The sequence below is a fragment of the Delphinapterus leucas genome, chromosome 3 (genome assembly GCF_059928025.1).
Source record: "Delphinapterus leucas isolate spDelLeu-1000000601 "Yukka" chromosome 3, BTC_Dleu_Yukka2, whole genome shotgun sequence".
In the NCBI taxonomy this organism is placed as follows: Eukaryota; Metazoa; Chordata; class Mammalia; order Artiodactyla; family Monodontidae; genus Delphinapterus; species Delphinapterus leucas.
The window spans coordinates 127,857,331-127,999,417 of NC_143131.1; the positions used below are offsets into that span (position 1 = coordinate 127,857,331).

The window sequence follows — 142,087 nt, forward strand, 5'->3', positions numbered from 1 at the left end:
AGTGGGCCTAACTGACTGCATATCCTAAACATCTATCAGGGCAGGATTATGTCAAGGTGAAGGGTACACACTCTGGAGCCAGACAGAGCCAAGTTCAAATCCAGAATCTTCTGCTTACCTGCTGTGTGATCTTGGCCAAGAAGCCTCCCTGAACCACAGTTTCGTTACCTGCAAAATGAATTTTTAAATTTTTAATTTTTTTTGGCCACAACGCATGTCATGTGGGATCTTTTTTTTTTTTTAATTTTATTTATTTTTGGCTGCACTGGGTCTTCATTGCTGTGCGTGGGCTTTCTCTAGTGGCGGCGAGCCGGGGCTACTCTCTGTTGTGGTGTGCGGGTTTTGCATTGTGGTGGCTTCTCTTGTTGCGGAGCACAGGCTCTAGGCACACAGGCTTCAGTAGTTGTGGCTCACAGGCTCTAGGGCGCAGACTCAGTAGTTGTGGCGCATGGGCTTAGTTGCTTCACGGCATGTGGGATATTCCCGGACCAGGGATAGAGCCCGTGTCCCCTGCAGTGGACGCATTTTTTTATGTGTGTGCTGACAGATTCTCTTTTATTAGCCAAGTAGGACAAAGAACAGGTCACAATGTCACAGGAAGTCAGACAGACAGACGGATACACGAGACAGAGTGTCATGCTGTACTACACAGGGGGCGGAGCAGGGGAGGGGCATTTGAGTCTTGTTTTTTCAACTAACAGAATAAATAAATACAGTACACAGTGGTTTTGCCACAGGCTGGCATAACCTCTAAGCACAAAAGGTCACAAAGCAGCTGGTTTGGAAAGAAGTCTGTACAGCCCGCTGCTACAGAGTCGGGGTGGGGGCCCAGGCCCCTGGACCGTGCTCTGGGGAAGTGAGGAAGCAGGGAAATGGAGACCTCGAACAGGAGGGAGAAGAAAGGAATAAGGCCTTCCTGGAAGGAACAGTCAGAGCCTCTGGCTCTCAGCCTTGAAGTGACCGGGCTGACCTGGGAGAGACTTCAGCCTCAGTCTCAGGTGCGGTGGGCCCGCCCCAAGCTCATAGGAGATGCAGGGTACCGCTTACAAGTGCTCCCCTCTTGCTCTCTGGCTGCTTTCAGTCACTAAGGCTGGTCCCCTAAGCTACACTGAGATCTCCCCAGGGAAGGGGACCACATACACTTTCCTTACCTTCTCTGGGCTGGTGGAATTGGGTCAATTGAATGAGGAAGTATTGTCAAAGCTCTGAGGGAAGCTGGGCTGAGCCAGAGGTGGGCCTGGTTCTGACGTAATAGAACATGACTCCAGGGTGGACTTGCTCCTTGGGAAGTCAGGGGAGGCTTCCTGGAGGAGGTGGTAATGTCTAGAGCTATTGGATTCCAAGGTCCAGTGATAGTCATTTGCCTCCAGAGACAGGCAAAAAGCTTTAGTCCCCATGCCTGGGCTAGTTGAGATTGCTTTCATTTCAGAAATAGAACTTCCTGGAGCTGATCCCAGAGGATAAACCAGAAATCCCTATTGTCTCCTAGAGTCTCTGCTACCTTCCCGTCTCCCTGCCCAAGTCTCTCCTCTGATCTCCTGTGGCTGTTGGATTCACCTTCCAAATCCCAGATACCTGATCCTGGCTCAACTGATCCCCCTGTTCAGAAACCCTCACCTGCCTGCCTTGGTCCCTGCCGCATCAAAGTGAGATCTTGGATTCAGGACCCTCAGCCCCACCTCTCATGAAGCCAGCCACCAATTCCCCATCATCCACAAAGTCTCACTCCACTGCTTTGTTCAAACAGCTTTCCTGGCCCAAGCTACCATCCCCCTCACTTTTCTCCCATCCAAAGCCTTCTCCATCTGCCCCGGCCCAGATGAACTCCCCAAGGGTCATGGGGTTAGCTGCTGGAGCACCAGGGAAGTCCCTATCTGCAAAATTTGACTGATAATAATCTTGCCTGATTTATAGGGTATTATGGGGACTGATTAAGATAATGTATATAAAACAGTACAGTGCCTACCTCAATAAACATTTGCGATTAATATCCTAGGGCTGTGCTGTCTAACAGGGCAGCCACTAGCCACATGTGGCAGCTGAAGCCTTGAAACACGGCTAGTCTGAATTGAGATGTGCTGTTAAGTGTAAAACACACACCGGGTTTCAAAGATTTAGTAGAGAAAGAAAATGTAAAATACCTTGGTAATAATTTTCTATATCGATTATACATTGAAGTGAAAATATTTTGGATATATTGGGTTAGATAAAACGTATTATTACCATTAATGTGACTTTCTATAGTTTATTAATATAGCTACTAGAGAATTTGAAATTACATGTGGCTCGGTTTTGTGGTTTGCATATTTGTTTTGGACAGTGATAGTACAGTGGAGTATTATGCGGGGGGGTTGCTGGTGGTGGGTTTTTGGGTTTTTTTCAGTGTGGGAGAAGAGAAACAGTATATTTGGTTTGGGGGCATTTGATTTTCAGTAGCTGCACCTGTCTCTTATAGGTGGTATTTGAGCTGCAAGTTTTCTTTATGTATTATAGAAATCCAGTCTTCTGTCTGTGAAGATGGGGAAATTAAAGCCCATAAGAAATGGGATATGCCTAGGGCCACAGAAGTTAATGGTGGCAGAACCCAGACACCTCCCCCCATCCCAGCAGGTGGCTTCCTAGCTGTACGATGCTGCCACCTGGTGGCCACCCATATATGACGGCTGAAAACTCAACAGCCACTGGGCTCCCTTCAGGAGGGGCACTCTGCTGCCATCTACTTCCCAATCCTCTGAAAGGACAGGGAGGGTCCTCCTCTTCCTGCTCCTCAACCAGACTGTACTGAGCCCCAGCCTGACAAAGGTATGACAGCACAGTGACTGAGGAGGGCACGCTCCCCGGTTACAGACAAACGCAGGTTTGAATCTCTACTCTGACCCTTTCTAGCTATGTGCCCCTGGACAACTCACTTACTCTGACCCTCAGTTTCCCCATATGTAAAATGTGGATAACAGTACTTGCCTTAAAGCTACTGAATGAGATAATATCTGCAATTTGAGTGAACAAATATTTAGAGAACACAACTTAACGCACTGTTCCTGGTGCTGGGATACAGCAGTGACCTAAACAGATAAGTCTAGTGGTTCTCAAAGTGTGGTCTCCAGACCACTGACATCAGCACTACCTGGGGACTTGTTAGAAATAGAAATTCTCAGGCCTCCATCCCAGATCTACTGAATCTGATGCACGCTCAAGGTTGAGAACCACTGGACTCAAGAGGCACAGACTCCGGACTATCAGTTGGGGTTAAGTGTTATGAATGTGGCAGGTAAACAGCTTAAGAATGATGGCTAGAGGTGGGGCAGGGGGCAGAAACATTAACTGATCTGTGATGATCAAGGAAGGGCTGTTTGATTAGGTGACAAGTTCCAGCAAAGATCTGAAAGCAATTATCTAGAGGAAAGGGAATGTTCCCTTTTAGATGTTTATTTATAAAATAAGTCCATGTAATATACAGCATGGTGACTATAGTTAGGAACTGTAATCTCTATTCTGATCAACCATACATCCACCTAAAAATTGAGACTGCTATTCCTAATGAAAAAAGCAGCACTTTAGGGAACTGTCTCTGCCACACTAATTGATTCTGATGTAACTAGCCTTTGGGGGGTCTGGCTTACACTTGTATGCCTCCAATGATTAGGAGATCCACTCTTCATGAAGCAGTTTTATTTCCTCTTAGCAGCTCTCTTTTAGAAAACTCTTCTTTATCTGATGCTTAAATCTCTCTACAACTCCTACCCACCCACTGGCCAAGTTCTATCACTTAAGAACTACAAGCAGCAAGACTGCTTGCTCCCTCTTCCCCAAGACAGAACTTTACTTAAAGTCCCTTATACATCTTCTCTTTGGCCCACTTAAGGTCAGCAATGCTACCCTGAGACCACGTTTGGGGAAAGGTTTTCCAGATCCTTCATTAAGAGACTGAGAATGGCCTTGATAGTATTCTCCTGGGCAAAAGGGAGTCATGACACCATCACCCAGGTCAATGAAGCGAACCGGAAGAAGAAACAACTGGCAAGACCTCAAATATAGATGGTTTTCTCGAAAGAGGACTTGCTTTTCTACAAAGAGCCCAGACACTCCCACCTGGGACCACATTAGCTCTGAAATCTGAGGACTTCTGGCTTAATATGAAGGTCAAGTTCAGTTCCCTCACCTTGGGGCTATGGGTGGGGCTGAGGGCAGAGCCTAAACTTAATCTCTGGGCACTGACTCCAGGATGTGCCCAGAGGGCTACCCCAACTTTCTTTGCCTACAGCTCTCTGCTCCCTAACGCATTTCATCTTAATGTCCTTTTCTTTCTCATTTCTTTAACTCCCGTGAGAATAGAGCCCAAGAATGCATGTTTGTTTTAATGTATCCAGGATCTAGAAAAGTCTTCAACTATCTAATTGACTACAGAAGGCGAAGCCCATTCTTTCAATGATTCAGCAAACAAATCTTTATAGAGCCCCTACTTTTGCAGACTGGGCTGGCAGACACTGAACAAGACATACTCTCTGCCTCTCAGAGCTCACAGATTAGTGGGGAAATAGGCTATTAGAACAGAGGGAGACTAGTGGTACCACGAGGAGAGTAAGGGTGTTGGGGGAACTGAGTGGAGAAGCATCTTGAGGGGCATCCAGGAAGATAACTTTGCGAGTGATGAAAAGCTGATTCCAACAGGTGAACAGAAGGTAGTGAGGCCAAGGTGGGGAGAGGAGATATTGAAGGAGCCAGGCTGGGAGGGGGAAGCATGAGCAAAAGACTGAAGGCATGGAGAATTGGAAAACTGAAAGGAACTAGGTTTGGCTTGGGCAGAGAGGGTGAAGGGTATGGCAGGGTTAGATAAAACACTGGAGAATTGTGGAGACTGGCTTCCAGACTGAAGAGTGGGGCAGGGATAAAACAGCAGGATAGTGACAGAATCCAATTAATTTTAGATCACACAGCTGCAGTGTGGCCTAGGGATAGGCAGGGACCTGGGGGAAGACAGGGAGACTTGGAGAGACTGTCGCAGGAGCTCAGGTAAGAGAAAGGAGCGAGAAGTAGGGACCATCTCCATGGCCCTGGTTGAGGCTGCACTTACAGCCAGCAGCTGGGCTTCCATGGTCTGCAGTCTCAGGGGGGGCAACATCTCGAGTCCTGCCCTGTCCACCTCAGTGGCCAGGAGGCTGCTTACATTCCAACCTGGGCTGCACCAATTAGCTCTCCTTGTAACTTGCAAACAAAACCTAGAAATGAACTGCTTTCAAAGACCTAGCTGACTGCATCCCTTGTTACCAGGAAACAGCAGGACAGGTTGCAAAGTCCCATCACAGGAAATAAAAAGAACGCTCCAGCGAGCGCCAGCATTTTCCCACCAGGATTCCAGCCAGCTGTCATTCATGCTGCTTGGCAGAACTGAACAGGCATGAGAATAGCGGCAGCTTCTTCAGCGCCAGGCACTGTGCTAAACGCTTTAATCTTATTTTTGTGATGCCCTATGAGGCTGCCCTTATCACAGGAATTTTCACTAAAGGGCTGAGGGGTTAAATAACTTGCCTGAGGTTAGAGTCCAAATCTGGGGAACTGGGATTTTCATCCTGGAATGCATACCTGAGGGTCTGTGCACCACGTCCTGCCTTAGAAACCAGAATGACAGTAGAAAAGTACCCTCATTTTTTCCCCTAATGTTTATTTTGGAATCCTTTAAGATTTACCAAAAAGTTGCAAAGGTATGGTGTTTCTGTATAACACTCATTTGGTTTCCTCATGTTAACATCTTACATTATAACAATACATTTGTCAAAACTAATGAGCATAGGTACATTACTACTAATTGGACTCCAGTTTAGATATTAGCTTTTATACTAACGCCTCTTCTGGTCCAGGATCCAATGCATTACGTATCTCCTTCAGCTCCTTTGGTCTTTTTTTTTAAAATAAATTTATTTACTTATTTTTGGCTGCATTGGGTCTTTGTTGCTGCGTGCGGGCTGTCTAATTGCGACGAGCGGGGGCTACTCTTCGTTGTGGTGCACGGGCTTCTCATTGCAGTGGCTTCCCTTGTTGTGGAGCATGGGATCTAGGTGCGCGGGCTTCAGTAGTTGTGGCTCGCGGGCTCTAGAGCGCAGGCTCAGTAGTTGTGGCGCACAGGCTTAGCTGCTCCTTGGAATGTGGGATCTTCCTGGACCAGGGATCAAACCCGTGTCCCCTGCACTGGCAGGTGGATTCTTAACCACTGTGCCACCAGGGAAGTCCCTCCTCTGGTCTTAAGTCCTTGTTTTTCATAACTTTTGACCATTTAAATGTTGATAACGCTGTAGAATGTCCTCTAACTGGACTATGGGTTTTCAGAGAGAATTCAGAGGTGAAGTGCTCATCTTGTCAAATCAGAGTACTATCAACATGATGTATCAGAAGTGTTAAGCAACCTTAATAGTTTGGTTACGGTCTCTCCAGAACAAAGTTAACATTTTCCCTCTTCCATGTTCGTGAGTCACTAAGTCTAGCCCACAGTAAGTTCCACTTACTGGAAGGGGGAGCATCTACTTTTATTTAGAATCCTTTTTAAGATTTATGGCTTAATTTATTCAAATCACCTGCAACAGCATGGACTCATTTTATACTTTGGGTTGTAATCACTCATTTTTAAGATGAAGAAACAAAGAGACTCAAAAAAGATGGCTTGTCCATCACACAGGGTAAGTTGGTAGGAGCCATGGCAAGACCCACCTCTCCAAGGTTCTTCCAAGTTGGAAGAGAACTGTGAAGAGATCTGTGTATCAAGGTAATGGAACGTTAATCATCAATAAAAAGGAATGAAGTTCTGAAACATGCTGTGATGAACCCTGAAAACATGATGCCATTGTCTTGCCTTGGGGTAGCAGTCACTATCACACAGCGCTATGCTAAGCCTCTGCAGAACACTCAGTACCATCTGGTGCCACTGGGTCCTTGGAGCTGGATGCATGCTTCCGGAAAGCAGAAACTTTCTTTTTCATCACCGACGAAAATAGGGCTTGGTGTGTATTTGTGGGTGACCGAATCTTTATGTACTTTATGTACTGATGTGGAACAACCTCCAAGATCTGCCAAGTGAGAAAAAGCAAGATGCAGGAGTGCGATCCCTTTTTTGCACAGAAGGTGTGGGGGGCGAGTACACACCCACACGTGTTTATATATGGCTGTCTGGAAGGCTCTCAGGCTCAGGCTACATACACTTAGCTCAACAGTTTCCACTCCACTCCCGCTCTTTAAGAACGGGTCCACTTTTGGAATCAACACCTTCACTTTCAAAACAAGGTCTTCAAGGCCTTGGTCGGCTTTAGATGACTGAGGTAACTTAACACCGCAACAAGCAGTGTAGAAAAGACCCAACCGCAGCCACCATTATCTCACCTTTCCTTAGGCTCCTCCTCCCAGGAAACCAGTTCACAGAACACAGGCTCACGCTGTCCCATGGTAGGGGCTGAATCAGTACCTCTTGTGCTCCTCTTTGACAGGCTAGATACATTCTCTGAAGCAATGTATCTATTAAATGGCTGTTGGTTTATCAACGCACCCGTGACCTCAAGACAGTCCCATACCCTGGTTAAATACAGGAGGAAGGAATCAAAATATCCCCAAGGGTAGCCCCTACACAAAGGAGAAAAGACTAGAGTCGAAAAGAACTTACATCAAGGCAATTTATTAACAGAAAACAATAATTTGAGGAGTCCTGTTCACAGACGGCGACCACGGCGACCCCCCTTCCTGCGGGTGCTGTCGGAGGGGATGGGGGTGACATCCTCTGTGGGGAGGAAGAGAAAACATCATTGCCTGGAGCTTGATGGGAAGGGGTCCAGGCCTCCCTAGGCCAATTGGTCTAACGGATCAGCAGTGGATCCTGCTGCTTCACAAGTTAAGTCCTCAGTATTTAACAGATAGATGTGGAGCTGTCCCATCTGTAGCTTCCTCAACATTTCTGATGTGGTTTGAACTCAACTTACCAGAAGGGGAAACTGAGGCTCGGAGTGGGTCACTTGCACAGGATGTCAGAGGCAGGTGATAAATCCAGGTTTCTGACACCTAGCGCACTGACTCTAGTGGGAACATCCTCATAAACTGAAGAATATCTCCTTTCTAATAGCTAAGAGGTTGAAAATGTTCTGAAAAAATCTTGAGAGGGCTAGACCATTAGACTGAGGGATCAGTACACGTTGCCACAGAAACAATAGGGAAGGGCTAACATCTCCTTCCTAAGAGCTGTAAGTGGCCAGATCAGACATGAGGGTATAAATACTACACAAGTGTAGAGAACTGCTGTGATTCTCAACCATGGGAGCTACTGCCCCCTCCATACTCTTGTCACAATGCCTGGCCTGCCCTACTGATACTGAGTAGTCAATGATCACGCAGGAGACACCCCCCCAAAATACCAATAGCAACCCTCATGAGAACACGGGAAAGGACAATTCATCTCCTGTCAGTTCCACCAGTCACCATCAGGCACGGAAGTTCAGAAATGAGACGGCGCTGTCCCAATGCAGGACATTCACATCAAGGCAACAAGGGTGTTCAGGGAGAGAGTTTATGTCACATGGTGCCTCTTGTACTCCCTATTAACAAACCTAACTGCCAAAAGTTACCAGACTAGGCCCTGTATCCACTGAGCAGACCACATGCTTTCCGGGGTCAGTGCTTCAAAGCAAATCCAAGCATAAGCCAAAGAGGGACACTCACCAATCCGCCCAATCTTCATTCCTGAGCGGGCAAGGGCTCTAAGGGCTGACTGGGCCCCTGGTCCAGGAGTCTTGGTCCTAGGATATAAATATCTAAATTAAGAAAAGCCTTTGGCCAAGTCATTAGAAGATCCCACGACCCTCTAGTTCAGGGCTCTACAAACTTTCTTTCTGCAAAGGGCCAGACGGTAAATACTTCAGGCTTAGTATGCCACTTACTTTTTGTCACACACTCCCCCCAGCACCATGGGTCACAGTTTGCATCCTGCTCTGCCTGCACCTTGTTTAAGGAAGTGCCCCTTTTGGTCACATGCTGTGATTCTAAGTGTTTCTGGTGATCTGTCCTTTTCCATCCTCCCAAGACCACGACACTATCATCGGTCCACTGGACCACTTTAACAACTTCCTATCTGGTCTGTTCCCAACACAGCAGTCATCTTAAAAGACAAATAACAGGGCTTCCCGGGTGGCGCAGTGGTTGAGAGTCCGCCTGCCGATGCAGGGGACACGGGTTTGTGCCCCGGTCCGGGAGGATCCCACGTGCCGCGGAGCGGCTGGGCCCGTAAGCCATGGCCGCTGAGCCTGTGCTCCGCAACGGGAGAGGCCCCAACCGTGAGAGGCCCGCGTACCGCAAAAAAAAAAAGACAAATAACAACAATAAAATAAATATCATACAACCCAACCTCAACAGGTCATTATTGTTAACAAGTTTTCATGCCCCCCCGCCCCCAGCCCAAGTCCAAATCTTAACCAGGTTCTTCAAGACCCAGCGGGACCTCACCCGCTCCTATCTTATCACACCTCATGCCACTCTTGTCCACAGATGTGCCAAGCTCATTTCCACCCCAAGACCTTTTCCTTCCAGTTGTTCCTGGCTGGAATACTCTCCCCTGTCCTTCCTTCACTGGACTGACTTCTAACCACAACATTAGGTCTTAGTTTAAACTTTATTACCAACCCATCCTTGACACATTTTTGCTTCCCAGCACTTGCTGCAAAAAGAAACCACATGCTCCCCTGCTCTATACTGCTTAAAGCCTGACTCTCCACCAGCCTAAGAGCCACGTAAGAGGATGGAGACCATATCTATTTTCCCCCATCACTCTCTTCTAGTACTTAGAACACAGTACCTCGTATGCTCTGAGTGCTCAATTAACACGGTAAGTTGGCGCAGGGGAGGGTGCAGGAACCAGTTACAGGCATATCTCATTTTACTGCACTTCACAGATAATGCCTTTTTTAAAAAAACAAATTGAAGGCTTATGGCAACCCTTCATTGTCAGATGTTAAAAATTTTTTTTAGCTGCAAATTATTTTTAACTTACAGTTATATACACTGGTTTTTTTTTTTTTAAAGACATGATGCTACTGCACACTCAGTAGGCTACATACAGTGTAAATGTAACTTTTATACATGCTGGGATAACAAAAAATTCACATGACTTGCTTTACTGATATATTTGCTTTAACACAGTGCTCTGGAACCAAACCCACAGCATCTTTGAGGTATGCCTGTATTAATTATGTACACACCTAGGATGTCTTGCCCAAGCCCAGTGACCTCACTGCCCAGTCCCAGCCTTACCTATTTCCTCCTGTGGCCCGGAGTTTGATGTGGAGGGCAGTGATGCCCAGCTCCTTGCACCTCTGGGCTACATCCTGGGCAGCCAACATGGCAGCATATGGAGATGACTCATCTCGGTCAGCCTTCACCTTCATCCCACCAGTTACACGGCAGATGGTTTCCCTGGGGACAAATGCACAGGGTCCTTTCTTTCCTACCCAACAAGGATTCAGAGTGCATACCACATCCTAATGAATAAAAAGCACTACTACTCAGGTAGGGCAGAGAATGAAGGTCAATTGAACATGCATCCTGATCTGACAAGACTGCCATGGGCTCTGCCTTGATGGGGTTCAGATCCTAGATAACTAAGCTCTGTATCGACGATTTACATGTACTTTTACATTTAATCCTCCTATTACTCCATGAGTAATTCCTCCTCATGTTACATACGAGGTCCCCATGCTGTAAGCCCATAAGGGCACAAAATGTCTCCTTCTCTCTCAGAACTCCAGTACCTAGGAGATCACACCATCTGTGGACTCATCCACCAAGAACATATCCTTATTTGAACATTTTACAACATTTATTTCAAGAGATCCCCTTAAACTGCCACCCAGTTCCAGGGTCGTTTCTAACCCCAATCCTTGTTAATTGGGTCCTGGGCCTCTCCACCTAGGTACTCACTTGCCAGAAAGATCGGTGACATGGACGAAAGTGTCATTGAAGGATGCAAAAATGTGGCACACACCAAATACATTTTCTCCTTCGGCCACCTGAGGACCAAGGCTGATGACCTGTTCTTCCTTCTTTTCTTTCCCCTTGCGAGGTGCCATTTCTTAAGGAAAGAAAAAAGAATCCCAGTGTTAACAACAGAAAACCCCAAGGTTTACTTCTCTGGGAATAACTGCTCCCCCGAGAAAGGTGCGCGGGACACGCGGGCACCTGCTCTCCCGCCCCACGCCGCGAACACGCCAGCGCTCAGGATTTCCAGGTGTCGCTTGCTGGAGGCTAACCCTGCCCTGCACCTCCCAGCCCACCGTGGCAAGACTTGAACATCCCTCGTCTCGGCCTTCAGCGGCAATAGGCGCACGGTAGATGCTCAACAAACACTGATGTTAGGAGAAATTAAGCCTTCCCCTAATTTCTGGCTTTGAGAAACCTGCCCTGAGCACCCAGAAATTAAAACGTGCCCGACTTAGCAGTCACTCAGATTTAGGAAACACCTAACGAAGGGCCTTTTTCTGCATTCCCCTCTGGAATCCTCACTACATCCCCACGGAATTCGTACGACTATTCCTACTTTCCAGATCGAAAACAAACTAGAAATCAGGGGACCGGCCTGCGACCGCCTACGAAAAAGCTGGTGGGGTAATGGTGGGAGGTCACAACAGACTAAATTTCCCGCTCCTTTCCCAATCAACCATGCTGTGCTGCCTTTTCAGCGCAGGTGTGGTCGTGGCGAGGGGCCTATGCCTTCGAGGCTAGACCCGAACTCACCCCTGCTTTACCGGCTTTTCCCTGAAGCAAGACCGCTGCCTCCCGAGACGGGACGCGAACCAGAGTCTGGGTCGGCCCGCCGAGCTCCTCTCGCCCGGCACTTGGTTTGCCTTCCACGGAAAGACCCCAGCCCCGCGCCCCCGGCCCCGGCGGGTCCCCGTGCCGGAGGATGCCACCCGATTTTCCTCGCCCAGGGTTCCTACCTACTCGTCTTATTCAGAATCAGCCACCAGAAAGAAAGAGAGGGAGAGGGCGGGGCGACGGGTCACGCACGTGTCCCCGGAAGTGTACGTCTGCGGTCACGGGGCGAGGCCGGCTCCCGGAAGACGCCGATTTTAGCGTTTCCAAGGAGATTAAAACGCCCTCGAGAATACAGCTTACTTAAAGGAGCGCCTAAGGAGGTAAGAGGCTGGGTGTCTTGGCGAGCGGGTCTGCTTCTAAGACTGCACGAAGCAGCCACACACGGTGGAAGGCCTGTATCCTAAGATGGCGGCGACTGCGGCTAGACAGACTTCCCTGACCCTGAGCCTGGTCAGCCTGGGGGCGGCAGCGCCCCTCGTGGTGTGGAGGTGAACAACAACAACAAAACCACGGTGATCGTAGACTTTCAACTTCTGTGTACTTGGCAAAATAAGAATAAATTATTCAATACTTAGCATTGTATACCAGCCTGGGATAAGCGATTCATATGCATTGCCTCATTTAATCCTCACCACATTATCAAATAGATACTGTTTTGACTTCCCTTTTAAAGAAAGCGATTTTATTTTATTTTTTAAAGTTTTATTGGAGTATAGTTGATTTACAATGTTGTGTTAGTTTCAGGTGTACAGTAAAGTCATTCAGTTATACATATACATATACTCATTCTTTTTCAGATTCTTTTCTCATATAGGTTATCACAGAATACTGAGCTCCCTGTGCTATACAGTAGACCTGTGTTGCTTATCCATCTTATATATAGTAGTGTGTGTATGTTAATCCCAAACTCCTGATTTATCCCTACTCCACCACGTTTCCCCTTTGGTAACGATAAGTTTGTTTTCGATGTCTGTAAGTCTGTTTCTGTTTTGTAAATAAATTCATTTGTATCATTTTTTAAAAAAATAGTTTCCACATGAGTGATAGCATATGATATTTGTCTTTCTCTGTATGACTTACTTCACTTAGTATGACAATCTCTAGGTCATCCACGTTGATGCAAATGGAATTATTTCGTTCTTTTTTTATGGTTGAGTAACACTCCACTGTATGCACGTACCACTTCTTCTTTATCCATTCCTCTGTCGAAGGTGGCTTCCATGTCTTGGTTATTGTAAATAGTGCTGCTATGAACATAGGGGTTCAGGTATCTTTTCAAATTATGGTCTTCTCCAGATATATATGCCCAGGAGTGGGATTGCTGGATCATATGGTAGTTCTGTTTCTAGTTTTCTTTTTTTTTTTAAATAAATTTATTTATTTTATTTATTCTTGGCTGTGTTGGGTCTTCGTTGCAGTACGCGGGCTTCTCATTGCGGTGGCTTCTCTCATTGTGGAGCACGGGCTCTAGGCTCACGGGCTTCAGTAGTTGTGGCCTGTGGGCTCAGTAGTTGTGGCACACGGGCCTAGTTGCTCCACAGCATGTGGGATCTTCCCTGACCAGGGCTCAAACCCGTGTCCCCTGCATTGGCAGGCAGATTCTTAACCACTGCACCACCAGGGAAGTCCGAGGCACTTCCTTTTTTTTTTTTTTTTGCTCTTCCTTTTTAAAAGAAAATAACCTTACAATATTTTCCCCTGATAGTATAAAAAAAAAAAATCCATGCTCATTATAAACAATCCACACAATACAGAAAAGTATATAGCAAAAAAGTAAAAATCATCTCTAAATTTTTTCTTCTAGAGATACCACTATTATTAAATTGGAGCATCATTCCAGAAATAACTTTCTATACTTATATCTATACATATATTTTTAGTATATAATATACAATCTCATGTAAATGAAATTGTATTCTATATGCCATTTGGTAACTCTTTTTCTCACTCAACATTGTGGACATCCTCCCGTAACAACTAATAGAGATTTACAATACTTTTTTTACAGATATTTCAAATTTCATTTATTATTTTGAATATTACATGTATTCACACAAATTAAAAATTGCAGTTATCAAAAAGTATGTTTTAAAAAACCCTACTCCAAGAAAACAAAAAAAAACCCAATAACCCTACTCCTGTCATTTCTGTCCCCAGCAACTCAATCCTCTTCTTTGCAAGCAACCAGGAATACCTGTATTGCATTACTTTTTATTACTATATGATATTCCTCTCTATAGCTGTACCATTGTTTATTTAGTCAGTTCTCTATTGTAGGACATTTAAGTTATTTCCAGAATTTTCAAATGTAAACAAAAGTGTCAGCAACACACTTGTGATATTCCTTCCTTGGGTAAACTACCAGCAGTCAAAAGGAACATATATTTTAAGTTTTGATATTTGTTGCTAAACTGCCCTCCAGAAAGTTGATATCAATTTTCACTTCTGCTAAACTGAGAAACGAAATCTGTCTCCTTGCTGTATTGTATTTATTCCATAATTAATAAGGTCGGACACCTCTTTATGGATTGTTTTGCGCATTTGCGTCTCTCTTGTGAATTGTCTGTTTATATTCTTTGAAAGAAAAACCTTTTTTGTTCTCGAACACTGAGTTCCCCAGTAAAGGAGGTTTGTTAGCTGAGTCTGGAGCAGTGTGGAGTAAGTTCCTGCTTTGGATTAGAGGAGTCTTCTTTGACAGCCCTTTCTCTCATGTCCCATGTTTAATCTACCAGGAAATCCTGTTGGATCTACTTTCAGAATATAACCAAATTTTGAGCACTTCCTTCTCTCCCAACTAATGCCACCTTGGTCTCAGGTACCAGTTATCTTTCACCTCTTAACTGTGACCCCTGCTTCTACTTTAGTCCCTCATGCCACCACCATTGAGAGACTATCCTCCACAGAGCATCCATACTGATCCTATTAAAACATGAGTCAGATTCTGTCAGTCCTCTGCTCAAAACCCTCCAAATGGCTTCAGTCAAAGCAAAAGCCAAAATCCTTACAATGACCTAAAGGCCTATATAATCTGCCCCCACCACCCGTTTTCTCTCATCATTACATCCCCGTGTCACCCACCCGTCTCCCCTCACTAACTCTACTCCAGTCATACCAGCCTCCTTGCTCTTCCTAGAATATGTCAGTGGTGTTTCCACCTTTGGGCCTTTGCACATGCTGTTGCCTCTTCCAGTAATAATCTTCCCTTAGATTATCGCTAATAATGGAAAGGCTTGCTCCCTTTCCTCCTTCACGCCTCTGCTCAAATCTCTCCTCAACAAGGCTACCCTGCCCTCTCTATTTAATTCTGCACCTGCCCCACCCCTTTCCTCAGACCCCTATACCCTTTACCTTGCTTGACTTCTTCTTCTTTCATAGTACTGGTCATCTTCTAACATAATAGGACATTTACTTAGGTACTAAGCCTGCCTTTCCTGCCAGAATGTAAACTCCAAGTTGGTAGGGATCTTTATCTATTCTGGTCATTGATGTATCCCAAGTATCTAGAACAGTGCCAGATACCTACTAGGTGATCAGTAAGTATTTACTGAATGAATGAATCACCTATGAGGGGTGGTGGTAGATATGTTTCCTGTGCTCACAGTACTGATAGCGCATAGGTTTGGGTGGGATGGGAAAAACAGACAAGGCAACTGCGAAGTAACAGCCCGCAGAAAGTGGTTCCTGCAATTCCTCCAGCCTGATCTCCCATCCCTCCTCCCTCACATACAACGTCTCAGCTGTTTTTTTTTGTTTGTTTATTTGTTTGTTTGTTTGTTTTTGCAGTACTTGGGCCTCTCACTGTTGGGGCCTCTCCCGTTGCGGAGCACAGGCTCCGGACGCGCAGGCTCAGCGGCCATGGCTCACGGGCCCAGCCGCTCTGCGGCATGTGGGATCCTCCCGGACCGGGACACAAACATGTGTCCCCTGCATCGGCAGGCGGACTCCCAACCACTGCGCCACCAGGGAAGCCCCACCAGCTGTTTTTAATTCCTTCAGCTCTCCAAGTGCCTTCCCACCCCAGGACCTTTGTGTATACATGTTCCCCACCCAGACCATTCGTTTTGCCTTTGTTTAGGTAATTCCTACCCAGTTTTCAAGTCTTAGCTTTGTGCCATTATTATTGTATCTCAGAGCTTGGCACTGAGTAAGTGCCCAATGAAGACATAAGTTTCAATATACATTTAAAAAAAAATTAACTCCAGAGTCACCATGAGCTGGGGTGGCGAGGCCAAGGGTGGAGTAAATTTGGGGGGGTAGGTGGAGATTAGGTGTTCAGTCTTAGGCCTGAGTTTGAGATGTCTATTGTATATCTAAGTGGAGGTGTCACCGAGGTTTTGGGGGTAGATGAATTTGGAATTGAGGAGAGGGTCTCGGCTGGAGGTGTAAATTTGGGAGTCTTCAGCATCTAGATGGTATGAGACTGCTTGTGACCACCCAGGGGCTGAGTGCAGATAGAGAAGAGGTACAAGGACGGAGCTTTAAAGCGTGGGGACAAGAAGGAGATAGCCAAGGAGAAAGCAGCGGGGAGCAGTGAGATGTGAGGAAATCCAAGAGAGGGGGTATCCGGGAAGCCAGGTGAAGAAAGGGAATCAAGGAGAAGGGAGCAGGCAGCTGTGTCCACATGCTGAGAGGTAAAGTAAGATGAGGGCTGAGAATGACCACTTATGTAACACCTTGGAGGCCACTGGGGACCTTGGCAAGAGGTCAAGGTGTGTGTGGCAGGGGTCGGGGGAGGGGAGTGCCAAAGCTTGAATGGAGCAGATTCAAGAGAGGAAGGGAGGTATAGACAGCACTTGAGTTTTGCTGCGAAGGTGTGCAAAAGGGCAGAAGAATGAGGAAGCAGGATCAAGAGGCTCTTTTCTGTTTTCTGTTTTAAGATTGCATCAGTAACAGATATTTGTATACCAATGGGAATAGTCTAGTAGAGACTGAAAAAAGTTGATGATGGTGCCATGTCCTTGAGCAGGAAGAGGTGACCCACTCTAGTGCACAGATGGAGGTAGCAGCTTTAGATAGGAGCGTGGATAGCACATCTGTGCAAACGGGGAGTAGGGAGTTGCTGGAGGGTAAGCACACTTGGGAGTGGGAGCTTGAGAACGTTCTCGTCAGGGAAGTAGGAGGCGAACAGCTGTGAGGCTGGGGGTGGGTGGATATTGAAGATTGAAGGTGGAGAGAAGGTTTGAAACCTCACCAAGAGCTAGGGGACTAGGGGGTGATTCCAGGGCAGCATTAAGGGTCCACTGGACGTTTTCTCCAGCCATGTTCTGCTTCATGGACGCAGGCATGGAGTAGGCAGAGGGCTGGATTTAACCAGGGTTGTGGTTTTTGCCAAGAGAAGACAACTTGAGAGAACAGGGGATTGGAGGCTGAATATACAGGAATGATTATCGCCACTGAGCAGGCACTGAAGCTGGGGTAATTGGGGTAGTGAGAGCATCAAGGGGTGAGGGGGAGCAGAAAGGTGGTGGGAACAATGGATTCGAGGTCCCATTGGGGTAAGGGATGGCTGAAGTCCAGGTACCAGCTGATACTTTGAGCTGGTGATCAGGGACAGGGGGCGTGAGATTGAGATAATGGTTTGGGGAGGAGTTTCAGACCATGGCAGTGAGTGGCTGACATGGGCGGGGGGGGGGGGGGGACAAGATCAATAGGAACAGGTCAATGGACCAGAGGCCAAGGCGATGGCAGCAGCATCTCTGTGAATATTGCAATGACCAAGAGCTACAACAGGAACAAACTGATTGAGAGTGACACTGAGGCCAGGGGCAAGCCCTCAAAGACGGGAGGCTGTGCCCCAGAGGCTGGTAGACATCTGCTCCCAGGGGAAGGCGTGGGTGCTGCAGGGTGGAGACGAGATTCTAAACGGGCATCCTTTAGGGAGGTGGGAACACAGACAGCCTGAAAGGGACAGTGAAGGGCAAGGAGGACAACTGCCTGTGGTTTCTCCCTCCACTCTCCCCATTTTTTCTCCTGTCCATGGGCTATGGAAGAGAGAGGAGAAGCCACTGGGAGGTCTGCAGGGGAACGCAGCATCCTCAGGGGAGAGCGGGTTTCCTACGGCAAGACGGAAGCGTTCAGAGAAAAGACTGGGAGAGAGGAGGTTCCACTGCAGGTGTTCTGGAATTCCTGAGGGCATCCGAAGGCCTTAAGGCGTTGAGGAGGAGTCTGACGGGGAACTGGGGAGGGTCTGCCCAGGGCCCATAGGGACCGGAGTGCAGGAGACAAGGGAGGCCCTAGGTGTGGCGTGGAGGAGAGATGCAGTGTGAGATCAGTGACCTGACACCGAAGTTGCTCCGTGAATAGTGGTAGCAACAATAGCCCTCACATTGAACCCTTACGACAGACCAGAGCCCGTACTGAGTTGCGTATATCCTCTCATTGAATTCTCTCGATAACCCTGTAAGACAGAAATTTTTATCCCCCTCATTTTACAGCTAAGGAAACAAGCAGCCAACAGCCATCAGCAGTGGTGCCAGGATCGGAGCCCAGACAATCTGACTCCAGAGCCCCAGTACTTTTAATCTCGGATCCAGGCATTTTTTACGTATTTGTTGAGTGGATGAGGGGAGAACAGAGAATTGGCCTTGAGAAATCCAGACCCTTTCCTGCACCCTCAAGGACAGCCTGGAAGGCCCCATACTTCCCATTCTTAGCAACAACTCATATTTTAATTTGCCCATGGGCTTCATCCCTTGGAAGGAAGTTCTGCATGAGCGCACAAGGGGAGAGTGGGGAGAAGAAGCTGTGGCCCAGAGAGGGTGAGTTAGCTCACCAGAGAAACACAGCCAGAGGTCAGAGACTAACGGCAGCTTAGTGGGTTCTGGGGCTTGAAGATGGGGCCCAGCCTGAAGAAGCACCCTGAATCCTTCCTGAAACCCCTCAGTTTCCATCTTCCACAGGCTGTGACCCGCCTGCTTCAGATTTTTTTTTTTTTTTTTTTTGCCACACTGCAGGGCTTGTGGAATTTTAGTTCCCCAATCAGGGATTGAACCCAGGCCTACTGCAGTGAGAGCCCAGAGTCCTAACCACTGGACCACCAGGGGATTCCCCTGCTTCGGATTTTTACAGAACTCACCCGCAGTCTGAGCTTATGGGCCCCAGACTCTCTCAGCACTTAGCATGCAGAGGGGAGCGTTACAGGGTCTGCTATCAATGTCTTTGTCTAAGGAGGAATGGGGGCAAGAAACACAGTGTGTGGATCTAGTTTAGCAACATGGGGTGAGGAGGCCCATGGGGCAACCGAGGGCAGATTTAGCTTGGTCAGGGGCCTCTAGGCAGGTGCCATTCAAGTAGAGGTGCAGAGTGGTAGTAGTGGTCAGCCAGGACAGGGAGAAGAGGGTGGGGAGAACTCCCAGGCTGAGATAAGAGGAAAACTTGGATTATTCAGGATCTTTTGTGGGAAGGTTCTGTATGGCTGGAGGGGAAGGAATGGTGGGAGGTGAGCTCGAAGACTGGGGAGGTGGGCCTTCAGCGGTTCAGGGTTAGGACTTTATGCAGTTGGGGAGAGGCCGAGGGCCCTGATGGGCAGCGCCTCTGTTCCTAGGCCTGCTTCTGCCTGGTGAGGACGGTCAGGTCAGGGTCCCAGGGAGCTGCCCCACCCACCCTGAGGAGTGAGAAAAAGGGCTGGAATGCCGGCTCTCGCCTAGATACCCGCTAGATGGCGCCCGATCACCACGCTCCTGGGGGAAGGACAGGCCTTGGCTGGGGCTGGTATACTGGGGTGAGGAGGGCCGGGGAGTTAGCTTTGTAGTTTCTGAGCCCCAAGGTTGGTTAGGGAATGTAAGTGTAAGTGAGTGAGTGTGTGTGTGTAAATCTTCGCTTCTTTCAGGACGTCCACCTGGGACGTGGTTGTGATGTGGCCTTGGTGTACATTCTTCCTTAGTGCCTCATCACACCCCCAGGAGCTCAGATTATTATACTCATTTTCCAGAGTGGGAAGCTGGGGCAGAAGAAGGTTGGGGATGAGCCCAAGGTCGCTCGGCTGGTGCAGAGTGGAGTAAGTGGACAGAGATCGCCACCAGGCCTCCTAGGACGGATCTGGGCCCCTGTGCTCTTTGCCACGTGGCAGGACCTGTTCTGAGTCACCCCAAATGGAAGAACAGGACCCAATGGGCTGGTGGTACCAGGTTACGGATCCTGGACATTTATCCATTTAGCATATTTGTTGAGCACCTACTATGTGCCAGGCACTGTGCTAGGCATTGGTGAGTGATAAAGCAATGAGTAGTGTAGACTTGAAGGTACAGTCTAGTGGGGGAGACAGCCAGACATCATACCAGTAAGCCAGCCGACAACATTACAGATTATGGTAAGTGCTGTGGAAACAGGCGGACCCGAGAAGGTTACAGGGTGGGCTCACACTTAGAGGGGCAGGGACAGGACTTTGAGTGTGAGAAGGTGCAGACATGAGGCCGGCAGAAGAAACAGCATTCGGGCAGAGGCGAAAGCCAGTGCAAAAGCTGCCAAGGTGGAAAAGAGCTGACGGACCGCATGGAGGTGGGGGGCTGGCGAGGAGAGGGAAGAGAAGTGAGATCATCCAGGAGGCCGGGAGCCTGGCGAATGAGGAGTGTGTGTTATAACCTACATACCATGAGAAGGGAGAGGAGCTTTAAGCAGGGCGCGGCAGGCATGTTGTGATTTGTGTATTTCAAAGTCCACTCTGACTTTGTTTAGAGATTCAGGTGAAGATGATCACGCAGGTGAGAGATGTTGATGGCTCGGAGCACGATGGCAGCTGTGAAGGTGAAGGACGATATCTAGATCTGAGAGCGACTTTGGAAGTAGAATTGGTAGGACTTTCAGATGGATTGGATGCAGGGGTGAGGATGATTCCAGGTACCAAGCTTGAGCAATGCGTGGACAGGGGGTCCATTTCCCAAGGTGGGAGAGCCTGGGGAGGTCGTGACGTGGGTGGAGGGAGGGAACCAAGCTCAGGCCCTGTTATTTTTGAAGCCACCAATGTGACATCCTAGTAGAAAGATGGGGCAGGCAGTTGGGCCTCGTTGGAAAGGTCGAAAGCTGCTGATGTAACTTCAGGAGCCTCTGGATTGTATTTAATATCAAGGGATTGGATGAGCTCACTGAGCCCAAAGTCCAGGCAGCTCAGTAACGGGAGGTAGTGAGGGTCCCATTGCTGCAGGTGTGCAGGGGAGCCGGGCTCATGTCTCTCATGACTGCTAGAGAGCAGGGGGGGCCTCTCTGAGGGAGGTGCAAGGAAATGGCCTCTGAAGATACGAGAGACCAGGACTCCGGGTGGCCCTGAGGCCGCGTGGAGGAGCTGGACATGCCGACTCTGCCTCTTTGCCTGGTGAGATCTTCCTTCCCAGTAGCACTTCCCCCACTGCCATCTGGCAGGGCCCAGAGACACAGACCCTGGGGTGGGACTGGGGGGAGGGCAGCCTCTGGGATGGGGCTGTAATTTCAGCTGGGAGCAGGGCTCCTGAGTTTCAGTGCCACCTGGTGTGAGGTTCCTCTTTCTAGCACCTCCCCCATGACTGTCTCTGCCGACATCCCAACCCTCCACTCCCCAGCTGCAGCTACGGAGCCTCCCTCAAGGCCCAGGTAGCATTCCCACCTGGACCGACACTGAGTCAGGCGACAGAGCATCCCAGGGGAGGGGGTGTGGGGTGGTAATTGGAAGGGGCTGCCAAGTTTAATTAGTGGTTGTGAAGCCCTGAAACCTGCATCTGAGAGGCGCCCTCAGACTTTCATCTTCAAAACTTCCCCACCAGCCTGGATGAAGGGACGAGGGAGGGGCCAGGTATTAATAGTAATTATTAGTTTCACTAATAAAGAGGAGAAACGGGATTATCACCAACCCAACGCGTTCTCCCCTCTTTGTCTACCTCTTCTGTCCTTCCTCTGGCTCCATTTCCTTTCTCTTTCCACTTTTCCTCCTTCTTCCCCTCTCTTCCCTCCCTCTATCTTCTTTTCTTTTTCTCCAGGCCTCGCCTCTTCTGTCTGTCCTCATTTCAAGGCCTCAGGATCCGCCTGCCCATCTGGATCTCATCAGCTTTCTGTGTTGGGATGCCTGGAGCACCAGGACATTCAGGGAGAACCCCTGTGCTTATCTGGGGTGCACAGGGAGGGTGTGGGGCAATGTTGCGGGGAGAGGGGGGTCGAAGGGTGTCTATGTCCATTCATTCATTCACTGTTTTACAAATAGTTATTGAACATCTACTGTGTGCCAAGCACTGGCTTGGGCCTCTGGGATTCAGTGCCGACCAGGACAGACACGACCCTGCGCTGGGGAGCTGACATTCTACCGGGGAAGATGGATAATAAACAGTAAACTGACAAGTACACTTGAGGTCACAGATTGATGCCCACTCGGAAGGGATAAACAGCAGATATGATGAAGAGCTAAGTGGGTGGCCACTTGAGGCTGGAGGACCAGGGGGGCATCCCTGAGGAGGTGGTGTTTGGGCTGAGAGCTGAATAATGAGAAGGACCTCATGAGAGAATGATTGAGAAAAGTGTTCAGGGCAGGGAGAACAGCCTTTGCAAAAGCCCTGAGGTGCAGAAGATCATGGACCTTGTGAGAATGTGAAAGGAGGATGAGGTGGCAGGAAGGGAGGCCCAGAGGAAGAGGCCAAGGTGAGCTGGGGTATGCAGGCCCCCTGTGCACTCACCCGGGCCTCATGCATCATTGAATGCTTTGTTGTCCCTGTCTTTGAATTCTTAATTTTTGAGCAAGGGGTTTTGCATTTCCATTTTGTACTGGGCCCCATCAATTATGTAGCTGTCCCTACTTGGGGAGGTCAGCAAACAAAGTGAATGTCTAAAAAAAAAAAACAAAAAGAACCCAGGAATGTCTGTAGAAATATGAAGGTATGAAGACTGGTGCTCTAGCATTTGGTAAATGAATGAAGGAAGGAAGGAATTTGTGTGCACACATGTGCAACCTCATCTGTGAGGGTGTCACAGGGTCACGTAGGCCTAGACCAGGTATGCTGCTCACACACAGACATGGCCCCAACATGTCCCAGAGTCCTGCAGTACCTGCTACATTTCCTAGGGCCCATTGCTGGAGGGGCTCCCAGGGGCTATGTGCACCAGGCCCAAAGCAGCACCCTAAACAGGGGATGGTGAGGCCAGGCTTGCTCCAGGCCCTGTTTTGGGAAATAAGGTGACTCCTCTACCCCAGGTGGAGGTGGCCCTGTCTTTCCTGTAAGACCTGAGACTTTGAAGCCAGACAGATTTGAGTTCAGATCTCCTTCACACCCTGACTAGTGGATGCAAATAACTGGACTTTGGGCATGTGATTTGCTTCTCTGATCCTCAAGTTTCCTCATCTGTAAAATGGGGATCACTACTTAGAATTTCTGAGAGGATTAAAAGAGGTAATGAGAGGAAAGTTCTTGGCAGAGTCAGAGCTTGGTAAATATTTGCAATAATAATAATAGTTATTATAATCATACAATCTCTGGAGACTTGGGTAAACATTTGCTCCTGCCCCTAAATGTCTGCATAATCATGAACAAGTCACTTAAATCCTCCTGGGCCACAGCTTCCTCTTCTGTTAAATTGGGGTGATAATAAACCTACTCATCTCTAACCAGGGTGGTCAGGGTGATCCCACACATTCACTGTGGAGCTCCTTTGAGAACTGATGTGCCCATGTGAGTTGTTGGCACATTCCCGACCCCCACCTCCCCCATCTTGGGGCAGGTTTTCTCCAAATATGCCCCCTCCACGGAGAGAAAATAGGCTCCGCCTCCCCCATTCTTGGCAGCACATAGAACCCAGTCCCTGGATTCCCAGCCCTGAGTTCTTGTCCTCACACTGGAAAGCCTGCCTGGGAGTGAACCTCAGGGTCAAGGTCTGAGGTTGGGCAAGGAAGAGGAAGGTCCACAGCTGGGGCAGGGGAGGGGGAGGATAAGCTAAAGGAAAACAAAGGAGCTGGAGCCCAAGTACCAGGTGGCCTTACTTCCTGCCTCCCTCTGGGCAGGAAGTAGCCAGAAAGCTGTGAGAATTAATCTCTGACAAAGGACCGGGGTGACAGTCTTGGAGTGGGTAGAGCTCCCACTTCATCTCCCACATACACCCCCAAAGGCTGATTTGCGGGAGCCTCCAAAACCCATGGGAAGCCCTGAACAGCACCAGCACTAGCCCGGGAAGGGGAGCGCCCTCCGTGACGGGAGTCCTGGCCAGAGGAGCCTGGAAGGGAGAGCTAAAGGGGTCCTCGGCCATCCGCAAGTGAAAACCATGGGGTCTGGGGGCAGGAAGGCTGGCTCCACGTCTAGGTGCTACGGCAAACCAGCAATGTGACCACGGGGTTACTTAGCCTCTCTGTGCCTCAGTTTCCTCATCTGAAACATGGGGATAATAGTCACACCTTCTCAGAGTGTTGCTGGGAGAACTAGGTGCTCTTAAGGTTCTTAACAAAGCGTGACACATAGTGAATGCTTCAGAAAGGTTAGTTATTATTAAGGGCTTTAAAAAATGAGGCTACCCTGTGAGCTGTGACAGAATCTGTCAGATCTCCGGAGAGACTAGTTCAAAGCCTTCCCCTATATTTTGCTATATTCTTGGCTGGCAAAAATCATTCATTCATTTGCTTATTCAAAAAATATATATGGAGCATTTTTATGACAGCAAAGTATGGCAGATGGGGGCCCCCAAAACTGATCAGTTCTTGGAAGGGCATTTGAGCAAGAACTAACTATGGGCTTAGTTGATGTACACTCAGACGTCCACTGCCCCGGAGATGGGTATCAGCCAGTTCCCCGCGGAGAGAGCCCAGCTGAAGTCACAGACACGAGATCACAGAGCTACTACGTAGCAGTGCTGGGACTCAACCCAGGTCCACCTCACTCCAAAGCTGATGCCTTTCCAAATCAGGATTCCAGGGCTACCTTCCTGCGGCACGCCCCTACCCCCCACCTCCGCGCCTCCACGTTGGCAGAGCCAGATCCCTAGAGGCCAAAGGTCGGACTGTTTTCTGCGGCCCTTTGTAGCAGGATTTTTGTCATTTCCTCTCTGGTTCTCCTGACCACGCAGAACAACCTTGGGGCTTTCCTCCGAGGGGAAACCCAGCCTGGAAGCAGCCCAGCCTGGAAAATATGGCTACGGGTAACTGCTGATCTTTGTCTCCTCAGCTGCAGAGCGTCTGGGTGCCTGGGAGTGGAGCGGGATGGGGGGGCGGGGGTGGGGTGGGTGTACTCCCTGAATGGGTGCTGAGCCAATGATTCCCCAGGGGCCTAGACCCAGCCTCCCTCTGGCTCTATAGTCCGAGACAGGTCATAGCCCCACTCTGGGCCTCAGTTTCCCCACCTGTGAAATGTGGGACAGTAACAAAGCTCCAGCACCAGGCCCTCTGCATGGCCTTCGTGCTGGGAGTTGATGGGCTGGCTGATGGCACATCCTCCCTCCCACCTTTCCTCTTGGGCTCTCATGAGGATAAATGGGACTGTGGCTGTGAAAGGACTTTGAAATAGAGGACAGAACTGGATACCAGCGGATGCAGACGCTGATTGATGTCAACCGAGACCCTCCCCACCCAGCTCCAGCTTCTGCCTCACCCAGACTCCTGCCTGTGCCCCAGTGCCCATACTCGGGACCCTTTGTAGGGCCTATGGGCCTGCTGCAGCGGGAGCCTGGGAAGAGCCTGGTTGGAAGCAGGACACTCCGGGCCTTGCACAAGCATCCTGAAGCCAAGAAGTCACCCGCCTGGATACAACCCCTGTGGGGCCTTCCAGCAGCCTCGCTAACACCCTGCCATTCCAGGTTTGCGTCTTGACTTTCCCCACAGGCAGAGATGGAACCGGGAGTTTGAGAGTAGGAAGAGGAGGCCCGTGGCTAAGCAGGAGGCATCCTTCTGGCAGATCACAACACTCGACTTATGCCTGGGGGGGAAATCCCTTCTGCTTTTGGGCCTCACTTTCCCTATCTGCATTGTTCAGGCTATATCACAGGACCTCTCTGAACCTTCTGAGGTGCAATGGGTGGGTCTCTGGGCCCTAGGCTCGAGCAGATGGAGACCAGTTCCATCCTCAGGGGCTTCCATCTGGGATTTGAACCACACTCCCCAGCTCCATCTGCTCCAGCAGCCCCCCCAGATGCTCTCCAGAGTGGACAGAAACCAAGGCTGGGGGTCCGGGTCACGCCCCCTCCCCAGGAGGACTCAAAGGCAGGAGTCCCACTGCCAGGCTTGTGTGCATGGATGGAGAAATGACGAGCGGGAGGGATGGTGGGAGAGGCAGCTCCACGTGGAGAGGCCAGTGCCCTGGTCACACGGGCATGCCCACCCCTCTAACACCGGCTGAGCCAGATGGTGGAGGCAGCTGAGGGGAGTGTTCCTTGCTCCCCTCTCCCCCGACCCAGGGGCTTTGAAGGGGCCTAGATTTCTTTCCACACAAAAGACATGTGGGGAGAAGCCTTCTCCATACGCAGACTTGGGGCAACATTTTAATCTGGTGGAATCACAGTTGTAGCATTATAGAACATGAGTACACTGCAGAATTCTAGAATCTCAGAGGCACAGCATCCCAGAATTTCAGACAAGTGAGTCATAGATTTTAGGTTTCCAAACTGTGCCATCCAACACTGTAGCCACTAGCCACATGTGGTTATTGAGCCCTTGATATGTGACTACTCTGAATGGGATGAGCCGTACATGTAAAATACACAGTGGACAGTGGATTTTGAAGACTTGGTACAAAAGAAAGAATTTTAAACATCTCATTAATAATTTCTTTATATTAATTACATAGCGGACAGTGTAAAATACAAAGTGGACAGTGGATTTTGAAGACCTGGTATAAAAGAAAGAGTTTTAAACATCTCATTAATAATTTCTTTATGTTAATTACGTGTCAAAATGATAATATTTTAAATATATTGGGTTAAATACAATGTATTACTAAAACCTTTTTTTTTTTTGCTTTTAAAACATGGCTACTGGAAAATTTTTAATTTCATGTATTTCATTTCAGAATTTTAAATAGAATTTTAGAACCAGATTTCCAGATCTTTATATTGCTAGCTGACTTTGAGTCTTAGACACTAACTCTCAGAGCCTAAAAGAATCTGAGAAGAATCCTGATCCTTCTCCCACCCAGTGCAGGGGTCCTGTAGCCCACCCTGACCAGCACTGACCAGCCTCTGCCTACCCCTTCCCCCCACCTTCCCAGTGGAGAACTCACTGCCACCATGGCTGCTGGGCTTTTGGAATGGTTAGAGTTTCTGGGTGTCGGGTGGGATCTGCTTCCTGCAGCTTCTTCCACCCTCATGGTTGGTTCCCAGAGCATCTTCCAGGGCCTCCCAGAACAGGTCTGCATCCTTCTCCCCATGAAAGGTGTGGAGTCTGAGTCCTGCCCCTCCCTCCTCTCCCCCCAGGCCACTGTTCTACAGGCTGCAGGGTCTACCTCGACACCTGTTCCTACAGGTGAGCTTCAGGGAGCCTCTGCTCCAGATGGCCCTCTCTGCTTCCCCATTCCTCAGCAGAACTGTTCCTGGGACGGACCCCAGTGACAGAGTGAGGATCCTTCCAGCCTCTCCCAGTTTGTAGAGTATTCTGTTTGTCTGTCTGGGTAACTGGCCTGCACTGCGTGGTCTCTGAGCCCCACCCTGTTCCTAGCTCTAGGAAGATGTGTGATGGGTGACTCCAGGTGCTAGGATGTGGGGTGACACAGGAATCAGCAGGTTGATTTAGGGTGCTTCAAATCTGCCTGTAGAATGCTGTTTTCAATTTTAAGAGATTGTGGGGAGGAAGAAGGAAGAGGCTTTCTTACTGACAGAGTCAGGAATTCCAAGGCAGTACTAAGTGGCAATGACTCACTCAGAGCACCTCAGCAATTCAGAGGAGGAAGATCAGAGGTCAGTCAGGGAAGGCGTCCTAGAGGAAGTGGGACTGGAGCTGGGACTTGAAGGAAAGGAGAGGGTAGTTAGAGTTGTGAAGAGGTGGAGAGGAGGGCATTCTGGGCAGAAGGGATGCTGGGCACACGTGGCCAGTACCCAGGCCTTGAGGGTCCCAGGCTGCCTGGACTAGAGGGGTAAGAGGGCAGGCGGTAGGGCTGTGAGGGTGGGCTCAGCTGGCTGAGGGCAGCCTGGGAGTTGGCCTCTGGGGAGGGGTGTGTATGTACAATAGAGGGGGAACCCCAGTGAGCTATAGGGGAGTGCTGGATAAAACAACAGTAACAACTATAGCTATGCCAGGCATGGTGCTAAGTGGCTTCCTAATATTTCCTTTAATCTTCTCAATAACCCTACGATGTAAGTACTATTATCCCCATTCTACAAATAAACAATTGAAGCCACGTTAAGTGACAGTAAGTGAAGGCTGACCTTGGATTTCCACACAGAATAGTCTGGCTCCAGAGCTCTTAAGCACTGGAAGGAGGGCAGGTTGGGGGAAAGGGAGGTGGGTGGGGTGAGTGGTGTGTGCAACGGATGAGTGAATGAGTGTGACCATGTTGTGTGTGAATGGGGGGCGGTATCCCTGCCATTTCCCTCCTGCCCCCTCCCACAACCCCAGCTCCATCTCAGGACAGACCCAGCCCAGACAGGTCTGTGTGAAGAGGAGGCCTTGGAATGATAAGAATTTCCATGCCTGTTGGAGCAGATAGCCCCAGACAAGAGTCTGGCCACCATGCCAGTTCCAGAGCCAACTTCCCACTGGGGTCAACACTGCCCTCCCCCCCATACGCTGGCACATCTCCAAGGGCCCAGGAATGATGTCTAGACTTGACCCCGGGAGTCCTTGCCTTACTGGTGCCCCCTTCGTCTCAGCTTCTGATGCACACACAGCTGGGCAATGCGGAAGGGTCGTCGTAGCTCGGCTGCGTCACTGGTGATGGGGGCAGACCCCTGTTCCTCTCTGGGCCCCAGTGTCTCCATATCTGTAAAAAGGCAGTTTGGATTAGTTCAGGAATCATAAACGAAGATGACAAGGTAGCCCAGGAGGAGAATGCAAACGAATGAGGGAGGCTGGGTATGTGTAAGGAGTGCAGGGACCCAGGAGAACTGGACAGCAACCTCCAGACCAGGTGGCCTGGCCCAGCCTCCCTGCTTCACTTGCCAGAGGTGCTGGGACCCTGAGCCACACTTTCTTTAACTAGAAAGTGGGGGTTGTGGTGCCCACCCCCTACCCCATGGGAGTGGTGAGAATTAACTGGAATAATTGATGGGAATCTTGAGGAGAAATGTCCCCCCTGCCTTTGATGAATGTAATCTTTTGATCTGAGTCATGTTAAAAGGATTTAGCTCCAAGCTCATACAGCTCAATATCAAAAAAACAAACAATCCAATTTAAAAATGGGCAGAAGACCTAAATAGGCATTTCTCCAAAGATGACATACAGATGGTCGACAGGCACATGAAAAGATGCTCATCATCACTAATTATACTAATTATTAGAGAAATGCAAATCAAAGCCACAGTGAGGGATCACCTCACACCAGTCAGAATGGCCATCAGCAAAAAGTCTACAAATAATAAATGCTGGAGAGGGTGTGGAGAAAAGGGAACACTCTTGCACTGTTGATGGGAATGTAAATTGGTGAAGCCACTATGGAAAACAGTATAGAGGTTCCTTAAAAAACTAAAAAAAAAGTTACCATATAATCCAGCAATCTCACTCCTGGGTATATATCTGGAAAAAATGAAAACTCTAAATTAAAAAAGATACATGCACACCAATGTTCATAGCAGCACTATTTACAATAGCCAAGACATGGAAGCAACCTAAGTGTCCATCAACAGATGACTGGATAAAGAAGATGTGGTATATATGCACAATGGAATATTACTCAGCCATAAAAGAGAATGAAATAATGCCATTTGCAGCAACATGGATGGACCTAGAGATTATCATACTAAGTGAAGTAAGTCAGAAAGAGAAAGACAAATACCATATGATATCACTTATATGTGGAATCTAAAAATATAATACAAATGAATCTGTATACAAAACAGAAACAGACTCACAGACATAGAAAACAAATTTATGGTTACCAAAGGAGAAGGTGGGGGAAGGATAAATTTAGGAGTATAGGATTAACACATACACACTACTATACATAAAATACATAAGCAACAAGAATTTACTGTATAGCTCAGGGAACCATATTCAATATTATTCTCATAATAACCTACAATGGAATATAATCTGAAAAATAATATATAACGGAATCACTTTGCTATACACCTGAAACTAACACAATATTGTAAATCAACTTTACTTCAATTTTTTAAAAAAGGAGTTAGCTCCTGGTGGTCAAGTGAAGAGAACTGAAGAATGAGGAGGCCAGATAGTGGAGGAGTGGATGAGAAATGGCCTGGGGGTGAGGGCAAGGCCAGTGCTGAGCCCCTCTGGAGAGTTTTTGGGAAGGAACAGTTCCGCCACCGCCCTTAGCTTCTGCCCTCACATGAGGAGGGTTCTGCTCCCAGATGAGCAGGCTGGAACTGAGCCCTGGACCCTGCCTTGCCCTCAGAGGACTTTGAGCCTATTGTGGTAGCGTCATTTAGAGACCACACACGCTTGTATTTTTCTTTCGCCAGGTTGTAATTAGTGCATCACAATCAACACAGTAAAAAGGGAAATTAACCGATTTAAATTTGTTTGCAGAAGCTATTATCTTCTCTGTGTGAGGATTCCGAAGATCTTTCACCCTTCATCTCCGTTCTCTTGGTCAAGTTGAACCTTCCAGGGACTTGGAAGAAGGCGGCGGTGGTCTAAAATGGTGTTTAGCTGCAGCTCGGCTCTCTGATCAGCTGAGGGGATCTCCCACGGTTTGGCCAAACCTCCATTTTCTCACCTTTGGGGGTGGAAAAGCCTCCACTGTGAAAAACCCTCAGGACTGCTGTGGAGTCCCCGGGAATTGGTTTACAGAATTGGGAAATGCTTTCGAAAACACAGGAAGAGTGCTGCACGTGCAAGGGATTGTGCTAGCTGAGTCCTTGGCCCAGGCAGCTCCTGGGAGTGAGGAATAGGGCTGGGGAAGGCAGGACACACATCCTTGGGTGGGTTCTGCCTGAAACAGGAAACCTGGCCCCAGAGACGGGACTGCTTTGGAAACCAGCTGCAAGTGCTCTTCAGACAGCAGCAGCGTAGATGAAAGTGGGGGCGCAACAGGGAAGGGTGGGCGAACCCTGTGGAAGCGGGGGACTAGGGCACAGAACCCAGGTGGTCCTGCACAGTTTGGAGGCTCACTGCCCCCGGGCACTGGGTGGTGCAGTAATAGTGCTAAGAACTTAACCTTCGAGTTAGGTGGGGCTGGATTCGAAACCTTCTCTGCCACGCCTGTCTGGGTGACCTTGGGAAAGTTGCTTCACCTCTCTGAGCTACAACTCTCTGGGCTGCTCAATAACAAATGGCGGGAAGCAGGTAGCATGCACCAGAGTAAGCAATTAATTGCTGTTAATTACTCCCATCCCCCACCTCAGACAGTCTTTGGTTGCTTTTCAGAACAGTTTATACCCATTGTCCATCTGAAGCATGGATAACCTGCCCATTTCACAGATTTTTCTCCTTCATTTGCTTAACAGATATCAAGGTCTGCCAGGAAGCAAATAGTCCCTGTCCTTGAAAGAACTGTGTGTGTGTGTGTGTGTGTGTGTGTGTGTGTGTGTGAGAGAGAGAGAGAGAGAGAGAGAGAGAGAGGAGAGAGGAGAGAGGAAACTGTTACACCATGTGGTCAGTGCTGTAATTACGGTGACCATGTTCTCCAAACCACAAATCAGGTCACATGGTCTGACAGAGGCTATTTTCTGCCTCCACTGAAGTCCAAACCATGAAATCACATGTAGTTACACATTCATTGAATCACCTTTTACTTTTTTAAGAAGAAAATGACATGAAATTTGGATTCTCTGTGACAAATCCCAGCATAGTCCCAGAAAATCACTAGAGCCGTGACGAAGTCCCATAGAGAGCCCTGGCAGGAACCGGAAGACTTCCCAGAGGAGGTGCTGCTTAAGTGGGGCCTTGAAGGCTGAATAGGAGGTCTCCAGGCAGGGAAAGAGGGGGTGATCTTAATGCCCTTGGGACAGGACCTACCCTTCCTGCTCTGTTGTAGACAACCCTGCTAGGACCTGGGGGTAGGGGCTAAAGTAGGCAACAGTGTCTGTTTTCATTTACTTTTCACTTTCCTGTTCCAAAGACCTCCTGGGAAGCAGAATTGTTTCAGGCCAGTATAACAACATGGTTACATTGCGTCATATCTTCTGGTGCATTTACATGTTTGTCTCTGCAGTAGACCATACATTCCTTGCGGACAGGGGCCACATCTGTCATGTTCATCTCTATGTCCCTCTACTTTTCCTCCCCCACCAGGATGGTGTGAGGAAGACTATAGGAGAGGTACTAATCAATGTCAAATAACTAAATGAATGAAGTACCATGGATGGGCATGTTGTAGGGAGGCAGTGTTCTTTGTTTTGTGATGAATCTGTTGACTTTCATTTTATCTGTTTAGTTAGCAAATATGTGCTGGTTGCCTGCCCTGTGCCTATAGCTATGTGTGGGGTTCCAGAGCTCAGCTGTGTCTGAGACAAATGTGGTCCTGCTCACACACAGCTTACACTCTAGAGAGAGGCAGCCGACAAGTAACTACAAGGATGATGAAGAGGGATTGTGACATGTAGACCAGGAAGTGGTCTGGGTTAGGGACAGAGGAAAAGCCCCAGGAGGAAATGAAATTTAACCTGATACCCCAAAAATAAAAATTAACCATTTAGCTAACATTTTAATAGTGCTTATCCTGTGACAGACACCACTCTGAGGGCTTTACATGTTTAACTCATTTAATTCTCACAATTGTCCTAGGAAGTACAGACTATTATCCCATTTTAGAGATGAACACAGAAAGTTTGAAAAACTGGCCCACAGGGACTTCCCAGGTGGCAAAGTGGTTAAGAATCCACCTGCTAATGCAGGGGACATGGGTTCGAGCCCTGGTCCAGGAAGATCCCACATGCCGTGGAGCAACTAAGCCCATGCGCCACAACTATTGAGCCTGCGCTCTAGAGCCTGCAAGCCACGACTACTGAGCCCCCGTGCCACAACTAATGAAGCCTGCACACCTAGAGCCCGTGCTCCACAACAAGGGAAGCCACCGCAATGAGAGGCCCACGCACCGCAACAAAGAGTAGCCCCCACTCGCCACAACTAGAGAAAGCCTGCCTGCAGCAACGAAGACCCAACGAGCCAAAAAAAAAAAGATAAATAAATTTACTTAAAAAAAAAAAAACTGGCCCACGGTCACACAGCTTGTAAGTGGCAGAGCCAGCATTCAAACCCAGGTAGTCCACACTCTGAACAAGGAATTAGTCAGGTAAAGGGGAAGGCCAGGCATACCACTTAGGACAAGAGGTAAGGCTGGACAACAAGGTGGGGAATTTATCCTGAGAGCAATGGGAAGGCATTGGTGGCTTTAAGTAAGAAATGGGCATGATTAGGTTGCATTAGAGGAAGCAAAGTGGGGGGGAGGGAGAGCAGTGAAGGGGCTGTTAACACGGGCCGAGAAGGAGACAAGATGTTGGATTGGACTAGGGTGGTAGTGATGAAGAGGAAGGGATGGGGTTGGGTTAGAGCAGAAAACTGGAGGCGGAACCAGTGGCCCTGACTCATGGATGGGATGTGGGGACAGTGGCTGGTGACAGATTTCTGGACTGGACATGTGAACTGGACACATAGGAGGAGGGAGAGAAGCAGGTTTGGGTGGATGCAGGTTTGGAAGTTCAGCCTTTGGTTTACAGAGTTGGATAAAGGGGACCTTGGGGCAGCCAAGGAGCATGTCAAGTGGCCAGTGGGGAGGACACTGGACTGAGGAGGGGGTGTGGGCAGGGGAAGTTACCAGCACAAAGAAGGTCCCCAAAGCTCTGGGAGGTGTGGGTGGGTCCTGAGGGGGTGGAGGAGCAGGGCACCTCGACAGTCTTCCTCAGAATCTCCCAGGGTATGGTTAGAAATGCGAGTCCTCAGCTTCACCTAGACCCATGGAGGCCAACGCCCAGGGTGGAGCCTGGGCCTTGCCTTTTTGCAGGCTTTCTGGGTAACAGTGAGCTGGAGGGCCTTGGGCCCAACTTGGTGAACGGTAACTGAAGATTTGAAAAGAGTAGGAAGAGCTGTCGGTGATGGGGAGTCACCCCAGCTCACAGCTGTCCCCCCTCCCCTGCCAATGCTCGGGACCTGCAACTCCATTGGTGAGATGCTGGCTCTCGCTCAGCTTGGGCAGGAGAATAGCTCCGTGACCTGACTGGCCTCCATTCCTCTCTACCCTCCCATAGCATCGCTCTTATTACCTCCTTCACCTACTTATAGCCTTCTCACTCCACCTGGCCCTCAGGATAATGTCCTTTCCTTTGGGCCCCTTAGAGAAGGTCACCCATAAACTGCTCCTAACCCACCTCTCCAGTTTTCTTGCTCATTCTTTCCTTCCTGCTTCCTCTTCCCTTCCCCCCACCCCCCTCCATGCAACACTCAGCTTTTCCTGAACGCTTTCCATGTGGCCTGTAACAGGTTGTTCCTTGTACCAGGAATGTCCATATCCCCGCCCTGATCCCCTCCGGTCCCTCCAGATACTGCTCAGAGGCTGCCTCCCCCCAAAGTTCCCTTGTTCTGCTCCCCTATTATTGTAGGCCATAGCACTTGCCCTGGGCCTCCCCAGCAGGCCCTCAGCTCAGCCAGCCTCCGGACACAGGGAGGGACATGCAGATCACCTCCAAACACACCCCGGCACTTCTTAAGAGTGCAGACCCATGTCTCTTTCAACCCTGTTACCAAGAACACAGTGCCTGGCACAGGGAAGATGCTACAGGACCTCATGTGGATGTAAATAAGATTCTAGGGGCTTGTTTAACCTGCCCAAGACCCAGACAGTATTCAAGAACTTTAGATCATTGACCACAGGAACATAGATTATAAAAGAGAATTTGCTAGTGGATGTTGCTTTCCCTGGCTAAATTGGTGGCATGGCTGGAGTATGCACTAGGAAGTCACAAGCCTATCTTTGAACATCAGTTTGGGCCTGTGATCACCACCCTTAGGCTTAGTCCTACTGACTACACTCCATGCAAAGCTGTCACATGGGCATGACTGGGAGTCCAGAGCCTGGTCCCATTCCCCAGCACCAACCTTGCTCAGGCCTCAGCGTCTTTCCTCCTCCGAGACATGAGTGGGCTGGCTGAAACCCCTTCCCCCGCTCCCCCCCAGCACAGGAGGTTACGCTTTAGGGGAATTGGGATGATTCTGTCCTATTTTCGTATGTCAAGCTTGGCTTTTCTACCTCTCTTGGCTCTGCTTTGGTTGCTCATATTTTTTTTTAAGCTTTGCTCCTACAATTAGGTAATCTCGAGCCTCTGAAGGTCCTTAGGAAACCACCAATCCATTGTTTTCCAAATTTGCTAGTCTCACCCCAGGCCCACAGAGTCAGGATCTCTAGGGTGGCCTGGTGATCTACATCATTAGCAAGCTCCTTATGGCTCACTAATCAACCAATCAACTAATGACCCAGTCCCTCATTACAGGCAGGCTCATGGATGGTAAAAAACCCCACCTGGAACAGTCAGATCTGAGTGCAGGCTGGGGCTCTCAGCCACTTCAGAGACTCCCAGAAATCATTTTGTGTTTCTGGGCCTCGCTATTCTCATCTGCGTAATGACGATGACCAGAGTAATCTTGCCTAATTTGCAGGGTCCTTGAGATGGTTGCACTGGGGGTGCGAAACTGAGGCGCAGTGGGAGAAGAGATTTGCACAACGTCATCCACCTCTTCATTTGCCTGTTATGTGCCAGGCGCTGGGAATTCAGCTGGGAACAACTTGTTGGGGGAGATGACATTCTAGTAAACAATGCAACCAGTAAGTGAACCAGATAATCACGAAAAAGTAAATAAAGGGGTTTTCGAGAGTAAGGGCAAAGAGGTAGGTGGGGCTGGGAAGGACTGCCCAGAAGGGGTCACTCCAGCAGAGACCTGGCTGTTGGGGAGCCGTCTGAGGAGGCCCTGGAGGGTTGTCATCGGCCCAGTGTTGGTAGAGCCAGGAGGCCCCCTCGGGCCAGCCAGGGCGCTCCCAGGACCCTCGGAGGCACGGCGGACGCGGGTCTTTGTCTCTCTCGGTCTCTCTGCAGCCTCTCCGACCCCCAGTGCTGTTCCCTCTTTGACCCCCGGATAACTTGTTGGCTTCCCCCGGGCTTTGTTTCCCCAGGGTCACCGCCTCCCGGACTCCCGGCAGCCGCCTCGGGCCCTCGTGGGTCCCGCATCTGACACCCCCTCCGGCCCCCACCCCCTACCCGCTCTGAGACTGGGGTCAAAGGCAGCCTGCGTCACGTGGTCGCCGAGCAGCACCGAATCGGCCGGGAGAGCCGAGGGAGAATCCGGGTGGAAGCCGAGAAATCCAGCTCCGATAGCGGCGCCCGGTCCCGCCCCGGCCCCCGCCCCGGGGTGCGCGCCGCACGCCAGCCGGCCGCTCGGGCCTGTGGAGCAGATCTCCGGCGGGCACCCACGCTCCATCACGGGATCGAACCCCGCTCCCTCCGCCGACATTCGGGGAGGTAGGCGCCGGGGACGGAGTGGGTAAGGGGAGACAGGCTGGGGGCCCCTTGGCGCGCGGGTTCGCCCCTCTGTGCTCCGCGGGCCCGCGGTGAGCGAGGCGGCGCGCCCCAACTTGCAGTCTAAAGGGAGACCCCCACCTCCCACCGCGGGATGAGGGGGGGAGGCTGCGCGCTGCCTCAGCGCGGTGCCGGAGACCGGGACTGGGGGCTGGGCACCGAGCGGGAGGGGGAGGGGGAGGAGAGCGGGCGGGAGGCGGGGCGGGCGGCGGCAGCGGCGGCTGCGGCGTGGAGCGTGGGTGGGAGCTGCGGGAGGCGGACGCGAAGGGGTTAAGCGCGGCCCGGGCCACTGCCTGGCAGCGCACACACGGCCCAGGGGACCCAGGCGTCCGGCAGCTCGCCGGGAGCGCCCCCTGCCCCGGGTGGCGCCCCAGCCGTGGCAGGTAAGAGGCTGGGAGGGCCGGGGGGGGCCAGTCCCCTGTCGCCGAGCCTGCGGGGCCCGAGCCGAGCTGGGCGTGCAGGCCGCGCGGGGCCCAAGCGGCCGCCGGCGCAAGTTTGGTGCGGGCGGGCGCCGGGCGGGCTCGTAGAGTCTGCCGGGCCCCGCGCACCCGGGTGGGAGGACAAAGGGGTGGGGGAGCGGGCGGGGGCCGGGGGCAGGCCGGGGTGCCGGTGAGGGCAGCGCGGCAGCTGTAGGTCACGGATAATGTCACTCACGAGGAATGCCCCCTCCCCCTCCTCTACTCCCGAACAGGGGAAACTTTTGTCTGGCGAGGGACGGGGTTAGAGGCTAGGTCCCCGCTTCGGAAAGGGTAAGGCAGCCGGACCGGTTTTCTGTGGGCTGTGATCGGCCTGGTCTCTAACTCCCCTTCTCCCTCAGGTTCTTGGGAGCAACTATACCCCCGCTTTGAACGCTGCCCTTTAACACCCTGGGACGGGGTAGGAGGGGGCGTAAGTGGACGCGTGGTCTCTGGGACAGACTGGGAAATTGGCTCTTTCCCAGATTTAAGCACGCGGGTCAGCTAGGAGCCATGCCAGGCCCAGGGGATACAGAATCCCACCATCACACCCGGGTGCTGTAAAACCGCCCCCACCCCCACCCCCACCCCCACCACCTGCCCCAGAGCGTTTGGAATGGCTTGCGGCATTACTGTCCCTGGTTTGAGGTTCAGACAGACCTGGATGTCTGTCACTTCCCAGCTCTGTAGCCTTGTGCTGGTTCCTTACCTTCCCCTAGCCTCAGTTTCCTCACCTGTAAAATGGGCAAAGTATAGAATCTGCCAGAATAAGGATGAAATGAGAACCTGTGGTACCTTAGTAAACGGTGGCATGTTTATATTCAACAAGTATTTGTTGCATGTGTACTATATGTCAGGCCCTGGGCTAATTGCTTTAGATACATTATCTCATTTAATTCTCCCATGTTACTATTAGCAGCATTTTACAGCGGGGCAGAGGCACAGAATCATAAAGGTCGCACAGCTGTGATGTGGTGGAACTTGGATTTGACTCCCCTCCCCCAGCCTGAGTCTCAACTACAAGGCTTTATAAGATCCTGCTGTGACCGAGCTCATTTTCCATTGAAATCATGAGGACACAGGCCGCTCTTCCCTTTACCCTTACCCTCAGGTGATGCTCCTTCTGTCTGGTACTGGTGTGGGCTGAGGTCTTGTGCCCTGGCTCTTGTTATTGTGGGCAGCTGGAGCCCGGGCCTGGAGCTCCGTTAAGGGTCCAAGTTCTGTTGCTGGCTGGGTCCGTGGTAGGAACGCTTTCATAGTACGGGTGGTGCAGGGAGGAGTGCTCCCTGGCTCTGGCTGGGGACAGCTGGTGGCTTTGTCAACAGGCCTCTCCCCAGCACCCAGGGGACCAAAGAGCCTTTCCACTCCATCCAGACCAGGTCACTTTCAGATCAGCAGGGGGCAGAGGTAGGGCCAGGAGTGGCGCCCTTGGGGTGATGGGATTTATATTGCAGGTGTCCTCTTGTGTGACCCATCAGCAGGGTCCTCATTGCAGAAGTAATGCCCCAGCCCCAAGGGTCCTTGAGGACGGTAATGAAGGGTGGACTTTGAGCACATGTCTCAATTGCAGAATCCTTATGGAAAATGCATGCGTGTATGGGTTTCTGAGCCTAGGGCATGCATTTTGCATGTAAATAGCCCAGGAGTGAATGTGGGGTGGCCCAGACTTTCACTCACCTTAGTGCCCTGTGCTGGCCTAGCCTTTTTGTGGGGGTACCATCCCATGACTGTGGGTCAGGCTCTGAGCGGGGGCCTTGAGTAATTTCTAAAAAAATGGAAAACAAATTGCTAGTTAGTGAATGACATCTTAAAACAATGGAGTGGGAGCAGATAGCGAAAAAAAGTCCTGGGGAGAGGAAAGTTTGTGCATTACCATTCTAACTTCTCTGAGGGCTGTGCCAGCACTGCTTCTGGAATTTGCAGTGTCCGTAGGCTTTTCCTGGCCCCTGAGAATAGGGGGTCCTCCTGGGCTGACAGTTCACTGCCAGCTGGTAGGAACAAGAGTGGAAATTCCACTACTTAGCTAGACTTTAAGGGGGCCCAGAAATGTGGGGGATTGAGTGGAGGGGCTGAAAAGATTCCTGAGGGATGGGGATGACCCTAGGCGTGTGGTCAGACTCTCCTTGAGATCAGAGCAAGAGAATCAACAGGTGAAGGGAGGAGGAGCCAGCAAGAATGAAAAGATGGATAGTGAGTCTCCTATCACAAGGGGTATACAAAGAACAGTTTTACAATCGCAAGTTGAGAATGTGGTTAAGAATATGAAATCATAGGCTGGGGGTTGACCTAGGGGCCAACTGAGAGACCTGCACGTGAGACACTTAGAAATGGACTCTGGTCTTAGCAGCCCAGAGCTTTCTCTGCCCTGGGCTTTGGGCCTGCTTGACCTGTCTTCTGCACTTTGGTGTCAAAGCCAGGCCTGCGAGTCCCTAGAGACTGGGCAGACTTCTGCTGGCTTGGAATTTGGTTTGGGGTATGGCTTGAAATATCTGGACTGTTTGGAGGACTTGGACATTCTTTACTTGAAATGGAACGTTAGGGTAATTTGTTAAATATGTATGGAAAATGTCTGTGGACGGGGGTGACTGGGAAATGAAATGAGGTGAAGATGCTCCTGCTTTCTGGCTGGAGAGGCCGCTAATCTGACAGGGGAGGGAAGGTGAGGATCAAGTGATGGCGAAGAGGCAGGATGTGATCAGTGATAGACGGGCTTTGGAAGGTCAGTGGAGGGGAAAAGCTCTTCTGGTAGTTTATGTCGACAGGGCTTCCTGGGGGAGGAAGTGTTTGTGAGGGTGCAGGCAGTGGGAAAGGGGGCTGTGGGAGGCAAGATGGGGTCGTGGGGAGCTTGCAGTGTCCTCCTCGGGGGTTTGGATTTCAGGCTCTGGCTGGTGGAGAGGACAGAGGGTTGTAAGCAGCTCGTTGAGTCGATGCCTGTTACTGTGTCTTGTGCCAGGCTCCTTACAGACGCTCCATTGAGATCTCACAATACCCCTGCAAAGTAGCTGCAGCTGGCCACCCCCAGCCCCACCCCATTTTCAGATGAGGAAGTGGAGACTCCGAGGGGTCGAGTCACTTACAGAACTGTGTTTGAACCCAGGCTTGAAGAGTTTCTGCCCTGTTGTGCTGCTCCTCTCAAGGGTCATTTGGCCAAAGGTGGTGCCAAGACTGGCAGGGTTGAGACCAGCTCAGAGATGATGCTAATTGTGGTCTGGCAGAAAGTTGACCAAAGGTCTGACTCAGGCCATGGGACTGAGAGGGAAGGAGAGGGAGGCTGCAGGACTTTGTAGGTATCTTAGGGATAGGGTCATCACAGGTGGTCTGGGGTTTGGGGAAGGACCCTTAAGTGGCAGTGTCACTGCTTTCAATTCCCTGCAGGGCTGTCTACTGGCAGAGGGCATAGTCTTGTCCTGTGTGGCTCTCAAGGGCAGAGACAGCACCAAGGGTGACAATGAAGCTAACGGGAATTAAGTGCCTGGGGAGGCAGCAAGGTCCCCATTGCTGACAGTATATGCAAAGAGGCCAGAGAGTTGGAGAGGGTGCCGGAGGCATGTACCGGAGGGTCATGCCTGGGTGACCTCTCTCAGTTCCCTTTTCGCCCGAGAATCTTAGGGTGGTGCTCGGCCCACTTGTACTCCGTTTTTCTCATAGCTTTTCACAGCTGCCCCTTCTAGAAGTTCCCCTGCAGCGCTCTGCCTGGGAGAGCCCTTGCCCCATGGAAAACACTCAGCCCAGCTGACCTTTGAGGGGCCCCTCAGAATTTCTGGATCAGCCACCAAAGTCTGGGTTGCCAGGGACTGTGGTTTCACAGAGGACTGGAACCTTCTGCTTTCGTTTCTCAGTCTGTGAAATGGGTTCAGTCTCTCGTTCCTCAAATGTGAGGAAACAAGGCTGAATCACGGGTCAGGCTGAATCAGTAGGGGCTGGAGGAAAGGGCTGATGGATTTGAAAGTGAGGAGTGGGAGGGGTGGGGTGCGTGGGCTGGGGGGCAGGGCTGTCCCCCTCCTTCCCCTCATTAGAGGGTAAAGCCGGTCCTCCCGGCCTGAGGGGTCACAAGCCAAGGTGCTTTCTCCTGCGTGTGGGGCTGGCACAAAGCTCTGTCCATCAGCTTCAGCTTGGAGGTTGGGAACTTAGAGGAAGGGCTGGATGTGGATGTCTTGGACTGTGTGGCCTCAGGGCTAAAGCTAGTCTGTCACCCAAGGAGTTACAGAGGGGCCTGAAGCTCTTAACTTTTTTTTTTTTTTTTTGCGGTACGTGGGCCTCTCACTGCTGCGGCCTCTCCCCTTGCGGAGCACAGGCTCCGGACGCACAGGCTCAGCGGCCATGGCCCACGGGCACAGCCGCCCCGCGGCACGCGGGATCCTCCCGGACCGGGGCACGAACCCGTGTCCCCTACATCGGCAGGCGGACTCTCAACCACTGCGCCACCAGGGAAGCCCTGAAGCTCTTATCTTGATGGAGGGTTTGTGTCAAGTTGCCTCCTGGCCCTTTTTATTCCTACCTGTTTTATTTGTTGATACAGATTGGATTAGTCTAATTTTAAAATGTGCATTGCAAATGAGCATTTATTTATTTGAGGCCAAGGCGTGGGAGGTGGCCTGCTATGTGACCACAGTGCCTCACCTCCCAGTGCCCCTCAACCCTCAAAGAGAACCTGCCACTTTTCCCTCCCTGTGTGCGCCCTATCCCTTCCTGCCTCCACATCTCTGCTCACAGTGAGGGTGCTGCCCCCCAGTCACTTCCCCTCACCCACCCCAAAATCCCCCCCAGCCCAGCTCCAGTGTGACCTCTTCCTAATTCCGCAGAGCTCGCGCTGCCTGCTTCCTGCTTTCCATGTGCACAGTCTGTTATCTCGGCCTCTACAGGGCCCTTCACACACCTGGTCTTGAATTCCGGTTCCTTCAGGACACGTCTCATCTCCTCCAGGCTCTGTGCTCTGGAGGCAGTGGCTGTGGGCAGCCCATTCCTGCCCCACTGGGTGTGGGCAGCATTGCAGAGCGGAGTCAGAAGTCCTGGCTTCACATCCCACCTCTGCCACCGTTAACTGTGGGATCCTGATCAAAGTACCTAAATCTCTCTGGGCATCGTTTTCCTCAGCTGCAAAATGAGGATAGTAACAGTCCTGTTTTGCTGGGGAGATTGAGCAGATCAGTGCCTGACCCATTGTAAGAACCCAGTAAGTGGGAGCTTTTCAAAGCTAACAATGGTTATCATAATTACTGTTTATACCTAGGGGATGATCTATCCTTTTAGAGATAGAGGGAAGAATCTCTGGGGTCTGAGTTTCTAAACTTTCTGTCTAATGACTTGAGGCTTGTATGGATGAGGAAACTGAGGCCTGGAGAGAAAGGGCAATTTGCCTAAGGTGTGGGACCTGCCCGTCTTATCCTGGAAGCCTGGCAGGATTTCCTCTCTCGGTTACACCTGTTTTTCCTCTTCTCTTCTTTCATCAAGGTTAAGGTGCTCAAGTTCTGTAGTGCCAGCCTCCTCCCTGGTGGCCACGTTGAGTGGTATCTAAAACTTGTGCCAGTTAAGTTGGCCTGGCTGGCAGGCCTTGTGACTGCCCTCGAGACCGGGGACCCATACCCTAGACTGTGGACACTGTGGAGGCTGCAGCCTCCAGAGGCCTCCTGCTCAGCCTCCCTGGGCCCCAGGAAGGCGGAGAGGACGGTGGCAGGGAGAGGTGACCTGGGCTAGATCTCACTCAAGGTGGGTGACTAGGACACAGATAGAGGAGAGGCTGGGAACTAGGCTCTGGAGCTGGATGATCTGGGTTCAAATCTCTGATGGGCCACTTCATACTTATGGGACCTTGGGCAAGCTGTTTTTAGTTTCTTCGTCTGTACAAGGGGGATAATAACTGTCCCCATCTCACAGCATTTAGAAAGAAAATGCAGGGAAGGTGCTTAACTACAAGCCCAGTCCATGCTAGTTACGGTCATTGTTGTAGTTGATGATGTAGTTAATGACTAAGAAGCTTATTTTAATCCTCCCAACAGCAGTAGGGAGACGGGCAGTGTTACCACCCCCTTTTAGCAGATACGGTGACTAAGTCCCGGCAAGGTGGACGGCTCGGCCTGGAGAGGTTCAGACTCGGGGGACTGCCATCGGGGTCTGGTGATTTCGAGGGTCTGCTCTGGTCGGATGAAACTGACTTGTCGTGTGAGGCACTGGGAACGAGGAAACAGAGCTGGCCAGGATGGAAGGGATTGTGTCTGGAGGTGTGGGGCAGAATCCTGGTGCTCACGTGGTTGAGCAGTGGTGGGGAGCCGTGGTCTGGTCCGCGAGGCGTAGCTTGGATTCTCCTCACCTGCGGGCTGACCAAGGACCGGCCTGTCCGGGCAGGTCCGGGCTGTCGGTCGGTGGAGGTTTGCTGTGGTTATTGCTCAGCCACTGCTGGTTTAGGCTGCGTGCCCAGGCAGAGGCCAGGTGAGGAGAAATGAGTGTCATCATTGCAGGGCCTTCACTCAGGCTGCACCCTCTGCCCAGGTCCCCTCCCTCCTCTCCTCACACCTGGCAGCTCCTGCTTGTGCGTTTACAGGACTGTTAGCATCACCTGTTCACAGAAGCGCTCCCTGATTCACCTGCAGGTTAAGTCAGTGGTTCTCAAGGTTGGTCTCTGGATTAGTAACGTCGGCATTACCTGGGAACTTATTAGAAATGCAGATTATCTAGCCCCACCCCAGACCTACTAAATCAGAAACTGAGAGGGGTGGCGGGGGTGAGGGGGACCCAACAAGCTGTTGAAGTTCTTCAGGTGATTCCAGTGCATGCTAAACATCCACAAACACTTGGTTAGGTAATATATAAAAAAAAAAAATTGATGCTTCTTTCTTTGGGCTCTTAATGTATTCAGACACCAGCAAAGGTCGGGGGCCCAAAGGAAAGCCCAGTTTCTCTCTACCCTGTCTTCAAAGAGCCACCGTCTTATAACAGCTTCTCCTGCCCAGGAAACAATCTTGTACCACAGTGATGGGGTTCTGTTGAACAGAACCCCAACATGGTTACAGGAGACAGTGCTGGGGCCACTTAAAGAAGGTGGGATCGGGGGACTCGAAGGTGGGAGGCTTTGTGGGTGGCAAGGATGGGTGCCGGGAACAAGCTGGCTGTGTTCTAGGGCTGGGGCCAGGGCTGGGGTCAGAGAGTGGGTCCTGCCTCAGAGAAGGGTGTGTGCTGGGGGTATGTGCATGCATGTGTGATTACAGTGACCAGATGTGGTCCAAGAGGGCCAAGGGGCCTTAGCTGTCACCAGCCCAGTGGTTTTAAGCATCTCAGTAATTTAATAATGGTGATCATATAATTGCTGCTCAATTTGTGGAGAGCTTGTCCGTGCTGGATAAGCACTTCCATGTAATCTTATCTGGAGTAATCCCCAGAGTAATCTTATGAGGTCAACATCATTATTGGCCCCATTTTATAGATGAAAATACTGAGGGCACACAGGGATAAGGAGGTAGAATCCAGGAATCCTTTAGGGGTGCTTGGAAACATGATCTCATTGGAAGAAGGGCGGTGGAGGGTTGTCGCGGAGTGTTCGGGTAGCAGGCTTTATAAATCTGCAGAAATATATATTCTATCAAATGAGTAAATTGGGCTTTACTGTGGGGGGGGGTGATGGGATTGTGTTGGGATGGTTAGGGCTCAAGCCTCCAAGTTGGGGCCTCCACTGCAGACACTGTCATTCTCCTCTTATGGATGGACCATTTGAGGCACAAAGAGGCACAGTGCTGACTTCAAGGTCCCACAGCTAGGGCAAGAGATAGAATCGGAGAGAAAAAACCAGGGTCTTCTCTGGTTCTCGCAGGAGAGGTGGGGTGTCAAGATCAGTGCCCAGTGTCCACCCTGCACTTCTCTTCTGCCTCAGTGTCTCCAGGGTACGGTCCAGGAGCCCAAGGGCTTTCCTGACACAGTGCAGGAGCCCCTTCATCTCTCAGTGGGGAACAGAGGCCCAGAGAGGAGCAGGGACTCGCACAGGGCCACACACTGTGTCACGCTTGGGACCAGACACAGAGCTGTCTCTGTTCTGACCAGGGAAGGGTTTGTTTCCTGAAAACTGTCCCTGTCCCCCACCCCTCCTTTGGCAGGCTGGGTAGTTGTAGTGGCCCAGACCAATGCGGGGGGTAGAGATGGGTGTGTCCGGGGGAGAAAGCTGCCAAGGAGGGTGGGGCAGCATCCAAGAGAAAGAACACCAAGAAGCCCAGACCCCAGACGGAAACCAAATGTATTTTCTAGGTCCTGAGAGGATATCTGGAACAATGGAAGTAGAATGGGGGAAGTCAGACTGTAAAAAGTGCTTTTTGATATCCTTACAAAAAAAGAAAGTAGAGTCTTTAGGTTTGACTTTTGTTTCTCTGAAGGATGTTTCTGTAACTTCCTGAAAGCAGGATCCCAGGGCTCTGTGAAGTTTCTCAGATGCTGTTGTTTACAGACTCAGGGCTGTGGAGCTGGGGAAGACTTGATAGGGTAGTCTTCCCACTTTACAGTTGGTGAAACTGAGGCTCTGAGCGGTGCGGTGAGGAGGCTGCTGCCTGAGGCTGCACAGTGAGGCACAGGAGGCTTGGGATGGGAGCCTGGGTCTTGCGGCGCCTTTTAAGGGGCGGTTGTCTCGACTTACTGTTCCCGTGGCCTTGGCTGGCCTGGAGGCTCGCGGGGACCGTGGAGGGTCCCCTCTTGGAAACACTCAGAGCTGCTAGAGTCAGGACAAGGCCAGGTCCAGTCTGCAGTGAGGTGTGCCCGTCGGATGGTGACCTGCATGGTGGGGAAGCATGGTGGTATGCTTGGTGATGCCACCCCCGTCCAGATGCTGGGGCCCAGCTGTGCACTGTCTGCCCAGCAGCTGGGAGCTGGGAGTCACACCCAGTGGGTGCAGAGGCGGGGACTATTGTATATCGTGATTCATTCTGTTCTCCTAGCCCTGAAGGGATGACTAGGCCCTGAGCCCTGATAAGTGCCCACGCCTGTGGACTAAAGTGGCCAACCGTTTGGGCTCCAAGTTCAGACAGGAGGGGACCAGAGAACCTGGGGGAGTCTTCTTCCTCTGCTACCTCCTATCTCTGGAGTATTCCATGATCTGGATCCATCTGTTCTCACTAGTGCAGGGGTATGTAAGCCCCTAAAATCTTTTGCAACATTTTGTGGGCATTTCCGTGGATTCTTTTTCTGCAGAGAAAATCTGTAGGTCTCATAGGTTGTCGGAGGGCTTGGTGTCACCCAAAGTGCTGATGGGAGGGCAGGGGGCCGAATGCATGCTCTACAGCCTTGAGAGAAGGTTGCTGGAGAGGCAGTATGGTTCTAGTCGAAAGTAGCATGGTGGCCGTGTAGTGTCGTGGTTCAGAGTATGGTCTTGGAGGCCACTGTTGGCTTCTCTAAACTGGCTCTTCCTCTAAGCCAGCTCCTGTGTGACCTTGTTACTGTGTCTGTGCATCAATTTCCCCATCTGTAAAATGGGAAAAATAAGAATAGTTATCTCACAGTGTTATAGGCTTTCAAATAAGATAATGTGTTTAAAGAATTTATCCTGGTGCCTGGTACAAAGTAACCACTTGGTTAAAGTTTGCTATTATTATCAGTTTCAGCTTTGCTGCTAATTTGCTGTGTGATCCTGTTAAGTGCCTTATCTTGGGGTCTTAGTCTCCACCTGCAGCTCTGTTGGGCTTTTCAGGAGCTGCAGGGCGAGGTTGGAGAATAGGGGAGGGAGGAGAAACCTTCCTCATCCCCCGGCTCCCCAGCCCAGGCCCTCACTGGTGCCTTGAACGTAGCTTTGTCCTAAGGCAAGATTATGTAACCAGTGGGGCCCGGCCAGGCAGGACATGATTCTCAACCTCGTTTTGTCCTCCATTGTCTCTTCCTCTCCCTTCCCCCCACAGGGCTATTGCATTAGCTGACCTGTTCCCCAAGCTCCAGGGATGAAATCGAACCCGTGCTATTCTGCCACCAATTGATTTAGTCTGGAGGTTTGCTGGGCAAGCGGCCCCTCCCCTGGCTACCTGGGGACAGACAGAGCTGATGCCTCTGTGCCTGCTTTGGGGGTGGAGACCGGAACCCCTTTTTAGGGGGATAGGCAGGCTATAGGCTGGGGGGTGGCACCCTTGACCCATGGCCCCTATGGCTTGAACGGGTACACTCCCCCACCACGACTCCCTCCCCACGAGTGACCTACCCATCCTTGCAGCCCAGCGCCAAGCCTCCTCTCCCAGAAAGCCTTCCCTGGTACCTTGGCTGCAGGGAAGTCTCATCTACTGAGCTTTGCATTCTATTCTCTTTAAGAAAACAAAGGCCACAAACTGGCAGGCCACATCTGCCTCATGGGCAGCTTTTACTTGGCCCATGCCAAATCTCGAGCTAGTTGCTAACAGGAGATTTTACGTAAGAATCCCAACTTCTGGCTTCAAAAATGAGAAGATCATACAACTTTGAGTGTAGTTCTCCAGTGGCCACTACTGGAGATGAAGCACGTAAGCTCCTCTTTGCCCCATTCCCCCGCCCACTTCGCACATTTATACAGTCTTTCTAGCCCCCAGGTGTCTGAATTTTGACCCCGTCCTGTAGGCACGGCCAGCTTTCTCTCCTGCGCCGTGGTGTGGTCCCCCGTCTGTCTGCTCTGTGGGCTCTTTGGTGGTGGTGGTGGGGATCTGACTCATCTCTGTATCCCTCGAAGCATTGTGCTCAGGCTCAGGACTGTGTTCACAGCAGGAGCATAATAAGTGCTTCCTTTATGAATGAAGGCGGGGCGTTGCTGCTCCTCACCAGCTGTGAAGATTCCATTTAATGGAAGCCTCTGGATCAGCCTGTCCCATGGCCAGAGAATCCTCCTCCCAGATAAGCTGTGGCTGCTTAACCACTGACCCAGGCAGCTTCTTAAGCTGCGGATAAACAGTCACTCAGAGGGTTGTCCCCACGGTGCAGTATAAGCAAGGAGAGGGACATTTCTCCTGAAGCTGTCCCCACGTTTCACTCTCCCAGGGGGCTTGGAGGAGCTTGCGGGGAGAGGGAGGCTGGGATCAGCAGTCTTCAGATGGCATCGAGTGCAGACCTCGGCATCCTGGGGAGACAGCAGGATGCGGGGAAGGATCAGTTCAGGTGTTTCGTGGACTAGGCTTCCCCTCCTTCAGGCCTTTCTCTGCTGTATTCTGCTCCTAGAGTGTGCGCTTTAGCCACCAGCTTCTTTGTCCAGCTATCTGTCTGTCCAAGGCGTATTTCACTCTTTTAATTGAAATCCGAACCTTCCCTAGAGGCCGGCTAAGCTATCTCCTCCTTGAAGAGGTCTTAGCTGAGAGGTCACAATTGTGCTGGGGACAAGAAAAACCTGGGAAGCTTGTAGAAAGAAAAAAAGCATGCAGGTTTCTGGCCCCCATCTTTGATTCCTTCAGGGTACAGTGTCCCCCTCCCTAGAAGATTCAGACGCAAGGGTCTGTGGACACGCTTTGAGGACCCTGCCTTAGCTCAGGGAGGCCAGGGCTGGTAGGGAGGACCCCTGAATGGCAGCTGTGTGACATCGCGTACCCCTTTCCCTCTGCGGGCTTCTCTCTTACCCTGGGTGCACTCATACGCTGGGCTCCTCCTGTTGGTTGTGGCTGAAAGCGTCTGGTGAGCCATCCTTGGACGGGATGACGGGGGATCAGGGCAGGTGCCAGTGTCTGGGCAGGGCCCACAGAGATTTCACATTGTTCAGCTAACAGCTCAGAAGAGGAATGCCCTGATGTCAGGGCAGGAGGCAGGCTGGAAGCCCTGGTCTGAGTGGGCAGGGTCTGTACCCAACGAGGTTGGAGGACTGGCCTGGGCTGCCCAGTGACCTGGCCACAGGCTGAGGGGCACCTTGATGTGTGATCCTGTGGCAGGCAGGCTGAGGCTTCAAGCACAAGCCTATACAAGCCATTTACAGAAGGGTAAACTAGGGTACATGGAGGGAGGGACTCCCCCCGTGTCACACATGAGTGTGTGGAAAGCCGGGCTTGGACCCCAGATCTTCTGACTCCCAGGCAAGAACCCACTCCTCTGTCCTCACCTCACTCTGCAGGGTCGCTGCCAGATCTCCCAGCTGGGACAGTCTGCTTGTCTGTGACAGCCTTGAGGCTTGGGCCTGGAAAAGTGAAGCCACCATCGTCACAGCCACCCTGGAGGCATGAAACCGGTTGGGTGTGCAAATTACTTCTCAAACATCCTCCATCCCATTTTTTTTTTTTTTTTCCTTAAACTGTCTCTAATGGGCCGGCTGCCTCTGTGCCTGTTTCCGCCTGGCACTGGGCTTCATGCTCTTTATTCTGAGAACAAAGCTTCCTTCTGACAGTCCTCCTGCCGACAACGGGAAAAGGGCAGGCATGGCACTGGACCTCCCTCCTCCGCCTCCTCTAGCTGGGAGCATGGGGCAGCCTTTGTCAGATGCTGGACCCCAGCAGCACTGGTGGGCTGGGAGGGAGCCCAGCTGCAGCCCAGTCCATGTTCCTGCTGGGGCTGGAGCCACCCTGTGGGCCCAGCTGTCAGACCCAAAAGTGGCCAAAGTGGTGGGCAAAGGTATCGGACAGGGACCGGCGTAAGTCCTGTTCTGGTCCAAGCAGTTACTTGTCCCAGGACTGTTCATGTGACAGCCATCAAGATTCCAGCTGGCACAGGTGGAGTTTCATTTCCGCCTCCAGGCAACCCTGGTCTCCTAGGGGACTGCAGAAACTAGAAGGTGCTCAGATGAGGGCAGCCATAGTCCCTCATCCAACACATTTTTATTGAGCATCTACTTTGTTCCAGGCACTTTTCTGGGCACTGGGGCACAGCAGTGAACAAAACAGCCCAGTCCCTGTTTTGGACTTGGGGGTGACACTCTGGTAGTGGGAGAGAGTCAACAAACCAAAGAATACTAGCTACTTGTCAACTGGCAAGAAGTGCCTGCCACAAAAATAAAGCTGGGTTGGGGGTGGACAGTGTGACTTAAGGGAGTGGCTCTGCTGTGTTGGGGGTCATGGAAAGTCTCTGGTAAGGGGAAAGGAGACTCCAGGAGGGGAGCTAGGGAGCCACGGGGTATGTGGGGAAGAGCATTCCAGGCAGAGGGAACAGCAACGCAAGGCTTTGAGGCAAGAGGGTGCAGGGTGTGCTCGAGGAGCAGCAGCAAGGAGGCTGGTGTGGCAGGGGCGGAAGAATAAGAGCCGTCCTGGGAGGAGATGTGGCCAGAGGGAGTCTGCCCAGGGGCGGAGGGGATTGCCTAGGGCCTCCTGCCCTTCGAGAGGACTTCGCCGTTTGGTCTGAGTAAAGGGTAAAGTAAAGAAAAGCTGCTGAGCGGCTGGGGCTGAGGGCTGCCTTGTTTTGACACATGTTTGAGAGGGATCCTGTGGGCTGCTGCGTGGAGAGAAGCCTAGAGGCTGGAAGCAGGATGCCCGCCAGCCAGTGGGTGCCACAGGTGAGGGAGGACGGCTCAGCGTGGAGAGTGGGAGGCGGCCCGGGGTCAGATTCTGAATTGGTATCACTGGATGTGCCGATGGATTAGGTGTGGGCTGTGAGAGGAAGAAGGTGTCAATGCCAAGGTTTCTGGCCTGAGGGACTGGAAGGCTGCAGGACAGCAGGTTTGGGGAGAGAAATGGAGATTTCAGGTCAGATGTTTTAGGTTGGAGCATACCTGGTGGGAGGGGAGACACATGGGTAGAGGTTGGTCCTGGGCCTGCACGTTCCTGTCGTTGAAGGGGTGTGAGGGGTGCCCTGTAGGACCTCCTGAACTCTGAGAATCTGTCTGTAAGAATAAGTATTTCCTGGGCCTTTCATGTTCTTTTTCTTTCTTTGTAAACCTCCTCCTGCTTTTCCCTTCCTCCTGGACAGAGGAAAAAGGCCGATTCTGAGGACTCACTGTCTTGGTGGTGGCCCTGGCCTTTCTGCCTGCCGTGCTTCTTGGGTGGGGGGCTAGGGGGAGCCCTGGAAGGGGAGGCCAGAGGCCTCAGGCCTTGCCCTGGCTCGGCTGCCAACAGAGAGAGGTTTCTCTCTGTGCCTTGGTTTCCTCTCCTGCACACTGACGTGTTAAGCTGGCCCCCCGGGTTCTGAGGGTGGCAGGGAGCACTTGAGGAGGCTGGATGCACAGAGGTGAAGAACCTGGCTTGAAGTCCAGTGTGGGTGCGAATCCTTGCTTGGTCGCCTGGCTGTGAGACTCTGGGCCAGTGACATAACCTCTCCCAGCCTCAGTTTTCTCATCTGTGAAAATGGGCCAACCATAGTACCTGCATCACAGAGTCGCTGTGAGGGTTAAATGAGAAAATGCACACGAAGCACTTAGCCAAGGCCCTGGTATATACCACACCCAGTTATCAGGGGCTGTTAGTGACTGTGCAGTCGGTCAGGTTAAGGGGTTTTGCCTGGTAGGTGGTGGGGGCCATGGAAGGCTATCGAGTAGAAACCTGGTACTCATGTGGTCTGAGGAGGATGCTGTGAGTTTGGAGACTTGGGCTGAGCCCCTTCCACCTGCCGGAGTGAGAACTGAGGGCCAGCCCTGATGGACTCTCCTGCCCTTCCTTTAATTGTGGGTCTTCACTGACTTGGCATGGGCAACCTCTGTCTTTTTTTTTTTTTTTTTTTTCTGCGGTACACGGGCCTCTCACTGTGGTGGCCTCTCCTGTTGCGGAGCACAGGCTCCGGACGCGCAGGCTCAGCGACCATGGCTCACGGGCCCAGCCGCTCCGCGGCATGTGGGATCTTCCCGGACCCGGGCACGAACCCGTGTCCGCTGCATCGGCAGGCAGACTCTCAACCACTGTGCCACCAGGGAAGCCCTGGCAACCTCTGTCTTGAACAGGTCCCTTGGGGATGGGGGTGGTCATTTTCCCGAAGATCTCCTACAGAACCCTTTGTCTCTACGTCCCAATGGCTGACCTTAGGGAATGTGAGTGTGGGGCTCTGAGGGTGGGTGATGTTGAATGTACTCGAGTTGTCTGGACAGGATCAGCGGGGGCAGGGCAGGCCTGGAGTGACATTCCACTGGGCACTTGGATGTGACCTCGGTTGCCGGTCTGGGTCCCGGCTGGGTGGTGCTTGCTCCACTGGGACCATGGAGAGGTTGACAATGGGCGGAATGTGGCCCCCTTAGGACCCACACTTCAGTGGTGCCCAGGCATGCTGGCCGAGCCCTGTGCTTTTGCAATCCTGTTACCCAGCAGTTGAATCGTGTCAGGACGGCCAAGGACATTTCAGATTCCCCCAGGGCTGACAGCCAGGCTGTCACCAGGCATTGCTTGTTTTCCCAGGGTCCAAGGGCTTTTTGGGTTGGAGAGGGCTCTGGAGATATTCCAGGAACTTTTCTTAACAGCTGGGTAAATTGAGATCCAGAGAGAGCAAGGCACTTGACCAAGGTCTTACAAGGCCGCCTCCCTCCTATCTGTCACCTCCCTCTGTTCCCGTGTCCCTTGCTCAGACTCCTGGCCTCCTGCCCGGATGTTTGAAACAACCTCCATCTTCTGGGCTCTCTAAGAGCTTTGTTTGTCTTCCTATTATCCTAATCTTGCCATAACCTGCCAGGCACACATGCTGTTCGAGTGTGTCTGCCCTCCTTTCCCCTCTGGTCCCAGACAAAGCACGGAGGCTCTGAGCGCAGGCCCCAGAGCCAGACTGACCTCAGTTTGAATCCCAGCTCTGCCCCTTCCTAACATGGCAAACTGGGGCAAGATACTCCACATTTCTGAGCCTCAGTGCCTCTGTCTACGAAATGAAAACAGTAGCAGTACGTAGTTTATGAGGTTGTCTTCATGACTAAATGAGATAATACTTGAAGTGCTGGGTATAATACCTGCCCAGAATGAGCTCTCAAAAATGGTCATTGTTGGGAGTTCCCTGGTGGTCCAGTGGTTAGGATTTGACACTTTCACTGCCGTGGCCTGGGTTCAATCCTGGTCGGGGAACTGAGATCACGCAGCCAAAAAAAAAAAAAAAAGTCATTGTTGCAAAGACCCATCAGTGCTGGTTGAACTGAAAAGTCAAGGAGGGCATGGAAGAGTAGACAAAGCTCTGGACCTGGAGGAAGAAGATGTGGGCTCCAAGTTCATTGCCAAACTCTGCCTCACCGTGTACTTTTGGGAAGTCACTCTTCCTCCAGGAACCCCACTTTCCTCATTTGAGAAAGAGGGAAGAAATCCCTGCCATGATCTTAGAAGCTTGTCATGTGATGCCCGAGCAGCATCTGTGAAAAAGCTTTGCATCTGTGCAGTGATTTAAAAATGGCACAGTGGTGACTGTGGTGTGCTGATGGTGACGAGGACGTTGTAGCCACAGCAGTGGACAACTGGCTGGGGTGGAGGCTGGTCAGTCTGCAAATGCTCAGCACCCACACAGGCTTCCCATTCCTGCCTGCCTGCTCCCGCCTCCAGCAGCCCGCCTTTAGCATTAGCCTCAGCATTGCACACTCGAAGATGTAGGAGGTGCAAAGACCCGATGGCATCTTCTGAGCCATAGTGAGTTTTGGGTTATCTGTGGCAGATCCCATGGAATGTAGGATTACAGCCAGGCACTGATTCAAATCTCAGCTCAGCGCTTCCCAACTGGAAGCTCGAGCCAGCTGCTTAACTTCCATGCGCCTGTTTCCACATTTGTAAAATGAGGCCTTGATGAAGCAGAGGCCAAGCGTTTAGCAGAGGGCATAGCACACGGTTATAGGGAGAGGTTGTATCGTGGTGGAGCATGGTGCCTGATGGGCTTACGGGTGGCGGGAGTGGGGGCCGTTGTGCCCATTTCTGGGGATGAGCAGTGGAGGTCAGTTACACTCCAGAATTGCCCAGCTTCGAGTTAGAAGGGCCCCTGGAATCATCTGGCACCATTCCACTTTACTGGTGAACAAAGCAAGGCCTGACAGGAGCAGGTGCTTGGTGGGGTCACTGGCAGGTTTGTGCAAGGCTGGGCCTAGGGCGAGGCGAGGGAGGCCCTTAGAGGTAGACTGTGAGGGTCACTCAGGGGCCGCAGTGCGACTCTCACCAGTATCATGCAGGTGCATGCCAGCGCCTGGGAGTGGGCGCCTCCTTCATGTTTGTGCCTGCTGCCTGGATGCCTCACCCTAGCCCAGTCTAGGACTAGAGCGCCAGTCTCCTGACCCCAGGAACTGGTCCCCGAACCTTGGGGGTCTGGGGACACCTGTCAGCTACCTTGTAGAGGCTCACCAAGGTCCCCTGGCCCCTTTAAAAAGGACCTTCGATAAATAGGTTACCTGCCCGGTGCTTTTTACTCTGTCTCTAGCGGTCTGTGGTGCAGAGAAAGCGAGGTCCTCCCGCCCCCTCTCCCCACCTGCTGCCCCTTCCCCTGCCAGCTGCGCCTCCATGTAAGCATTTGAGCCCCTCACCCTGGAGGGGAGGCATGTTAGCGGCGGGCTTCTGTCACGGGACAAGCCCCAGCGAGTCTGGAGGGACGAGGCTGCTTTCATGCGGGCCCTGATGAAGCTTCCCTGGTCTCAGCAGGCCTAGGTTGTGCCCACCAGGCCTCGAGGAGATTAGGGGGCTTCTGTGGCTCCAAGTGCCTCAAGGCTTTCCCTTCGTCTTTGTTGCCCCCAGTGCACCTGGCTTCCCTCCACTCTGGCCACAGGGCCTGGAGCCTTTTCAGTTTCCCCAAGGCTTCTGGGAAGCCTGGTCTTGGGGTGTCCATCTGGGCCAATCTCCCCATCACCACCTCCGGGCCTGCAGGCTGGGCCTCAGGTGACCTGTGAAGAGGTGGCCACAGCTGCTAATCCCTGCAGGGGTTCCTGGGATCACCCCGGGCTGGCAGGAGCCTAGGCCACCCTTGTGGTTTGATGTGAGGGGCCTTGGACAGTCGGCAGTCTCCATCCCCAGGTCCTACATGTACAGACATGGCATTATTTTCCCCACTGCTGCTCTTGGGACCTGAAATTCTGCTACTTAGCAAGTTTCCTGGTGCTCTCCTTGGTGTCCTCTAAAAAGGCAAATACCAGGGCTTCCCTGGTGACGCAGTGGTTAAGAATCCACCTGCCAATGCAAGGGACATGGTTTCGAGCCCTGGTCCAGGAAGATCCCACATGCGGCAGAGCAACTAAGCCTGTGTTCCACAACTACTGAGCCTGTGCTCTAGAGCCCGTGAGCCACAACTGCTGAGCCCGTGAGCCACAGCTACTGAAGTCCACGCGCCTAGAGCCCGTGCTCCGCAACAAGAGAAGCCACCGCAATGAGAAGCCCACACACCACAACTGTGTGATCATGGCCGAGTTGCTTCTCCTCTCTGGGCTTTGTAAGGCCCTTTTCAGCCCTAGCACCTCCGCACTCAGGCAGTTACCCTTCTTTCTTTGCGGGGGTTAGGGGATGGGGCAGGGAGGGCAATGGAAGGGTCTGGCCACTGAGCGGGGTTGGGTCAGGGACCAAAAGCCAACATCACAGGCACTTTGACCACCTGCTGGCCTGATAGGAGATATAAGTCCTTCTTCCTCTTCTCAGGACAGGCGGGGAAACTGAGGTCTGGGGTGGGGGAAGGGCCCTGCTTGGATCGCATAGGCAGTCAGGCAGGGCTGCAGCCAGAGCCCGGTTACCCTTGCTGACAGTGAGGGCTCAGCTGCTCCTGGCTGCCACCTTTCTTGAGAGGAAGCCTAGGGCCCACTGGCATCAGGGTCAGGGACATGCTTTCTCCTCTTCCATGGAAGGCACCTCTGGCAGGGCAGGGGTGAGGGAGCGGGATCCCTGCCTGCTGAGGGGTCCCCTGGGCATGGGACAGAGTCAGACAAGACATCCTCTTCCTGAGGTTCAGGAGGTAGGGGTCGGTGGCCTCTGGCAAGGGACATGGTGGTGAGGAGGCCTGGAGGCTTCTGGGAACGTGGTTGGTGGCTCAGGGTGCCCTAGAGCCACCCGCTCCCTCCCAGAGAGGGAATTGGGTGGACAGTCATGCTATTTGTCCTGGCTCTGGGATTAGTTGTGACTGTGTTACGTGAGGAGCGTGGAGCCATTAAGAGGATGCGGTGACGCGAAGTAGAGTGGAGCTGAGCGGCTACTGCCTGGAGCTCGGGTGGGTCCTGTCATTTTCTCCCCGGCCTCCCTGTACCCTCTGACCACAGCCCCGTGTCCCCTCCCTCCTGTCCAGTCCTCCCAGGTCTGTCTGATGTGTGTGTACCCACAGTGTGTACGTGTTCATACCAATGCAGGAGGGGGCCAGGGGTGCAGGGGTTAGGGCGAGCTGGCCCCTAAGCCTGGCACCGGGTCCTGTCTGCATTCAGGACCAGAAGTGGGTTCCTCAAGTGTCCCAGCCCCCAGTACTGCACCAGGGAGATGGGCCAGGGCTGACCTGGCAGATTCCTGATGGAAAAGGAGACCGTGGCTGAGGGGTGGGAAGGAAGGGCTTAGCTTCTCTTTGAGCTTCTCCTGACAGCTCAGCAAGTTCACAAATCCACCTGAAGCCAGCAGGTCTGGGAGTTAAAGATTTACTGCAAGGCCATGGGGGGAGCTGGAATGACGAGGTCCCAGGGGCTCAGATGTTACATTCATGGCTTCAGTCCTATCTTGACGGTGAGGCTATGGCTTGTTTAAGTCAGAGGGGCTGCTACAGAGTTTCCATTTGGCTTTTTCCACTTGGCTTTTGGAGAGGAGGGCGGTCACAATCTCCCTGACTTTGTATGGAGTATGGCATCTGTCTGGGGAGAGTCCACTAACAGCCTTCATGATACTCTCAAAGGGTTCTTTTTTTAATTTAATTTAATTTATTTTTTATTTCTTTGGTTTTTTTGCGTTGGGTCTTCTTTGCTGCGCATGGGCTTTAGTTGTGGCAAGTGGGGGCTACTCTTCGTTGTGGTGTGTGGGCTTCTCACTGCGGTGGCTTCTCTTGTTGCGGAGCACGGACTCTTGGCGCGTGGACTTCAGTAGTTGTGGCTCGTGGGCTCTAGAGCGCAGGCTCAGTAGTTTTGGCGCACAGGCTTACTTGCTCCGCGGCATGTGAGATCTTCCCGGACCAGGGCTTGAACCCACGTCCCCTGCATTGGCAGGCGGATTCTTAACCACTGCGCTGGTTAGGGAAGTCCTCTCAAAGGGTTCTGTAACCCCAGGAGGTCACAAACTTCAGATCTAATCTCTACCCCTTGCTGTCCAGGTAAGGAAACAGGCTCAGAGAAGGGAAGGGTATTGCCCAGAGGGAGCCAATGGAAGCACTGGAATGCTGATGTGGACTCCAGGCCCACGCGGAGTTTGCTTCCACATCCTAGAGATGGAGGGCTCCCCCACTCCCATACACCTGTTTCTCAGAATCTGTCAGGGATCATATGGCAACCTGAAGTGGGCAAGTGGGAGGGCAGGGGCCGGGGCTGACCAGCATTTCCCGGCTCCTCTGCAGGGGTGGCAGACGGGGGAATGAATAATGGTAAACTTGTTTGTACTTCTTTGAGAGAAGATGACGAATAACTGAGGTCGTGATTGGGAAGTGCTTGTACCTGGCATGCAGCAGACCTGTGAGGCTGTCCAGTCACCATTGTCCTTTGAGTTGTGGCCCTTTTAGCTGAGATCTCCTGCGTCTGAGCCTCACCACCTCTCTCTCCCATTCCTCAGCATGAGGCCTCTGCCTGGGGCATAGAGGCAGCCTCCCTTTCTCATGTGGGGTCTCTGCCTATCTGGGGATGACACAGGCCCCCGGGGCGGGGGAAGGTGAAGACCCTCTGGCTGAGGTCCTGCCTCTGGGGATCTGTGGTGCCCCTGTCTGCCCGTGATGGAAGGCTTTCCCATTGCCAGAGGAGCCGATCAGCCTGCGCTGAGGCAGCTGGGGCTGGTTACCTGCAGGAAGCCTGTCTCTGGGTACGTTCTGGGCCGCCGACCTGGTTCAAGAATGGTGTGGAATGCTGGGCAGCTGCCCGGAGGTTACAAGCAGGGGCTCCGAGGTGGGCCGGCTTGGGGTTGTCCTGGTTCTCCCCCTGCCCAGCTGTGTGACCTTGAGTCAGTTGCTTCGTACCCTCTCTGAGCCTAGGTTTCCTGCCTGTGAGAGCACGTATGTCGGTGACACCAGCTCTCAGCGTGAGGATTGGGTGTGATAAATCAGGGAAAGCTGGTGTGGGGCTGGCAAGTTACCAGGAGCTCAGTCAGTGCTGGCTGCTGTCAGCGAGGGAGGTTATGATATTTGCAAAGAAATATCTTTCTGTTTTTTTCAAGTGCCTGTGATCTGAGCCTAAGAAAAATAGCTAGGAATGGATTTGACTCTGCGTAGATGGATTTGGGGGTTGGGTGGAGAGAGTCCTATTTTGGGGAGTTCTGTGGGCTAACGAAGAGCTTGCCTTGTGAGGGTCCTGCCCACCTTGGTCTGCCCTAGAGCGTCAGTGGCACCAGAGGGCAGCTGGTCCTGACCTGTCTTGTTCCCCACTCTGCAAACCCCCTTGCCCCCAGCTGTCTTGTTTGTTTGCTCAGTAAACTCTTTTCTTCAGAGCTGGTTAAAAGATAAACTCTCAACTCAGGGCTTGTTGGAAGAAACACAAATTCTCAACAAGTGGCGGGTATAAGTTCTTGAGGTTTTTGTTGGGCATCCCCCTCCGGGGAACCCAGAACAAACCCCAGGTTGAGAACTGGGGAGTGAACCAGCGCTTTATGCTTTGTTTGCTTGTCAACTGATGCGTGATTTGTGGGTCTGCTTCCAAGAAGGATCGTTAGAGGCTGCTTTTGATGTTAAAACACACGTAAAATGCATGAAAATGAAAACGGAAAGTGGTATTCAAAGGGAGTGGAGCATGGGGTGTATGGGCGCTGGCTTATGTCAGCTGTCCTAGGTGAACACGGGAGGGCGTGTGTTGCTGAAGGATGGTGAGCTGGCGCCTCTGTGCTGAGATTCCCAGTTACCCGCTTGTTAGCTCTGTGGCTGGGCAAGTCATGGGCCCCCTCTGGGCCTCGGTTTCCTCATCTGTAAAATGAAGGGAACGTAGGTCATGGTGCTCTTGTAAGGATTAATAGTAGCATGTAGTGCAGGCATATCATGTCTAATAAATGGGAGTTCATGTTTTAATGCATTTAGCTTGGCGATTCCTCATAGCACATTCAAAAAGGGAAAGGTCATTGGCAAGGGCACTTTGCTCTTAAGTACCTGCTGTGGGTGGGAGACCGCTTCTGCCTTGGAAAGCTTTAGGTGCAGTTGGGCACCAGTGTCCTAGTTCTAATTGCAGCCGACATCTGGCAGCATAAATCCAGCACTGCGTGGTGGGGTATGGAGCAGGAGAGCTCATCTAGGACTTCTGAAATCCACAGCTGGCAGAGTCCAGCTCTCGGCTGAGGCTGGCCTTGGAGGAGGACGTGCAGGGTTTTAGTGGGTAAGAAAACGGGCCAAGGCAGGTGGGGGTGGGGCAGGCCTGGCAACGCCACCCGGGTGGGTGGGGTCCTTTTCTCTCTCTGGGCCTCAGTGTCCCCATGTGTTCACTGCAAGATGGACTGTATACTCTGTAACCCTGAGACCCTTGAGCCAGACTTCTGACAGTCCCTGGTGGCAGTCATGGACCCCGGGGTGCCTGATGGGTGGCATCTTAGCCCCCAGCCAGGCGGTGCTGCGGGGCTGTGGGGGATGGTGTGTGCAGCAGGTTACAGCAGAGGAAGGGATTTGCTTCTGGTCTCCGCCTCCCAAGGGTGTAATTGCGCTGGAGAAACTCCTGCACAGCTGGGAAGCAAATGTGGAGGATTTTCTTTGCTGTTCGTGGTGGGTGGGGCAGGCTAGGGCGGGGTAGCTGGTGGAGCAGCATGGCTGTGGGGTATGGCTGGGTAATGGGTGGTGGCGTGACTGTGCTGGGGGTGTGACAGGATGGGAGGGGCCAAGTCAGCTCTGGGGAGTGGCCCTGGGATTGCATGTGAGGCTACCAGTGCCCGGCTGGCAGCCACTCCTCCTCCCCGAGGCCAGGTGCCCATTCAAATAATTTTGAGCCTGCTTGTGGGGCTCTCCCTGAACTCCTCTCAGCTCCCCGCCCCATACTCGTGCCTGTGACCCAGATGCCCGTGATAACCCCATTTGAACATCTTGGCACCATGTGGGTTTGCCTGTCCATTCGTGTGCCTGTGAGAGCGGAGGGAGTAGGGGGCATGGTCAGGAGCGACCCAGGCAGGGTGAGCGTGGGCTGGGTGAGCATGCGGGGCTCTGGGGACCTGCTCCATTCACCTGGCAGCAGCATCACACCAGATAAAACCTTGGAGCCCAAAGGCCTGCATCTTCAGTGCCCAGTGCCAGGCTTGGTACCTGGCGGTGCTCAGGTACAGAATGAGGGAACAGGGAATGGATCCTCTGCTTCTTCCCAACTTCCAGTGTGCTCCCAAGCCTGACGTCTCTTCCTCTTTCTGGATCCACTGTCAATTTGATATGTGGCCTTGGGTCAGTTCCTTCCTGAGCCTCAGTTTCCAACTCCATTAAATGGATAATCATTTTGTTAGCCTGTATCACTATGTGCCAGGCACTGAGCAGTTTTACACACATCATCTCTCTTAGTCTTGGCAACAGCCCTGCAAGATAGATTAGTATAAACCCTATTTTATACTTGGGGAAATGGAGACTCAGAGAGGTCGAGAGATTTGTGCAAAGGTCACAGGCTGGTAAATAATGGAGGCAAGGTTCAAGACCATGCAAGCTGGCTCCAGCCTGAGCCTTTCACAGAGATGCTAGCAGCCATTGCATCACTGCCCCTCAGACGGTTGGGGTGAAACAGCATGATGCATTCGGCCCTTCACAAGAGGCCTGCTGCACATGGTAGGCAGCAAGTACATGGGAGTTGGGTTGTTAAGTGCATTTTACCATAAAAGGCACAGGGAGCTCTTGGTCTCATTCCTGGAGCCCACCTGTCTATCCATGGCAGAGCTGGACCTCCTCCCCAGTCCTGCTCTCTAGACAGCTTGGTCTCCAAGAAGTCCCTTGTACCTCTGCCTCCTTTTCCTTTGGGTCCTAGAGAGGATTGTGGGGGCACCAGAGCATTTTGGAGTGATGGGTGGGGTTGTGAATGACTTTCAACTCCAGAGCAGTGGCCACAGTTACCGTGGTATTTCCCGAAAGTGCAGTGTTGCCATGGCATCTCCATGACAACCAGAGCATCTCATTCATTATCCCCAGCACCTTGGCAGGGAAAGCTAGGCCTAGGGCTGGGAGAGCACAGTGGAAGCCTGGCTGAGGGCTGGAGGCCTTGGTAGCTGAGGCCCCCTCATGCTTTCCCCTGTCCCTGCCAAGATTCCCCTATGGGCTCTGGGTCCATCACCATTTCATGGGGTCTGGGTTCAAATTTCAGCTCTGTCACTGACTAGCTGTATGGTTTTGGGCAAGTGACTTAGCATCTCTGAGCCTTATTTTCTGCGACTGTAAGTGTGAATAATGACAGTACTAGTTGTAAGGATTAATTGAGAGAAAGTGTGTAAAAGTGCTCAGCACAGTGCCTGGCTCAGGGTAAACGCAGTTAAAAATAACAATGATGATAATTATAATGGTATTATTGCTATTATTTTTATTATAGAAACACCTGGGCTTCATGGAGGACTGAAAGTCACTTCACCTTGGGCCTCGGTCTCCTTATCTGTAAACTGGGAATAATAACAGCTGCTCATCATTTATATCCTGAGTATTCAGTAAGGACCATTGCTGGGAAAAGTGATGGGAGCTTCCACAATGAATCAGACTTGTCCCTGCCCTTTGGGGCACCCAGGCATGTGGGGAAGCCCTCTGTGTGCCAGGTACCAGGCAGGGCCTGCCCATGCACAGGTCAGTATATCCTGGTTCTGCCCCGTGATCTGCAGGTTCCAGGGCACAGAGCCGTGTGTAGAAATGCCCCAAGTCTGCTCTGCATGGACCACACACTCAGATGTGCTCAGGGGCTGGGCAGGAAGCCAAATGAGAGAGGGAGGTTGCTTATGGGACTGTGTTAACCCATCTGAGGCCGGCGCTTTATAGCGTCAGCTGATGGTGGCCAGTGGGCGTGTGTCACCAAAATGTGCTCTTTTTATATTTCTTTTTTAAATTTTATGTATTTTATTTTATTTTATTTTTTTGGCCATGCTGTGCTGCATGCGGGAGCTTTGTTCCCTGACCGGGGATCGAACCCGTGCCTCTGCAGTGGAAGCTCGGAGTCTTAACCACTGGACTGCCAGGGAAGTCCCTAAAATGTACTCTTTTTAAAGAAGTCGGAAGTTCTGACTTTTCTATGAAATCTCCTGATTTTAAGATGTTGATAGCTAATCTCAAAGAAAAATGCTGTCAAGGAACAAGAATGCTGCATCCTGTTTTAGCTTGAGGCTCCTGGTTTTCAGCTTCCATGCTATAGCTTAGGGATGGGGTGGGAGCCTAAGGAATGGGACATGGGGGTGGGAAATGGGGTGATGGGTGGAGATGACTTCAGAGAGGTGATGACATTGGAACTAGGGTCTTGAAGGATGAGTAAGTGTCCCAAGGGGTAGGGGGAGGCATTCCAAGCAATGGGAACTTCATTAGCAAAGGCTTAGATGCATGACCAAGATTGGTGACTGGTTGGGCGAGGCTGGAGTTTAGGAAAACGGCTGGTGATGTCGGCAAGGCCCAGGCAGGCCCAGGGCGGGAGGGAGGTGTTGAGGCCTCAGCCCCCCAGCTGTCCTTGAGGCCTGGGTGGCTGCAGAGGGGTTAGAAACCCACAGTTTGCCATTCCTTGAGCTACAGGGGTACAGGAATTCAGGCGGGCACGGAGGGCCTTGAATGGCTGGTGCCAGGCCTTTGAGGGGTTGCAGTGGGGCCAGTGCTGGAGGCCCCCGTTGCCAGCTCACTGGTGGTCGGCACTTTGCCAGGGTATTCGGCCTTCTCTGGGGATGGGGGCCAGTTGGCCCACTCTCTTTCTCCCTTTACCCTCTCTCGGGCCTGGGCTTTGCATGGCCTTCTCCCTAGCCTGCTGGCCTCTACCTGGCCTCTGCTCATCCATCCAGCTCCCGGGCAAGACACGGCTTCTCAAAATGGGGATTTGGGATTCCAAGGGCTGTTAGAGACTTGAGAGAGAGAGAGCACGGAACTTGATGGTGCTTTGTGCGCTCAGGTGTTACCCACATCGTGAGTATGTTAAATAGGCAACAGGAGTGCATGAAAACAGTGGCTGACCCTTGCTCAGCACTGTGTGCCAGGCATGGCACCTCCTATGTATCCACTCATTTAATTTTCACAACTTTGGGAAGTATGTCAAGTTTTCCCATTTTACAGATTAGGAGGCTGGGGGCACTGAGAAGTTAAACAACTTGCCCAAGATTACAAAATTACTGGGTGGTAGGGCTTGGGTTTGAACGAAGCTGCCTGGCTCTAGTCTGCCCACGTAATCCTTAGGCTCTACTAACTAGGGCTTTAGGTCCATGGATGGGGTAGGGGACACGGGGTTTGGACTCTGAAATTGTTAAAACATTTTCTAGCATATGTGCATATTTTTTATGGAGAAATGTTGTCAGATTCACGCAGGGGTCTGTGACCCCGAGATGCCTGAGACTGCTGGTTGTGTCGTCATTAGCACACATGTGGAAATGCTGTTAATGCAATAGACCGAAGGCCAGAGACCCGCAGTGCCCAGGCCTGCAGGGGATGTGGGGCTAGGTGGCCCGAGTAGGCAGGTGCCCCCAGGCAGCAGGCAGGGCACCTTCGAGGCACCCACTGCGCTCCTGCCCTGGCCCCGGGCCAAGGGGTGGGGCTCGCTGTGGCTGCAGGGCAGAGGGCTGCCCTTATCAATGGGAAGTGGGACATGGGTGCCCTTTGGGAATAATTGCAGGGCCAGTCACCTCAGCTCTTGTGGCTCTACCCAGGAAGCCTGCCCCTTCTGGCCCTGCTCTCAGGTGGAATTGCAGGGACTCCCTGGAAAGCTCTGCCTACTGCCTTAGCTCCAAGCTGTGTATGTGTCCCTCACTGTTCCTACCCCTGGTCAACCCTTACTTGGTCTTCTGGCCAGTTCAGCTACCACTTCCTCCAAGAAGCCTTCCGTTGTCCTCCCCCTTCCTCCTGCAGGGGGATTAAGTGCCCCTCAGTTCTCTCAAATACCCTCCCTTCCCCTGTCACACTCCCTGCATTGTAGGTGCTTGTTTTCTTGGCTGCCCCAGCTTCCCTGTGATGCTGGCACATAGTAGAGACTGAATTGTAGAACATCAGAGGTGGAAGAGCCCCCAGACAGCATCTGGCCCAGGCCCCTCTCTAACAGGCGAGAAGCCCAGAAAGGGGCAGGGTGTGCCTGGGGTCACACAGCACGTTACGGCAGAACTGGGAGCAGACCCGATGTCCAAGACATGTCCTCATTTCACACCCCTGCCTCTTGCTTCTGAGCACATCTTTTAAAAACATTTGTTTTCTTATATTCACAAAAATAATAAATGATTATTGTAGAAAATTTAGGAAACAAAGGCAAATAAAAACCAGAGACAATTGTTACCATTTTTGTTTTGTTTTTTGGATTCGTACCAGTTTCTGGCTTATGCATAAAATTTTTCACAAAAATATGACCATGCATACGGTCTTATAAATGTTTTCCACTTTAACAATATATATGGTAATTATATTTCTTTTTTTTTTTTTTTTAATTTTTGGCTGCATTGGGTCTTCGTTGCTCCGTGCAGGCTTTCTCTGGTTGCGGTGAGCGGGGGCTACTCTTCTTAGCGGTGCGCGGGCTTCTCATTGCAGTGACTTCTCTTGTTGCGGAGCGTGGGCTCTAGGCGCGCAGGCTTCAGTAGTTGTGGCGCATGGGCTCGGTAGCTGTGGCTCACGGGCTTAGTTGCTCTGCGCGGCATGTGGGATCTTCCTGGACCAGGGCTCGAACCCATGTCCCCTGCATTGGCAGGCAGCTTCTTAACCACTGCGCCACCAGGGAAGTCCTGGTACTTATATTTCTATGTCAGTAAATGTCCTCCTTCAACATATTGTAAATGGCTGCCTGGGATTCCATCACATGCTTGCATTATAATTGCTAAAGACAATCCCCTATGGTTGGGCATTTGCTATTATAAACATCCGTTGCTGTTATAAACAGCACTGGGATTCGTATTCTTGTGGGGAAATCTTGACACACTTCTGCAATTACTCCCTGTAGGATAAGTTCCTAGAAGTACAATCGTAGGGTCTCTAGTATACTGTATCCACGCTAAGCATACCATATAGTCTTGGGCTGGGAGGGATATTGAAGATCTTCCCCCCAACCCCGATTCTGGGTCTGAGGCTCACATTCCCTCCCTGGCAGCAGCCCAGTCCCTCATACCTTCTGTCCTTGTCCCCGTCTCCCATCTCCAGGGGAGCTCTTCTGCCAGCTTTCAGCGGCTGCCCCCACTCATGTTAAAGGGAGACTGGAGGACCGTGGTATGGGGGGGCGCTGTTTGGGTGAGGATGTTGGGCAACTTGGGATCCTCAGGTTGGGGGGTTCAGTCGCCTGCTGTCCTTGTGCCACTGTGGGCACGTACCCTGAGGATGAGAGATGCCTGTTGCATTAAGGGGCAGGTAGCGACAGCTGCGATTTCTTGAGTGTTGCTTATGCTGGGCTCCTCTGACAGGTTTACTCACTTATCCCTTGGCCCCACCCCGCTGCTGCAGGGGTAGTGCTTTCCAGATGAGACCACTGGTGTTTGAGCGGGGCTCCTAGCACAGCCAAGCTGCTGATGCCTCACAGCCCTGAGCTTGAATCCTAGCCTGAGCCTTAGTCTTTTCGTCTGTCAGATGGGGCTGCTGGGTGCATTCAGAGAAATGGGTGGGGAAGCACGTGGGGAAGTGAGGGGAAGATGGTGAGAACGTGGTGTTGGGTCGTGATTTAGAATTCCACCTCTAGCTCCTAGGCCTTGCAAATGTTTATTGTCTCACTTTGTCCTTCCTGCTTCTGGAGTTTTCTTGGTTTAGTCTTGGACTGATCATTATGATAAATAGCAACTATTATTGTAGACATCATATGCTAGGTACTGCCCAGTGTGATTTATACATATTACTGGATGTAATCTCCCAGCCTCTTGTGAGGCAGGTACTGTTGTCAACAAATGGGGAGGCTGAGGCTCAGAGAGATTGACAGGCTTGCCCCAAATCATGAACTCAGGTTGGGTAGCTGTCATTGAATCTGGGCCCACCGCGAGGTCAGGACCTGTGGGTCCACAGTCAGCGGACCCCCGGAGCCCACACTCTGACTTTCCGCCTTCTGACTCTCCTCCTCTCTCCACAGCCTTAGCCCCGGGGGCCCCACCGAGCGAGCGGCATGCGGCACCCCCAGGCATGCCCAGCATCCTTCAGCCCACTGCCCAGCCCCCCCAGGAGGCCCTAACGCCCTGGGGCACTTCTGCTGTGCACAGGACCACGTGGGGGTTTGCCATGGTGACATAAAGGGGCGCGGAGGAAGGAAGGAGCGCAACCAGCCGCGGACTGCACCCCTGGCTGGGAGGAAGGGCCGGGGCCCAGATCCTCCACTGCCACTGCCCACTTCGGGCCTTGCTCGTTGAGTCTCTGTGAACTTGTTGGTCGGTGGACAACTTGGGAGTCTTCTCCTGCGTGGGGCCTTGGGGCAGCCGGGGCGGCCGGGCCCCCGGTGGCCGAGGTCTCGGGGGCCAGGATGCCCGCCCTGGCGCGCCTCCGCAGGCTGTGTCGGCACATGTCCCCACAGGCTGTACTTTTCCTGCTGTTCGCCTTCTGCCTGTTCAGCGTTTTTGTCTCGGCCTACTACCTATATGGCTGGAAGCGGGGCCTGGAGCCCTCGGTGGACGCCCCCGAGCCTGACTGCGGGGACCCGCCGCCCGTGGCCCCCAGCCGCCTGCTGCCACTCAAGCCCATACAGGTGGCTGCCCCTTCCCGCACGGACCCGTTGGTGCTGGTGTTCGTGGAGAGCCTCTACTCCCAGCTGGGCCAGGAGGTGGTGGCCATCCTGGAGTCTAGCCGCTTCAAGTACCGCACAGAGATTGCACCGGGCAAGGGTGACATGCCCACACTCACCGACAAGGGCCGCGGCCGCTTCGCCCTCATCATCTATGAGAACATCCTCAAGTACGTCAACCTGGATGCCTGGAACAGGGAGCTGCTGGACAAGTATTGCGTGGCCTACGGCGTGGGCATCATCGGCTTCTTCAAGGTACGTGGGGAGCGGGTCCCCGAGCTGTGGAGAGCTCCAGCTGCGTTTGATTCTTATCCCCACACTTGCTAACTGGGTGTCTGACTCTCCTCACCTGTAAAATGGGTGTAATGGTAACACCTCCTCCTAGGTTGTCATGAAAGGTAAGTGGGTGAGTGTAGGTAAGGCACTTGGAGTGCCTGGCGTCTAGTAGGTACTTTTTAAGTATTAGCTTTCATTGGAAGCACACGACAGGGGCATTGCCTTCCACGCATGGGGCCCGGCACACAGCAGGCTCGTGCCTAAGGGAGGCCCCAGGGATGGGTGCAAGGGAGGAGAGCATACGCTCTGCTGGGTCCCTCAAAACCTTTCATGGCAGTCCTCCCAATGGATGAGGTGTGTCCCTGTTTTGCAGATGGGCAAACCAAGGCTCAGGAGGATTAAGTTAGGTCACAGGAGGCCATGTAGCCAGTAAGTGGGAGAGCCAGGGTCTGAACCCAGACTTAGACAGTTGGGGGCTCTGGGTCCTGCGCCCTTTCCTCTTGGCTGTGGAGGGGTGTGGAGTTTATGTACCTCTTGAACCAGAGCCATTTTGCGTTGGAAGAAAGAGGAGAAAGAAATCCCAGTGGACCGGTGAGCTGCTCTGGGCTCCGCGGGGTACCCAGAGCAACTGCTAGGACCATAGCCCTTGCTGAAAGTGTCGTGGAGGAGCTGTCCTTGGGGAGGAGGTTGTGAACAGCTGGATGGGGGATCCAGAGGCTCTGGTCAGAGAACTCTGACGCGCAAGCTGGGTGGTTGGGACTGTAGTTGGGTGCTCGGGGGTGTTTGTTCCATCATTCAGCAAATACTGAGTGCTTACCATGTTCCAGGTCCTTCGCTAGGCACTGGGGACACAGTGGTTATCGAAGTGTGCAAAGTCCCGGCTGTGGTGCTGTGGACATTTCAGTGCAGTGGGTGACTAGACAGTGAACAAATAAACATACCATGTGACAGGTGGTGATAAGTACAAAAAAAAAAAAGAAAGCGGGGAAGGGCACTGGGTGATGGATATGGGCAGTTGGTGCTGGTTTTGATAGAATGCATTACCAGTGCTGTCATCTTTGATAAAGTGAGCAGAAGGGAGTGAGAGGAGCCCGTGGCTCTCTGTGCAAAGGGCCTTCCAGGCAGAGGGGACAGTAAACACATGGGTCCCAAGGCCGGCTCTTGCTTGGCGTGAGTGGGGAGAGGAGCAGGAGATGGGTCAGAAGTGGGCCGTGTCCACCAATGGCTGCTCGTTCGTCCCCAGGCGTTGGCGGCACAGCCTCGCCCTGGACCCGTGCTCTGTGCTGGGAGGAGCCTGGTCTAGCTGAGGGTTTCTCACGGCTGTGTTCTTTCATGCACTAATGGATCGGGTTGCTCTGCCACTAAAACAGGTTTTGTGGGCCAAGAAATTGAAGGCCCTTAGAAGTCCTGCAGTAGAGCAACCTGGTGAGATTTGTTCCCCAGCTGGCTTAATGACAAAACCCTTTATTTCATGGCTCACTGTCTGGGAAACGCTGGCCCGGTTTATGGCTGGGTAGTGGCATAGCGTCAGACAGCTTCATTGTCTGTTTCCCTTTGCTCCTGGACTCTGTTCCCTTTCCTGCCATGAACTTCATTAGGCTTGATTCAGAGCCCCAGGCCTGAAACACATCACAATGGCTGACACTTGCCGAGTGCTCACCCAGTGCCACGCACGTCCTACGTGCTTTATGTGAATTAACACATTTGACCCTCATAAACCATCCTCCAAGCCAGGTGGATGTCATCTGATTTAAGAGAGAAGGAAACTGAGGCAAAGAGGGGTGAAGCAATGTGCCCACACTCTCACCTCTAATAAGCACAGACCTAGGGTTTGAACCCAGGTGGTCTGGCTCCAGAGGCTTTATTCCTTACACTGTGGGATGAGTCCAGGAACTTCAAATACCATTTATTCTATTTAGTAGAATTTGCATCAGAGGCCACAACTGGTGCACAGAGCTCCCACAGTCTGTGGGGACCAAGTAGTGGGCTGTGGTCATTGGGCACAGTCGGTACACCATAGCTTGGATCCTATCAGGCCCCAGTTCCTTGCTCTACAGAAGGTGAACACGAGGCCCAAGGAGGGGCAGGGAGGTGCTCAGAGTCTCCCTGTGGGGTCAGTGGCAATTCCAGGTCTCCATGCTCTTCCTACCCTGCTGTGTAAGACGAGACCCCTCCTTGGTTTTGATCAGGGGCCTGTGACTTTCTGCTCTAACGGGAGCCATCTGGTGGTCAAGCTGCATCCTTCTGCTCTTCTGCAAGGCCTGCTTCAATGCTGTGCATCGGGCTTGGGACTCCAGGGATCTGGAGACGCTCACTTTCCAATGCCCACTGGCACTGGATTCCCAGGTCAGTGGGAGAGCAGGGGCTGAAAAGTCCAGACTCTGGTTCAACTCATTCTGTCACTTCTAGGCAGAGTGACCTTGGGCAGGATAGTCAACCCATCTGTGAAGTGGGGGCCAATCACAGCACCACCTCACTGTGCCATGTTGAAGATGGGACAGTGGATGGGAAGCATTAGCCCAGTGCCTGGTACCCAGAGCCACCCAATAAATGGCAGCTGGCATGCCTTGTCATCTCACCTCAGCACACATAGCTGGTGGTAGCTCTTTATCTGTCTTGTGGCTTGGCCAGCATGTGCCCCTGAGGACCCTGAGGGTGGGAGCGGGTCTTCATCAGTAGCCCCATTTCCTGTCTCAGCCTTGCAGCTCCAGGTGCCCCGGGGTTGAGCACATCCTGGTAGAGGCCTGACAAGGGCCACTGATGCTTGATTGCACACTTGCTACATGCTAGACCCTGAGCTCATTGCTTTGCAGACCTTATCGTATGTAACTCTCACAGCTACGCTGTGAAGTGGGCACTTTATTTTCAGGTGAGGACTCAAGGCTCAGAAAGTTACGTGGCTCTCTAGACCAACACAGCTAATAAGTCAGAGCCAGGATTCGACCACCACGCTCAGCCCTTCTAAGCCAACCACGGGTGAGCGCGTTGGAGCAAACTGACCGACGGATGTGGGACGTGAGGCCCTGAGAGGTAGCACCTTGGGGACCCCAAGGTTCTCAAGGTCATGCAGTCAATTACTACCTAAGTCTGTACTAGGTCTCCCATTCCCTGGTCAGGGCTCTTCCTTCCTCTGCCTGATGACCCCACTGGAAGATTTGGTGTCTCCTGCGTGGGTCCCCAGCGCCGAACAACAGGAGGGATTCCCCTCCCATGGGGCGAGGCCCGCAGTGGGGGTCAGTCTCTGCGATGCTGAGGCTTACTCTCCATTCCCTTCCCCAGATGGTTGCTTTCACTGCGGACTGGGGTGGACAGTCGGCAACTTGGCTTTCTCCCTTCCTTGATGCCTCCCAGCTGGGCAGCTGGCTGAGCTGCCAGCGCCTGGCAGTCAGCTCAGAGTCGGGGCTTTGAAATGGGATCCCTCAGTGCCTGTGATCCAGTGTGGCCTCCCAGGCCACAGCAGGTGATGGACAGGGCCTGAAATGTCGCTGGCCCCCACTGCCTTTGTCCCCAGTGCTGGCTTAGTGGTCTTGGGGAGCCGGGGGGCTGAGGGAGGGGCCTCTCAGTTTGGGGCTGTCAACACCAGACAGAGGCTGGCTCAGGACAGGGTGGGAGTTGGCAGGTACTCCTGGTGTGTGGAGAGTCAAATGCATGCCCTTTATCTCCGTTTACGAGGCAAGGGCCCTGCAGAGCCTTCGTGGGAATTAGAAAAAAGCACTTCTGCATGAAGGTTATTACTAAAAGGCACCCTGGGCAGATGTCGCTCTACTTGAGGCCCAGGGCTCAGCCCTCAGCTGAGTGTCCTTGTTCAGTGCTCACGTGGTGAGCTCTCCAGGGTGGCCCTGTGTACCACTGTGCCTGCCTCTCCAACCTCATTTGCTGCCCTTTGTCCACTCTTGATTCATCCCACCCCACTCATTCTTCACACAGTGGCCAGATGGATCTTTTTAACATGCAAATTGGAACCTGTCATCCCTCTGTTCAAAACCCTTTGGTGGAGTCTTTGATGGCTTCCCACTGCCACTTCAAGCCTCTAGGGTCCTGCAGGTCTGGTCCCAGCTGACCTTTCTGCCTCATCTCCTCTCCTCCCTCTTGATCACTCTGCTGGCCTCTTGATATTCCTTGACTGTGCTGAGCTCTCTCCAACCTCAGGGCCTTTGCACTTGCTGTTCTTTGAACTTGGCTCCCACCTCTCCCCTAGTTGATGCTTACTTAGTCCCTTTCTCCAGGAAGCCTCTCTTGAGCCAGCTGACTATGCCCAGTTATCTACTCTTCTAGGACTATGAACCTCCTCTGTGTAGCATGTGTCACATTGAAGTTTGCGTATATTTCTGCTATATTGATTACTCTCTCTCTTCTCTGCTCGCCTTTACAGTTCACGAGGGCAGGAGCCATGTCTGTTTTTCTCACTGTATCCCTGTTACTTAACACAGTGCCTGGCATAGTGAACAATTGTGGGATAAACAATGAAACCCGTAATGAAAAGCTGTCATGTGCCAGGTATTTGGGATCTGTCTGTTCTTCTTTCTTTTTAAAAATCCAGTTACTCATCCGATATGCGTTTGCTCCCACTGGGTGTCAAGCCTGTGCTGGCACCAGGGATCCAAGGTGGAAGTCACATAGTACTTGCCCTTGAGAGGGTGCAGACTGGTGGGGGAGACTCTGAACATATAACGAAGCAGCCAGGGTGAGAAGTGCTACAGCTGAGGCTTTAATGCCCCAGGGAGGCCAATGAAGAGAAGAGGGTAGATGCATGTTTCCTTCCTTCCTTCCTTCCTTCCTTCCTTCCTTCCTCCCTTCCTCCCTCCCTCCCTCCCTCCCTCCCTCCCTCCCTCCCTCCCTCCTTCCTTCCTTCCTTTCTTGCTGCGTTGGGTCTTCGTTGCTGCATGTGGGCTTGGGCGGGGGCTAATCTGCATTGCGATGCGCGGGCTTCTCATTGCCGTGGCTTCTCTTTTTGCACAGCATAGGCTCTAGGTGCTCAAGCTTCAGTAGTTGTGGCATGCGGGCTCTAGAGCGCAGGCTCGGTAGTTGTGGCGCACGGGCTTAGTTGCTCCGTGGCATGTGGGATCTTCCCGGACCAGGGCTCAAACCTGTGTCCCCTGCATTGGCAGGTGGATTCTTAACCACTGTGCCACCAGGGAAGTCCTGATGCATGGGGTTTTGAAGGATGAGCAGTTTGTCAGGCCAAGAAGACCAAAAGGAGTTGGCACAGGGACAAGGACAAATTGTACTGTATCCAGAGGCAGGTGGCTGGGAGGGTGAGGGATAAGGAGCAGGGGCTGTGAGTCTAGGGAAGAGGAAAAGGGGGTGCTGTGGGTACTGCCTGCAGGTTCCCAGGGAGCTGACAGCAGCGGGTCCTGGGAGGAGAGGGAGGCACAGGGAGCTGGGCTCCTCTGGGACGTAGCCTTGGGAGTGCTGGGGGCACATGGGGGTTGGGAGCACAGTGGGCAGAGTGTCTGCTCCTGCACTCCCAGAAGATACCTCGTCTTTGATCTCTTCTCTGTTGGCATCCGCCCAGGATTTCTCCTGAAGAAAGGATTGTGACAAAAGCCAGCTTGGAAACCCCAGGCAGGGGAGCCTGGTGGTCAGGTGTGTGGGCTCAGGGGTCAGCCATCTGGCTGTGAGGTGTGGCTCGTCCTGACCACGGTGCAACTCAGGGCAGCACCGCCCTCAGAGCCTGGGTATCCTCGTCTGTGAAGCGGGGATGACAGAGGAACCCTCCTCCTGAGGCTGATGTGAGGACTGCACGAGCAATGGGCGATGCCGCTGGCCCTGTTCTAAGCACTTTGCGGGAGCCAACGCTCAGCCTCCCCCATCACCCCTTGAGGGATTTACCATTCTTGGCCATGTTTTACAGCAGAGGAAACTGAGGCGCGGGGAGGTTACCTGACTTGCCCAAGGCCACGCAGTCTGGTGGCAGAATCCATGCTCTGCACTGCTAGACTTTCATGTGTGTGATTTTGGACAAGTTACTTAGCCTTTCTGGGCCTAGTCTCCTTGTCTGTATAATGGGAATGGCAGTGATGCCTCCATCGTGGGGTCACTGTGAGGATTACGGCACCCCTTCATGTGAAGTGCACGAGCTTGGTTCCTGGCTTTGGTGAGCACGGCATGTGTGTTAGCTGGTATGTTACGATGACAGGCAGAGCGGGGTTTGCACCGCTAGGTCAGCACAGGATCAGGAATGTGACGAGCCCTCTGTGAATGTTAGTGAGTACTGTTGACATGACTGTCATGAGTCCACAACTGATACTCCGTGGTCTCTTGGGGCTGTGGTTCTGACGGCTCTCTTCCCCCGCCCCGCCCCGCCCCACCCCACCCGGCTGCAGGCCAATGAGAACAGCCTGCTGAGCGCGCAGCTCAAAGGTTTCCCCCTGTTCCTGCACTCCAACCTCGGCCTGAAGGACTGCAGCATCAACCCCAAGTCCCCGCTGCTGTACGTGACGCGGCCCAGCGAGGTGGAGAAGGGTGTGCTGCCCGGCGAGGACTGGACCGTATTCCAGTCGAACCATTCCACCTACGAGCCTGTGCTCCTGGCCAAGACGCGGTCGTCCGAGTCCATCCCGCACCTGGGCGCGGATGCCGGCCTTCATGCCGCGCTGCATGCCACTGTGGTCCAGGACCTGGGCCTCCACGACGGAATCCAGCGTGTGCTGTTCGGCAACAACCTCAACTTCTGGCTGCACAAGCTTGTCTTCGTCGACGCCGTGGCCTTCCTCACAGGCAAGCGCCTCTCGCTGCCTCTGGACCGCTACATCCTGGTGGACATTGACGACATCTTTGTGGGCAAGGAGGGCACGCGCATGAAGGTGGAGGACGTGAAGGTATGGCTGGGGGCGCCAGACCGTGTAGGGTGGGCCTCGCCACCTTCAGACCTTACTGTCCCCATCGTGACTTTGCTGTCTGCACCTCCTCTGTGCTGTCAGTCCCCCTCCCTTGGCCACTTGGTTTTATTGTCTTATTAGAAGCAAGTGCCATTTAAAATTATTTGAAGTATTGAATATACAGGAATTTTGCCTCTGGTTATATGGAGCTCAAGAATATAACTACGGAGAGATGGTAGCTGTGCAGAGTACCTACCTCTTAATCCAGACATGATTTTTAACTCTCAAAAATGTTTGTGTCAGTACCAAAGCTCCTACAAAACTCCTAAAACAAGAATTAGAGTGTGAATCATATACAAGGCATACTTTAACTGCGGTCTGTATAGATAGTGAAAGGCATGTGTTTAATTCAAAAAATGTTTACCAAACTAAACTAACTGTACGTAAAAGCATTTTGCAAACCATGAAATTTTACACATGTATCACTATAAAAGAGAAGCTTGCAAATTAAGACCATTTTCATCTACTCACTACTTTACTCAGAGTTGTTTGCAAAAGGAACAACATCACTAGTGTAAATGGGGAAATCAGTATCGGTTGCCATAAATCGCGGGCAACCATAACAATAGATCCAATGAAAACGAAACAGAGGATTAAATTCTAGCGAAGTACCGCTGCCTACTGATGACCTGTCCTCTCTTATACGAGATTAGTGAGAGTTAGAAACGTATTAGCACCAAACCAAGACTTCTTTTTGACGATAGGAGGAGGATTGAAAAAGAGACTTAATTAAGAGGAATGCTTTCCTCCATGTGGGTGCGGTGTTGGGATTGGCCGTGGGTCCTGGAAGGAAGGCCCTGGGCTGGGGCAGGGGGCGGGGTCCATCGTCCTCCTGCCTTGGTCTAGAGTGAACTCTCTGCTCCTCCGTACACCTCCAGGGGAGAGCAGAGCAGTTGATGCTGAGGAGCAGGCACTGTCTGGGGAGTCAAGACCTGGGTTCCAGTCCCAATCTGCTCCTAACTGACTGGGTGACTTGGGCAAGTCCCTTCCACTGTCTGAGCTTCAGCGGTGAAATGACAAGGTGGGGTGGATGGGAAGGACCTGGATGGCTGGGGTGAGGGGGCATGTGCAGATGCCAGGCTCTGAGCCCTCCCGGCTCTACCTCTGGGACAGAGCAGTGTTGCTTTGATCTGCTTTACCCATTGGGTCTGCTCCTGAGATTTCACTTCCTCAGGGGCTCCCCTATTGAAAGAAAGTTTTGAGACGACTCCTGTTGAGCCTTCCAGCTCTGAGGCGTCATGCAATGCCCCGACCCACCTCTAGCAAAGTAGCTTACTCTGTTTTCTCCTTAGGACGTTCTTCAGGTGGCCCAACCTTGCTCTCTCCTGCTGTAACCTAGGTCTTTGCTTCCTGTCCAGGATGAGTCCTTGAGACTGGTCCAGGGTCGACCCCATGAGGAAATCAGGCTGCCAGGCTCACTGTGTCTCCTGTGAACCCTGGGCTTGCCCTTCTTGGTTCTTATTTTCCCCATTATTGGAATGAGAGGAATGCTAGCAGTTTGGAGCCTTTTCTGTAGAAGAATACCAAAAGAGATGCCCTCTTCAGTGTACTCAGCCCAGTGCAGACTGTAGAGCTCTATGCCAGCCAGGTCCCATTTGCTTTAAACATCCTTTTGAGTCAGAAAGGGCAGGTTTTTTTTTTTCTTTAATCCCAAGGACTGGCTACAACTGAGCTTTTCTTGCAGAGACATGAATGTTGCCTCATTAACTTGTACAGTACGGGCTGTACAGTGCAACTTAAATGATACCAACAGCAGTGCTTATTCAAGGCTTGGCAAGTGCCAGGCTCTGTGCTCAGCCCTTTCTGTGCATTGCATCATCTGATCCTCACAGCAGCTCTGTGAGGTGGGTATTGTTTTAAATCCCATTTTACAGACACTAAGACTCAGAGAGGTGAAGTGACTGGCCCAAGGCCACACAGCTAGAGCATGGGCGTCCACCAGGTAGTGCATGGCCTTGGTAAGATGCCGGTGGTGGCCCCAAGGAGGGCCAGGACTTTTTGTTTGCAAAGTGTTCTGATAGCGGGCTCTTCTTACAGGTTTCCTAGCAGGCTTGTGCATCATACCTGGTAGGGATTTTTTTGAGTCCTGACTCCAGAGGACAACTGTATGTTTGTTTCACAAGTGTCAGCATCCCTTCATTGACTTGCAAAGCACTGGGTGAGCTGTGCATGGAAACACTGCATTGCTGGGCACACAGTACGTCTCTGGAAAAGTCGTGGTCCTTTGACATCAGCCTTGCAGTCACCAACGAGGTGAAATCTCCCACATTTGACAGATGAAGACATGAGGCTCACAGGGGCAGTGACCATAGACATGATAATGGCACTATTTTTCATCAGTTACCAAAATGCCAGGCTGTTTTACATGCAGTATCTCATTTAATCCTCCCAAGAGCCCCATGAGGGAGCTATTATTATCCCTATTTCACACCTGGGGAAACTGGGGCCTGGAGAATTTGCATAGCTTTCTCAAGGGCATGGCAGAACCAGGCTAGAGTCTATGTCTTGTCTTGCCAGAGGCCTGGTGGAGGCGGCAGCACAGGGCTGGCTTCGTGGGTATGGGACCTGTATAGTCACACAGGGCCCCATGCTTAGAAGGGGCCCATATTCAAGATAATGCTCTGCTATTTCCTTCTTGACATTTTCAACAATCTTTGAGCAAGGGTCCCTATTTTCATTTTTCTATGGGCCCTGCCAACTTTGTAGTTGGTCCTGCAGGAGCTGAACCCTTCTGGGAGGAGCGGGGAACTTCTGGCTTCCCCTCACCCCTTTCTCCCCACTCTGCCTATCCTAGGCCCTATTTGATACGCAGAACGAACTACGGACACACATCCCAAACTTCACTTTCAACCTGGGCTACTCAGGGAAATTCTTCCACACAGGTAAGTGGGCCTGGCTCTGCCCCCACTAGCAACTTCCAGGGACCCTCAACATCCAGACCCTCGGAGTGCTATGCCATGGGGTCAGCAGGTGGGCGGATGGGCCCACTTAGGGCCACATTTGACTTCTGTGGCCTCTCCCAGAGCCAGACAGCCCACAGAGCAGTCGCAGCCCCAGGCAGAGGGCATTTGGAGACAGCAGTGACACACGATGGCCCCCACTCATCTGTCCCCGGGCCTCAGACTCTGCTGTTCAGGGGGTTGGGCATCTTCTCCCTCTCGTCTCCCTCTCACCACCACCTTTTAATATTCTTTGTACTACTTCAGCCTTAGAAAGGAATTGGTTGAATTTTACGAATTTTACAGAAATACGTAGCAGAGAAAATGAAAGTGTCCTATAACTGCAGCCACCCCAGAGATGAGCATTGTCACGAGTTTTTCTTTCTTTTTTTTTTTTAATTTTATTGGAGTATAGTTAATTTACAATGTTGTGTTAGTTTCAGGTGTACAGCAGAGTCATTCAGTTATACGTATATTTATTCTTTTTTAGATTCTTTCCTCACATAGGTTATCACAGAATTTTTCTTTTTTTTTTTGGCTGTGCTGCCTGGCTTGTGGGATCTTAGTTCCCTGACCAGGGATTGAACCCAGGCCCTCAGCAGTGAAAGTGTGGAGTCCTAAACACTGCACCACCAGGGAATTCCCTCATCACAGACTATTGGGTAGAGTTCCCTGTGCTATTCAGTAGGTCCTTGTTGTTTATCTATTTTATACATGGTAGTGTATGTTAATCCCAAGCTCCTGATTTATCCTTCCCCACCATGTTTCCCCTTAGGTAACCATAAGTTAGGTAACCATTTTTGATATCTGTAAGTCTGTTTCTGTTTTGTAAATAAGTTCATCTGTATCATTTTTTTAAAAATTAGCTTTCACATATGAGAGATATGATATTTGCCTTTCTCTGTCTGGCTTAGTTAGTATGATAATCTCTAGGTCCATCCATGTTGCTGCAAATGGCATTGTTTCATTCATTTTTATGGCTGTGTAATATTCCATTGTATATATGTACCACATCTTTTTAATCCATTTGTCTGTTGATGGACATTTAGGTGGCTTCCGTGTCTTGGCTGTTGTAAATAGTGCTGCAGTGAACATTGGCGTGCGTGTATCTTTTCAAATTATGGTTTTCTCTGGATATATGCCCAGGACTGGGATTACTGGATCATATGGTAGTTCTATTTTTGGTTTTTTAAGGAACCTCCTTACTGTTTTCCATAGTGGTTGTACTAATTTACATTCTCACCAACAGTATAGGAGGGTTCCCTTTTCTCTGCACCCTCTCCAGCATTTATTATTTGTAGACTTTTTTTTGGTTGCACTGCATGGCATGTGGGATCTTAGTTCCCTCATCAGAGATTGAATCCACATCCCCTGCATTGGAAGCACGGAGTCTTAACCACTGGACTGCCAGGGAAGTCCCATTAATTTCTCTTTCTCATCTTTTGTTGTTAGTGTATAGTAATGTAAGAGATTTCTCTGTATTCATTTTGTATTCTGCAACTTTACCAAATTCATTGATGAGCTCTAGTAGTTTTCTTGTATCATCTTTAGGATATTCTATGTATAGTATAATGTCATCTTCAAACAGTGACAGGTTTACTACTTCTTTTCCAATTTGGATTCCTTTTAGTTCTTTTTCTTCTCTGATTGCCGTAGCTAGGACTTCAAAAACCATGTTGAATAAAAGTGGTGATGGTGGACATCCTTGCCTTGTTCCTGATCTTACAGGGAATGCTTTCAGCTTTCCACCATTGAGAATGATGTTAGCTGTGGGTTTGTCATATATGGCCTTTATTATGTTGGGGTAAGTTCCTTCTATGCCTACTTTCTTGAGAGTTTTTATCATAAATAGGTGTTGAATTTTGTCAAAAGCTTTTTCTGCATCTATTGAGATGATCGTATGATTTTTATTCTTCAGTTTATTAATGTGGTGTATCCCATTGATTGATTTGCAGAAGAATCCTTGCATCCTTGGGATAAATCCCCTTGATCATGGTGTGTGATCCTTTTAATCTGTTGCCGGATATGATTTGCTAGTATTCTGTTGAGTATTTTTGCATCTATGTTCATCAGTGATATTGGCCTTTAATTTTCTTTTTTTGTGGTATCTTTGCCAGGTGTTGGTATCAGGGTGATGGTGACCTCATAGAAAGAGCTTGGGAGTATTCCTTCCTGTGTAATTTTTTGGAAGAGTTTCAGAAGGATAGGTGTTAACTCTTCTCTAAATGTTTGATAGAATTCACCTGTGAAGCCATCTGGTCATGGACTTTGGTTGGGAGTTTTTTAATCACTGTTTCAATTTCAGTACTTGTGATTGGTATGTTCATATTTTCTATTTCTTCCTGGTTCAGTCTTGGAAAGTTGTAGCTTTTTAAGAATTTTTTTTTTTTTTTTTTTTTTGCGGTACGCGGGCCTCTCACTGTTGTGGCCTCTCCCGTTGTGGAGCACAGGCTCCGGATGCGCAGGCTCAGCGGCCATGGCTCACGGGCCTAGCCACTCCGCGGCATGTGGGATCTTCCCGGACCGGGGCATGAACCCGTGTCCCCCGTATCGGCAGGCAGACTCTCAACCACTGCGCCACCAGGGAAGCCCTAAGAATTTTTCCATTTCTTCTGGGTTGTCCATTTTAGTGGCCCATAGTTGCCTGTATGTATTTTATTGGCCCATAGTTGCCTGTATCATTGTCTATGATCCTTTGTATTTCTGTGGTGTCCACTGTAACTTCTCCTTTTTCATTTCTAATTTTATGGATTTGAATTCTCCCTTTTTTTCCTGATGAGTATGGCAAAAGGTTTATCAATTTTGTTTATCTTTTTAAAGAACCAGCTTTTAGTTTCATTGATCTTTTCTATTGTTTTCTTTGTCTCTATTTCATTTATTTCTGCTCTGATCTTTATGGTTTCTTTTCTTCTACTAATTTTGGGTTTTCTTTGTTCTTCTTTCTCTAGTTGCTTTAGGTGTAAGGTTAGGTTGTTTATTAGCCTATTAATCTCTGAATAACCTTTATTCAGAGATTTTTCTTGTTTCCTGAGGTAAGATTGTATTGCTGTAAACGTCCCTCTTAGAACAGCTTTTGCTGCATCCCATAGGTTTTGGACTGTTGTATTTTCATTGTCACTTGTCTCTAGGTATTTTTTGATTTCCTCTTTGACTTCTTCAGAGATTCGTGGGTGGTTTAGTAACATATTGTTTAGCCTCCATGTGTTTGTGTTTTTTAAAGTTTTTTTTCCTGTTATGAATTTCTAATCTCATAGTGTTGTGGTCAGAAAAGATGCTTGATGTGATTTCAGTTTTCTTAAATTTACCAAGGCTTGATTTGTGGCCCAAGATGTGATCTATCCTGGAGAATGTTCCATGAGCACTTGAGAAGAAAGTGTATTCTGCTCCTTTCAGATGGAATGTCCTCTAAATATCAGTTAAGTTCATCTGGTCTAAGGCTTGTGTTTCCTTGTAGATTTTCTGTCTGGATCATCTGTCCATTGGTGTTAGTGGGGTGTTAAAAGTCCCCCACTATTATTGTGTTACTGTTCATTTCCCCTTTTATGGCTGTTAGCATTTGCCTTATGTATTGAGGTGCTCCTATGTTGGGTGCATATATATTTACAATTGTTATATCTTCTTCTTGGATTGATCCCTTGATCGTTATGTAGTGTCCTTCCTTGTCTCTTGTAAGAGTCTTTATTTTAGAGTCTATTTTGTTTGATATGAGTATTGCTACTCCAGCTTTCTTTTGATTTGCATTTGCATGGAATATCTTTTTCTGTCCCCTCACTTTCAGTCTGTCTGTGTCCCTGTGTCTGAAGTGGGTCTCTTGTAGACGACATATATATGGGTCTTGTTTTTGTATCCATTCAGCGAGCCCATGTCTTTTGGTTGAAGCATTTAATGCATTTAATTTAAGGTAATTATTTAAATGTATATTCCTATTGCCATTTTGTTAATTGTTTTAGACTTGTTTTTGGAGGTCTTTTTTCTTCCCTTCCTCTTTTGTCCTCTTCTCTTGTGATTTGATGTCTATCTTTAGTATTGTGTTTGGATTGCTTTTTCTTTTTTTGTGTGTGTGTGTCTGTTGTAGACTTTTGGTGTGCAGTTTCCATGAGGTTTTGATATAGCAGACTGTATATGTACAAGATTGTTTTAAGTTGCTGGTCTCTTAATTTCCAATGCATTTCCAATATCCTGCATTTGTACTCTCCTCTTGATTGCTGGTTTTGATATCATATTTGTGTGTGGATGATTTCCTACCTTTACTTTATGTTGCCTTTACTGGTGAGTTTTCCTATTTATAATTCTCTTGATTCTAGTTGTGGCCTTTTCTTTTCTGCCTAGAGAAGTTCCTTTAGGATTTGTTCTAAGGCTGGTTTGGTGGTGCTGAATTCACTTTGCTTTTACTTGTCTGTAAAGCTTTGATTTCTCCATCAAATCTGAACAAGAGCCTTGCTGGGTATTCTTGGTTGTAGGTTTTTCCCTTTTATCACTTTAAATATATCGTGCCACTCCCTTCTGGCCTGCAGAGTTTCTGCCGAAAAATCAGCTGATGACCTTTTGGGGATTCCCTTGTATGTTATTTGTTGCTTTTAATAATTTTTCTTTGTCTTTAATTTTTGTCAGTTTGATTAATATGTGTCTCGGCACGCTCCTCCTTGGGTTTATCTTGTATTGGACTCTGCATTTTCTGGACTTGAGTGACTGGTTCCTTCTCCTGTTAGGGAAGTTTTCTGCTATAATATCTTCATATATTTCCTCAGGCCCTTTCTCTCTCTCTTCTCCTTCTGGGACCCCTATAATGCAAATGTTGGTGCATTTAATGTTGTTCCAGAGGTCTCTGAGACTGTCCTCATTTCTTTTCATTCTTTTTTCTTTATTCTGTCCTGTGGCAGTGATTTCCACCATTCTGTCTTCCAGCTCACTGATTCATTCTTCTGCTTCAGTTATTCTGCTGTTGATTCCTTCTAGTGTATTTTTCATTCCAGTTATTGTATTCTTCATCTCTGTTTGTTCGTTAAATCTCTAGCTCTTTGTTAAACATCTCTTGTATCTTCACAATCTGTGCTTCTATTCTTTTTCCAAGATCTTGGATCATCTTTACTATCATTACTCTAAATTCTTCTTCAGGTAGGTTGCCTGTCTCCATTTCATTTAATTGTTCTTGTGAGTTTTTATCTTGTTCCTTCATCTGGAATGAGTTTATTTTTTAATTTTGAGTCTTAAGGGTGGAGGTTGAAGGCTCAGGGTTGCCTGGTTCATATTTGCCCTCCTCTTGGGGGCTTTCCCAAGGTCCTCACAAGCTGCCCCTTGGGACTGGGCAGAAGGGAACAGCCTCTGAGTAGTCATCTGTAGTGAGCATTCCCTCGAGCTGCCTTTTGCATGGGCCACAGTGAGGACAGCCTCTCTTGAGTTCTAGGCAAACCCTATTAGTCTGCAGTTCTGGGAGGAAAGTCTGCAGCATAGCTCCAAAGCCAAATAAGAGCAACACTTGGTTGTCTGTGTATTTTTATATTCTTAACCCTTAGCATATCAGATGTAGTTGTAGTGATATACACAAGACAGGGTTAAACATCTTGTACATATACAAAGAGCATCTACAAGTCAATAAGTAAAAGACAAATGACCCAGTAGAAAAATAGGAATAGAATCACAGCAGGCAAGTCAGAGCTAGAAGAAACCATTAGAGTCATTGCCTCTGAACTGCATATTGCATAGACAGGCCCCAAGGGCCAGAGATGGGGAGTACTTGGCCAAAGTCACCCACTGAGTCAAGGCCATGCTCGAATCCAGGGCCCTGGACTGGGGCTCTATCTGCCCCACACTGTAGCTCACGGAACCACTCTAAGCAGCTCTCAGGTGGGCTGTGGCCGTGCACACCCATCACCAGGCCTCATGGCAGGTGGGCCGGGCTGAGCTGCCTGTGCTCGGGCTGTAGGTACTGATGCTGAGGACGCGGGGGACGACCTGCTGCTGTCGTACGTGAAGGAGTTTTGGTGGTTCCCCCACATGTGGAGCCACATGCAGCCCCACCTTTTCCACAACCAGTCCGTACTGGCTGAGCAGATGGCCCTGAACAAGAAGTTCGCTGTCGTGAGTAAGATTCCCTACAGGGCAGAGCCGGGAGGGCTTGGGGCTGGGCTGGGGGTCAGAACTACTGGCCTTGTGCTGCTTCTGCAGTTCGTCTGACAGCTTTTTATTAACATCTTTATAGCTGCTGTCTCATTGAAGCCTCACAGGGATCCCAAGAGGCTGGTATCTCAATAGCCTCATTTTAAACAAGAAACTGGAGCTCTGGGAGGCCACACCAGCTAATAAGAGGTCCGTGCAGGACTTAAACCCAGGCCTGTTTGCTTCCTGAGCCCAAGCTCTCATCTTCAGGCTAGAGTGGGTACCCCAGAAGGCTGGAGGAGATGCCCAGCAAGGAGGGGATGAAGCCTGCTTGCTGGCTCAGCCTGAGCCACCAGCCAGTCAGAGGCCCAGAGAGGCAGGAACAGCACCCGTCCTTGTTCCTCACTCCTGGTGCTGCAGGAAGTGAATGCTGGGCCGAATTGGAGTCCCGGCTCGGCTGGTGCCTCTTTCCGAGACTCTGGGCCCTGAGCCTCAGCTTCCCCATCTGCACCTCAAGGGCTCAGACCCGCTGCTCTGCCGTTCTAGCCTCTGATTTTTCTCTGCAAAGGGGAGATAAAGCCCAGAGGGGAAGAAATCCTCTGCTCACCCTGCCCTGGCCCTCCTCTCCCCAGGAGCACGGCATTCCCACAGACATGGGGTACGCAGTGGCGCCCCACCACTCGGGCGTGTACCCTGTGCACGTGCAGCTGTACGAGGCCTGGAAGCAGGTGTGGAACATCCGCGTGACCAGCACGGAGGAGTACCCCCACCTGAAGCCAGCCCGCTACCGCCGCGGCTTCATCCACAACGGCATCATGGTGAGTGTGGCCCAGAGCCTGGGAGGCGGGTATGCACATGCTATCCTGGGAAGCATGAGTCTGGGGAGCTGGTTAGGGGTTTCAGGCCACTTTCTACTGTCCCCTCTGTCACCTGAGGCTCTCTATCCCAGGGAAGGAGGACTACCAGTCTGCCTCTTTCGTGAGCTACTCCTATGCTTTTGTGGCAGGGGATCAGGAGATGAGCATTCTTTAATGGGCCTCTAGTGAGGCCCTGGGAAAGGCCTCTGTCTCATCCATTTGTTGGCTTATGTAAAATGTGTGTCTGTCGCTTTTCTACACACTGGTAATACTGAAGTGCACAAAATCAAAAGTCCTCACCTTTGTAGACCTGACATTCTAGTGAGGAGACAGTGCATTCATAACTGTGTAAAGTATACAATGGTCAGATGGCATAAATGCTGTGGAGAAAAATCAAGCAGGGAATGGAGACAGGGAGTACTGAGGAGAGGAGAAGCTTAAACAGGATGGTTAGGGAGAGCCTTCCTGGGAATGAGCCATGCTGCTACATGAGGAAGAGCATGCGTGGCAGAGAAAAGAAAACAAGTGCAAAGGCCCTGAGGCAGGCTTGTGCTGTGTGGTTTTGAGGACCAACTAAGAGACAAGTATGGCTGGAAGGGAGCAAGTTGGGAGGAGGTGGTAGGAGATGAGATCAGAGGGGTGATTGATGGACCAGATCATGCAGGGCAACATAAGGCCACTGGATGGACTTTAGCTTTTAGTCTGTGATGGGAGGGTTTTGAATGGAGTGCTCTTATGATCTAACTCATATTTTAAGAGGATTTCCATCATTCTGGCTGCTATGAGTTGCAAAGCCTGTAGGGGGCCAAGTGGGGAGCAGGGAGACCAGTTAGGAGGCCGCTGCAGTCTTCCCCTTGAGGCATAGTGGCTTGGACCAGGGTGCAACGCTGGGACGTGATCACATTCTGGATATATTTAGAAGTTACAGCCAACAGGAATTGCTGATTACTTGGATATAGAGTATGGGAGAGAGAGGTAAGGCAAGGATGACTCCAGGTTTTTGGCTTCAGCCACTGGAGTGGCTAGACGGTTCTCATCAGTCCAGATGGGCAGTCATGGGAAGGCCAGATTCATGCCTGCATCCATCTATCCTCTGACCTCCCAGGCGTTCCTACTGACTCTGGGGATGAGGCGGTGATGAGACGGGTGAGTTCTCTGCCCTCCTGGATCGCATACTAAACAGCTAAACCAATGTACAACCAGGAGTGCTACGAGGCAGGTTGTAAAGCCAGGAGAGAAGTCACAGATTGTGCCTGGGAGAGCTGCTCTAGAGAGGGGCAGGGACCCTCGCTGGGCACACAGTCCAAATTTCCAGAAACATTCTCACTTGCCTGTCCCTGTTACTTTGGAGTCTGCTCATTTTGTACAGAGAAATATGAAAAGTGTTTACATATGTAAAATGGCAAGGGCCCCTGGGCTTACTTGGGGGAGTATCACAGGCTGCAGGTCTTTGGTGGAGAAGACCCCCAAGGGTTGGGGTGTGTGTGGTCACACAAGAGGCTGCCTTTCTGAGGTCCCCTTTCTGGTGACCCTGCTCGTCACCATCCGTGCCTGGAGAAGCCATAGCTCGTCTCTCCCGCCCCATCCTCAGGTCCTCCCGCGGCAGACCTGCGGCCTCTTCACACACACGATCTTCTACAACGAGTACCCAGGCGGCTCCAGCGAGCTGGACAAGATCATCAACGGGGGCGAGCTCTTCCTCACGGTGCTCCTCAACCCTGTGAGTGCTCCGCAGCCCTTGGCTGGCGGTGAGGAGGGGCTGCGGGACAGTCTGACAGTCGTCTGCAGCCGAGGCAGGCCTTCCCAGGCCTGGGGGGAGGGGCAGGAGCAAGTGTGCAGCCAGGAGTTGGGAAACCCGCACTCTAGCCCTGGCTGTGTCCCCGCTCCTCTGCATGACCTTGGTGGAGAATCTGAGCAGTCTTTTTGTCCCTTTTATAATCTTGCACTTCCATACAACAGTGTTGGCACTTTTTAAAAAATAAACTTATTTATTTATTTATTTGTTTTTGGCTGCGTTGGGTCTTCGTTGTTGCGCACAGGTTTTCTCTGATTGCAGTGAGCGGGGGCTACTCTTCATTGCGGTGCGCGGGCTCCTCATCGCGGTGGCTTCTCTTGTTGCGGAGCACGGGCTCTAGGCACACGGGCTTCAGTAGTTGCAGCATGCAGGCTCAGTAGTTGTGGCTCATGGGCTCTAGAGCGCAGGCTCGGTAGTTGTGGCGCACGGGCTTAGTTGCTCCGCAGCATGTGGGATCTTCCCGGACCAGGGATCGAACCTGTGTCCCCTGCATCAGCAGGCGGACTCTCAACCTCTGCGCCACCAGGGAAGCCCCCTTTTTTTTTTAACTTGTTATTTTGTTTAATTTTTGAATTTAATTTTTTTTTTTTATACAGCAGGTTCTTATTAGTCTGCACCACCAGGGAAGTCCATTAGTGTTGGCATTTTTGTCTGTTCTTTTTCCAATCTTTGTGTTTGTGTATAAAAATATAAATATTGTATAAATATACATGGTAATAAACTGAATCTGTTAAGCTATATATTAAACTATATATCTACATAGATAGATAGATAGTTTAAAATGCACTATATATATAGTTCAGCTGAACTTTCTGGGTCTCTCTTTCCTTATCTGTAAAATGGAAATAATCATCCATACTTTAATAATATTAGATAGATATCAAGTGGTGGTGTTATCTCCTTTATGGGGTAACCGTGTACCCCTTATCTTCCACGCACCCCCTCACCCTTCTGCCAAAAAAGTAGAAGAGAGCACCCATATGACTGCACAGGAGGTCAGCTTCCCCTTTCAGGCGTCAGACCAGATTCACCTGGCTGTACCTAGCTCAAGCTCACACGGTGAGTTTATTGACAGTCCCGGTGAACCTTGGACTGGTCATTGAGCGCGGCCCTACAAGCTCAAGCAAGACCAGAGGGTCAGAAGTGGGGGTGAAGGTAGTGAAAGGGGCTCAGAGGCTGACTGGCCCCGCCTCGCATCTTCCCTCCCCGGAGCAGATTAGCATCTTCATGACGCACCTGTCCAACTACGGGAACGACCGCCTGGGCCTGTACACCTTCAAGCACCTGGTGCGTTTCCTGCACTCTTGGACCAACCTCCGGCTGCAGACACTGCCCCCGGTGCAGCTGGCCCAGAAGTACTTCCAGATCTTCTCTGAGGAGAAGGACCCGCTCTGGCAGGTGGGTGGGATGGGTGGCCTGGGTGCCTCATGGCAGGGATGGAAGGCCTACCACCCACGGGCATGCACCCCAGGTATGGTCTCAGGGACTCAGTCCTCAGGCCCTCATGCTCTCTCAAGTGTAAACTCAGGTGCACACTTGCTCACCAGCGTGGGCATGCTTGCTTGTTCTTGTGCACACTAGACCTTCCATGCAGACCTATGTGCATGCATACTCACCTCTGAAAAACAGCACCACAGAACTGTACGGGAACACAGTGTACACAAGTGTGGAAAGCAGCTGCCCTGCCTGGCATGTACCTTCTCACTCCAGCAGGCTCTGAGCATGGGAAAGGGGACTGATCAGAGGGCTTGGGGGACAGTTCTTGGGGAAGTTGCCCCAGGGCGCTGTAAAAAAACTGGAAGCAGAAGCTGGAATTGATGGTCTCAGGGGTCCACAAACCATGGCTTGTGAGCCAGTCTGGCCTGCAGTCTGTTTCTGTAAATAAAGTTTTATTGGAACATGGCCACACTCATTCTTGTACGTACCATCTGTGGCTGCTTTCAAGCTACAACAGCAGAGCTGAGTAGTTGCAACAGACCGGATAGTACCCAAGCCTAAAATACAACATTTACTAAACATCTCAAAAGATTTACTAAACTTTATAGAGAAAGTTTGCTGACCTCTTGCTGAACTTTTAAATTCAACAATAGGAGCTCATGAGCCAAGTGTTGTGCTGAGCATTTTACTAGGCTATGTCTGGGGGCGCGAGACTGACTAGAAACGGTCGCTGCCTGCCAGCCGTTCAGTGTCCCGAGATGGGGATGTGACAAGGGCACATGCAGTTACGCTTGTCATTCAGGGCTGTAAGAGCCACATATCCATGTGCAGTGGGAGTCCAGTGTCCATTCTTGGGCACCCCTGACATCTCTTCCCCTGTTGTTTTAGGATCCCTGTGAAGACAAACGCCATAAAGACATCTGGTCCAAGGAGAAGACGTGTGACCGCTTCCCAAAGCTCCTCATCATTGGCCCCCAGAAAACAGGCAGGTCTCTCCATTCTTGACCAGCCTCCCCCAGTGCCTGCTTTCTCAGCCACAGAATTCTGGGGGCCACCATGCCCTAGTCCCACTCCCCAGTAATCTGCCCCCTCTTTCCCAGGAAGTGAGAGTGAAGCTGGGGTGAACATGAATTGCCCATCAGTGTGGAGATGGGAAGAGGATAGAGGATGGGCATTGGATTCTCCTGTCTGTCCTGAACCACAGCCTCAGGGAGCTCTCCCTGTGTCCTGCTGGGAGTCTCAGAGTAAAATCAGAGAAGCCCAGATTGGCTACTCTGCATGTTGGAGCAGTGCCAGGCAAAACTGGTTCAGAGCAAAGAAGACTGTGATCAATTAGTCATGTCTGCCAGAGGTACAGGAGGGAGCAGAGGAGAGATGGTTGCTAAGTATTTACCATGCGCACTATATGGCATGGATGGGTACTCCCATGTTACAGACTCAAGGCTCAGAGAAATTAAGTGATTTCCCTAACACATTTAGTTAGGAAATGGCAGATCCAGGTCTGGAACTCTGGTCTCTGTGACCCCAAAACTTATACTCTTGATCACCAAACTCTGTAGTCTCCTTCTCTTCTGGAACCTCTCATTATAGCGTATTAACTGTAGACTCACATGTAGGAAAGGAATGAACTCTCTAAAGGAGGGGGTCGGTCCTGTACTGTCAATTAGGGGAGGGAGTATGAGTGAAGGAAGGGTACCCAAAGAGGAGGCATCTGAGCCAGATTTCTTAGCCCTTCAAGAATTTCATGTCAGCACACTGGAGAGTCTGGAACTCCCTTGTCCTTTAGTTCCTCCCAAGTGCCAGAGAGCACAGAGGCCCAGAGCCAGAGGGACCAGCAGAAACCGTCTAATTCCTGGATTATGAGGAGACAGTTATCAAGTGGACATGACTGCTGGAGTACAGTGGTGAGAGGATTCTGAGGCCAAGTCTTTGTTTAGTGATGAAGAATGCTGTGATGGTTTAGTGATGTCTGCAGTGGATGCAGGAGTTGGCGTGCCCACGTGCAAGCCATGTATTTGCCCATCCTGAGTTTAGTATGATTCCTTCATGGTAGAGATGAGGAAACTAAACCCAGAGAAGGGAAGGGACTTTTCCACTATCTCCCAGTGAGTAATGGAGAGCCAGGGCCAGAACCCAGAATTTCAGACTCCATCTTTGTGTTGGGGTGCTGGGCCCAGGTCTCACCTACCTTCCCTCCCCGCAGGCACCACGGCCCTCTACCTGTTCCTGGGCATGCACCCCGACCTCAGCAGCAACTACCCCAGCTCCGAGACCTTTGAGGAGATCCAGTTTTTTAATGGCCACAACTATCACAAAGGCATCGACTGGTGAGTGGGCCTTTCTGTCAACAGTGGGATGGGATGGTCTCCATGGAGTCTACCCAGGAGGAGGTCTGCTGTGGCCACAGCAGGAAGCAGCTGGCGCTCGCTTACACACAGCTAGTTCCTGTAAACAGGGACAAAACACGGCGACCCTTGAGTCATGATGCTGGAGCCTGGTCACAGATGGGATAGTTGATGAGGAAGCCCTTTGCCCATTTACATTATTGCCTGGGCTCTGAGAATACTGGAAATCAAAGTCCAGCCCCTCCCTCGCCTGCACAGAAACACCCTGAGTCCCAGAGGAGAAGAGGGACATGCCCGAGGTCCCGAGAGCTGGGGCTGAAATCCAAGGGTTCTGACCCGAAGGCTGGCCCTTCCCACTGTGGATGGCTGACTGTGGAGCAGGAGGTGTTCTTGTGAGCCCTTCAGAGGTGGCTTTCTAGCCTTCAGGGAGTCTCCTGGGGAGGTGGTTGAAATTGCAGATTCTCACCAGAACCTGTCACCAGCAGTTGTAACCCATGTGTTCCTCTTGTTTATTATTTTTATGTCAGTGGTTTACCTGAGGAGAGAGATCATGGGCATTCTTCTGTTTGTGTTGTGGTATTTTTCTGTGTGTATTTCCATCAGTCTCTTTCTAGCTGTCTTTCAGTTAACCAATCATCTGTCTGTCAATCTACCTGTCTGTTTCTCGCTCCAGTATTGCCACAATCTCTTATCGAAAACCCACTGTAGCCAGATGCATTATTGAAAGTCACCTCTTTCCGGATTTAGAGAGACACGGTATCTGTAACAGCACCTTCACCAAGGTCTGGGGCAGTGCCCATTAGCAAATACATTAATAAATCTGTAGCAAAGTATGTGAATATCTATGCCAAGTAAGATTCATAAGTCAGGTTTTGCTGCCAAATATCTTTGCCACAAACTTAGGAAAAAAGCTTATTTCTCAGAGCTTTCTCCATTTAGATATAACAAACGATGGATTGTGGACGTAAAAATGCTATTTTGTAGAGAAAATTCAGAAATGTGAGAGAGCTAGCAGTTTCTCGGCTCCATTCTCAAGATTTTGATTTTGTTTGTAGGGGTGCAGAAATCTCACAAGCCCCCAGGTGATTCTGATTTCTGATAAAGGGGTCCCTGGGACCACCTAAGAGAAACCCTACCTCACAGGATAGAGTAGGGATCCTACGTCCTTAACTGGGGTAGGCTTTGTGGGTTCTGGTTCCCTCAAACCCCTGAAGGTGTACCTCTATTTTGCCTCAGTAGGTGCTCCTGGGAGGGTCTGGAGTGTTCACTTAGTTTTCTGAGGGGCCCTCAACCTACAGGTGATCTCAAAGGACTGGTGTGGACAGTCACTCTGGGTGTGATGTGGGAGGTTCATCTGGGAAGCTATCAGGTTCACCCGTATGAGGCCGGGGAGGGGGTATGGGTGGCAGGAGGTGAACCCCGTCCCCGCCTTGTCTCCTGGTCCACAGTAGCAGCTTAGAAAGCACCATCAGAGGTCAGTCTGGAGGCAGCAGAGGGCGTCCCTCCCCACAGTGCTGGCGTCCCCGGGTCAGAGGCATCCCCGCTTGCCCCCTAGCGGCAGTGAGAGTTAGGGCCCTGCGAGTTTCACTCTGGGACCATCCCATTTAGGATGGAAAGATGCAGCCCTCTTCCCATACCCTGCCACCCATACCACACCCACAAGTCTTCACATCCTCCTGACCCCAGAGTCTCCCCGAAAGAGGAATGAACTCATAAAAGGGAGACTGCCAAGTGACCACTCCGTCTAGGACCCGGGCCAGAAGTGAGTCCTTGTTTGACTGAGAGCCATGTGCCTGCTTGCTTTCTCAAGTTCCACCCCCAGCCACCGCGGCCCTCCCAGCTGCATCCCTCAGGCCCCTTCATCCTGGGTCTTGCCTGCGAGCCCTGCTCTCTGGGCTTCCTGCAGGTACATGGAGTTCTTCCCTATCCCCTCCAACACCACCTCTGACTTCTACTTTGAGAAAAGCGCCAACTACTTTGATTCGGAAGTGGCTCCCCGGCGGGCGGCTGCCCTGTTACCCAAGGCCAAGGTCTTGACCATCCTCATCAACCCAGCAGACCGAGCCTATTCCTGGTACCAGGTGAGCCGGGGTGGGGCCCTGGGTGGGGGTACGGGCTCTGTCTACCGCTCAGCCACCAATAAATACCAGCAAATATTTATTTAAATTTTATTTATTTATTTATTTAAATTTTATTTATTTATTTTTGGCTGTGTTGGGTCTTCATTGTGGTGCATGGGCTTCTCGTTGCAGTGGCTTCTCTTGTTGCGGAGCACGGGCTCTAGGCGCTTGGGCTTCAGTAGTTGTGGCTCACGGGCTGTAGAGCACAGGCTCCGTAGTTGTGTCGCACGGGCTTAGTTGCTCCGCGGCATGTGGGATCTTCCCGGACCAGGGCTCGAACCCATGTCCCCTGCATTGGCAGGCGGATTCTTAACCCCTGGGCCACCAGGGAAGTCCCTCAGCAAATATTTATTTTGCGCCTCCTTTGTGCCAGCCCTCAGTAGGCTCCTGGAATGCCGTGGTGGGTAAGAATGGTCCCGCCTCCACTGCACTTCTAGCCCGGAGGAGAAGCCAGGCAGAAATCCATGTTGAATACCAGCCGAGTTACCTGCTCGCCCTCCCAGCTTCGTCTGGGGACCTGCCTCTGACTCTGACACCAACAAGAGGTGGAGGCTGATTCCATCTTGAGGAAGCCTAGATTCGGTGAACAGTGATCTGGGCTCATACTAACTGTGGCCTCCTTGCTGGGCACGGGGTGGAAGGGAGGTGGGAAATCAGAGAAGGACAAGACACAGGACCTGCCATTCTTAGTGGAGAATGCAAATGCTCGATCAGGTAAGGAAGTTACGTGGACTGCGGTTTGTGCTAGAGAGTGTGACTCCTAGTTCCTACTTGACTAGGTAAGAACTAGAATTTTCTTTAATTTCAATGACCTGACTTAATTTTTTCTGAACATCATTCCACTGGGCTTACAGGAAAGCTTAGGCTCTGGCCTTTTGGGGGTTTTCCTCCCCTGCCTGCCAGTCTTCCTAGGATTATGCCACAGTGCCAGGGTGTGGGGCTTCCTCGTCTAGAGCCGATCAAGGAAGGCCCCTCTAGGTCTGGCCACCCTCTGAGCCTCCTCTCTGGGGCCTCATTGTGGCCACAGGCTGGTAGGAGGCAGGTGCAGACCCTCTTTGCTCCCTGTTCCCACAGACCTCTCTCTCTCTTCTCACTCCCCAAGCCTGGGGACCCTCCTCGTCTGGTGGGCAATCTCTCTCTTCCACTTGCTTCTCTAGGACCTTCTGTCTATACCTCAGTATTCTCCTTCCCTCTGGGCTTTGTCTTTGGGGGAATAAAGGCCACTTCTCTTTTCTGCTCTGCCGAGTGTTCCCCACCTCCTGGCAATGAGCAGAGATTGGCTGTCTGCTCTTATCGGGGGAAGGAAAGAGGAAGGAGAAGGCTGTAGAGGGAAAGCGGCCCTGGCTGAAATCCGTCCCCATTCTGTTCTAATGCTCCTGCTCTACCTCTTCACCTCATTGGAGCGTCACGGCAGTTTTCTAGAGGGCAGAGGGCTTTGTGCGTGTCCCCTCTCACAGATGAGAAGACCAAGGTTCAGCAAGCCAGGTGACTAGCTCAAGTTCATATGCTGCCATTTTGAACCCAGCTCCTCGAGGTCTAAGACCCTGTTTCTTCTGTCCATGGTCGAGGCGGGATAAGGAGAAGGGGGACTAATTCCTACCAGGAGGATCCAGGAAGGTGCTGGAGGGAGAGGAAGGACAGTGGCCTGCCTCAGAGGGGAGGTCAGGAGGGGGAGCTGTTATGCACCATTATTGCACCTCCCCCACCCAAGCTCTGTGTGATCTTCAGTGGAGGTGTAGGGGCTCGTGAGGGTTACCCCGGGTGGACAGGTTCCTGATCTCTGGACTTGGGAATTATGCAGATGCCGACTGCCTGTGGTGTTATTTTAGGTGGTTCAAACCTGGTGTTTTCCCCTTTCCAATTCTTTCCCAATCCTTCTGTCTTAGACTGCTTGGGTTGCCATAGCAAAATATTATAGGTTGGGTGGCTTAAACAACAGAATTTTTTTCTCACGGTTCTGGAGCCTAGAAGTCTAAGTCCAAGATCAAGGGGACAGTCGGTTTGGTTCCTGGTGAGAGCTCTCTTCCTGGCTTTTAGACAGCCACCTTCTGTGTCCTCACATGGCAGAGCAAGCAAGCAAACTTTGGTGCCTCTTCTTACAAGGGCACCGATCCCATCACAGGGGCCCCACCCTCATGACTGTATCAGGGCCTGTAGCAGACATTTGTATCTGCCTGGTGTTTGAGAACATTGCTTTATTTTTATTGTATTTATGAATGATTACCTTTATATATGACAACTGATTCTAATTTTCTATTTATGGAGACAGTATTGAGTTTTATTTTGAAATACATTTACGTGAATAAGAAAGATGATTCAATGCAAAGAAACTTACGTTGACTTGTCACGTACAGGTGGTTTATGGATATGGCAGAAATCACAGAGGTGGTGTGAAGCAACCAGCATTTGGAAGCTCTGATCTAGTCCAACTCCCATCTCTCAAAGATGGAGAAACTAGGGCTCCCAGGGGCTATGACTTCCCTGAAGTCACACGGTAATGACAGGTAGAACCAGAACTTGAACCCAGGGCTCCTGGTTCCAGCTCAGGGTCTTCTGGCTGCCTCCTGGTTTCTGTCCCACAAAAGCCTCTTCCTTTGGTCCCTCCATGTGACATGCTGACCCTCTCTCTCCCCTTGTCTGCAGCACCAGCGAGCCCATGATGACCCAGTAGCCCTGAAGTACACCTTCCACGAGGTGATCACAGCTGCGCCCGATGCATCCTTGAAACTGCGCGCCCTCCAGAACCGCTGCCTGGTCCCCGGCTGGTATGCCACCCACATTGAGCGCTGGCTCAGCGCCTTTCACGCCAACCAGGTAGCTGCCTGTCCCTGACCCTCGGGGGGGCAATCACAGCCCTGGCTCTGGGCGGTTAGCAGAGAGCCTCAAAATCTCTTTTACCAGTTACAGGGCCAGACATGGTGTCATTGGAGAGTTAGATCTTTGGGGTCTTCAAAGGTTTCAGTCTTGTTTATCCCAAGCCCTTGTCCCATCACAACAGGCTCTTTATCCCTAAGGGGACCCAAAAAGCTCTGGGATAGGCCCCTGGGAGTGAGGGAGAAAGGTGTGTGTGACGGAGGGAGAGCCTGGTTGCAGAGGTAGATGGGGCCAGATTGCTGAGGCATTTTAGGGAAACCCTTGGAGGGTTTAGGCAGGAGAATGACATGTGGTCCAAAAACTTGGAGAGAGACAGAGAGGGGGTGTCATAGGGATATGAGGGGCAGGCAGGGTTTTGCCGATAGCCTAAACCCTATGAGAGGATGGCATCGGTCAGAGGAAGCTGGCAGAAAGCAGGGAGTTAGTTAGACTGCCCAGGACTGAGGCATGGGGGCACCTCCCGTCCACAGGTGGAGGGAGAAGCAGTCTACAGAGTGTGGGGTCCCCAATTTATGACCATGGCTGCTGACCCAGAAGACTGGGGGCCTGTTTGCCACTGGAGTGAAAACAGGTTCGGATCACACTCTCCTTTTTCTTTTTTTCCAGATTCTGGTCTTGGACGGCAAACTGCTGCGAACGGAACCTGCCAAAGTGATGGACACAGTGCAAAAGTTCCTTGGGGTGACGAACACCATTGACTACCACAAAACCTTGGCGTGAGTGTTACCTTGGCCTTTCAATGGGGGGATGTCCTGAGCAGGCACCTGGGCGCAAAAGCCAAAGGCTTGAATGATTAGGAGAAAAACACAGACTAGTCAGCAAATGTGAGGAAGTACGCATGTCCCTGATGGCAGTTTAGCAGGAAAGTTAACATGACTTGAGCCACATTAATAAAGATATTGACTCAGGAAAAAGTGAGGTGATGACTCTGTTCTACTCTGGTCAGTCCTACACCTGGGATGTTCTTTTCACTCTGGGCTGAACATTTTCAGTGTCTTACCTAAGTTAGACCAGCAATGAGCAATTCCAGTTCCCACAAGGGTTTCTTATCATTAGGTTATGACTTCAATATAATTTAAGGAAAAAGATACTATAAATATTGTCCTTGACTCATCATTCCCATCACTCAAAACCCAGTGCACGTGCACTGAGAACGCTGTCCCAAGATGGATAAGTGCCAGCCTGTGTTGAGGGGGCTCAGGGCTGGGGAGAGGCTGTCTCCTAGGGTACATCACAGACAGGTGACACGCTCACCGGGATGAGGGAGTCTCAAGAGAAGGAGAAGTAGTCACCTTCCCCAGCTACCTTCTTAGGAAAGCCCTTCAGCAAGAATATTCCCTTCTCCTTACTTTGGAAGTTGAAAACGGAAGGTGGAAAATGGTAGTCAGTCCTTCCCTTTGAGGGTAGAAGGGAGCAGCAGCTGCGGGTATGGCTGTGGCAGTAGAGATGCCTGGGTTAGGATCTCAGACATCTTCTTTAACTGTGGGCCTTGGACATGTGTCTTAGTTCCTTCAAGCCTCACTTTCCTTCTCCGTAAGTTGGGGATAAAGGTAATAATTCCTACCTCCGGAGGGTCACTGTCTTGAATGAAAGCATGTGGGTGGGGCTCTTGGCTCAGTGCCCGGGATGTACTAATCTCAGTAAATGATAGCTACGCTCATCGTCATCGTCCCCGCCATCACCATCACATGTGCCTACCCTGGGACCCATTCAAAAGTCCCTATCTCCCTCTCCTGCCAAACGTGAACTGTGTTTTCCTTCTGTCCTCATGCCCAGGAACCTCCTAATGGTTCCTGATCTGGGACTGAATTCTGATGCCATTATGCCTCTCCTCCCCATGACAGCATCAGATCTCCTCTCCCCAAAATACCGTTGAAGGTCCAGCATGATTTCAATTCTGAAGGCAGTCTTGCTCTATCATTTCTGAAATTCATTAGAAAAAAACCACAACTTTCCAGTGATGCACATGCTTAAATGCAACTGTAGATACAGCATTTCTTGATAAAGACTGAATTTATTGAAAAGCAAAAGAACCTCCACTAAACTTTTTTCCCCCTACTGGGTTCTCACCCCGGAGTTGGAGAGTGCTAAGAGGATCCCCAGAATAAGGAAGGATGGGAAGTGTTCATGTTAGGGACTTGCTGCAGCAACTGAGCCTGCCCAGTCAGGAGAAGAGAGATCGCAGAGCGTGCGGCCTGCCTTCTGCTGGGAAGAGGGGGCAGGTGTGTTTAGTGGAGCCCAGAGCCAGAGCTTGGGCAAACAGATGCAAGTATCAGTCCCACAGACCAGAGTGTGCCTATGGGAGTGGATCCTGTGACTTTCTAGGAGGCTCTGCCATTCCTGAGGTCTGTGAACATTGCCTGAAGTGGGAAGGGGCTGGGCTCGGCCGGGCCAGCTCCCACCCACAGGCTTTCCCCACCTTCACAGGTTTGATCCAAAGAAAGGATTTTGGTGCCAGCTGCTCGAAGGAGGAAAAACCAAGTGTCTAGGCAAAAGCAAGGGCCGGAAATACCCAGAGATGGACTTGGACGTAAGTAGCAGACCTGCTGCCTGCAGCAGGGGAATAAATGTTGGGGGGGTCCCTGTACTGGAGGGAGTCTTCTCTTTACCTGACACGCAGCACTCAAGGACCTTGGCATTTCTTGGGTGGTGTTCTTAACAGGAGGAAATGTGGGCTAGGGGATATAGTGGATCAGAATTGATTTAGTCAAATGAGTATTCTACAAGGGCTGAATGCTATGGGACTTTGAGAATGAATCAGACCTGCTCTTTGCCTTCAAGGAGCTCCTAGTCTAGGAGGGAAATGAGTCACATGTGCCAACAAGTAGAATACAAGGGAGGAAGTGTTTTGTGTAGTTAGGTATGAACAAGTGCTGTGAGACTACAGAACAAGGACATGCCACTTGAAGTTGGATGGGTAAGAAGGCTTCTCAGACGAGGTGGGGGGGTGTCTTTCGAGTTGGGCCTGGAAGGATGGGGTGGTATTTGGACCTATGGCATGGAAGGATAAGGCATTCTTGTAGGAGAGGATGGCATGTATAAGGATATAGGGGAAAGGGCACACACTGTGACTCTGGTTACATTTCCCTTTTTTTTCCATTACCCCTTGATAATTTTTTAAAAACTGAAGTATAGTTGATTTATAATATTGTGGTAGTTTCTTGTTCCCTGTGGTATACAGTAAATTCTTGTTGCTTATCTGTTTTATATATAGCAGTATACCTGTTAATCCCATACTCCTAATTTGTCCCTCCCCCTTCCCTTTCCCCTTTGGTAACCATAAGTTTGTTTTCTGAGTCTGTCTTGTAAATAGATTTATTCTTTAGATTCCACATATAAGTGATATCATACGGTATTTGTCTTTCTCCGTCTGACTTACTTCACTTAGTATGATAATCTCTAGGTCCATCCACATTGCTGCAAATGGCAATATTTCATTCTTTTTAATGGCTGAGTGTTTTATAGTGTGTGTGTGTATATATATATATATATATATATATATGTACCACATCTTCTTTATCCGTTCATCTGTTGATGGACACTTAGGTTGCTTCCACATCTTGACTATTGTAAATGGTGCTGCTATTAAATTGGGGTGCATGTATCTTTTCAAATTAGAGTTTTTGTCTTTTCTGGATATATGCCCAGGAGGAGGATTGCTGGATCATATTGTATAGACCTAGTTTTAGTTTTTTAAGGAACCTCCATACTGTTCTCCATGGTGGTTGCACCAATTTACATTCCCACCAACAGTGTAGGAGGGTTCCCTTTTCTCCACACCCTCTCCAGCATTTGTCATTTGTAGATATTTTAATGATGGCCATTTTGACTGGTGTGAGGGGCTGTCTCATTGTAGTTTTGATTTGCATTTCTCTAATAATTAGCAATGTTGAGCATCTTTTCATGTGCCTCTGGCCATCTGTATGTCTTCTTTGGAGAAACGTCTATTTATGGCTTCTGCCCAGTTTTTGATTGGGTTGTTTTGATATTGAGCCGCATGGGCTGTTTATATATTTTGGAGATTAATCCCTTGTTGGTTGCTTCATTTGCAAATATTTTCTCCCATTCTGAGGGTTGTCTTTTTGTTTTGTTTATGGTTTCATTTGCTGTGCAAAAGCTTTTAATTAGTTCCCATTTGTTTATTTTTGGTTTTATTTTCATTACTCTAGGAGGTGGGTCAAAAAAGATCTTGCCGCGATTTATGTCAGAGAGTGTTCTGCCTATGTTTTCCTCTAAGAGTTTTATAGTATCCGGCCTTACATCTAGGTATTTCATTCTTTTTGATGCGATGGTAAATGGGATTGTTTCCTTAATTTCTCTTTCTGATCTTTCATTGTTTGTTAGTGTATAGGAATGCAAGAGATTTCTGTGTATTAATTTTGTATCCTGCAACTTTATCGAATTCATTGATTAGCTCCAGTAGTTTTCTGGTGGCATCTTTAGGATTTTCTGTGTATAGTGTCATGTCATCTGCAAACAGTGACAGTTTTACTTCTTCTTTTCCAATTTGGATTCCTTTTATTTCTTCTTCTTCTCTAATTGCCGTGGCTAGGACTTCTAAAAACTATGTTGAGTAAAAATGGTGGGGCTTCCCTGGTGGCGCAGTGGTTGAGAGTCCACCTGCTGATGCAGGGGACATGGGTTCGTGCCCCGGCCCGGGAAGATCCCACATGCCGTGGAGCGGCTGGACCCGTAAGCCATGGCTGCTGAGCCTGCGCGTCCGGAACCTGTGCTCCGCAACGGGAGAGGCCACAACAGTGAGAGGCCCGCGTACCGCAAAAAAAAAAAAAAATGGTGAGAGTGGACATCACTGTCTTGTGATCACTTGTCAGCTTTTCACCATTGAGAATGATGTTAGCTGTAGGTTTTTCATATATGGACTTTATTATGTTAAGGTAGGCTCCTTCTATGCCCATTTTCTGGAGCGTTTTTAATCATAAATGGGTGTTGCATTTTGTCAAAAGCTTTTTCTGCATCTATTGAGATGATCATATGGTTTTTATTCTTCTTCAAGTTGTTAATATGGTGTATCACATTGATTGGTTTGCGTATATTGAAGAATCCTTGCATCCCTGGGATAAATCCCACTTGATCATGCTCCTTTAAATGTATCGTTGGATTCAGTTTGCTAGTATTTTGTTGAGGATAAAGATCAGAGCAGAAATAAATGAAACAGATGAAAACAATAGCAAAGATCAATAAAACTAAAAGCTGGTTCTTTGAGAAGATACACAAAATTGATAAACCTTTAGCCAGACTCACCAAGAAAAAAAGGAGGGCTTCCCTGGTGGTGCAGTGGCTAAGAATCCACCTGCCAATGCAGGGGACATGGGTTCAAGCCCTGGTCCGGGAAGATCCCACATGCTGCGGACCAACGAAGCCCGTGCTCCGCGACTATTGAAGCCCAGGCACCTAGAGCTAGTGCTCTGCAACAAGAGAAGCCACCGCAGTGAGAAGCACGCGCACCCCAATGAAGAGCAGTCCTGGCTCGCCCCAACTAGAGACAGCCCCGCGCTCAGCAACGAAGACCCAACACAGCCAAAGATAAAAAATAAAAGTTTTTTTAAAAAAGAGAGGACTCAAATCAATAAAATTAGAAATGAAAAAGGAGACGTAACAACTGACACCACAGAAATACAAAGGATCCTAAGAGACTACGACAAGCACCTATATGCCAATAAAATGGACAACCTAGAAAAAATGGAAAAATTCTTAGCAAGGTACGATCTTCCAAGACTGAACCAGAAAGGAATACAAAATATGATCAGACCAATCACAAATACTGAAATTGAAACTGATTAAAAATCTTCCAACAAACAAAAGCCCAGGACCAGATAGCTTCACAGGCAAATTCTATCAAACATTTAGAGAAGAGTTAACACCTATCCTTCTGAAACTCTTCCAAAAAATTACACAGGAAGGAACACTCCCAAACTCATTCTACGAGGCCATCATCACTCTGATACCAAAACCAGACAAAGATACCACAAAAAAAGGAAATTACAGGCCAGTATCACTAGTGAACATAGATGCAAAAATCCTCAACAAAATACTAAAATCCTCAACAAAATACTATATGTTTCCCTTTTCTTCTTTGCCCCTGGTTTTAATTCTCTCTCTTCTCCCTATCAATCACAAGAATTTTGACCTTGTGTGCTGTATTTTGGTCCTCCTACTATATGAGTTTTCTTTTGAAGGTTGTGATTTTTGAAGAAGATTGTGAATAAATAATGGGAGTGTGGGATGATGCCAACAGAATGGTGGTTTTAAAGAAGAGGGGGGTCACTCTTGAATCAGCACATGACCAAGATCTGAGCTTTCCTTCCTGTTACAGTCCCGCACCTTCCTGAAGGACTATTACCGGGACCACAACATTGAGCTTTCCAAGCTGCTGTACAAGATGGGCCAGACACTGCCCACCTGGCTACGGGAGGAGCTCCAGAACACCAGGTAGCCACGGCCACCACAGCCAGACTGAATGTGACGGCAGGGACGTCCTGCCACACGCTGAGCCAGACTGACCTGCAGGGTGGGGAGCTGGGCCCGGGCTGGCCAAGTACTTACAAGCAGTACTCTGCTGCAGCCCAGGCAGGGCCACACGCGCCTCAGAGCATCCAGTGCTGGGTTGGTGGCCTCTGGGACCTCCTTCACCAACCAGGGTCCATTCTGCTCATAGTTTTCCATGGGGAGGCCACTTCCTGTTGGTGGAAGACCACAAGCTGGTAGGAAGCAGTCCACAGGACTCTGTTTTCCATCGCTGTGTTCTACCCACCCTACCCTCTCCATCCCATCCCATCACTCCCTGCTCCAGTAGGGTGTCCACTCAGTAGTATTTTCCCTGTCCTCCAGACAACGAGGAGAAGAGCCCAGCTGGGGCTTTTGCCAAACCAGGGAGAGAGATTGGACGTTTCTGTGATGGTTCAAGCCAGGCTCTTCAGAGGGGTCAGCTGGGAACCCAGAGGTGGTCCCTAGGCTGGGTGTGAGCGTGTCCAGCTCGAGAGAACGCTGGACCTCCACCCCCATTCTGCTTCATACCTTCCCATCTCACCTTCCCTCTTTAGAGAAAGAATCGCTGGTCCCTACAGTACCCACCCAGTCCTAAAGGCCTCCTTCAGGGCCCTGGGGCACTGCCACGCATTTGGACCCAGAGACCCAGGCCTCAACCCTACCCCGGTTCTTCCCCCTGGGATATGACATGTGTGGTGTTTCCTGTGGTAAAGGACTGAGGCGGTCGTGGAGTCGGCCGTATACATGTCCCAGTGTACATATGTTGTCCCTAAGCCCACCTGGCCTTGGCCCCTGGCAGATGCTGGGCAGACTTGATGAGACCGCCATCCCTGCTCTGCGCCAGCTGCCTGTGGCCAAGGGTTTCTAGAGAGCCCCTTAACCTCCCAAATACTAAGAAGCTAAAGTATTTTAATATTTTTTTTTCTTGGTGCCAGAGTTTATACCCTGGGTGCTGGGGTCGCACTGTGTTACATATATATATATAACATGTGTATATATATATATATATATATATTATATTTTTTTTGGTTGGGTTTGTTTTTAATTCAGTCGTACAAAATGGTGGCAAGCCCCAGTCCCAAAGGGCGTCATATCTCAGTGCTAGAGAATGGGATGGAAGGGCAGCGGTGGTGGTGGTGGGGGGGCCCGTGTTCATGTGCGGAGGCCTCAAGGACACAGTATGGAAGTGCCCTGGGAGAGGTCAAGTGCCATGGCCGCCCCGGGGGCTGCCCCAGGTGAACAGGTGGCGAGATGCATAAGGAAGACCTACTCTTTCCAGGAGATCTGGCTTCATGAAGCGCGGTGACCCTGGGGCACTTTTGGCCAAAGGAAAAGCCAGGTTGGGGTAGGAGACCCCGGGGCTTAAAGGCTGGCCTGTTCCCCTTCCCCTCACATGGTGCTACGTTGGGAGCTGCCCTGGGAGCCACAGAACTGTCTCCAGGCCCCCTGCCGACAAGGGGGGGGGTCTCTGGGCTATTTTCTGGTTGGGGCCTGCTCCTACCCACCCCTCCCGCCCCCATCTTTTAACAATGTGAAGTGACTAAGGCTGGGGTGCCTTTCCCCAGCCCCTCCCACTGCCAGTTCAGCTTTGAACTGACACCTGGGAAATCCTTTCTGGAGAGCCTTGTCTTGTTCAGAAGACTCTACCATGTTGGGGCTGAAGGGTCCTTCAGCGGGTGTGGACACAGGTCCAGAAATGGGAGGTGGCCTCCAGGGCTGATGTCACAGAACCGATTGGGAGCAGGGCCAAGAATTGAACTCGAGGCTCCCAATGCCGAGCCCAGTGCTCTTCTTCCAGTGCCACACTGCCTCTGAGCCCGTCCTTGGGACCCTACTCTGTGCCAGGTTGCTGTCACGCCCTTGGTCATTCCAGGATATGGGGACAAACCACTCCTTCCCAGCCAGGGTGCCTTTGAGCCTTCTCAGTTCCAGATCTGCATTTGCATCCCTGTCGTGCTCTCCCCACCTCAAAAGGTTCTTTCCCAGCCTGGGAGCCTGGATCTTAGTTCCCAGGGTCTCCACTGGGATGGAGAAGTGGAATGTCCTACGGGGCCAGCTGCATCTGGCTCTACTGCCTCCTGAGTGAAGCGTTTCCATCATGCTTCTCATTGGGGCCTTAGAACCTGGGAACCCTGGTTGCTGCTAACCCTGCAGGGGATGAGAAGCAGAGTGTCTGAGGACAGGGTGGCATGTCTGCGTGTACGCTTGTGAAGACTTACCTGCACCAGGAACCAGACTCCCAGAGCGGGCAGCGGCTTCCGTAGTGCAAAACCTGGGCCTCACTTCCCGTCTGTCAGCGCGGGGCTCTGCTGCATGACCCATGAGGATGTCACAGCTCCCACCATCTGAGATCTTCCCTCTGGGCCTGGACACCTGGGCAGGCTGCCCGGAGCCTGTCCTCATGGGGCGGGCAGGTCCGCTCCCCTCGTCCTCTGGCCTGAGGAAGAAACAGGCAGGTTTGAGGCCCTGTGGTAGCAGAGGAAATGCTGGAGACTTTTGTCCAGGCCCTTCTGGGAGGCTGGGGCCTTGACCTGTCACATGTTCTCAGTCTGTCTTGTCACTGCTACTTTTTCCCTTCCCACTAACGAATCTCTCTCGAGAACCCACTTCCAGGACCGGTAGGTACGGGGGAGGGGAGAGAAGTCCCTCTGGGTTCTCTCAGCTGCTGAACACAGATTCCGCCCACCCCCCACCACCACGAGAGGAGAAAACCAGAGGTCAGTCATCTTCCATGTTTACTAAGTCACTGGCCAAAAACAAGAGAAAAACCTCTCCCGTCCCTTCTGCCATCTCCTCCACACACCTGTGCCTCAAGCTCGGTGCAGGGGGGATGTGCAGCTGCCTCCGTCACTCGGGGCTCTAGAGCTGCCCACAGTGCGGGCATCTTGCACCTGGAGAAGGAGTCTGAGGTTTAAAGACTGGTCTCTTTCGAGCCCCTATGTAGGAGCAGCCGGTGCCTCTGGGGCCCAGCTGAGGGAGCAGTGGTCTGTTCCCAGTAGAAGAATACTACTTGGTTGACTCGCAGAGATTGCTGGTCCCAACATCGAGCCGTCCCCACAGGTTTGTTAGGAGAAAGAGCAAGTAAATAAGTAAGTGTTGTACCAAATATTCTATAATGAGCTCCCACTGCCCACCATTCAGACTTAAAATTAGTGTTTTGCCACATTTTAATCTTTCCTTCCGTACAAGCATATTGTTTCTGAACTAGTTTAAAAGTTGCAAATAGAAGGAGACTCCACCCCAAATGCTTCAGCCTGCATCTCCTAAGAGCTAGGACATTCTCCTACAACTGGCCCAGTGTCACACCAGTAATTTCCCAGCAACATCTGCTAATCAACCCATATTCACAGTTCTCCCAAATAACTTACACCCTGGTTTTGGAATCGGGAACTAGTTAAGGTACACATGCTGCAGCGAACTGTGTTTTCTAAAATCTCTTTCAAGTCAGTAAACTTTCCCTTCTGCTCACTCCAGTTATTTGAATGACATTATTTCGGAGGCTAGCAGGCTGCTGTCTTACAGAAGTCCCACATGCTGGATCTGTCTGTCTCTTCATGGTGTCATAGAACAAGTTCCTCTAACCCCTGTATTGGCAAGGGTGATTTAGGCTATGGGGATTGGTACCTTTTGTGCTGACCTGAAAACTTCAGTCCATCCTAAGATGCCCCTCTGCTGTCACCTGTACCAAGTGCCAAGTCCGCAGAGGGGCCTGCCAGAGCTGGAGAGGGCAAGGGAGGAAGCATCACAGCCGCGCCTGGGAGGGTCTAGAGAGAAGAGGCTGGACCACGCAGTGTGGGCCTGTTGGGAATGAGACGTCCCGGACTCAGAAGATCCTGCGCTGGCCCCTTTGCTGCTCCTGGTGATGGAGCACAGGGCACCAAAGAGCATCTCTCTTTCTCTCTGTTTTGTGGTCTCTGGGTTTTCATTTCCTGGAGGCCCATGGTCTGTGTGCACTGGGGCAGAGCCAGCCCCTGGGATGCACCAAAGAAGGGCCCCGCGGGGGCGCTGCCCCACCCAAGCTGCGGCTGCGGGGAAGAGCACCGGGCTGGAGGCAGGAGATGTGACATTTTGTCCCAATTGAGTACACTGAGTAGCTGAGTGACAGTTTTCCTCCCAGGGACTCAATTTCCCCATCTAGAATGAGCAGATGGGCCTACAGCATGGATTTTCAGACATCAAAGAAGGAAGCAGGTCTGCTGTAGTTGAAGTGAGGATGGAGGTCCCAGGCCCCCCTCACTGCTGCCCACGAGGCACTGCTGCCTGCCCCCAGAGGCTTTCCCTCGCCAGCTCAGACAGCCAGAGACATTTTTTAGTTCCCACAAGAGAGAGGCATGGGCTTTGTGTGGGGTCAATGTCAAGGGCCTATGGGGGGACTCGGGCTGTGTTTTATCCTAATAAGTTCACCCCTCCCTCTCTCCTTCCTCTCTGTGGCCCTTGAGGAGAATGAGGGCGGAGAGGGTTTTCTATGACTGTGCTAGCTTTTATTATCAGCAAGAGGGCTCCTTTTGTAATTTGTGCATGAAATTCATGTCATTTCCTGGGGAGAGGAGAGGGCTGACTGGAGAGGGTGCGGGGCACATTAGGGGAGCAGGCAGAGGTTTCCTTCCCTCGTGGGAGTGCGGAGAGGAGTAGAGAAGGGGGCGCTACCCCGCTCACCTGGTCAGGGCTCTCAAACCAGCCGTTTTGGGTTGTGTTAAAAGTGGGAACCTTCCCTCCATTAATGTACAATCTTGAACTAACTGCTAATAAAGTGGGGTTCTGTTTGTACACATTGGTCCTGTCTGTCCGTCTGTCTGACGTTTTTGCAAGGCCCGCAGGGGAGGGTGGAAAGAAGGATGTTCACATGCACGGCCAGTCTGGCCGCCCCCGTACACACAAGGTGACTGTGAAAGATCAATTCAATGGATTGTAAACTGAAGCTTTTCTAGATAGCAGAGGCCTGTCCCAGGACAGCCAGTGGACAGAGGGCTCAGGTGACAAAGAGCCCTCAGCCACGCTAGATGGTTGAGAAGTGCTGGGGCTGGAGCACTGCACTGAGAAGAGCCTCAGTCTAGAATTAGTTCTGCTATCAGTGTGTGAAGTGACCGGGCCAAGTCACTCTTATGCTTTGATCCTCGGTTTCCCTCATCTCTTAGGGGTGTGGAAGGAGTTGGACTCAGTGGCTACTCTGGAGAGCTTGCTTAAAATGCAGACTCTCCAGCTGTGCCCCTAGAGATTCCTCTCTGGCAGATGTGGGGTGCGGCCCGAGCACCTGCATTTTAACAACCTCTCCAGCACTCTGGGAAACCCTGGCTCAGATAGAGGGCTTCTATGGGTTCTAATTAATTCAGAGTCCCACTGCCCGAGGAATGAAAACTTTGGGTAAAAACCAATGACTTCCTAGCCCTCCCAGCCTGGTTGCGCTTGAGATTTGCGGGGGAGGGGCAGAGGCAGGGAGCAGAGAGGCAGGAGCCTCTGTGGAACTTTACAAAATGCACATTCCCAGGCTCCCCTAGTCCCGTCCACTCAGTCAGAACCTCGGGCAGAGAGACCCAGAAATGTGGCTTTTAAACAAACTCCCTGCCGCACAGGAAAGTGTGGGAACACTGAATCTGGCCACGAAGGATGAGCCAGAGACGCTCCACAGAATTGTGGACGGCTGCCCTGGGGCATGCTGGGACACAGCTGGGAGCACATCAAAACACCAGCCCCAATGGTACAAGGGCAGCACTTGCAGACACCTGTGTGGGGTTTGTCAGCTGGGAGCTTGGTATGGGTCGTGGGGCAACAAGAACATGGGTGGAGGCTGCATTAATGGGAGCACTGGATCTGCATGATACAGGTGGGATTCGGTGCTGGGTAGGTGGTCAGGCTACATCAGAGATTTTTGAATTTTAAAACAGCCTTTTGTTTTTTAAAGAGAAACTTAGTTGAAAACCAGGTAGAGGCAGGAAGGGTGTTTCTGGTTGGATTTGGGGTGAGTATCTGGACTGTCATCAGTTCAACTGCTCTCTGTCACCGTACTATCTTGGAACCCTAGGAATCCTTGAAACACACTGTGAAAGCCCAGCCCAGGTGCTCTCAGAGGTCCCAAGAGTCCTGCAATTCTAACAGGTTGAGTGAACAAAGACACATCGAACCCTCCTCACCCCCTAAGTGAGGAGACCACTCAGGGGACATGGTGCCCCAGGAGCAGTATTGGATCCTGGAAGTGGGCATTTCCCTCAGAGAAGCCCTGGATCAGGTGCACAGGGCAGTGTGTTCCATAATAGCAAAGCCCTAGAAACAACTTAGATGTCCATCTAGAGGGGATCAGCTAAGTAGCCACTCGTGTGGCCACATGCTGAAACATGACGATGGAGGAGAGAATAGTCAGCTCAGTCTCCAGGTCCCACCAGGAAATATCTTTGAGACTGACCTAAGTGTGACCATTTGTGGAAAGAGAATGCTCCATAACTAAGTACACATACATACTCTGCTGGCTCGTACTGCTTATGCTATGCTGCATTATTTTTCCTGGCAATGTAGCTAGCTAGCTCTCTCTCACACCAAACTGGTAACTGGTTAGTTCTGGAAGAGGGGGCAGGGAAAGGGGAGAAGATTTCAAAGGGGACTTTAGCTTTGGCTGAAATATTTTACTAAACACAATGAAAATGCATGTATCAGTTGTGGAATGAAAAAGTCTTAAAAGTAATTAGAAATGGGTGAAGCAGAAAGGGGGTCCAGGCAGCTGGACTGTTGTGGGATGCTACCGTGAAAGCAGCCCTGCTGTTCCCCCAGCCCACAGGCACCCGAAGTGCAGGGCCTGAGGAGGCCCTGGCTGTTGGGGGGAAGTTCTTGCCTTGCTGCAGGTACCCTGAGCACTTGTCAAGCCCCTGAGCTGAGGATTCCGACTCGCTGTGTGACTATAGGTGACTCTCAGCTCCCACATGCTCACAAATGGGGGAGTTAGAGTGAACACCAGTGTTGGGACAAACCGACATTGCATGCCTGAGAAGGACACAGCCTAACGCCTGTGAAATTCCTGACAAACACACCAACATGAATCTACCCAAGGAGAAACAGTGGTACATCCACGTTGAGGGACATTATGCAAAATAACTGGCCTGAACTCTAAAATTGTCAGGGTCGTGGAAGATAAAGAAAGGTGGAGAAATGGTTCAATATTAAAGGATACTGAAGAGACCTGGCAATCAAATGTCATTTATGATCCTGGAGGGGTCCTAGACCAGGAAAGAGTTACCTGTAAAGAACACCATATTGACAACCGGCAAAATGTGAATATGGACCGTGTACATTGGGTAATAGTACTTTATCAATCTTAAATTACGTGATTTTGATTACCGTTCTGTTAGAGTATGTCATTGCTCTTAAGTCGTACATGCTGAAATATTGATGGGTAAAAGGGAAAAATAAAGCTGAATTTTAACTGATGTTCTTTTTCCAATGGGTCAGACTTATCTGGTGCAGTTCACAACATGTCCACCAGGGGACACTATTATCCCAGTCTCTGACGGGCTAGAGTCGGCGTGAGCCTCCCCGGGAAAGACTGGGCTGGTAGTTAATGGTATTGAGGTGATGATATCATAAGGAATTCAATGACATGAATAATAAAAACTATTTCTCACTGTTGGGAAGGCCTTCTGCTTGTCAAGTGCTGTCTCTCTTCATCCTTGCCACAACTCTGAGGTAGGGATTGTCATCATTCCCATTATGTAGATGAGGAGTCTGAGATTCAGAGAGGTTAAGTGATTCTGCCAGGGTCACAGAGCTGCGAGTCCTTGGTCTGTGAGACTCCACCGCCTTAAGCCCCCTGGGTAGTCCTGCCTCCTGTCATGAGGCAAAGTGGGGAGAACTCACTGAGCCTGACCCTGTCCCTCTCCAGGCCGGACATTTAAAAGTACGTATGTATGTATATATGTATGTGTGTGTGTGTATGTGTGTGTATATATATCCACAAAGATAAAGCAAACACAACACTGCCTACAGTGAGATCTAAGTCTACCTCTAAACAGCTCACCCCACCCCCAACCCTCACCTCTAACCCACCCCCCTGACTCTCACCTCTTCAGGGGAAACCACTACCACCAGTTTCTGTGGATCTTTCCAGAAGTTATTTTTTTACAAATATGAGTAGCTAAGTACACATACATCCTCTGCTGGCTCGTACTCCTCATGCTATTCTGCACTTCACTTCTTCACTGGTACTGGGGACTGGGTAGAGGGGTATTTGCTGCTTTGTGTAGTAACAGATGGAGGTTCTCCTCCGCTAGAGGTACCTGGGGAGGCTCCACTCTGTCAAACCTTTAGGGAGGGAGGGAGGGATAGGCTGGAGCTTAGATTCTCTAGCCTTTGCCCCATTCTAGGGTGTCGTCCCTCGGGAAGGGAGGAGGCTGCATAGCATAGTTGTCGAAATATGCACAGATAGGCAGACCTGATGTCAAATAGGTCCATATTGGTTATCTGATCTTGAGCAAGTACCTCATGTCTCTGAGGCTGTCTTCTCATTGGTGAAATGGGAATAGTAATGGGTGGCAGGTGCCAGGGCTATTGTGAAGAGTGAGGGGTGCCTTACTTTTCCAGTGCTTGGAAAGCCATCACCTGAACCTGCTTCATGCTGAGTGCTCAGTAAAGCCTGATCCAGGTCTTGTCATCAGACTCACGCAGCTCCCATGACTCAGCCTGGGGGTGGCTCTGCCACCTTTGTCCTGAGGCTGATGACGATGGGGCTGAAGGGCCAAGAGGCACACCCAAAGTGGAAACTCATCGCATATGATTGTTCTTTCTGGGACCCTTGAAATCAAATTGGTTAGAACACTGAGAATGACCCCTCAAAATATACATACAACTACCAACTTCACAGAAATACAAAGGATCATAAAAGACCACTATGAACTGCATGTCAACAAATAGGATAACTTAGATGAAATGAGCAAATTCCTAGAAATACAAACAAAAGTGACTAACAAAAGTGACTCAAGAAGAAATAGAAAATCTGAATAGACCTACAACAAGTCAGGAGATTGAATCACTAATCAAAAAACTCCCAGCAGGGCTTCCCTGGTGGCGCAGTGGCTGAGAGTCTGCCTGCCGATGCGGGGGACGCGGGTTCGTGCCCCGGTCCGTGAGGATCCCACGTGCCGCGGAGCGGCTGGGCCCGTGAGCCATGGCCGTTGAGCCTGCGCGTCTGGAGCCTGTGCTCCGCAATGGGAGAGGCCACAACGGTGAGAGGCCCGCGTACCGCAAAAAAAAAAAAAAAAAACCTCCCAGCAAAGAAAAGCCTAGGATCAAATGGCCTTGCTGATTAATTTAACCATGTATTTAAAGGGGAATTAACACCAATCCTTCTCACACTCTTTCCAAAAAAACTGAAGTGGTGGGAACACTTCCTAACTCATTCTGTAAGTCTAGCATTACCCTGATACTGAACTAGACACAGACTCTACAAGAAAATAAAACTACAACATCCCTTATCAAAACATATGCAAAAAATTCTTAAAATAATAATAAACAAAACTCAGCAGCTAACTAGAAGGATTATATGCCAGTATCAAGTGGGATTTATCTCAGGAATGCAAAGGTGGTTCAATATAAAAATCAAGGTTATATACCACATTAATAGAATGAAGGTGGAAAAACCACATGATCATCTCAACTGATGCAGAAAAAAAAAATTTGGAAAAATCCAACACCCTTTCATGATAAAAACACTCAAACTAGGAATGGAATGGAACTTTCTCAACAAAGGCCATATATGAGAAACACAGCTTGCATCATTCTCGATGGTTATAAAACAGAAAACTTTTCCCCTTGGATCGGGCAAAGACAAGACTGACTGCTTTTTTCCCCCTTCTATTTAAGATCAGGAATTTCTATTCAGTGTACTGGAATTTCTAGCCAGAGCAATTAGGCAAAAAAAAGAAAAGACACCTAAACTGGAAAGGAAGTAAAACTATCTTTACTTGGAAATGACGTGATCTTATATCTATAACACCCTAAAGGATCTACACACAAACACCCTTAGAACTAATCAATTCAGTAAAGTTGCAGGTGACAAAATCAACACACAGAAATCAATTTTACTTCTGTACACTATCAATAACCCAAAGGAAATTAAAAAGAATTCAGTTTTTAATACTATCAAAAAATAAAATACATCAAGTAGGAAATCATCCACACACAAATATGATATCAAAACCAGCAACCATGAGAAGAGGAGAGTACAAATTTGAGAAATGGGAATTGCATTTGAAATTAAGAGACCAGCAACTTAAAACAACCTTGTATATATATATATATATATATATAGACTGCTATATCAAAACCTCATGGGAACTGCAAACTAAAAAACTACAATAGATACACACACAAAAAAGAAAAAGCAACCCAAACACAACACTAAAGGTACTCATCAAGCCAAAAGAGAGGAGAACAAAAGAGGAAGGGAAGAAAAAAGACCTAAAAAAATAAATCCAAAACAAGAAAATGGCAATAGGAACATACATATAGATAATTACCTTAAATGTAAATGGATTAAATGTTCCAACCAAAAGACATAGACTGGCTGAATGGGTACAAAAACAAGACCTGTATATATGCTGTCTACAAGAGACCCACCTCAGGCCTAGGGACACATACATACTAAAAGTGAGGGAATGGAAAAAGATACTACATGCAAATGGAAATCAAAAGAAAGCTGAAGTAGCAATGCGTAGACAAAATAGACTTTAAAATAAAAACTCTTAAAAGAGACAAGGACACAACATAATGATCAAGGGTTCAGTCCAAGAAGAAGATATAACAATTGTAAATATATATGCAACCACCATAGGAGAATCTCAGTATATAAGGCAAATGTTAACAGCCATAAAAGGGGAAATCAACAGTAACACAATAATATTGGGGGACTTTAACACCCCACTAACACCAATGGACAGATCATCCAGACAGAAAATCAATAAGGAAACACAAGCTTTAAATGACAGACCAGATGGACTTAATTGATATTTATAGGGCATTCCATCCAAAAGAAGCAGAATACACTTTCTTCTCAAGTGCACATGGAAGATTCTCCAGGGTAGATCACGTCATGGGTCACAAATCAAGCCTCAGTAAATTTAATAAAAACTGAAATCATATCAGGCATCTTTTCTGACCACAAAGCTATGAGATTAGAAATCAACTACAGGGGGAAAAAATGTAAAAAACAAACACGTGGAGGCTAAACAATATGCTTCTAAACAACCAATGGATCACTGAAGAAATCAAAGAGGAAGTCAAAAAATACCTAGAGACAAATGACAATGAAAACATGACGATCCAAAACCTATGGGATGCAGCAAAAGCAGTTCTAAGAGGGAAGTTTATAGCAATACAATTTTACCTTAGGAAACAAGAAAAATCTCAAATAAACAACCTAACCTTACACCTAAAGCAACCAGAGAAAGAACAAATAAAACCCAAAGTTAGTAGAAAGAAAGAAATCATAAAGATCAGAGCAGAAATAAATGAAATAGAGATGAAGAAAACAATAGAAAAGATCAATGAAACTAAAAGCTGGTTCTTTGAAAAGATAATAAAAATTGATAACCCTTTAGCCAGACTATCAGGAAAAAAAGGGAGAGGGTTCAAATCAATAAAATTAGAAATGAAAAAGGAGAAGTTACAATGGACACCGCAGAAATACACAGATTATAAGACATTACTACAGGATGGTTCAAGGTGGTGGAGTAGAAGGATGTGTGCTCACTCCCTCTTGCGAGAGCACCGGAATCACAACTAACTGCTGAACAGTCATTGACAGGAAGATGCTGGAACTCACCAAAAAAGATACCCCACATCCAAAGACAAAGGAGAAGCCCCAGTGAGATGGTAGGAGGGGCGCAATCACAATAAAATCAAATCCCATAAATGCTGAGTGGGTGACTCACAAACTGGAGAACACTTAAACCACACAAGTCCACCCACTGGAGTGAAGGTTCTGAGGCCCACGTCAGGCTTCCCAACCTGGGGGTCTGGCAATGGGAGGAGGAATTCCTAGAGAATCAGACTTTGAAGGCTAGCAGGATTTGATTGCAGGACTTTGACAGGACTGGGGGAAACAGAGACTCCACTCTTGGAGGGCACACACAAAGTAGTGCACACATCAGGACCCAGGGGAAGGAGCAGTGACCCCCATAGGAGACTGAACCAGACCTACCTGCTAGTGTTGGAGGGTCTCCTGCAGAGGTGGGGGTGGCTCACCATGAGGACAAGGACGCTGGCAGCAGAAATTCTGGGAAGTACTCCTTGGCATGAGCCCTCCCAGAGTCCCCCATTAGCCCCACCAAAGAGCTGCGTAGGTTCCAGTGCTGGGTCGCCTCAGGCCAAACAACCAACAGGGAGGGAACCCAGCCCCACCCATCAGTAGACAAGTGGATTAAAGTTTTACTGAGCTCTGCCCGTGACGGCAACAACCAGCTCTACCCACCACCAGCCCCTCCCATCAAGAAACTTGCATAAGCCTCTTAGATAGCCTCATCCACCAGAGGGCAGACAGCAGAAGCAAGAACTACAATCCTGCAGCCTGTGGAACAAAAACCACATTCACAGAAAGACAGACAAGATGAAAAGGCAGAGGGCTATGTACCAGATGAAGGAACAAGATAAAACCCCAGAAAAAACAACTAAATGAAGTGGAGATAGGCAACCTTCCAGAAAAAGAGTTCAGAATAATGACAGTGAAGATGATCCAGGACCTCGGAAAAAGAGTGGAGGCAAAGATCGAGAAGATGCAAGAAATGTTTAACAAAGACCTAGAAGAATTAAAGAACAAACAAACAGAGATGAAAACTACAATAACTGAAAGGAAAAATACACTAGAAGGAATGAATAGCAGAATAACTGAGGCAGAAGAACAGATAAGTGACCTGGAAGACAGAAAAGTGGAATTCACTGCCACAGAACAGAATAAAGAATGAAAAGAAATGAAGACAGCCTAAGAGACCTCTGGGACAACATTAAACGCAACAACATTCGCATTACAGGGGTCCCAGAAGGAGAAGAGAGAGAGAAAGGACCCAAGAAAATATTTGAAGAGATTATAGTTGAAAACTTCCCTAACATGGTAAAAGAAATAGCCACCCAAGTCCAGGAAGCACAGAGAGTCCCAGACAGGATAAACCCAAGGAGAAACATGCTGAGACACATAGTAATCAAGTGGACAAAAATTAAAGACAAAGAAAAATTATTGAAAGCAACAAGGGAAAAACGAGAAATAACATAAAAGGGAACTCCCATAAGGTTAACAGCTGATTTCTCAGCACAAACTCTACAAGCCAGAAGGGTGTGGCATGATATATTTAAAGTGATGAAAGAGAAGACCCTACAACCAAGATTACTCTACCCAGCAAGGATCTCATTCAGATTTGAAGGAGAAATCAAAAGCTTTACAGACAAGCAAAAGCTAAGAGAATTCAGCACCACCAAACCAGCTCTACAACAAATGCTAAAGGAACTTCTCTAAGTGGGAAACACAAGAGAAGAAAAGGACCTACAAAAACAAACCCATAACAATTAAGAAAATGGTAATAGGAACATATTTATCGATAATTACCTTAAACGTGAATGGATTAAATGCTCCAACCAAAAGACACAGGCTTGCTGAATGGATACAAAAACAAGACCCATCTATATGCTGTCTACAAGAGACCCACTTCAGACCTAGGGACACATACAGAGTGAAATTGAGGGGATGGAAAAAGATATTCCATGCAAATGGAAATCAAAAGAAAGCTGGAGTAGCAATACTCATATCAGATAAAATAGACTTTAAAATAAAGAATGTTACAAGAGACAAGGAAAGAAACAACATAATGATCAAGGGATCAATCCAAGAAGAAGATATAACAATTGTAAATATATATGCACCCAACATAGGAGCACCTCAATACATAAGGCAACTGCTAACAGCTATAAAAGAGGAAATCGACAGTAACACAATAAAAGTGCAGGACTTTAACTTCTCACTTACACCAATGGACAGATCATCCAAAATGAAAATAAATAACGAAACACAAGCTTTAAATGACACAACAGACCAGATAGATTTAATTGCTATTTATAGGACATTCCATCCCAAAATTGAAGATTACACTTTCTTCTCAAGTGCGCATGGAACATTCTCCAGGATAGATCACATCTTGGGTCACAAATCAAGCCTCAGTAAATTTAAGAAAATTGAAATCATATCAAGCCTATTTTCTGACCACAACACTATAAGATTAGAAATCAATTACAGGGAAAAAAACATAAAAAACACAAACACATGGAGGGTAAACAATACATTACTAAATAACCAAGAGATCAGTGAAGAAATCAAAGAGGAAATCAAAAAATACCTAGAGACAAATTACAATGAAAATATGACGATCCAAAACCTATGGGATGCAGCAAAAGCAGTTCTAAGAGGGAAGTTTATAGCAATACAAGCCTACCTCAAGAAACAAGAAAAATCTCAAATAAACAATTTAAACTTACACCTAAAGCAACTAGAGAAAAGAAGAGCAAACAAAACCCAAAGTAAGTAGAAGGAAAGAAATCATAAAGACCAGAGTGGAAATAAATGAAATAGAAACAAAGAAAACAACAGCAAAGACCAATAAAACTAAAAGCTGGTTCTTTGACAAGATAAACAACATTGATAACCATTAGCCACACTCATCAAGAAAAAGAGGGAGAGGACTCAAATCAATAAAACTAGAAATGAAAAAGGAGAAGTTACAACAGACACCACAGAAAAAAAACATCCTAAGAGACTACTACAAGCAACTCTATGCCAATAAAATGGACAACCTGGAAGAAATGGACAAATTCTTAGCAAGCTATAACCTTCCAAGACTGAAGCAGGAAAAAATAGAAAATATGAACAGACCAATCACAAGTAATGAAATTGAAACTGTGATTAAAAATCTTCCAACAAACAGAAGTCCAGGGCCAGATGGCTTCACAGATGAATTCTATGAAATATTTAGAGAAGAGCTAATACCCATCCTTCTCAAACTCTTCCAAAAAATTGCAGAGGAAGGAACACTCTCAAACTCATTCTATGAGGCCACCATCACCCTGATACCAAAACCAGACAAAGATACTACAAAAAAAGAAAATTACAGACCGATATCACTGATGAATATAGATACAAAAATCCTCAACAAAATACTAGCAAACAGAATCTAACAACACATTTAAAGGATCATACACTATGATCAAGTGGGATTTATCCCAGGGATGCAAGGATTCTTCAATATATGCAAATCAATCAATGTGATACACCATATTAACAAATTGAAGAAGAAAAACCATATGATCATCTCAATAGATGCAGAAAAATCTTTTGACAAAATTCAACACCCATTTATGATAAAAACTCTCCAGAAAGTGAGCGAAGAGGGAACCTACCTCAACGTAATAAAGGCCATATACGACAAACCCACAGCAAACATCATTCTCAATGGTAAAAAACTGAAAGCATTTCCTCTAAGATCAGGAACAAGACCACTATGTCCACTCTAGTCACTATTATTCAACATAGTTTTGGAAGTCCTAGCCACGGCAATCAGAGAATAAAAAGAAATAAAAGGAATACAAATTGAAAAAGAAGAAATAAAACTGTCACTGTTTGCAGATGACATGACACTATACATAGAGAATCCTAAAGATGCCACCAGAAAACTACTAGAGCCAATCAATCAATTTGGTAAAGTTGCAGGATACAAAATTAATGCACAGAAATCTCTTGCATTCCTATACACTAATGATGAAAAATCTGAAAGAGAAATTAAGGAAACACTCCCATTTACCACTGCAACAAAAAGAATAAAATACCTAGGAATAAACCTACCTAAGGAGACAAAAGACCTGTATGCAGAAAACTATAAGACACTGATGAAAGAAATTAAAGATGATACACACAGATGGAGTGATATACTATGTTCTTGGACTGGAAGGATCAACATTGTGAAAGTGAATATACAACTCAAAGCAATCTACAGATTCAATGCAATCCCTATCAAATTACCAATGGCATTTTTTACAGAACTAGAACAAAAAATCTTAAAATTTGTATGGAGACACAAAAGACCCCGAATAGCCAAAGCAGAATTGAGGGGAAAAAACGGAGCTGGAGGAATCAGACTCCCTGACTTCAGACTGTACTACAAAGCTACAGTAATCAAGACAATATGGTACTGGCACAAAAACAGAAATATAGATCAATGGAACAGGATTGAAAGCCCAGAGATAAACCCACGCACCTATGGTCAACTAATCTATGACAAAGGAGGCAAGGATATACAATGGAGAAAAGACAGTCTCTTCAATAAGTGGTGCTGGGAAGACTGGACAGCTACATGTAAAAGAATGAAATTAGAACACTCCCTAACACCACACACAAAAATAAACTCAAAATGGATTAGAGACCTAAATGTAAGACTGGACACCATAAAACTCAGAGGAAAACATAAGAAGAACACTCTTTGACATAAGTCACAGCAATTTCTTTTTTGATCCACCTCCTAGAGTAATGGGAATAAAAACAAAAATAAACAAATGGGACCTAATGAAACTTAAAAGCTTTTGCAAAGCAAAGGAAACTACAAACAAGACAAAAAGACAACCCTCAGAATGGGAGAAAATATTTGCAAACGAATCAACAGACAAAGGATTCATCTCCAAAATATATAAACAGGTCATGCAGCTCAATATTAAAAAAACAAACAACCCAATCAAAAAATGGGCAGAAGACCTAAAGAGACATTTCTCCAAAGAAGACATACAGATGGCTAAGAAGCACATGAAAAGCTGCTCAACATCACTAATTATTAGAGAAATGCAAATCAAAAGCACAATGAGGTATCACCTCACAACAGTTAGAATGGGCATCATCAGAAAATCTACAAACAACAAATGCTGGAGAGGGTGTGGAGAAAAGGCAACCCTCTTGCACTGTTGGTGGGAATGTAAATTGATACAGCCACTAAGGAGAGCAGTATGGAGGTTCCTTAAAAAATTAAAAATAGAATTACCATATGACCCAGCAATCCCACTACTGGGCACATACCCAGAGAAAACCAAAATTCAAAAAGACACATGCACCCCAATGTTCATTGCAGCACTATTTACAATAGCTAGGTCATGGAAGCAACCTAAATGCCCATTGACAGATGAATGGATAAAGAAGGTATGGTACATATATACAATGGGATATTACTCAGCCATAAAAAGGAAGGAAATTGGGTCATTTGTAAGGATGTGGATGGATCTAGAGACTGTCATACAGAGTGAAGTAAGTCAGAAAGAGAAAAACAAATATCGTATATTAACGCATATATGTGGAACCTAGAAAAATGGTACAGATGAACTGGTTTGCAGGGCAGAAATAGAGACACAGATGTAGAGAACAAATGTATGAACACCAAGGGGGGAAAGTGGCGGGGGAGTGCTGGTGGTGTGATAAATGGGGACATTGGGATTGACACATATGCACTAATATGTATAAAATGGATAACTAATAAGAACCTGTTGTTTAAAAAAAATAAATTAAAAAAAAAAAGACATTACTACAAACAACTATACACCAATAAAATGGACAACCTAGAAGAAATGGAGAAATTCTTAGCAAGATACAACCTTCCAAGACTGAACCAGGAAGAAATAGAAAATGTGAACAGACCAATCACAAGTACTGAAATTGAAACTGCAGTTTAAAAACTTCCAACAAACAGAAGTCCAGGACCAGATGGTTTCACAGGTAAATTCTATCAAACATTTATAGAAGAGTTACTACCTATACTTTTGAAACTCTTCCAAAAAATTAGAGGAAAAACCACTCCGAAGCTCATTCTACAAGGCCACCATTAACCTGATACCAAAACCAGAAAAAGATACCACAAAACAGAAAATTACAGGCCAATATCACTGATGAACACAGCCACAAAAATCCTCAACAAAATACTAGCAAACCAAATCCAACAGTACATTAAAATGATCATACACCATGGTCAAGTGGGAATTATCCCAGGGATGCAAGGATTCTTCAATATACGCAAATCAATCAGTGTGATACACCACATCAACAAATTGAATGAAAACCAAACGATCATCTCAACAGATGCAGAAAAAGCTCTTGACAAAATGCAACACCCATTTATGATAAAAACTCTCCAGAAAGTGGGCATAGAGGGAACGTACCTCAACATGATAAAGGCCATATATGACAAATCCACAGCTAACATCATTCTCAATGGTGAAAAGCTGAAAGTATTTTCTCTAAGATCAGGAACAAGAAAAGGACATCCACTCTTGCCACTTTTATTCAGCATAGTTTTGGAAGTCCTAGCCTCAGCAGTCAGAGAAAAAAAAGAAATAAAAGGAATCCAGGGCTTCCCTGGTGGCGCAGTGGTTGAGAGTCCACCTGCTGATGCAGGGGACGTGGGTTCATGCCCCTGTCCGGGAAGATCCCACATGCCGCGGAGCGGCTGGGCCCGTGAGCCATGGCCGCTGAGCCTGCGCGTCCGGAGCCTGTGCCCCGCAACGGGAGAGGCCACAACAGTGAGAGGCCCGCATACCACAAAAAAAAAAAAAAAAAGGAATCCAAACTGGAAAAGAAGTAAAACTGTCAAGGTTTGCAGATGACATGATACTATACATAAAAAAATCATAAAGATGCTACCAGAAAACTACTAGAGCTCAATGAATTCGGTAAAGTTGCATGATACAAAATTAATACACAGAAATCTCTTACATTCCTATACACTAACAATGAAGGATCAGAAGGAGAAATTAAGGAAACCATCCCATTTACCATCACATCAAAAAGAATACCTAGGAATAAACCCACCTAAGAAGGCAAAAGACCTGTACTGAGAAAACTATAAGTTCCTGATGAAAGTAATCAAAGATGACACAAACAGATGGAAGGATATACCATGTTTTTGGACTGTAAGAATCTATATTGTCAAAATGACTCTACTACCCAAAGCAAAATACAGGTGCAATGCAATCCCTATCAAATTATCAATGGCATTTTTCACAGAATTAGAACAAAAATTTTTACAATTTGTATGGAAACAAAAAAGACCCCGAATAGCTAAAGCAAACTTGAGAAAGAAACACAAAGCTGGAGGAATCAGGCTCCCTGACTTCAGACTATAGTACAAAGCTACAGTCATCAAAACAGTATGCTACTGGTACAAAAACAGAAATAGAGATCAATGGAACAGGATAGAATGTCCAGAGATAAACGTACACACCAATGGTCAACTAACCTACGAAAAAGGAGGCAAGAATATACGATGGAGAAATGACAGTCTCTTCAATAAGTGGTGCTGGGAAACTGGACAGCTACATGTAAAGAATGAAATTAGAACACTATCTAACACCATACACAAAAATAAACTCAAAACAGATTGAAGACCTAAATGTAAGGCCAGATACTATAAAACTCTTAGAGGAAAACAAAGGCAGAACACTCTCTGACATAAATTGCAGAAATATCTGCTTTGATGCACCCGCTAGGGTAATGAAAATCAAAACAGAAATGAACAAATGGGACCTAATTAAAAGCTTTTGCACAGCAAAGGAAACCATAAACAAAATGAAAAGACAACCCACAGAATGGGAGAAAAAATTTGCAAATGAAGTGACCAAAAAGGGATTAATCTCCAAAATACACAAACAGCTCATGCAGCTCAACATCAAAAAACACCCAAACAACCCAGTCATAATGAGCAGAAGATCTAAACATTTCTCCAAAGAACACACAGATGGCCAAAAAGTACATGAAAATATGCTCAACATTGCTAATTATTAGAGAATGCAAGTCCAAACTACAATGAGATATAACCTCACACCGTTCAGAATGGCCATCATCAAAAAAATCTATAAAGGATAAATGCTGGAGAGAGTGTGGAGAAAAGGGAACCGTCCTACACTGTTGGTGGGAATGTAAATTGGTACACCCATCATGGAGAACAGTATGGATGTTCCTTAAAAAACTAAATATAGAACTACCATATGATCCAGCAATCTCACTCCGGGGCATACATCTGGAGAAAATCATAATTTGAAAAGATACATGCACCCCAATGTTCACTGTAGCACTATTTACAATAGCCAAGACACGGAAACAACCTAAATGTCCATCAACAAATAAACAGGTGAAGAAGAAGTGGTACTTATATACAATGGAATATTATTCATCCATAAAAGTGAAGGAAATAATGCCATTTGCAGCAACATGGATGGACCTAGAGATTCTCATACTAAGTGAAGTCAGACAGAGAAAGACAAATGTCATATGATATCACTTATATGCAGAATCTAAAAAAATGGCACAAATGAACTTATTTACAAAAAAGAAATACAGTCACAGATGTAGAAAACAAACTTATGGTTACCAAAAGGGAAGGAGGAGGGGTCAATTAGGAGATTGGGATCAACATATAAACACTATTATATACATAATACATAACTAATAAGGACCTACTGTGTAGCGCAGGGAACTCTACTCAATATTTTTTAATAACCTATATGAGGAAAGAATCTAAAAATGAGTGAATATATGTATAACTGAATCACTCTGCTATACACCTGAAACACAACATTGTAAATCAACTATACTCCAATAAAAATTAAAAAATAAAATTAAAATATTACAGAATTTAATCAAGGAGGTGAAAGACTTGTATCCTGAAAACTACAACACATTGCTTAATTTAAAGAGGACCTAAATAAATGGAAACAACCCATGTTTAAAGATTAGAACGCTTAATATTGTTCAAATAATACTACGACCCAGATCAATATACAAATTCAATTCAATCTCTATTAAATTGCAGAGTTGTTTTCTTTTTTTTTTTTAGAAATGGGAAAAACAATGCTAATATTCATATAGAGTTCCAAGGGAGGCCGAAGAGCCAAAATAATCTTGCAGAATTGTGGTACTGCATTAGCATAGACGTACAGACCATGGAATACACTTGAAACCCCAGAAACAAACCCTCACATCGATTTTCACTTGATTTTTGATAGGAGTGCAAAGACTGCTCACTGGGCAAAGAACAGACTCAACAAATGGTACTGAAAAACCTGGATCTCACATGCAGAACCTTGAGGTTGGACCCTACCTCATACCATATACAAAACTTAACTCAAGATCAACCAAAGGCCTAAATTTTAAAGCTAAGCTAGAGAACTATTGAAGAAAACATAGGTGCACATCTCCATGACCTTAGATTTGGCCATGGTTTCTTAAATATGACACCAGAGGCACAGAAAACAATGAAAAATAGATACATTGGTCGTCATAAAAATCAAAAACTTCTGTGCATCACAGGACATTATCAACAGAGCAAAAAGACATCCTACAGAACGACAGAAAATGTGTGCAAACAATAGGTCTGCTAAGGGTTTAATATCCAGTATCTGTAAAGAATGCCAACAACTCAATTCAAAAATTGGCCAAAAACCTGAACAATTTCTCCAAAGAAGACAAACACATGGCCAACAGCACTTAAAATGATGCTCAACATTGCTGTTATTAGAGAAATGCCAATCAAACCTACACTGAGATATCACCTCACACCAGTCAGAATGGCCATCATCAAAAAATCTACAAACAATAAATGCTGGAGGGGGTGTGGAGAAAAGGGAACCGTCCTACACTGTTGGTGGGAATGTAAATTGGTATACCCATTATGGAGAACAGTATGGAGGTTCCTTAAAAAACTAAATATAGAACTACAATATGATCCAGCAATCCTACTCCTGGGTGTACATCTGAAGAAAACTATAATTCAAAAAGACACATGCACCCCAGTGTCCACAGCAGCACTACTGACAATAACCAAGACATGGAAGCAAACTGAATGTCCACTGAAGGACAAATGGGTAAAGAAGTGGTACATATATACAATGGAATATGACTCAGCCATAAAAATGAACAAAATAATGCCATTTGCAGCAACATGGATGGACTAGAGATTCTCATACTAAGTGAGACAAATGTCACATGTTATCGCTTATATGCAGAATCTTAAAAAAAATGGTACAAATGAACTTATTTACAACACAGAAATAGAGTCACAGATGTAGAAAACAAACTTATTGTTACCGAAGGGGGCTGGGGGGGGATCAGTTAGGAGACTGGAATCAACATATACACACTACCACTACCACTACCTCTCTCTCTCTCTCTCTCTCTCTCTCTCTCTATATATATATATATATATATATATATATATATATATATAATAGATAACTAATAAGGACCTTCTGTGTGGCACAGGGAACTCTACTCAATATTTTTGAATAACCTATATGGGGAAAGAATCTAAAAATGAGTGAATATATGTATATGTATAACTGAATCACTCTGCTGTACACCTAAAACTAACACAACATTGTAAATCAACTATACTCCAATAAAAATTTTTTTAAATATATTACATAATTTAATCAAGGAGGTGAAAGATGTGTACGCTGAAAGCTACAACACATTGCTTAATTTACAGAGGACCTAAATAAATGGAAAATAACCCATGTTTAAAGATTAGAACGCTTAATATTGTTCAAATAATAATAACTACCCAGAACAATATACAGATTCAATTCAATCCCTATTAAATCTCAGAGTGTTTTTTTTTAATGGGATAAATGATGCTAATATTCATATGGAGTTCCAAGGGAGGCCAAAGGGCCAACATAATCTTGCAAAAATGTGGTACTGCATTAGCGTAGACATCAAGGAAATTTATTATTAGTCATAAGGGAATTTAAATCAAAACCACTTCACACCTGCTAGAATCACTATAATTTTTTTTAAATGAAAAGTTTTGCTGAGGATGTTGACAAATGTGAACCCTCAGACGTTGCTGGTGTGTCTCTAAAATGGTACAGCTGCTGTGGCAAACAGTTCCTCAAAGAGTTAAACATTATTCACAATAGCCTAAGATGGGAGCAAGCTAAGCATCCATCAATAGATGAACAGATAAACAAAATGTGGTATATACATACAGTGAAACGTTTCTGTCAAAAAAAAGGAATGACGTTCTGGTACATGTGAACAGTGTGAATTAACCTTGAGAGCATTATACTAAGTGAAATATGGCAGTGTTGGGCTGTACCCTACCAGCCAGCAAGGCTTGTATTTGCCCAGCCTCGAGACAGAAGAAAGAGCCTTGAGACGGTGACAGAGATAAAGATTTTGTGGACAGGGGATCTTCCACCTCCAAAACTAAGGGTCCTAGATGGATAGCCCACCAAGTACGGCAGACGGCAGGCAGGCCATGGAGCAATTTGCTATTCGGGGGCGGAGGCCACCATTTACAGGGAGAATTGACATTAGGTTGGCTCACTAGTTACCAGGGAAACCAGCAGCCTGGGCACCTCCCTCACAGCCCCTCAGGTTAATGACCGTCAGGAGAGCAGGTGTTTCCCTTTAACAAACTAGCAGGTGGAGCGTCTCTGGCCTGGGGATTAGAACAATCACCAGCTGGGGCAGCGGGCAAGCACGTTCACGTGAGTAGGTGCAGGAGAAGCGGGCACTGGTCGAGCAGGGGATGTACAGAGAGCAAGAGAACAGCCATCTTGAGTGGCCTGACCCTACACTCCACTCCTGTATGCCCTGCACGACTCTTAACGTCTCAGTCCGCCCGTCTTCCACTCCATCCATGAGGTCAGGTGTCCAGAGGCGCACTGCAACCAAATACCACAAATGCAATACAGACACCAGCAGCTAGAGAGTATCTAGAGTCTAAGAGGTGGGCAAACTTTGGAGCCAGGCGCATATCGGATCAATTTTTCATGGAATTCGAGGAGGATGACAACAGCATCTCACTGTAGACCCAGCAAACAGAGTATTTTCGCAGTGAGGCCACCGTTGTCCCCCAGTTGGCCAACAGATTCCCTCCCCTCAGACTATGGGCTGTAAGTGAGCAGGACCCAATGGGGCCTTCCTGGGACAGAGTCTCCTCTGCCTATCTCTTTGTAGAAAAACTTGAGCCTCCTAGGCCTTCCCCAAGTTCCATAGCATAAATTTACTCAGAGAAGTAAGAAAATGCAGAAACAAAAGGAAAACAGTCAAGCAAGACAAAATAATAATTTAGCTATTAAACAAAGTCAAGGACCTTTAGCCCCTCCTCAAGGGTTATAGATAATACTCTGAGCCAAGTCCTTTGAGCTGTTTTGCAGATACTGAAATCCCAACCAGGTGGAAAAGTTAACTGCATGCTGACCACAAGCATGTAGACCCCAGACCCAGTGGAACCAGAAAGTTGATGGTGTTGACTCCCAATCACCTCTCCGCCAACCAATCAGAAGAATGTGTATACCCAGTAACCCTCTCCCTCACCCTGTCTTTAATAGACCTTTCCCTGAAAGCCCTGGGGGAATTCGGGCCCTTTGAGCATAGCTGCTGGACTCCTTGCTTGGTGCCCTGCAATCAACACTGCACCTTCCTTCATCACAACCTGGTGTCAGCAGATTGGCTTTGCTGCAATGTGGGCAAGGGGACCCAAGTTTGGTTCGGTAACAGGACGAAATGTAAGCTGTTTAACAGGCACAACACAGGGACGATCATGACCATTAAGCAAAATACAAGAAGTAAGAGGATTCTGAGATAATAGCAGCCCTGCCTGTGGTTTTTGTCCTGGCCTGCCTTACCATACCCTCCGTCCACCCTCAGTACCCACAGCCAGTGCGGAATACCAGGGAGGTAGTTTAACAACAGGCCACAGGGTTAATATAATGGTGCCTTTCTCCGGTGAGAGGCCCAGATTAATTACCTTAGTAGTCTTAGGCGGGGCCAGGTAGAACACAGGTGAAATCTGTAAATCCCTTTCTAATCCTATTCCCCAGGAGGCGGCAAACCCAAACCACCAGACACTTACCTGCCAGTTCCAGGGCCATTTTACAACGTGTTCCTCTGGGGGCAGATGCTGTGACACAGGGCAGAAGCTAGTTGTTGTCCTGATGAATAGTTGGCAACGGTCCTTTGGCGGTCAACAGCTGAACTCTGATTGTGGCACTGGGAGGATTGCTCCTGCGATGTGTCCATGTGTTGACAGAGCGGGTTTCCCATCTCTAGAGTTGTTTCAGTCCATTCATAGCCTGGCAGCAGTGGGGTTGTAAGGCAGGTGGAAGTGCCAGTGTGTCATTTTTATCGGCCCATTCCTGAACTTCATGGCTGGTAGAGTGGGTTCCTTGGTCGCTGTCAATGTCCGTGGAGGTCCTGTATGTCACGCACAGCTGTTCTGGATCCAAAATAGTGGCTTTTTGCAGTTTGACTTTCGTCACGTCTTTCACCTGTTGTAACACATTGTAGACCGTGTAATAGATAGTGTTCCATCACACTATACCACTGCTCTGCCCCCTTCCATAGCTGGGACCAAGGGTACTCATATTATTTTGCCACTGCTGCAGGCTGCAACCAAATCCTTCCAGGTAACTGGCCATGTCCAATTCACAAGCTTGTCCCTGAGTTAATATCCCTAAAGCCTGTGTCTGTAATTGTTTAGGGATGGTAGGTCGGGGGTATGCTTGTTTTACCCAACCAGTTAACATCCAAGATAATCCAGGTCCTTACATTTTGTCTGTATTCACCAGCCAACCTCATGTAGTCAGATGAGCCACGAGCAAAGGGCTGCTACTTTTAAACTGGGAAGGTTTAACAGGATAGCATCAACATAACGGAAGAGAATGACGTTTCTCATGGTAGTCAGCTGCCACAGGGCTCCACACGCAAGTGGACGGCCACCCCGGGGATCCCTCTCACAACCTTCCGTTCCCCGTCCTTATTTCCGGACATCTCAAGGCTCCCAGGAGTTTCCTTGGCTGGCTCGCCAATTGTTGGGCTGCACCCCAGCAAGTGTTGTAGTTGCTCAGCCTCGAGACGGAAGAAAGGGCCTGGAAACAGTGACAGAGACATCAATGGTTTATCAGACGGGGGAATCTTACACATCCAAAACAAAGAGGCCTGGAGCAACACCCCCACTGTGAACGACGGCCGGCAGGCAGGACGTTACAAGCTATCTGCCCTGCTATGGGGAGATGGAGGCTGCCATTTATAGGGGAAGTGACGTCACGTTGGCTCATCAGTTACCAAGGAAACCAGCGGCTGGGGCACCTCCCTCACAGCCCTCAGGTTAATGACCATCACGAGGGCAGACGTTTCCCTTTAATAAACTAGCAGGTGGAGCCACTCTGGCCTGAGGATTAGAACAATCACTGGCTAGAGCAGGGGGCAAGGACGTTCGAGTGAGTAGGTGCAGGAGAAGCAGAGACTGGCCAAGCAGGGGATGTACACAAAGCAAGAGAGCAGCCATCTTGAGTGGCCTGACCATACAGGCAGACATGCAAAAGGACAAATATTGTATGATTCCTCCTATATGAAATATCCAGAATGGGAAAATTCATAGGGACAGAAAGTAAATTAGAGGTTACCAGAGGTTGAGGGGAGAGGGAATGGGGAGTTGTCGCTTAATGGATCCAGGGTTCCTGCTTGGGGTGATGGAAAGTGTTAGAACTAGAGAGTGATGGTTATACAACACTGGGAATGTAATTAATGCTTAAAAGTGGTTAAAATGGGAAATCTTATGATATATATTTTTTTAGCACAATAAAGATACACATACAGCATTAAAGGCAGCTCTGGTTTTTAAAAATTGAGATAAAATTCACATGCCATAAAATAATCCTTTAAAGTGTACAACCAATGGGTTTTAGTATTCACAAAGATGTGCAGCCATCACCGCTATCGAATTCCAGAACATTTAATCACCTCAAAAAGAAAGCTCATATCCATTAGCAGCCATTCCCCATTCTTCCTTCTTCCCAGCCTCTGGCAAACAGTCAGTTACTTTGTTTCTATGGGTCGCTTATTCTGAACATTTCACATAAATAGAATCCTACAATTTATGGCCTTTTTTGTCTGGTTTCTTTCACTAAAACATAATGTTTTCAAAGTTCATCCACGTCGTAGAATGAATCAGTACTTCAAACTGTTTTCCACAGTGGCCAAGCCAGTTTGCATTCCTGCCAGCGATGTACAAGTGTTCCAGTTTTTCCATATCCTTGCCCAAACTTATTTTCCATTTTTAAAAACTGTATCTATCCTAGTGGGTGCAAAGTGGTTTTTGATTTGCATTTCCCTGGTAACTAATGGTGTTGAGCATCTTTTCACGTGTTCGTTGGCCATTTGTATGCCTTTGGAGAAAGGTCTATTCAAGACCTTTTCCCGTTTTTCTAATTCATTCTTTTTTTAATGTAAATTTATTTATTTTTTTAATATTTATTTTTGGCTGCATGGGGTCTTTGTTGCTGCGCGCAGGCTTTCTCTAGCTGTGGTAAGCGGGGGCTACTCTTTGTTTTGGTTCACGGGCTTCTCATTGCAGTGGCTTCTCTTGTTGTGGAGCACGGGCTCTAGGCATGCGGGCTTCAGTAGTTGTGGCGCACGGGCTTAGCTGCTCCGCAGCATGTGGGATCTTCCCAGACCAGGGCTCGAGCCCGTGTCTCCTGCATTGGCAGGCAGATTCTTAACCACTGCGCCACAAGGGAAGTCCCCCTTTGCCCATTTTTGAATTGGGTTGTCTTTTTTTTTTTTCTTGAATTGTAAGAGTTCTTTATATATTCTGGATACTGGACCCTTAACAGATAGGTCATTTAGGTCTTTGATCCATTTTGAGTTGATTTTTGTATATCGTGTAGGGTTGGGGTCCAGTTTCATTCTTTTGCATGTGGATAGCCGGGAACAGAGGAGGATGTGAGAACTGTGAGTGACTCCCCACCCCACGTTCTATCCACAGACACTGGGAACTCTGGGCCAAGGTTCCCAAACACCCACCTGTGCTAGACACAGACACTTCTGGCCTCAGAATCAACTGGGCAATTTCCAAAATTCAAATACCTGGCTCTGCTGCTCCAGATTCTAATTCAGGAACTCTGCAAAGGGCCCAGGAATCTGTGTTTTACCAAGTTCCCCAAGGTTTCTGTTGTGCAGCCAGGTTTGGGAGCTGCTGGGGCTGGCAAGTCTTGATCATTTTAATCCAGTGTGCTTTCTTCCTGCCCTCCACTATACCAGGCTGTGTGTTTCTGGGGTGGAATATAGACATGGATCCCTGTCCCAGATGACCCCTCCAAAAAGACCCATAAATCTCTCTTTCAAGTCTCTTTCTTCCCTTTCTGCTCTCCTTTCCTCTGCCTGTCAAATTTATAGCCCTTAAATCTCTCTTCCTACAGGAAGTCTTCCTGGCTTGCCTCTACATACTCTCTGATCACAGATATTCACAGTCACTTTAAAAATATAGAAATATAATATTAAAGAGTATGATATGGTAATATAATATATAATATAATGTATGGGTTATACTGGAGATAATTTATTATACCATGTTTATAGTATCACATGGTATATATTTTTATTATATTACAGGTAATTACAGGCATTTAGTCCCAGTGCCTAGATTTATGAGTCAAGCATGATGTGGTAGGGCTGAGAAGGCCCGTCTAGTCTCTTGGTTCCTCTCTCCCCCATTTTACAGAAGGGGATATTGAGGCCAAGGGGAATAGATAATAGAATTCAAATGACTTTGAGGATGCTTGGCCCCCACACCCCCAGCTCACTTGGATGTAAGCTCACCCGCTCACCCACGATTGACGCACCTAGCTCTCTAACTGCCCAGCTCATAGCAGCTTGTGGTCTAAGGAGGTGAGGCCAAGGCAAGTCCTCAATGGTCAGCCCAGCCCCCATCCAGCTCCCAGTGTGCCCAAGGGCCAGGGCCACCTACACAGCTGCAGTCACTTACCCAGATGTTTATGGTTCTGGTGTTTATAGTTCCGCCTTCGGGTCTGCTTTGCATCCCCACTCTAATTAGAACAATACTCCTGGAGGCGGCATGGGGTGCTGGGGGACCACTGGATGGGAAACCATCGGCTGGACCTGAGCCCTGGCTTCTGCCTAGCCTCTGTTTTGTTTTGTTTTTAATAAATTTATTTATTTATTTATTTTTGGCTGCGCGGGGTCCTTGTTGCTGCTCGCAGGCTTTCTCCAGTTGCAGCGAGTGGAGACCACTCTTCGTGGTGATGCGCGGGCTTCTCATTGCAGTGGCCTCCCCCGTTGCAGAGCATGAGCTCCAGGCACGCGGGCTTCAGGAATTGTGGCTCGTGGTTCTAGAGCGCAGGCTCAGCAGTTGTGGCGCACTGGCCCAGTTGCTCCGCGGCATATGGAATCTTCCTGGCCCAGGGCTCGAACCCGTGTCCCCTGCATTGGCAGGCAGACTCCCAACCACTGCGCCACCAGGGAAGCCCCCTAGCCTCGGTTTAACAAGGATTTCAGACCTCTTTCAAGGACGCAGGAAGGACAGCAAGATGGCACCAATTAAAAGTGGGTGAGAAAACAGGCACACAGAGAAGGAGGAGAAAGTAGAGGCAAGAAAAAGGCTAAAAATGCAGGCTGCCATGACTTAGACATTTAATGCAGGCAAAGCCTTGGGCCATATCTTTCCGTTTAAGAAAATACATTTTTTTTAATCACAAAAGTTATAGACGTCCATTGTGGAAAACTGAGAACATACAGACAAATTAGAATGAAAATGTCTGTACCCCATGACTCCAGGATAACCACTGTTCATATTTTAGGACTTCTCCTTTCTGTCTGATGTATAAAATCGTTTTTGTAGAAATGAGAATATACCAACATTCTATTTTGCAAAACTCTTTTTAATCGTGATAAATTGTCAACCTCTTTACATGTTACTAAATATTTTTCTACTACATCAACTTATTTCTATTATTATTGTGATACAAGATTATTGTGAAAGAATTGCAGTCATCAGTGAAGTGCACAAAATCTAAAGCATAAGTGTCTCTCTTGCCCCGGTCCCTGGGCTAACACTTCTAACTCTTTGGTGGGGCTCCTTCACACGCTTTCCTACGCACACTGTAGAGCTGTGTTGTAGTTTATTTAAATGATCCCCTCACACTGAACACTGAGGTTAGGTACCTGGCTGTGGCTTGAAGCCCACGGGCAGCCAGTGTGGTCAGGGAAACCACCTGGTACCAAAAACAGATCAGTTTCTCCCAGAAAATCTCATCAGCGCATCATAATGAGCAATGTCCTCAACAACATGCTGGCAGGAAACACAGGCATGAGTCCCACTAGTCTGCTTCCTGAGGAAGTCATGTTTGTTTTTATTTTTCAAATTAATACAAGTAATACACATTCGTTACAGGAAAAAAAGTTAAATACAAATAAGCAAACCTAAGAAAATTAAAATCACTCATAACACACTTCGCTGTCTATAATCATAAAAGCAGTGTCATCCCCATCTTACAGGTGATGCAACTCGGCTCTGAGGTTTGGTGCCTTGTCCATCGTCTCCTGGCTACAGGGTGGCAGACTCTGACTTTGAACCAGGCCTTGTAGCTTCTGAGTCTATGCTTTTACACTACACCCCCTGCTTCTTTTACTTTTCCATGTCTGCATGGGGGTTTTCCTCTTTTGCTTTTTTTCTCTGTCTCCTGGTATCATTAAACATTCTTGGGATCCAGTTTTGTGACTGTCCCATTCTTATTTAATTGTTGAACATGATGGATTTTTAGTATCATAAACAAAGCCACTTCAATATTTTTGCGGCCTAACTCTTAAGCACATCCATAGTTATTTCCACAGGGCTGCTTTCTCCAGTGGCCCTCACTGACCCTTCACACCAAAGGGCATGGGGGTCAGGGTGAAGGGGGACAACGAGTGAGATGTGAGCACCAGCTGTGGGCTGCTTCAGCTCATTTTGAGGGAGACAGCGTAGTATATGGAACAGACAAAAGGGACGGCTCATCATAAAACCATCCTCCAGAAGTGGTTTCTCAGCAGAGCTGAGAGAACCGCTGAGAGAACCACTGAAAGGCTTAGAGCTAGAAGGGACCCGTTCAGCAAATGACACCCTGGACTCCCTAGATGGTTGAGTTAGAAGAGGCCCAGAGAAGACAGATCTAAAGAGGCAGTGCCCCATCTTCAACAGAGGGGAGAGGAAGCCTCTCATTCCTCCACAGAGATAGATTCGGAATTTGGGGCCAGGCCCATAGAATGGCCCACGAGGCCCCAGGGCTCTGCTCCTGGCCCTCGGAAAAGGGGGGAAGGCATGCTCTGGAGCCCAGTGGGGCAGATGGGGCATCCTGGTGCACCGGGTGCTTGGCTGAGTCTTGAAGGCCTGGCAAGCCTGGGTGGAAAAGGAAAGATTCCAGGCAGGTGGAAGCAGGAGCAAAGCCTGAAGGTGAGGGACAGAGGGCCAAGGGCTACCGAGAAGCTGAAGGCCTTAGCCTGGGGAGTGGAGGTTGGGGCAGGGGTGAGGGAGGAAGGGTGATGAAGCCGGAGACTTTTGCCAGGTCCTTGGGGCCTCGTCCAAGGGGCAAGGAGTCTGCGCTTTATCCAGATGGTGGCAGGACTGCCACCGTGGTTTGGTACAAAGAGACGTGACAAGGTTTGCTCCTCCCCTCTACACTTCCTCCCTCCCCTCTGTTCTCAGATGCCCAGGAGCCTCTCCTCTGTGCCAGGCTGTGCTGGGTGCTGGAAGGAGGACACGGGTCCTTGGGGCCTCTAGACTGGGCCTTGGGAAGCTCTGTGGGTGGGAAAGGAATCTGAGCAGGGAGCACTACCCTCCAAAAGCCCCAGGCACTGGAGACCCTCAGGGAAGGAGCTCTCAGCTCCCTCAGGCAGGCTGCCCTGTGCCGGCCACCCGTGCTGCAGGTGGTGTGGAAGCTCCAGCCTGGGCTGCGCTCGGTCTCTCCCCAGCTGTGTGGCTGCAGCCTGGTTGCTTACCCTTTCTGAATCCGTTTGGCTCTGTGTAATGCAAACATTAATCGAAGGAGGAGGAGAATTAAGTAAGATGCTGCATGCAATGCACAGAGCGCAGCGCCCAGCAAGGGCTCAATGGACATTCGTTACTCCCGTCCTGTCTGTCCTGAGCCTCTCCCGCTGCAATGGAGGTGGGAGGCCAGCCAGCCCCTCCTGGCCCGCCTCCTCATGGAGCTGAGGTCTGCTTCTAAAGCTCCCTGGGTGAGGCCTTTTGAAGTGTGGAGGGAGCTGATGGAACTACAGAGGGGACTGTAGCCTTCCCCGCATCACAAAGGAAGTTACAACGGAGACCAGCCCCCTTGCTCCAAGCTGGGGTCCTTACCCTTCCTCATTAAATTGAGTTTGCGAGCCCCTGACAGGCTGGACTCTGGGTACAAAGTGCACACTATGTGCCAGGCCCTTTCGCCGTGCCAAGCCCCGTCTCCCTGAATCCTCACAGCCCCGGGAAGGGACTCTGTTACCCCCCTTTACACGGAGGTTGGTGCCACAAACCAGAAAACTTCTGTGTGTCGCCCAGACGGAGCCTGTGGGTAGCAGGCCCAGGACCCCGCCCTCCTCTGTCTGACCACAGGCCCTGGCTCTTACCTGTGGTGCTGCCCTGTCCCCCCCAGCACAGCCCCCACTGAGGTCCCCCCGCCCCTGCACTCCTCCTTCTCCAAGGCTGCCCACCTGGCCCAGCCTGTGCGCAGGTGAAGCCTGCCTCGCTCTCACAAGGCACCATTCATCCCGGCAGGCTGCTAATTGAAACCATGTGTGGTGAGGCCGGCCAAGGTGGCGGCAGCTCCGGAAGCCGGGCCTGGCCGGGGGCCTGGGGGCCCTGGGGAAGGAGGTCCAGCTGACCCACAGGCCTGGCGGGCTGGCGGGAGCTCCAGTGCAAGACTGACCTCCCCACTGCTATGCACACAGCAAGGGGTCCCTGGGCTGCGGCCCTGACTCCTGTGCCCAGTCTGGGAATGTGGGAAGTAGAGAGGCCCCTCCAGGTGAGGGTGGGGAGCTGGGCCTGGAGCACCTCGAGGTCCTTCCCAGGGCTGTCCTTGGCAGGGTTTGGCAACTGAGGACTGTGTGCTCGCGTGTGCCTGTGCGTGTGCCCGTGCGTGTGCCCGTGTGTGTGTGCACACGTGTGCTGACCTCCACGGAGGGTGCCCTGAGCCCTTGGACTCATGATCACTTCAGGGTTTCCATAGGGCTCTCTGATGGAATCTGGAGGCTCACAGGCCTGGGATGGAGTTCCACCTCTGCTTCTTCCTGGCTGTGTGACCAGAAGCAAGCGGCCCAGCCTCTGAGCTCCTCTCCTCATTCACCAAGTGAGGCCTGGGGCCTGGTCAAAACGCCCGAGCAAGGACGCTCTGGGGTGGGGTTTTGGGCCCTAGCCCCCAGCCCCAGGGCCTCTGAAGTCATTTTAGCCCTGACTCCTGACCTCTGAGCTGTGGCCTGTCTGGGAGTTGGGAGGGTGCTAAGCACAGGGTGTCTGGCTTTCCTCTGAGGCCCAAGGTGCCAGTTAGTGAGGGTGAGCCGGGGAGCACTGGATCCCCAGCCAGTGTGAAGTGCGGCTGAATTAGCCACACCCCCTCCCGGGCCAAGAACAGAGTGGGGCATTGTTCACAGGGCCTCCTCCCTGGCACCGAGGCCCCCAAAGGAAGGGGTGGGCAGGCCAGGCCACGGCCAGCACTGACCGCAGGCTTGGCTGAGCTGGGACCCTTCAGGGGCTTGGTGTCCCAGAAGGCGCCCTGGTTTCCCAAGGAATGCACATTCTGCTGGGCAACTCAGGCCTTGTCTGGCCTGAGGCTCGGGAGACAGACACTTTGAGGGCATTTGGTCCTGGCTGGGCATCTCCCACGGGATGCCCTTGAGACATCCCCAAGGATGAGACTAGGCCCCAAATCGAGCTCCCTGGAGACAGGGGTCCCCAGACTCCACTCTGTACTCCAAGGCCAGGCCTTCCTAGGACAAACCTGGAAGAGCCCTGCCCCTCCTGACACAGGGCAATGCTGAGGCCAGGATGGAGGGGGGCCCGTGTCTCACAGAGCATTCAGGGGCAGAAGCATTTTCCTTTAGGGTGGGTGGCTGAGGTAGGGGGAGCGAGCAGATGGCTGTCGTGAAGAGAGGAACCTGAGCTGATGTGGAACAGCCCTCCACTTCCCAGCTGAGTGCCTGGGGCGGCCACGTACCCTCCTCTGGGCCTCCAGCTGCTTCTAAAGCAGAGAAGAGAATCCACCACACAGGGCTATAATGAGGGCTGTGATGCAGAACCGGAGAGAGGTGGGAGCAATGCGCTGGAGGGAACCTGGGTTCAAGCCCCAGCTCCCCCCTCTCAGCTGTGTGAGCTCGAGCAAGTTACTTTCTTCTAGAAAAAAAAAGTTAAAAAAAATCTTCCTTATGGGATTGTTGGAAAAGCAAACCAGCTGGCTTGGGCTTGGCATTACATCTGACCAATGCTGTGGTGGTCAGTTTTATGTGCCAACCAGGTTGGGCTGCCGTCCCCAGTTATTCAGTCAAACACTAATCTAGGTGTTGCTGGGACAGTATCTTATACATGTAATTAAAGTCCATAATCAGCTGAGTTTAAGTAAGGGAGATTATCCTAGATAATCTGGGTGGCCTTGATTGAATCAGTTGGAAGGCCTTGGTAACAGAGCTGAGGTTTCCCTAAAGAAGATACTCCATCTGTGCCTGAGAGTTCCAGCCTGCCCTTCCTGACAGCCTGTCCTACTGTATTACAGAGTCCTCCAGAGAAACAGAACCAATAGAATGTATACATACATATGTACACACACACACACACACACACACACACACACACACACACACGTCTAGTGAGTTGGCAAGCTCAGGAGAGCTGATGGTGTAGTTCTAGTTTGAGTCTAAAAGCCTGAGAACCGGGAGAGCCAATGTTTCAGTCTGAGTCCAAAGGCAGGAAAAAGCCAATGTCTTAGTTCAAAGACAGTCAGGCAGAAAGAATTCTCCCTTACTCACAAGGCTGATCTCAGACTTTTGTTCTACTCAGACTTTTGTTCTACTCAGACTTTCAACTGATTAGATGAAGCCCACCCACATTAGGGAGGGCAATCTGCTTTACTCAGGCTACTGATAAAATGTCAATATCATATAAAAACATCCTCACAGAAATACCCAGAATAATGTCTGACAAAATATCTGGGCACCAGATCAAGTTGACATGAAATTAACCATCACCTATGGATTTCATACTTGCCTAGCCAGCTGCTACAGTTGTATAAACCAATTCCTTGTAATAAATCTCTTAATATGTCCCTCCTACTTGTTCTGTTTCTCTGGCTGGACCCTGACTCTTGCACATAGTAAACTGAAATAAGAATAAAACAGTTACTATCATCTTCTCTGAGAAGTCCCCAGCAGTGGGCCTGTACATAGTAGGCTCTTGGAAAATAACATGGAGCCCTGTCTTATAAGGGAGCAGAAGTCATGTCATTTTCTTTCATGCCTCCAAAGGGGCCCAAGCAGCAAGGACAAGACCCTTCCCAAGTCCCCAGAAACAAGCAGCTTCAGGACCCCATACCATAACTAGGTTGGCATCTATGGGTGCCAAACACATACACATAGCTCCACTGCACACCGGGACCTCTACTAAACACTTAACATATTAGCTAATTTAATCTTCATAACAGCCCTCTGAAGTAGGTACTATAATTCTCCCCATTTTACAGAAGGGGAAACTAAGTCACAGGGAAGCTCATTGTGTGCCCAAGATCCCACAGCCAGGAAGTAAAGGAGCAGGGCCCCAACCTGAATCAGATTCTTCCTCCTGCTGCCTTCATGACAGCTCTGGGCCTGCCACTTCTAGAAACTAAAAGAGGTTTTGGAGTGACGATGTTAGGGTTCCTTTTATGTTTTCCCTCTTTACAAGATGGTAAAGTAGGTTTCGTTGAGCTTTGATCTCAGTTTGAATTCTAGCTTTGACCCTTCAGTGCCTGATTCATCTTTATATCCTGACTATTTGGTACATAGTAGGCGTTCAATAAATATTACATCTTTTTTCTGGGCCTCAGTTTTCTCAGTTATGCAGTGGGGATCCTGATATATTCCTTGAAGTTTCAGGTGTCCAGTTGATTTCCTTTTTTCTCATTTTACACTTGTCACCTACCTGTACATACATTCTCTCCTGATACCCCTAAACTCACCCCTGTTTGGGGTGGGAGGAGAGGAAAAGGCAGCCTGAGAAAGGAAGGGGAGACACAGCACAGACAGAAGAGAAGGGCCAAGACAAGGATGTCTGCTTTTGCCTCTTCTCTCAGTGTTGTACTGGATATTCTAATTGGGACAACTAGACAAGAAAAAGAAATAAAAGACATCCAGATTGGAAAGGAGGAAGTAAAACTAATCTTCTTTTGCAAATGACATGATCTTGTATATAGACAGCCCAAGGAGTTCACTAAAAAACTATTAGAGGGACTTCCCTGGTGGCGCAGTGATTAAGACTCTGTGCTCCCAATGCAGGGGGCCAGGGTTTGATCCCTGGTCTGGGAACTAGTTCCCACATGCATGCCGTAACTAAGAGTTCACGTGCCACAACTAAGGAGTCAGTGAGCTGCAACTAAGGACCCTACCTGCCGAAACTGAGGAGCCCACGTGCCACAATTAAGAAGGTGGCAAGCCACAACTAAGGAACCCGCCTACCACAACTAAGACCTGACACAACCAAATAAATAAATAAATAAATATTAAAAAAAGAAAAATTATTAGAACTAATAAACGAGTTCCACAAGTTTGCAGGATACAATTTCAATATACCAAAATCGATTGTATCTCTATACATTTGCAATGAACAATCTGAAAATGAAATTAAGAAAACAATTCCACTCACAATAGCATCCAAAAGAATAAAATACATTCAACAAAAGAAATGCAAAATTTACCTCTGAAAGCTATAAAACACTGCTGAAGTAAACTAAAGATCTCAATAAGTGGAAAAACATCATGTATTCCTGGGTTGGAAGACTCCACTAACATTATTAAGATGGCAATACTCCTTAAACTGATCTACAGATTCAATGCAATGCCTATCAAACTCCTGGCTGTGTGTGGTATCACACACAGGTGTGGTATCAGCCCAAGGCTAGACATTTAGATCAATGGAATAGAAGTCAGAGTCCAGAAATAAATCCATACATCTGCGCTCTACCGATTTTTGACAAGGGCACCAAGACCATTCAATGAGGAAAGAGTAGTATTTTCAAGAAGAGAAGAGCAAGGAGTTTGGGTTTGGGGATCAGGCAGTCTCTGCCATTGTCTTGCTGTGTGACTCTGAGCAAGTGAGTTAATCTCTCTGAGCCTGAGTTTTCTCATCTGTTAACACAAGGATATGAGAGAGCGCCCATCTCACAGCTATGGACATGCGAGATAACCTTATGTGAAGTGCTTAGCTTAGATCCGGCCCCTTGAGCAAACCCATGGACAGGGTGGGACATGCTAGTGAGGGTTAGGGTCTGGCGTTCCTCCTAGGTCCCCCCTGGGGAACCCCTTTCCCCAGGAAAAGGCAGGGCTGCTGAGGTTTGAATGTGCAGACTGTGCTTGGCAGAGCTCTGCGGGTTGGTAATAAATGGACAGGAAAGGAGATTCCATTACGCAGGAATGTCTGGGGAGGAGGTGGGAAGGAGCCGGCTCCCTTCCCAGCACCAGCCAGCCCTGCAGGCTTGATTGATGTGCCTTGCATCACAGCAGCGTTAGGGCCTGGTGGAAGGAGGCCCCTCCGCCGCTCACCCCTCCTGGAGCAAGGCCAGCAGCCAGATGTTCCTGGTCTTTGGGGACGGGGATGGGGGCAGGGAAGGCTGGCAGTGGGCCAGGGGGCAGCCGCCCAGAAGTCGAGCTTCTGCCTCCTTCTCTTTGGCAGCTGGACTCAGGTGGCTTTGGTTCTGCTTTGAACTTTGGCCAGTGGCCACATCTCCCTGGGACTTGACTCTGTTCAGAATTGGGGATGATGGTCTTCCCCTACCCTGTCCTGCTGGGAGAGGCACATAGCTGCCCAGGAAAGGGCTTTAAGGTCCAAAGAGAAAAATGTCCCCAAAATCCTGCCCAAGGCTCTTGTGTTATTCCCCCCAGAGCCACATGGAGAGGTATGACCGGGGCCTGAGCCCTCCATGGGGTCAGGAGACCCCAGTGAGGCCCACGGATTTGTGATTTGGGGAGTGGGGCTGAAGGCAGATTCTGGGCAAGAGGGTGGTTCCACCAGCACTAAGATAAGACCCAAGGCTTATTGCCTCGTGCTCCTCTCAAGTCCCATGACTGTAGCAAAGACTTACAGGGCATCATCTCCAGGCCTGCCAATGATTTGTAGTATTAAACACGTAATAATTAGAGGAGAACAGGAAAAATATACATATAAGGGACAACAACAAAAAAGAGAACATCACCCCAAGATTCACCATGGAGAATAATTAACTGCTAACATATTTGTGTAAACTCTTACTTATATTCCGGGCTTATGTATATAAATAGTTACGTTTGCAGTTTCCCCAAAAGTGGGCTCATCGTATACGTCCAGCTTCCTGGACCTGTAACCTGCCTTCCTCCACTCAGCAGCACACGATGACCACCTGCCCGCATCCAGGACTGGAGATCCACAGCAGCCTTGTTGGTGCCTTTCCATTGTGCAGCTGCCCCATGTTGTCGGCTTTGGGTGATTTCCTAAATCTCCCTAACGTGGACAGTGAGACACTGAATCCCTCTGTATAATGCCTATACCGTTGTACACATGTGGATTATTTCCTTAGGATAAATTCCAAGAAGTAAAATTGGTCGGTTGAAGAGTATGTTGTATGGGGTTTGGGGGACGCATGATGAAATTGACTTCCTGAAAGCCTGAGCCTATTTCACGCACACGCGCAGGCCCTTGTTCCCCCAACTCGGCTCACCTGCTTCATCCCGGACCTGCCCTCCATGTCCACCGAGCCTGGCTCCACCTTTGGAGGCAGGTGGTTGGCCGTGTCTGCAGGGGTCTGCCTGTGGGCCCAGAAACACATCCTTCCCTGCTGTTCTTAAGAAGGCAGCTAGAGGTCGGGGAGTCCTGGATGGGAACTGAGGGGACCTTGGATAAGTCCTGTCTGGTCCTCACTTTGCCCATCTGCAAACTGGGGGAGCCGGTATCACGGTTCTCTTCTAGCTCATAGGGTCTGTGAACCACAGCATCTCCACTATGATCCCGCCCAGCTGGCAGGGACTTCTGTGACTCAGGTGGGGACTGTGGCAGCCACGAGGACAGGACATCATCTCCTGAGCACCTACCCCAGGCCCGGGCCTGGGTACTGACAGGCCTGCTTACCCCCGACAGACACGGAAGACCAGGCTGGGTGAGCAGTGCAGCCTCGAGTGAGCCGCTGAGGAAGACTCCTGGGGTCCTTGGGGAGAGGGGCGTGTGACAGCTCGGCAGGAGCCGTGATGTCTCGGAAAAACACTGGACGAGGCGAATGGCCTTGGAGGTGACCTCTCAAGGGTTCCTGGAACCCAAGAATCCCGTGAACTGTGTGGAACCCGCACCTTTGGTGACACACTCCCACTCAGCATCAATTCCCCGCACCTTTGGTGACACATTCCCCTGCGCACTCCCACTCAGCATCAGCTACTCCCGAAGCGTTCCAGCCGTCTCTTTCCTTCACATGTGCGCATGTGCGGGCATGCGCATACACGCACGCTGAAGCCTATACTTGCCTTGCCTTGCACGCTCGATCGTACTTAGACACACAATAAGAGTAATAATAATAATGATAAAAAAACAATAATATTTTTACTAATACATTGATTGAGCGTTTACTACGTGCCAGGCCCTTCCCAGGCACTGTTTGATCCTCCCAACAGCAGGCACCATCACTGGCTCCATTGCACGGATGAGAGAGGAACCCCGCCCTCGGCGCACACACACCCGGCCCACTCCCATTCCCTGACTGCTGCCTTCCTGCCCAGGCTGGGTGCTGGCCACACAAATCCCTCCACACCTCTCCCAATCCTTGGTACACAGTGAACAGACCTGGCTTGTCCAGATTCAGGCAGCTGGAGATGCAGTAAATCCAGGCTGTAAACCATCTCCTCAGCTTCTCGTGTAGACCCAGAGTTTTCCCCAGCCCTGTGCTTCTGAGCTGGAAAGGGGCAGCCCCACGCCCCCAACCCCGCCCCTGAGTCCTTTACCTTCCCAGGTCTCCCGCTCCTCCTTCCCTTCTCCCTTCCTCTCCCTCCCTCCTCTCCCCTCTTTCTCCTCCTTTGCCATCTCAAGCCAACCTTGAGGACCTACTTCCTGTGTGCCTGGCACTGAGGTCAATGCTGGGCTATAGTGGGGAGGGTAGCCCAGGTTCCCATCCTCGAGGGACTGACAGCTCCGTCAGTCATAGGAGGCCCGGAGGACGGGCTTGCTCAAGGTCACACAAGGAGTGAGCGGCAGAGCCAGGCCTAATAGCGAAGTCTCCCCATGCCCAGGCTGGGGCTTTTATTTGAGGAGACATAGAACAGCCCCTCCCCCCCAGGAGAACAAACGGTTGTGTTGCTTTCCGAATTTGGGGCTCGGACATGGAACACTACAGGAGATCAGAGCAGCACGAACACTGATTGTAGCTGGGTACGGCTGGGTGGCAGGTACTTTTCATGGCTTCTCTTATTTACTCCTCCTAGGAACCCACTAAGGTAGATATTATTATTACCCTCTTTCCCCCATTTTACAGATAAGGAAACCAAAGCTTACAGCCATTCAGGACTCAAACCCAGGATTGTTTCTCCAAAACCCAAGCTCTCTCACTAGGCTGCTGGCTTGAATGAGGAAGAGACTGGGGCACCAAACAGTTGAAGGCTTTGAGAAACTGGGATTTGAGCGGTCTTTTGAAAGGATGGGAGGAAAGAGAGAAGCATTCTAGGAAGTGGGCACGGCTTGAGTCAAGGGATGGGGATGGAATGTCCCTGTGAGCCCCGCACCAACCAGGGGACAGACCAACCTGAGGGGAGGCTCGTGGCTAGGGGAGCCACACAGACCTTTGTCAATCCTCCTTTCTTGAAGGAGGGGCCGACAGGCAAGCCTGACCCTGGTACCCTGGTCTGGGTTGCTCCTGGGGACTCTGCCAGGGTTGGCCCTGGAGGAGCCACAGGAGGCCCTCAGCCAGGCAAAGGTCTCCCTGGTGTCACTAACCAGGACCCATGGAAGGAGAAGCCAAGAGGCCCCTAGTGGCTGTGCCACCCCCAGAGAGGGACACTGCCGGGTGGTACAGGTACCAGGCTCTGAAGGGCCTTGGGACACATTGGCATCAAGCTCCCTGGCACAGGGCTGACTGCAGGCCAGTGTGCCAGGCAAAGGCTGGGAGTGGAGGAACCCCACCTCCCCAGCTGTCTCCGTCTAGGCCGGGGTGGCTGAGACCAGCACTGTGATGTGCTCGGCCTGATCCCCAGGGCACAGGGGTTAGAATCCATTGCACTGTAGGAGAAGCAGAGGGCAATTCAGGCAGGAACCTCCTAAACCACAACCTGTGGGGTCACTGTCCACCCCGATTTCCCGTCTTCTGGTTAATGCCTCCTCCTCTTTCAGGTCTCAGCTCAAGCGACCCCTCCTTAGGGAAGCCCACCCTGATACCTGCCCGCAAGC

General features: G+C 49.5%; 2 protein-coding genes and 1 long non-coding RNA gene across 14 annotated transcripts; 1 reads left to right on the forward strand and 2 right to left on the reverse strand.

The window, feature by feature from the left end:
• Positions 1-7,638: 7,638 nt before the first annotated feature.
• On the reverse strand, positions 7,639-12,080 carry RPS14 (ribosomal protein S14). Of its 3 annotated transcripts, none has more exons than XM_022590145.3 (5): positions 11,955-12,080; positions 10,939-11,089; positions 10,273-10,434; positions 8,689-8,765; positions 7,639-7,756 (listed from the first exon to the last, which is right to left on the reverse strand). In XM_022590145.3, the coding sequence occupies exons 2-5, from the start codon at positions 11,085-11,087 to the stop codon at positions 7,689-7,691; spliced, it is 456 nt and encodes a 151-aa protein (XP_022445853.1). In that variant the 5' UTR covers positions 11,088-11,089; positions 11,955-12,080; the 3' UTR covers positions 7,639-7,688. The 3 variants fall into 3 exon arrangements, with proteins under 3 accessions (XP_022445853.1, XP_022445855.1, XP_022445854.1); XM_022590147.2 differs by having other exon boundaries at positions 7,643-7,756; positions 11,959-12,073; XM_022590146.2 differs by lacking the exon at positions 11,955-12,080 and adding an exon at positions 11,752-11,869 and having other exon boundaries at positions 7,643-7,756.
• A 12,829-nt stretch (positions 12,081-24,909) lies between these two features.
• Positions 24,910-36,513, reverse strand: LOC149749695 (uncharacterized). Of its 2 annotated transcripts, XR_016392819.1 has the most exons (4): positions 30,381-36,513; positions 29,391-29,425; positions 27,614-28,673; positions 24,910-26,588 (listed from the first exon to the last, which is right to left on the reverse strand). It is a non-coding gene; the product is annotated as an uncharacterized LOC149749695 (long non-coding RNA). The 2 variants fall into 2 exon arrangements; XR_016392818.1 differs by having other exon boundaries at positions 24,910-28,673.
• Positions 36,155-105,407, forward strand: NDST1 (N-deacetylase and N-sulfotransferase 1). Of its 9 annotated transcripts, XM_089909559.1 has the most exons (16): positions 36,608-36,761; positions 37,070-37,127; positions 65,872-66,768; positions 73,116-73,610; positions 76,465-76,552; positions 82,533-82,687; positions 83,338-83,523; positions 85,154-85,282; positions 86,573-86,755; positions 87,683-87,779; positions 88,998-89,121; positions 90,950-91,220; positions 93,903-94,073; positions 94,740-94,849; positions 96,561-96,663; positions 100,468-105,407. In XM_089909559.1, exons 3-16 carry the CDS (start codon positions 66,256-66,258, stop codon positions 100,585-100,587), a joined length of 2,745 nt encoding a protein of 914 aa, XP_089765685.1. In that variant the 5' UTR covers positions 36,608-36,761; positions 37,070-37,127; positions 65,872-66,255; the 3' UTR covers positions 100,588-105,407. The 9 variants fall into 9 exon arrangements, with proteins under 9 accessions (XP_089765683.1, XP_089765682.1, XP_089765685.1 ...); XM_089909557.1 differs by lacking the exons at positions 36,608-36,761; positions 37,070-37,127 and adding an exon at positions 36,155-36,343; XM_089909556.1 differs by lacking the exons at positions 36,608-36,761; positions 37,070-37,127 and adding an exon at positions 36,155-36,321.
• Positions 105,408-142,087: the final 36,680 nt, after the last annotated feature.

Bases quoted from the DNA above. Each gene is read 5' to 3' on its own strand.
- NDST1 (XM_089909557.1), top strand. From the start codon at position 66,256: ATGCCCGCCCTGGCGCGCCTCCGCAGGCTGTGTCGGCACATGTCCCCA. The intron at 66,769-73,115 runs GTACGTGGGGAG...ACCCGGCTGCAG, and splicing joins GCATCATCGGCTTCTTCAAG to GCCAATGAGAACAGCCTGCT. The intron at 91,221-93,902 runs GTGAGCCGGGGT...CCTTGTCTGCAG, and splicing joins GAGCCTATTCCTGGTACCAG to CACCAGCGAGCCCATGATGA.
- RPS14 (XM_022590145.3), bottom strand. From the start codon at position 11,087: ATGGCACCTCGCAAGGGGAAAGAAAAGAAGGAAGAACAGGTCATCAGC. The intron at 8,766-10,272 runs GTAAGGCTGGGA...TTTATATCCTAG, and splicing joins CGGGCCACAGGAGGAAATAG to GACCAAGACTCCTGGACCAG. The intron at 7,757-8,688 runs GTGAGTGTCCCT...TCCTCCCCACAG, and splicing joins AATGAAGATTGGGCGGATTG to AGGATGTCACCCCCATCCCC.